Source organism: Primulina tabacum, chromosome 4, assembly GCF_025594145.1.
Source record: "Primulina tabacum isolate GXHZ01 chromosome 4, ASM2559414v2, whole genome shotgun sequence".
NCBI classification, from domain to species: Eukaryota; Viridiplantae; Streptophyta; class Magnoliopsida; order Lamiales; family Gesneriaceae; genus Primulina; species Primulina tabacum.
In genome coordinates, this window is record NC_134553.1 from 42,034,329 (window position 1) to 42,178,507 (window position 144,179).

The window sequence follows — 144,179 nt, forward strand, 5'->3', positions numbered from 1 at the left end:
GTATGACCCAAATAAGATATTTATCTCACAAAATACGACACATGATATTGTCTCACACAAGTTTTTGTCTTATAATTATTGTGTTTTCTGAAGTTACATTTCGGGTCCTAATTATGTGAATACAGAAGGTATTATTATAAAACTTTTATAGGGTTGGACACGGCTGGACTTAAAATTATTTTTTATTCAATATGTGTTCCATAGGATCTGCCGATTTTTAGATTGCATTGAATAGTTGGATTTGAAGTTAAGCATTTGAAATTTAAATCTATAATTATGAAAATATTGGTTTGTTTTTGTAAATAATTATTTGGATTATAGTAGATTTCATATTCATTTCAATATGAAATAATTCTTTCAAGTACTTTTTTTAAATTCGAATCTTTCAATCCCGACCTCATCATCTCCACTCCGTAGGAGCTACGAGATCATCCCAAGGGGGCCTTCGGCATCCAAGGGTCACAGACCGACCATAGAACTCTATTCAATAAGTTGACGTATTAGCTATCTGTCCGTTCTTGTCAATAGACAGACATATTTATGCTCTTGCTAGACTTGATCATCTCATAGTTCTTTATGTTAGAGTAGATGCCCTGTAAATCAACTGTTGGCAAAGAATTTTATTGACTCGGTTGTAATAAAAAATCTTTATGTTAATATAATTCATTATTTCATGGTTTGTTATTTCTTTATCTGTATACAAATGTGAACAACATAGATAAAACCTTGATTATACTTTAATACAAATGAATCGTAATTCGATGTTGAAACTCATTTGTAAACACTGTATGATCTAAATTTGTTTCTAGTCGATCCAGCCACCTAAAACATGGATAAAGGTCGCTTGACCTTGAGACTAGCATCTATGATGTTGTGTACCTTGGTCAGGGCATAGAGATATCCAAACATGCAGATGGGTAGTCATATGATGATTATACCGAACAACCCTCCCTCGGACTTTCCAAGTGGTTATCATTCATCAAGAGGATAAGTTTGTGGTTATGATTGTACACCATTAGTCCTTACGACCCGGGACAACACTGAGGCTCTATATGCTAGGGCTGTGCTTTGACTCGTTTACCGGCTCCATGAGAGTCATCAGGTGGTGAGATTGGGTACAGTTGCGACACATATAGGAGCCAGTGCATTGTAGTCGGGGATTTACCGCTCACCTACGGGTGTGGATATTCTATGTGATCTGATGAAATAATAGTGCGTGGAATCTCTTGCTAGAGTATGAGATGTACATTAGAGAAGGAGTTCTCCAATGGTACATGCGATGCCACTATTTATATGTATCATATAGTCATAGAATTAATATGCAACCATCGATGAACCAATGGTTGCAGATTCGATCGGGATATATGAGATGAAGGGACCGTATTGTACGCTGATCATAATCGACTGGTTCTTGCAGGCACTATCAGTGATATCTAGGGAATCATGGGGCGATGCTACTAGACGCTCTTACCATGGTTCGATGTGTTTAATCAGAAATATGATTTCTGATATTCTCATGATCAACTGTTGATACATAGAATGAGGCAAATAAGGGTAAGCCCGAATAAAAGATTATATCTTGAATCAACAGGAGTTGAATTTATGATAACACAAGGAGTTGAATTTATGTCACACAAGCACTGAATCGTTTGTTCTCGTTGAGAGAATAAATTCAAGAAGCTTAATTTATATTATGATATAGTAAATTCAAGGAGTTGAATTTATGATAATTTGAAATTTTAATTTATTACACTCAAAAAATTGAGTTTATTAAATATTAAATTTTTGGAGGTGATAAATTCAAGGAGTTGAATTTATAATTCAAATATTGAATTTATAATGGATTTAATTTATTAAACTCAAAAATTGAGTTTATATTAAATTAAATTAAATATAGTGGGAAGTGTGTTTAATGGACTTGTAGGAGTACAAGTCCAACATATTAAATAATTAAGTTCTTAATGGACTTTTATTAATTAATTAAACTAGTTGGACTAGCTCAATTAATTAATCAAGCTCATTGAAGTTAATTATGTGTATTAGGTCATGACTTAATTATAAAAGGTAGTAATCAAGCCATAACCCTAGCCTCCAACACCTTGAGATTTTCGAAATCCCCTCTCCCAAAGGCTCTCAATTCCGACCACTTTCTTTTGAAAAAAAAGATTAAGCCGTCTCTCAAGCTTTGATCTCAAACGTAAAATATCTTCTAATTTTTCTAGTGCAAATTAGAAAATGAACAAATATTCTAGTCGTAGACCTGATTCGAAAAATAAAGAAATGAGTTCTTGAAGAAAGTTCGTAGGGAATTCATCAAGAGCTATATCCGGTCGGTTTTCCACTTCATAAAAAAAATAGGTAGATTTGTTTCAATTATTAACACGAACCATATCCTACAATCCAATTTGCAAAAAATACACACTGATTTTTCAAAAAAAACATAGTAAAAACTGTCAAAACATGCTCTTACAGATTCTTTATTATTTATAAGGGACAGATAACATAAATGAACTCAGAAATTGTCTCACAATTAAAAACCAAACACGAACATTTGTTGCAGATTTCTTTACTTTCACTCAGACTCTACCCAGACAAATACATAGTTAAGATGTACAATGCAGCAATGAAAACATTAATTATTTTTAAATATTATGATTTTTAAAATTTATTAATTAAGTTTTTTCTGATAAAAAAATATTTTTAATTAAGTTTTATAATTAGTTTCTATATTTTAAAAAAAAATTTGAATGGATATTAAAATCAATATTATTTTTATTAAAAAAATTATAATTGGTTTCAATTTTTTATTTTTTTTATTTTAATGGTTTGATTCATATAATTTAAAATAAATTTGACCATAAATAAAAATATTATATTGATTTAAGATAAATAGATGAGTCAATATGTTAGAAATACTTAAATAATTTATAGATAATGTTAAAGTAGGAGAGTAAAGATAATTTTAAAATATATTATGTGATGTTATTAGATAAGAATTTAATTTGTTACTAAATCTGTGAGATTTATATATTTGTACATCCTTGCAACTTATTATAAACACGCAATCTGAAAATGAGTTAGAACACTAATTTTATAATTATCACTAGTGCTTTTTCGCGTGTTTATAGAAACTTATTTAAAAATATCCAACTCCTCTTTCAAATTTCTTTTTATTACCTCTCCCCTCAAAACTTAGTTTTGACTACCCTAATTTTTGAAAATACCAATAATACCATTTTCCTCTAATTATGGTACGTGACATTGTTATACCTACGAGCCTGTTCTTGAAAGCATATAGCCTCAAGACATACAACTACGTATGGTTTTCAGCCTCTATACCATTATCAAATGATCGATTTTTTATATATATATAAAAGACTCATCATGCTTTCGTATGATAAATTGAACAGTTTATCTTTTTGACCAGAATGTCACCAGGTTACTAAATTATCTAAATATGGTATTTTTTGTTATTTTTAAATTAATGATTTTTATATATTTTCTTCGTTATGGTTAACTAAAAATATAAATAGAGATAATATAAATATATATTTACTAAAATAAGTTTTTAGAGTATGTCTCTTGTGATACAGTTTCACGAATTTTTATATGTGAGACGGGTCAACCCTACCGATATTCAGAATAAAAAATAATACTTTTAGCATAAAAAATAATATTTTTTCATGGATGACCTAAATAAGAAATCTGTCTCACAAAATACGATCCGTGAGATCATGTCACATGAATTTTTACCAGAATTTTTATTAACATATAAACAGAATGGCGTAAAAGTCGGGAAATATTTAGGGGACCAGCTCTCACTTTCTGCCACTAATCCGTTGACCTCTGTTGTACAAACCACTGTCCTTTTGTTTTTTTTGCTGATAAGCATTATCTTTTGTAAGAATGATCCTTGGATTTTTCTTTGTCGGGGTAATAATTTTTTTAAAAAGAAAAAATAAAATACACATATTTTGACAGTAGTTTTAAGTTTAACCGATGAGTATTTAGAAAATAAAATGATCAATAATTATAAACAATATTAGATCTTTTGTGAGACGGTCTCACGAATCTTTATCTGTGAGACGGGTCAACCCTACCGATATTTATAATAAAAAGTAATATTTTTTTATGAATGACCTAAATAAGATATATGTCTCACAAAATACGACCCGTGAGACTGTCTCACACAAATTATTGCATTATAAAAAATTATAAATAAAAAAAATCACCAGCAAAAGTTTTAAATTATAATTTCAGTTCAAAGTCGTTTTTATAAAAATATAGAAAATATTATGGGAAAAGAAAGTGAGAGCCCAAATTTTTTCTGGTGTCCAAAAAAATCAAAGTGTAGTGTGCTGGAGTTGAGCATGTACGCAACTCTCTTGCCACAGTTTATGTTAAGAAGCCGGGACATAATTTGTAGTCGGATGCAACATTAATTGCAAGTTTCTAGCAATTGATAAGGCCGTGTCCAAGGGTCGATGCAGTCGCGCGATGAAGCACATACTTCATTTTTTTTATGGAATTTCTCGCCTTCCAAAGGAATACATCACTGTGGTTCTCTCATTCCGCGATCTTCTTAAGAGCTTGATAAACAGCAGTTTGGAGGACCTCGTACTCGGATGTTGAAGGCGTGTCTTGCGCGTTGAAGTGTCTACCTTTATTTTTTAATTTTAAAAAATATTTAAGGTTGATCCACTGACTGATTAATTTTATTGTTATAAAAAAAATTAAAAAGAGGAAGGACTGGACTGATTTGATCAAACTGCAGAATAATTAAATGAAAGTTATCAACATTAACATCACCACTGTGCCCGACTTCGTATCACTCTTAAACATGCCCTAAGAACATTTAAGCTAAACAAGTAAGTTATAATAAAATGTAGTGGAGGGAAAATAAATCAGAAAGAGCCATATCATATATATATTCTCCAATATCATTATCCAAGTCTCATTCTCCTTCTGCTGCTTCCCTATCTGAAAATTTCAATCAATAGATACATTATATCGAAAGCATGATGTACATGTATTTGCATCTCTACACGTTCTTGTATAAGTTATATCAGGGGCGGATCCATTAAAGGGCTATACTGGGCTATAGTCCAGCCCACTTTGTTTTTTATTACTTAAGTTAAAATTTTATCCCACCCACCAATGTCCATTCCAGTCCAGCTCAGCCCAACCCATTTACATGCAGATCCAACTGTAAGAAAGTGTGTTGTAGACTCGGCCGCTCGAATAAAAACAAAACCGTTCTCCAAAACTGGAATCAAACCATTTTTTCAATTTTTTTGATATTTTCCAATATCATGGCCTACCAAGTGCCAACTGTGTTTCGTTTTTCTTTTTGGGTTGACATTTGCGAGGAACAATAGGATACTCGAACCCATCCGGTACTTATTTAAAAATTGCATGATGTGAAAGACAATTTTTAAATATGTATGATGAATTTTCAAGTTTTAAATACTCAGTATCATGAATTTTCGTTTTTATTTTTCTTTTTGCCGATTATTTGACACTCTATATTGAACGAGATTTAGCTAAACATATTGATGTAAATTCTATTATTGATGATTTTAAGAATATCGTAGAGCACAATTTCGTTGAACGATATAATGTGATTTTTTTTAATAATATATAACTTATCATATTGAGTTCAATCCCCCCCAACTCTTATTTCTGGATCCGTCCCTGAGTTATATAATACTTGGTATTCGTTGTTTGTCTAGGTATATATATAACGTTAGCATAAGTATCAAAGCGAGTCAACTTGTGGCTTGACCTTTAATGATTTTTATGTCAAAACACTCTTTATTTTAATAATAATTTATTGTTTTATCCAATTATGACATTTACTTTAGTTGTATACACATGCAAACTACATAAATAAATTCTTTGAATATACTATAAGTATCATGAGGTCCACAAGTCTAGTGGATTATGAAATTTATTAAAAAGTATATTGTATATTATAAATATGTTCCTAGTAGATTCAGCATCATAAAACAAGGATAAATTTCGCTCGAGTTTCAGACTAGTATCTATTATGTAAACGTCATATTTCATTGGTAAGGGCATGTGGATATCCATTCATACAGATCTGTGATCATTTGATGAGACATTGAACAACTCTCTCTTGGACTTCCAAGTATTTATCATTTGTCGAGTAGAATAGTCTACGGTTATAGTTTTACAGTATTAGTCAGTTGACCCGAGAAAAAAATGGAGGCTCTGTATACTATCATGTACTTTGATCCTTTTACCGACTCAACTGAGGATCGTCGGGTGACGAAGTTGGGTATAGTTTTGAAATACGCGGGATTCAATGCATTGTAGTCGAGAATTCACCACTCGATTACAGGTGAAGATATCTTATTTGATCTGATGATTTAATAGTGCAAGAATTCTCTGGCCAGAGTAAGACTTGTGCTTTAGAGAAATATATTTTCCTAGTTGCAAATATGATATCACTATTATTGCTCAAAAATACATAAGTGATTATCGAATCCATTTGTAACTTTCAATATACCAATGGTTGAGATTCAATCGAAATATATGAGTTGAAGAGACCGTACTGTACACTAACCATAACTTACTGATTTTTACAGCAGTGATATCTAGAGGGTCATAGAGTGATGCTACTAGACGCTCTTATCTTGATCTGATGGATGCAATCATACTTAAGTTCTAACGTTCTTGATCAAATAGTTGATGAAAAGAATGAGACTTATTGGGATAAGCTCGAATAAGATTGTATGATGGCCATGGAATAAAGTAGTGCATATCCATTGGCTCTTACGAAGCATTTTGATTACATTTCCTAGTACATTCGTTCCAGAATACCACTTGGACATGATATAGTCACAATGAGCAAAATAACATGGGTCAAATATGTCGGCATGAGCATTTATTGCATGTCGAGCGAATTGACTAAATTTGCTGAATTAAAAAACGTGTGGTTGGCTATGCAATGCAGCGGAAAATTTCCAGAGGAGAAAATGCGTTTTTCACACGGACAAGGGCTCTGTAAATAGAGCTTCCCCCTTCATTCTGAAATCATCCCTTCTTCGAGTTTTCTCTTATTCTATAGTATTTGAGTGCTTAGTTCTATAATATTTGTGAGGTGTTTGTTCTCCTGTATTAAGAGAGTGTGTGTTCTATTTGGAAACACAGTGAGTGAGTTGTACACCACAAAATATTATAGTGAAATTCTTTCATCTTGTCCGTGGTTTTTACCATAATAATTTTTAGGGGTTATTCACGTAAATCTCGGTGTCCAGTTTATTCTTTATTTTTGGGTTTGATTATCTCAAATTCCGCACGTGGGACCAACAAGTGGTATCAGAGCTTTGGTTTAAAATTTCTTAAAATTCTGAGTATGCTCTGTGGTTGCAGCCTAAACTGATCTTTCATATGAGAAAAGATTTTTTGAGATTTGTTATTTAAGGCGATATTATTTTGTTTAGTCTACTAAAATTGTTGTAGACATAATGGCGGGAAGGTACGAGATAGCAAAGTTCAATGGAAGCAATTTTATGCTGTGAAAAATAAAGATACAAGCAATTTTAAAAAAGGAGAATTGCTTGGCGGCTATTGGAGATAGACCGGTGGAAATTACGGACGATGGAAAGTGGAATGAGATGAATGACAATGCTGTTGCCAATTTACACTTGGCTATATAAGACGAAGTATTGTCAAGTATCTCTGAGATAAAAATAGCAAAAGTTATCTGGGATACTCTGACAAAGATGTACGAGATCAAGTCGCTACACAACATGATTTTCCTAAAGAGAAGGCTTTATACTCTTCGGATGGCGGAATCCTTATCGATGACCGGCCATATCAACACACTAAATACTCTATTTGCCCAACTCATTTCCATGGAACATAAAATAGGCGAAAATGAACGTGCGGAGCTTCTACTTCAAAGTCTACCAGATTCATATGATCAACTTATCATCAACATAACCAACAATATTCTTATCGGCTTTCTAATATTCGACAATGTCTTAACTGCGGTTCTCGGAAAAGAAAGCCGGCACAAGAACAAGGAAGATAGGTTGGTAACTTATGCTGGCAGAGGCTTTTCCGATGATAAGAGGAAGATTTATGGACCGTAACTCCAGTGGGAGCCAAAGACGAGGTAGATCAAAGTTAAGAAGTAAGAAGAAAAATATTTACTGCTTTAAATAGGGCGGTAAAGGACACTTCAAGAAAGAGTGTACGAATATCGATAAAAGTTCTCAAGGAAATGCGGCCAGTACTTCAGGCAATGGTGAAGTATTATTCAGCGAAGCAATAACAATTGCAGAAGGCAAACAAAATTTTTTTGATACATGGATTATGAATTCAGGAGCGACGTGGCACATGACGTCTTGGAGAGAATGTTTTGATCATTATGAACCAGTCTCAGGAGGATCTGTATTCATGGGAAATGATCATGTCTTAGATATCACTGGGATCGGTACTATCAAAATTAAAATGTTTGATGACACTATTCGCACCATACAGGAAGTACGACATGTGAAAGGACTGACGAAGAATCTTTTGTCTTTGGGGCAATTGGATGACATCGGGTGTAAAACCCGTATCGAGAACGGGATCATGAAAATTGTGAAGGGCGCGCTTGTGGTTATGAAGGCGGAAAAGGTTGCTGCAAATCTGTATGTACTTTTGGGAAAAACACACAAAGAGGCAGAACTAGCTGTTGCATCAATTGGTTCAAGGAAAAGAATTAAAGGTGTTATGGCATAGAAAGCTCGGGCATATGTCAGAACGAGGGTTGAAAATTCTCTCAGAACTGAAGCTGCTGACAGGACTTACACAAGCGTCACTACCCTTTTTTGAGCACTGTGTTACCAGTAAACAACACAGATTAAAGTTTGGCAGTTCTACTGCCAAGAGCAAAAGCATATTGGAGCTGATTCATTCGGATGTTTGGCAAGCACCGGTTGTATCCCTAGGAGGAGCGAAATACTTTTTCTCTTTCATTGATGATTTCTTTAGGAGATGTTGAATGTATCCAATCAAGAAGAAATTAGATGTTTTCCAAGTCTTCAAAGATTTCAAAGCACGGGTTGAACTTGATTCTCAAAAGAAAATCAAGTGTCTGGGGACTGACAATGGAGGAGAATATACAACTGACGCATTTGATGCATTTTGTTAACATGAGGGCATCAAAAGACAATTCACGACGGCTTACACACCTCAACAGAATGGAGTGGCGGAGTGGATGAACATAACCTTGTTGAACAGAACAAGAGCTATGTTGAGACTGCGGGTCTAGACAAGTCATTTTGGGCGGAGACAGTCAAAGCCGCTTGTTATATTATCAATCATTCTCCTTCAGTGGCGATTGATCTGAAGACTCCGATGGAGATGTAGACTGGGAAGCTGACAGATTATTCTCATTTGCATATATTTGGAAATCATGTGTACGTTGTGTACAATGAGCAAAAAAGATCGAAGTTGGATTTGAAATCCAGAAAATGTATCTTCTTTGGTTATGTTGATGGAGTAAAGGGGTTTAGCTTGTGGGATCCTGCTGTTCACAAGCTTGTCATCAGCAGGGATGTTATCTTCGAGGAAAATAAAGTAAAGGGGGACAAAGACACATTGAATTCAGAAACTACTATATTTCAGGTGGAAAATAAGATGGACGAAGGTCAAGTTTCTTGTGAAGAAGTACCAGAGCACGAAAGACAAGAATATGTTGAGTCTGAAATTTCCAATGTGAAGCAGTCAACTCGAGACAGAAGACCACCAGGTTGACTTTCAGATTATGTCACTGAAAGCAATATTGCATATTGTCTATTATTAGAGGATGGTGAGCCATCGAGTTTCCACGAGGCTACTCAAAGCTCAGATGCATCTTTGTGGATGATAGCAATGCAAGAAGAGTTGGAGGCATTAGATAGGAATAAAACTTGGGATCTTGTTACACTACCACGAGGGAGGAAAGCCATTGAAAATAGATGGGTCTATAAGATCAAGCGTGATGGCAATAACCAAGTGGAGCGGTATCGTGCTAGATTGGTGGTAAAAGAGTATGCTCAGAAAGAAGGCATTGACTTCAATGAGATATTTTCTCCTGTAGTTCGGCTTGCAACAGTCAGAGTGGTGCTGGCATTATGTGCGGTGTTTGACCTACATCTAGAACAGCTAGATGTGAAAACGACATTTCTTTATGGAGATCTTGAAGAAGAAATCTATATCCTCCAGCCAGAAGGTTTTGCGGAAAAAGGCAAAGAGAACTTGGTTTGAAGGTTGAACAAATCTATGTACGGTCTCAAACAGGCGCTGAGGTGTTGGTACAAGAGATTTGATTCCTATATCATGAGCCTTGAATACAACAGACTAAGTGCGGACCCTTGTACGTATTTCAAGAGGTCTGGTGATGATTATATCATTTTGTTGTTGTATGTGGACGACATGTTGGTAGAAGGCCCCAACAAAGATCAGGCCCAAGGATTGAAGGCACAGTTGGCTAGGAAAATTTGATATGAAGGACTTGGGACCAGCAAACAAGATTCTAGGGATGCAAGTTCACCGAGACAGAAGTAATAGAAAGATTTGGCTTTCCCAGAAAAATTATTTGAAGAAAATATTGCAACGCTTCAACATGCAAGATAGTAAGCCAATATCGACCCATCTTCCTGTTAACTTCAAGTTATCCTCAGAGATGTATCCTAGCAGTGAAGCAGAGAGGATAGAGATGTCTCGGGTACCATATGCATCAGCAGTGGGAAGTTTGATTTTCGCAATGATATGTACAAGACCGGACATTGCTCAAGCAGTGGGAGCAGTTAGTCGGTATATGGCGAATCCTGGACGAGAGCATTGGAGCACGGTTAAAAGGATCCTTAGATACATTAAGGGTACCTCAAATGCTGCATTATGTTATGGAGGATCAGATTTTACACTCAGGGGCTATGTCGATTCAGATTATGCAGATGATCCTGATAAGAGGAAATCTACTACTGGTTATGTGTTTACACTTGTAGGGAGAGCAGTAAGCTGAGTTTCAAAACTACAAACAATTGTGACGTTATCTACAACAGCGGCAGAATATATGGCAGCTACTCAAGCATGTAAGGAGGCGATATGGATTAAAAGGTTATTGGATGAGATTGGACACAAACAAGATAATGTTCCTTTGTTTTGTGACAATTAGAGTGCCTTGCACATCGCAAGGAATCCAGCCTTTCATTCCATGACTAAACACATTGAAGTCCAATTTCACTTTGTACGAGATGTAGTAGAAGAAGGAAGTGTGGATATGCAGAAGATCCATACAAAAGATAACATAGCTGATTTTCTGCCAGTGAACACTGATAAGTTTGAGTGGTGTAGATCCTCAAGTGGTCTAGCGAAAACGTAAGCAGCGGGGAATGACAAGATTGAAAGGATGTGTGGAGATGTGTTTGATTCTCAATCAAATATCCAAGTGGGAGAAATTTCGGCATGAGAATTTATTGCATGTCGAGCGAATTGACTAAATTTGCTGAATAAAAAAAACGTGCGGTTGGCTATGCAATGCAGCGGAAATTTCCAGAGGAGAAAACGCGTTTTTATACGCGTTTTCACACGGACAAGGGGCTCTATAAATAGAGCTCCCCCTTCATTCTGAAATCAAACATTCTTCAAATTTTCTCTCATTCTATAGCATTTGAGTGCTTAGTTCTATAATATTTGTGAGGTGTTTGTTCTCCTGTATTAAGAGAGAGTGTGTTCTCTTTGAAAATACAGTGAGTGAGTTGTATATTACAAAATATTATAGTGGAGTTCTTTTCATCTTGCCCGTGGTTTTTACCCTAATAATTTTTATGAATTTTTCACGTAAATCTCGGTGTCCAGTTTATTCTTTATTTTCGGGTTTTATTATCTCAAATTCCGCACGTGGGACCAAAAAAATATTTAAATAAATAAATAAATGATATTTTCATGTGTTAAAACACTTAAATACACTTTAGGAGAGTCATTTGTAAAAATAAAAAAAAAAATGACACGTTCTTCCCCCTAATTTCCCCATGATGTATGTATGTGGAAACACACTCTTCCAACATTGTTAAAAAAGGACCGATGGACTATGAAATCGGAAATTTCATTAACATTTATAAGATGTGACAAGAAAATTTTAATTCGAGTTAATGATTAATTAATTAATTAGTAGGTCTATTATGAGACAATTTCAGAGATCTTTATTCGTGAGACATATCAATCATGTTCATATTTAAAATAATAAATAATATTTTTCATGTGTTACTCAAATAGAAAATTTGTTTAATAAAATTGATCAATGATACCGTCTCATAAACATTTTTGTGTTGATTAAATTTGAAGGAGAAAATGAGCTTGCTTTTAGTTTTTGGTGACAACCCTTCCCAACGACCACCTTGAGGCTATGGCACTACAATCATCGTTATCATCATATTGCTACGATTACTATTTCTATTACTAACAATAATATTTTTTTACTATTTCTATTACTACTAATAATAATAAAATCACTGGTAATATATATATTTTTTAAAAAATAAAATCATAAAGTTCATCATTAAGTACTTCCTCTCAATGCTTCTTGAGTTTAAATTATTATTATTATTATTATTATTATTTTGGCATACCAAGCGAGGTAGAGGGTTTTACATTTTACGAAAATCATGTAACTTTGTCTCACTAGTTAATTTTGTGAGACATATCTTTAATCTGACTCAACTCATGATAAATATTATTTTTTATATTAAAAATATCAGTTTATATATTGAGATCAGATCAATCAATCTCGTGGATATAAATATATGAGACCGCCTGACAAAAAACTACTCTTTACGTTTAATCAACACAAAAACTTTGAAAAATAATATTTGAATTTAATTTTGCGATGTTATTTGAATATAAAATTTGTAAACTGATTTGATACGTAAAAAGAGGCTAGCTTGATATTGTAATGATTGACGTAAAAACACGGAGGAAAAAAGAACAATCATGTAATTCCATTGTTTTCAAACGCTTGATTTGACATTTGAAATTTGGAATGATAGTGTTGATACGCCAATTCGTTGTTTTACAAAAATATATAACGATCGATAGCAGTGCAATTCAAATCTTTTAAATCATACATCAGTCTTAATATCTTCATAATTATCCCAACTAATTAAAATTTATACTGAAAGCAAAATAAAAATACACGAACAATTTTAACGTAGTTCATTCCAATATACCTATGTAACACAAGACCCATTCGGATATCAAGTAAATCTACTAAACTTCAAAATTTACACTCATATAATTACTTAATCAAACTATAAGACTATCTTTTTCTAATTACGTCTTTATGATAAACATGTTAAGTAGATTTCACTTAGCGAGCACTCCTCAGACTTTGACTCTGCTTCAATCGAACTTCGTTTCGAAATTTTGGATTAATTTCTTCAGTGAACATCACTTTCTTTTTCCGATAAATGAATCACGAGGTTTTGAATATATGTGTACCAATAGAAATTGAAAATCTCGAAATCATATTGAATATAATAGTACTGACAAAAGCTTGTCTCATAGCATGTTGCGGCATAAAATGGTCAATCTCGTTTTTGCTCCTTAATTTTGCATACAACCAACCTGACAAGTTTTCTCTGTGTAAAAAATATTGTTATTGAGAAATAATTTATTTTCCTTGAGAATGTCTAAATGAATGAAATACATATAAAAAAAATAATCAACAAATCTAATCTGAAAAATTTGACCATAAAATCTCATCGGCCACCCTCAACCACATGTGGCATATTGTTGCGCACATGGCCATTGTAATGCATCCCATAGGCCTACTATTTTTTGGACCCGCAATCACATATTTCACAGTATCCCATATGTAGTACTCACCGTGCTATTCTACTCTTGTCATTGATTTTTTTCGTCTTCTTCAACACTCGAACTCAGTACCTCTAGATTAAATGCATATATAATAAAGTGTGAGTACCAATTCACAATTACATAACTCACAATATCTCATTTGCACTACTCACATTATTATCTCACTTCTAGTAGTGGTTTCTGTCGTCTTCCCAGCACTCGAATCAAGTACTTCCAGGTCAAATACATAGTTTATTGAGTGTAGTACAAATTGATACTGTGAGGATGTGATTGCAAACCCAAAAAATAAATAAGCCTGTAACATTACTGACACGCTCGACGATATTCAAGATGAACTAGAATTCTAATATATAGACAATTTCTGTTAGTTTTGTGGCCCACGTGCCACATTATTGTTAGATATTTAATTAATATTTTAATATCTAATTTATGGTTTAATAAATAATGCTTATTATTTAAATGAATGAAAAAGATATTCTAGGACCTTCTTTTCAACTCACTGGAAGTTGAATTGGTCAAAGTGGTTTTTGCTACTAACACACGTTGATAGAACGTGTCAATTTGTTTTTCCGATTTGCGTGAAACGGTCCTCTCTCTCCCTATAAGAGAGGAGCACATATATCATAGTCTATCACTAAAAAGAGAAAGCTCTGTGACTTGAGAATTGGGAAAGAGAGGGAAATTGTTTCTTCAATTGTGCAGCAGAAGGAATCATGGCAAACAAAGGTTAGTAATTAATAATTTTGTAACTAATGGAATGTGATTATTATGAAGTTCTCAGATCTATATATATGCCAAATTATATGTTTTTGAATTATAACTTGTCATGAATCATGTTAGATTTTACACTGTGGTATCAGAGCATGGTTTAAGAACTTGTGATTTTCCATTCGTTTATATTATAATTCATGAACTCAGAATTCAAATGATATTATATTCCGCTGCAAAGAGAACCATTTTTTGTGTTAATGATTATATATATTTGCTGTCAGTTGTTTATGTTGTCTATATTACTGAAAATATGATGGCAAATCAAGACCTTTTCATGCATATACTTGGACGTTGCTCAAGTTATATAATTTGAATTTATTTCATGTTGGTTTGTTAATCACTAAAGTGATCTTACCATGAGGTTAATAAGTTCTAAATTATATAATCAAACTTTAATTACCTGTAAGTATGTGATGCTTGAAAATAAAACTAGAGTTATGGGTAATTAAAAATTCATAACTACAAGGCATTTACGGATCACCCAAAGGTTGATAATTTGTTCTTATAATTTATGAATATAAAATGTGGTAATTAACATATTATGCTAGATATTTTGTATATCCAAAGATAACAAAATAATTTTCCTTAAATATCTTGATTACCAAATTACAGTAAACTATTAAGCATCATAATGTTTATATATTGTTGTATTGCCCAAAGGTGAACATCAATATAAATTAATATTTATCGATACTGAATCTGTAAATACGTTGTACTCAAAGCATTTAACACATGATCATTATATTATTCTTGCAGTATCTGTTCCTGTTTCACTTCAATCGCATGCTTCATCTATTTCCATGTTTAATGGTCTCAGCTTCTCTGATTGGTGCGAACAAATCCAATTTCACCTTGGTGTTTTGGGTCTTGATTTGTCACTTCAAGTTGAGAAACCTGCTGCTATTACTGATATTAGTAGTGATGATGAAAAGATCATTCTTGAAGCTTGGGAAAGATCAAATAGACTGAGCTTAATGCTTATGCGAATGAGTGTGGCAAACAACATCAAGTCTGCTCTTCCTCATACTGACAGTGCTAAGGAATTTATGAAATTTGTGGGAGAGCGTTCCCAAACTGCTGATAAGTCTCTTGCTGGGACGTTAATGGCTACTTTAACCACTACGAAGTTTGATGGTTCTCGCATCATGCATGAGCATGTTATTGAAATGACGAACCTTGCAGCAAGACTTAAATCCTTGGGAATGAATGTGGATGAGAATTTCCTGGTTCAGTTTATCATAAACTCATTACCATCTGAGTATGGTCCATTCCAAATAAACTATATCACCATGAAAGACAAATGGAATGTGAATGAACTTCACAGTATGCTAGTTCAAGAGGAAACAAGACTTATGAATCAAGGAACTCATTCTATTCATCTCGTAACCAATCAAGGAGCTAGAAAGAAAGCTGGAAAAAATCATGGAAAGGGCAAACAAAGACTACATAAGGTGAATGAGTCATCTGCCCAAATCCAGGAAAAGGAACACAACAATCTTAAGTGTCGCTTTTGTGGAAAACAAGGACACTTTCAGAAAGATTGCCTGAAACGTAAGGCATGGTTCGAAAAGAAAGGTATGTTTCATGCTTTCGTATGTTTTGAATCAAATTTAGTTGAAGTTCCTAATAACACATGGTGGCTTGATTCTGGCTGTACTGCTCATGTTTCAAATTCGATGCAGGGATTCCTTACGACCCGAATCACAAATCCAAATGAAAAGTATGTTTATATGGGAAATCGAGTCAAAGCTCTGGTTGAAGCCATTGGAACTGAAAGGAATTTTATTCCTTGATATATTTTCCTTTTTTATCTTTAATATTTTGTCTTTCTATACATGAGGATAATCTCGAAATTGATGATATGATCTCGTATAAATTCAATATGTGATATAAGACTATATTTGATATGACTCTTAATATCTTTAAGATATGATATCACAATATCTTTAAGATATTATCCTTGTTTTAAAAAGAGTTTGTTTCCGAATGAAATTGGTTTTTCTATGTTAAATAGGACTCAAAGGAGAAGAAACAAAAAGAGGGGGACGATATAGAGCATAAAACTTTCGGAGAGACAGAGATGCATTTGTACGAAGAAAATATTTTCTGATTGAAGCAATCTCACGTCGTTGATAAAGTGTTGCTGTGAAGTGCCGACTACATCTGAAGACAACACCTAATCACTGTTTTGATTAGTGCGCTGATTTTTGAAGACTTTTTCACTTCTCAGTTGATGCATCCCATGTATTTTGGTTATACGGTTTGTTAGAGGTTTATGATGAAATTTGTTACTCGCCTTAATAAGGGAGTTTTTTTATTCTTTCACTAGTATTGGTTTTTGTAAACTTACAAGTTTTTCTAGTGAATTATTTTGCCCTGAGGCACCGCACAAGTATTTTATACTTGTGCATAATTTATCTCTCGTATCTCGTATTATTGTCATTCCAGTTGTGTGTTAATGTGTTAAACTATAATTTTTGCTGCATGTTGTAGTGGGTGTTACAACACCTACGCACAACACCTACATTCTGATACACACAACACTCACCCTCGTCACATTCACCCTGTGGAAACGGAACTTTCAATTGGTATCAGAGCCTCCACTTGACGCTACTAAGTGAGATCCTGTTTTGTTTTGTTTTCCAGGTGGAAAAGGATCATGGAAGCATCAACAAACACTGTTTTTAGACCTCCCGTATTGGATGGATCAAACTATGCATTATGGAAAGTAAAGATGAGGGTTTTTATTAAATCAATTGAAGAAAGAGCTTGGCAGCGTGTACTTGATGGTTGGAGTCCACCAAAGATTGAGGATGCTGATGGAGACACTCGGCTCAAACCTGAAAGTACATGGACAATCGATGAAGTGCAAACGTCAAATTTTAATTCCAAGGCTCTCAATGCTATATTCTCGTATGTTGACACAAGGATGTTTAATTTAATCACCAATTGTGTTTGTGCCAAAGAAGCTTGGGATATACCTCAGAAACATTGTGAAGGATCCGAGAGTGTGCGTAAAACTAGGCTAAGGATGGTGGCATCAAAATTTGAAAGCCTGAGAATGGAGGACAAGGAGTCTATTCTTGAGTATGATAGCCGGTTGAGACAACTTTCTAATGAAGCTCACAGTCTTGGAGATCTCATGTCCAATGAAAGATTGGTGAACAAAGTTTTAAGATCTCTACCTGAGAAATTTAATGTCAAAGTTTGTGCAATTGAAGAATCTAAAGACACTTCAACAATCAACCTGGATGAATTAATGAGTTCCCTCAGAACTTTTGAGATGAATCTTGATTTACAAAAGAAGGATAAAGGGAAGACAATAGCCCTTGAAGTTTCAACTGACTCTTATGATGAAATCCTTCAAATATCTAAAGAAGTGAATGAATCTGATTTAGGTGAAGATTCTATCTCTCTAATTACTAAAAAATTCAGTGATTACTTGAAGAAAATGAGAGAGGAGAAGAAAATTGGACAAAAATCTGTGTTGCCCAATATCACCACTTCTGCAAAAGCTCAAAAGTTTACTCCTATTAAAGGACAATTTCGACCAAAAACTGAATTGCAAATCCAATCAAATGTCAGAAATTTGGACTCAGTACAATGCAGAGAGTGTTCTGGATTTGGACACTATGCCAATGAGTGTGCCAATCGACTTCGGAGAAACAAAGGCATGGCTGTCACTTTGAGTGATGAAGAGTCTGATGATGATCAAGGATCAAATGAATCTGAAAATCACACATCGTTGTCTGCTGTGATCAAGGAGAAGCGTTCAATGCAAATCAATCCTTTGGGTGTTGCCACAGGTGTTGCAATACTTGGTCGCAACATCTCTTCAAATTCAGTGTGTCTTAATTCTACAACCCTTGATGAATCAAGTCAGTCTGAAAACCAAGAAGTAGATGATGATGAAGTCACTCTGGAAAGTGTGCAGACAATGTATGAAGAATTGTATGAAGACTGGATCAAAAGAAATAAAGTGAATGCAATTCTCTCCAAAGAGAACACTGAGCTGAAGTCACAAGTATCACGACTTGAAGTAATCTTAAGTAAGAAAGATCTGGAATTATGCAAAGTCAAGGAAGAGCTTGGAGAAGCAACTCAAATTCTTGCGAAGCTTAATTCAAGTTCATCCAAACTTGATTCACTCTTGATGATTGAAAAGAATGACAAAGCTGGACTTGGTTATACGAATCACCAATTTGAAATAGGAGAGTCTTCCAACACTGAAAGAAAACCAACTGTCTTTGTCAAAGGAAGTGCTGAAATCTCGAATGCTACATACACTGAAAAAGGTGTTTCATCAAAGAGGCAAATAGCTACAAAGAAGTACAAGTCCAGAAAACGCCACTTTATCTGCCATTATTGCTTTAGACCTGGTCATATCAAACCCTACTGTTTTAAACTGAGAGATGACTACAAAAGATGGGAATCTGAACAGGTGTTGCCACAGGTATTGTACAACATCCGGCGTAACACTGCCAATAGGAAACCATCGGTAAAAAGGGTTTGGGTGCCAAAGGCTAATATTCAATGTTCTGTTATTTATACTTCGTTAAAAACTAACATTGCAGGAATATGGTACTTTGACAGTGGCTGTTCACGCCACATGACAGGTTCTAAAGACTATTTGACTGACTATGTTGAACTAAGGAATGGTCATGTGACATATGGTGGAGGTGCTAAAGGAAGAATAGCTGGCAAAGGGACCTTGAATGTTGATGGACTGCCTAGTCTACACAATGTGCTTTATGTCGAAGGACTTAACTCAAACTTAATAAGCATAAGTCAACTTTGTGATTATGGTTTACATGTTAAGTTTGATAAAGACAATTGTGAAGTTTTTGATAATACTGATACATGTATTTTGACAGGTACAAGGTCGGCTGACAATTGTTATCAACTTGGAGAGGACCCTGTGTGCAATCATTCAAAAGTAAGTGAAATAAACTTGTGGCATCAAAAATTGGGTCATGCAAACTTCAAGACATTAAAGAACCTTGGTAAGTACGATGCTGTGAGAGGTATGCCTAATTTATCCTCTGGAATTCCTTATGTTTGTGGTGCATGTCAAAAGAGTAAGCAAACACGTGTTCCCCATCAAGTGTTGCAACACTTTGGAACAACACGGTGTCTTGAATTCTTGCACATGGATCTTATGGGTCCAATGGAAGTGGAAAGCCTTGGAGGTAAGAAGTATTCATGTGTTTGTGTGGATGATTTCTCTCGCTTTACATGGGTAAGTTTTCTTAGAGAAAAATCCGACACATTTGCTGTTTTTAAGAAATTACACGCTAAGATTACTAATCTACATGATTTGAGGGTTGGTAAGATAAGGACCGATCATGGTAAAGAATTTGAAAACTCACACTTTATATCATTCTGTGAAAAGAGAGGGATAACTCATGAATTTTCGGCCCCTAAGACTCCTCAACAAAATGGAATAGCCGAAAAGAAGAATAGGACACTGCAAGAAATGGCTAGGGTCATGTTGAGTTCAAAGAATATTTCAAAACGATTTTGGGCCGAGGCCTTAAACACAGCATGTCATATTTCAAACCGTGTGTACTTAAGGAGTGGTTCTACTATGACATCCTATGAAATCATCATGGGAAAGAGGCCAAACCTGAAGTACTTTCATGTTTTTGGGTGTGTATGTTATGTTTTGAATGACCGAGACCATCTTGCAAAGTTTGACTCTAAAAGTGACAAGTGTTTATTTCTTGGTTATTCATCCAATAGTCGTGCATATCGCGTGTATAATCTCAGAACAAGAACGGCTATGGAATCTATTAACGTTGTTTTTGACGATCTTGCAGATCTAACGGGAAAAACAATCGAGGACGATATTGATGGGCTACTGAACATAAGTGAGACACTGCCTAACACAGATGTTGCACCCGGTGTTGTAACACCTGAGACAACACCTGCACTGGCAGAATCAAATGATGAACCAGGAGAATATACTGAAAATGATGATGTTGTAACCAATGAAGGGATTGATATTCCCAGTAAGATTCAGAAAAATCATCCATCATCTCAGACATTGGAGAAGCATTTGGAGGAATGCAAACTAGAAGAAAGGAGAATGTAGATTATCGGAAAATGATGGGTCTAGTATGCATGACTTCCGTATACTCTCAAGTAAGCCATTCTTGTTTTGTTTCGCTCATTGAACCCAAAAATATAAATGAAGCCTTAAAAGATGAATTTTGGGTTGATGCGATGCATGAGGAACTTGAACAATTTGTTAGGAATGATGTGTGGGATTTGGTTCCCAGACCTGATAATGTGAATGTTATTGGAACCAAATGGATTTTTAAAACAAAACTGATGAATCTGGGATTGTTGTGAGAAATGAAGCTAGGTTAGTTGCTCAAGGGTATACTCAAATTGAAGGAATTGATTTTGATGAGACATTTGCCCCTGTTGCCCGGATTGAGTCAGTCCGACTTTTACTTGCTATCGCTTGTCACATGGACATAAAACTATATCAAATGGATGTGAAAAGTGCCTTTTTTGAACGGCATTTTGAATGAAGAAGCTTATGTAAGCCAACCTAAAGGGTTCGAAGATCCAAACCACCCGAACCATGTCTACAAGTTGAAGAAGGCACTTTATGGACTTAAACAAGCTCCACGAGCATGGTATGGTAGGCTTACTGAATATCTGCTTGACTTAGGCTTCAAACGAGGTGAGGTTGATAAAACCCTTTTTATTCAAAAATCGAAGCATGATATTCTTGTGTGTCAAATTTATGTGGATGACATCATTTTTGGTGCTTCTTCTCAAAAGCATGTTGATGAATTTGTTAAATGCATGTCTACCACATTTGAAATGAGCATGGTAGGAGAATTAAGTTTCTTTCTTGGATTGCAAATTAAACAAATGCATGATGGTATCTTTCTGTGTCAATCCAAGTATGCCAAGAATTTGGTGAAGAAATTTTCTACCGAGAACACTAAACACATGAAAACACCAATGGGGTCGACTGAAAAATTGTCCAAAGACGATGTTGCTGCAGGTGTTGACAACACCCAGTATCCCAGAATCATAGGCAGTCTTCTTTACTTAAGTGCAAGTCGTCCCGACATCATGTTTAGTGTATGTTTGTGCGCCAGGTACCAGGCTGATCCTAAAGTCACTCATTTAAAAGTTGTCAAAAGAATTTTGAGATATATAGCCAGGACAGTTAACTTAGGTTTGTGGTACACCAAAGAAACAAACACAAATCTAGTGGGGTTTAGTGATGCTGACTGGACTGGAAATCTAGATGATAGGAAGAGTACCACTGGAGGATGTTTTTATCTAGGTAACAATTTGGTGTCATGGTATAGTAAAAAGCAAAATTGTGTATCTCTGTCCACTGCTGAATCTGAATATGTTGCAGCCTGTTGTTCACAACTTTTGTGGATGAATCAAATGATTAAAGAATATGGTTTCAACAGTGACACCTTAATTGTATACTGTGACAATTCAAGTGCAATTGATATTTCAAAAAATCCAGTACAACACTCTCGAACGAAACACATAGACATTAGACATCATTTTATTCGAGATTTGGTTGATAAGGGTACAATTCGAATGGAATTTGTTAGAAATGAGAACCAACTGGCTGATATTTTTACAAAACCATTGGATTTTGAGAGATTTTTCAATCTTAGGAAGTCTCTCAGCTTGTGTGCACAATGATCACTCACGGATGTTGTCCTCGGTGTTACAACACCTGTGGACAACTACTCAGCATGCATGTGCATTTTACTTTTAGGATGTTAGACATATTGCATACATCCTAGTTTTGTGTGAAGCCTGTACAAGTGAAGGATACTGAATGGTGTGCTCTCAGTTGTGAATCAAACTTTCTATCAAAATTTTCTAAAGTATGGAGTGTGCTGAATCTAAGTCATTAAGCTGTGAGGATGTTCGTGTACCACATGATCTTGTCCAATGTAGAAAATGACTTAGAAAATTCTTGAGCAATAAGGTGAAAAATAAAAAAAAAATTGTTATTTAGAAGAAAATGGAAAAAGCTACCTAGAGGAGTCCAATGAAGACCGTTCTTCTAGTGTGGGAGCTACCACTTTTAATTCAAAATACAGATGGAAAAAGCTACCTAGAGGAGTCCTATGAAGACCGTTCTTCTAGAGTGGGAGCTACCATATCTGAATTAAAAATGTTCAAGAAAGTTTGAGTCCAACTTGTGAGTGTTGCCAAGAGGTGTTGCCAACACCTAAGTACAGACTGATCACAGTTTGATCACATGCGTGTGCATTTCATTTTTTATCATACTTTAGGCATAAATTTAAGTCATTCATACTGCTGTTATGTGAATTCATCATGACCAGTGGGCTATCAGTTTTTAATTCATGAAATACGAAGAAAACCCTAACCGACTTAATTTTGAAATTTCTTGATTTCTAACTGTTTGTGGGGTTAATTCGATGTGGTGTTTTATCCTGCCTGATTTCTTGAAATAATGATGGCACTGTTTCAGAAAGTTACCGTTGGGTGAGAGTAAAAATTGAGTTGAAAAGGTGCTGAAGTTGCGGCTCAACAGAATGTTACCGTTGGAGAGTTGTGCTTAAATAATTAGGAATGGACGAAGAATAACTTTACTGTTTAGTATTTTCCCTCACATTCTAAAATTTCTCCTGCCCTCACTATTCATTGTTTTTGCTTAAAATATCTCTGTTCTTCGCGATTTTCTGTGTCCTTCGAACCGATCTACTTCTTTTGTTCTTGATTTCGCATATGGCTGGCTTCGATCCTCACGACATTAGGAGTGAAATGGCTGCGAGCATGGGTGAAAAATCACCTGACACAACACCCACAGCCGAAACCAATGTTGAGGGGATGGAAATTGTGGGCGTGTCAGAAGAACCAACTCCGCTGGAAATGATCTCTCCTGGTGAACCTGGGAACGAGATCAATGTCGAGAATCCACCGGACTTTGAAGTCTTGAATAAAGCTTTTCCCACTGCTCCTATGCGCCGAAGGTCAAAGAGACAAGCAGGGTTCGATCCTGACTTTGTTCCAACCAAGAAACCACGGGCATCTACCTCCTCAAATCTTCTGGACCCTGATTTCTCATCTGGGGACGACTCCAATGATGATGATTTTGAGTTGGTGGCTCGCCCCAAACCAACTGTTGCTGCAAAGGAACCTGGTTCTACTTCTGGTATTCAAAAACAAAACCCCATCACAGATACTCAAAATGTTGCAGAAGAAAGAGTTCCTGATGAGCCTTTAGAAGATGAACAATCTCTGGCCGAGTTTCTCGCTCACCTTAAGGAAGAAAAGGCTGCCAAGAAACAAATTTCTAAGGATGATGAACCTGATTCAGAAATGATGAAGGAGTTTGAGCAAAACCGACCTGGAGCTTCTTCCTCTTCATCGTCTGTATCTGACTTTGAATCTAAGGAACAGGGTGATGCTGATTCTGAGGATATTGGCTCTGAAGCTAGTGAGTCTTCTGGTGATGTTGCTGCTACTGCTGCCGATGTTGAGGTGGATGTTGACAACACCGAGCGCCACATTGACTCGGCTGACTATGATTTAAGTAAGTCTTTTTCCCCCAAATTTTATTCTGAGGATGCCTTGGCATTATGGCCGCTGTTTGTTCAGAGAGAGTTGATTGAGGAGAAAAATATTGATGTTAATGCATATGGGAAATACAATTTGATTGAGTTTCTCAAGAACCGAAGGTTGCTATCCACAATCACTACTGTTATGCCCTACTATCGCCGTGTAGTGTTAGAATTCTAATGCAATCTCCTGGGCAGTGTTGGAGATGAGGAATCGGTGAAGTATGGGAGAGTGTTTGTTCGTGATCGTATCTACAAGTTCTCACCTTCTGTGATCAATGCATTCTACAACACTCAGGATATTGAGGAAGTTGAAGAGGATCTGGACATAAATGCTGTAACCTCTGTGCTCACTGGAGGCCTGATCAAAGTATTCTCTGATTATCCCAAGAAGTTGAGTGCTGCTAATCTCACTTTTTTTTTCTCCGTGCTGCACAAGACATCAATCTGGAATTTGACACCGTCAACCAATTCTACTACTGTGACTAGATCTCAGGCCCTGGTGTTGTTTGCTATTGGTACTGAAAGGGCCTTTAACTTTGGAAATCTGGTGTTCAGGACAGCATTGCAATATGCTGAAGGAGACTTCAAGAAAACAAAGCTGCCCTACCCTTCACTGATTTATGGAATCTTGGAATCTCAAGGTTTCATTAAGGATATTGATGAAGATCATTGCCCTGTCAAAGATCCTCTGAAGATTTCTCCTGCTTATTTCAAAGGCAACAGAAAGATCGATCTGCCTTGGCTGCATTCAAATGTTGCTCCGGATGTTGGCAACACTGATGATACAACATCTGAACATGTGCCTGAAACAGCTGAACAGCCACCTACAGATGTTCCTCCTACTGGTTATGTCACACTGTCTATCTCCTACATTCAAGCTCAGATTGCCTATGGTCGACAACAGATTGAAAATGCCAAGAAAACCATTGAACATTATGAAAATCAAGTGGCTGACTATGAGCTTCTGCTGGGTGAAAGTGTCTATTCTGGACAAAAAGGGGGAGTAGATACAGATATAGCTGGAACCAGTGGAGCAAAAATGGCTGATGATGATGGCAGTAATGAAGGATAATGAGATTTTGAGTTTTTTTTTTCTCTCTTGATGGTTTTAGTATTTTAGTTGTCCTTTTATTCTCTCTGATCTTTGTCCCTCCTGATTAATGAACTATTTCGGTGTTATGATCTGAATGTTGCAACATCTAACATACAACACCTGAGTGAACTGTATTTTTCATCAGGGGAAGGCTTAACGGTAGAATTCAGGGGGAGTCAACTAAAGTTGGCTGAGTCACTGATTTGCTAACTCAGGGGGAGCTGAGATGTACAACCATTTTTGGGTTGTTTTGTCCAGAAAGGCAAAAAGGGGGAGATTGAAAGGAATTTTATTCCTTGATATATTTTTCTTTTTTATCTTTAATATTTTGACTTTCTAGACATGAGGATAATCTCGAAATTGATGATATGATCTCGTATAAATTCAATATGTGATATAAGACTATATTTGATATGACTCTTAATATCTTTAAGATATGATATCACAATATCTTTAAGATATTATCCTTGTTTTAAAAAGAGTTTGTTTCCGAATGAAATTGGTTTTTCTATGTTAAATAGGACTCAAAGGAGAAGAAACAAAAAGAGGGGGACGATATAGAGCATAAAACTTTCGGAGAGACAGAGATGCATTTGTACGAAGAAAATATTTTCTGATTGAAGCAATCTCACGTCGTTGATAAAGTGTTGCTGTGAAGTGCCGACTACATCTGAAGACAACACCTAATCACTGTTTTGATTAGTGCGCTGATTTTTGAAGACTTTTTCACTTCTCAGTTGATGCATCCCATGTATTTTGGTTATACGGTTTGTTAGAGGTTTATGATGAAATTTGTTACTCGCCTTAATAAGGGAGTTGTTTTATTCTTTCACTAGTATTGGTTTTTGTAAACTTACAAGTTTTTCTAGTGAATTATTTTGCCCTGAGGCACCGCACAAGTATTTTATACTTGTGCATAATTTATCTCTCATATCTCGTATTATTGTCATTCCAGTTGTGTGTTAATGTGTTAAACTATAATTTTCGCTGCATGTTGTAGTGGGTGTTACAACACCTACGCACAACACCTACATTCTGATACACACAATACTCACCCTCGTCACATTCACCCTGTGGAAACGGAACTTTCAGGAACCTATAGTTTAATTCTAGATACTGGGCATCATTTAGATTTGTTTGAAACTCTTTATGTACCTACTGTTTCTCGCAATTTAGTTTCCTTGTCAAGACTTGATTCTGTTGGTTATTGTTTTAAATTTGGAAATGGATGTTTCAGTTTGTTCAAATAAAATCTTTTCATTGGTTCTGGTATTATCAGTGATGGCTTATATAAATTTAGGCTTGATAATCTCTTTGCTGAGACTCTTTTAACCTTGCATCATAATATTGGAACTAAACGTGGTTTAGTAAATGAAAGGTCTGCTAACTTGTGGCATAAACGTTTGGGGCATATCTCCAAAGAAAGATTAGAGAGATTGATAAAGAATGAAATCCTACCAGATCTGGATTTTACCGATCTTGTCATTTGTGTGGATTGTATTAAAGGAAAACACACAAAGAAAGGAGCCACAAGAAGCACACAACTCCTTGAAATAATACACACCGATATTTGTGGGCCTTTTGATATTTCATCTATAGGAAAGGAAAAATATTTCATCACCTTTATTGACGACTTTTCACGTTATGGTTATGTCTATCTATTACATGAAAAATCTCAGTCAGTAAATGCCTTAGAGGTATTTATAAACGAGGTTGAAAGACAATTAGATAGAAAAGTGAAAATTGTTCGATCTGATAGAGGCGGTGAATATTATGGAAAATATGATGAATCAGGACAATGTCTAGGTCCGTTTGCTAAATTCCTTGAGAAACATGGCATTTGTGCTCAATACACTATGCCAGGTACACCACAACAAAATGGTGTAGCAGAAAGGCGTAATCGTACTTTATTAGAAATGGTCAGGAGTATGATGAGTAAATCATTATTACCCATGTCCTTGTGGATGCATGCATTAAAAACTGCTGCGTATTTATTGAATAGGGTTCCTAGTAAGGCAGTTCCTAAAACTCCTTTTGAGTTATGGACTAGTAGGAAACCTAGTTTAAGGCACTTGCATGTTTGGGGTTGCCCAGCAGAAATAAGAATTTATAACCCACATGAAAAAAAACTGGATGCAAGAACAATCAGTGGTTTTTTCATTGGTTATCCAGAAAAATCGAAAGGATATAAATTTTATTGTCCTAACCATAGTACAAGAATTGTTGAATCTGGAAATGCTAGGTTTATTGAAAATGATGACATTAGTGGGAGTAAAGAGCCACGTAAAGTGGAGATTGAAGAAGTAAGGGTAGATATTCATTTACCTAAGACTTTTTCTCATGTTGTTGTTCCTACAGTTGTTGAACCCGTAAACAACTTGCAAGGACATGTAAATGATCAAACTCCTATAAATGAAATCATTATCAATGAACCTGCCGTGGATGAAACACATGAAATGGCATTAAGAAGGTCTGAAAGACAAAAAAGCCTGCTATTTCTGATGATTATGTGGTTTATCTTCAAGAACATGAATTCGATATAGGAATCGATGATGATCCAATTTCTTTTTCACAAGCCATAAAGGGCACTAATTCTAATAAATGGTTAGATGCCATGAAAGAAGAGTTGGAATCAATGGCTCATAATGAAGTCTGGGATCTTGTTGAATTACCAGAAGATCGTAAGAAAGTCGGATGTAAATGGGTTTTTAAGACCAAATACGACTCTAATGGAAATATTGAAAGATACAAGGCTAGACTTGTAGCCAAAGGATTCACTCAGAAAAGTGGTATTGACTACAAAGAGACATTTTCACCCGTCTCTAAGAAAGATTCTTTTAGAATTATAATGGCTTTGGTGGCTCATTATGACTTAGAGTTTCACCAAATGGATGTGAAAACTGCCTTTTCGAATGGGAATTCGGAGGAAGAAGTTTATATGGATCAACCTGAAGGTTTTTCCATAGATGGAAAGGAACACATGGTGTGTAAACTTAAGAAATCAATCTACGGACTTAAACAAGCTTCTCGCCAATGGTATTTTAATTTTAATGATACCATCACTTCTTTTGGATTCAAGGAAAACACTGTTGATCGGTGTATATATCTGAAAATCAGTGGGAGCAAGTTTATTTTTCTTATTCTGTATGTTGATGATATCTTGCTTGCAACGAATGATCTTGGTTTATTACATGAAACCAAGAAATTTCTCTCTACGAAATTTGAAATGAAAAATATGGGTGAAGCAACCTATGTGACCGGAATTGAAATATTTCGAGATAGATCACAAGAAATGCTAGGTTTGTCTCAAAAAGCATACATTAACAAAGTTCTGGAGAGATTTAAGATGGAAAAATGCTCATCAAGTATAGTTCCAATTCAGAAAGGAGATAAATTTGGTCTTATGCAATGTCCAAAGAATGAATTGGAACGCAAACAAATGAATGACATTCCTTATGCATCCATTGTTGGGAGCTTGATGTATGCACAAACTTGTACGAGGCCAGACATCAGTTTTGTTGTTGGAATGCTTGGTCGTTTCCAGAGTAATCCAGGTTTAGAACACTGGAAAGCAGCAAAGAAAGTATTGAGGTACTTGCAAGGAACAAAAGATCATATGCTTACTTATCGAAGATCCGATCATCTAGAAGTGATTGGATATTCAGATTCAGATTTTGCTGGATGTATTGATACAAGAAATTCTTCATCTGGCTATTTGTTTCTTTTAGCTGGAGGAGAAATCTCATGGAAAAGTGCGAAACAGTCTGTAATTGCAACATCCACTATGGAAGCTGAATTTGTGGCATGTTTTGAAGCCACAATTCAAGGGAATTGGCTGCGAAACTTTATTTCAGGACTTGGAATAGTCGACAGTATTGCCAGGCCGCTGAAAATTTATTGTGATAATTCTGCAGCAGTCTTCTTTTCAAGAAACGACAAGTACTCTAAAGGTGCAAAGCACATGGAATTAAAATATCTTGACGTTAAAGAAGAAGTTCAAAAACAAAAGGTGTCAATTGAGCATATTAGTACAAATCTTATGATTGCGGATCCGTTGACAAAAGGGTTACCTCCCAAGACATTTATTGAACATGTCGAACGAATGAGCATTATAAAAGGATTCTGATGAATTTCATTTATTTGACATCTCAATGTGAGCTCATTAATATATTGTCTTTGATATCAAACAACATTATGTTTGTTATTAGTATGTGTATGAAGTTGACTGATTTAGTCTTAAAAAAGACACTAATGTGGACCGTTGTTAATTTTTTCGTTTATGAGTCATATTAAGTAAACATTAATATTGTGGTACATGGAAGGAACTATGTCGAATTAATGATGTAGAACCGCCATGACTCATATTAATGTTTATTCTATGATGTTACGATGTGACCAATGAATAAATATCTTTATGTTTATGCTCTAAGCATTAAGTTTATTTATTTAAACCATAATAATTAGTTCTACCACATGGGCCAAGAGGGAGAATGTTAGTTTTGTGGCCCACGTGCCACATTATTATTAGATATTTAATTAATATTTTAATATCTAATTTATGGTTTAATAAATAATTCTTATTATTTAAATGAATGAAAAAGATATTCTATGACCTTCTGTTCAACTCACTGAAAGTTGAATTGGTCAAAGTGGTTTTTGCTACTAACACACGTTGATAGAACGTGTCAATTTGTTTTTCCGATTTACGTGAAACGGTCCTCTCTCTCCCTATAAGAGAGGAGCACAGATACCATAGTCTATCACTAAAAAGAGAAAGCTCTGTGACTTGAGAATTAGGAAAGAGAGGGAAATTGTTTCTTCAATTGTGCAGCAGAAGGAATCATGGCAAACAAAAGTTAGTAATTACTAATTTTGTAACTAATGGAATGTGATTATCATGAAGTTCTCAAATCTATATATATGCCAAATTATATGTTTTTGAATTATAATTTGTCATGAATCATGTTAGATTTTACAATTTCATCATATCCAATATAGAAATAATTTTTCCAAATCTCGTGTCATATCTTCCAAAATATAATAAATATTTCCAAAATCACATCTTTCGAAATTTTTCTTCAAATATCTTAACCATATCTTCAATAAATCTCAACAAATTTGAATAAATATTTTGTTCAATTATCTTTATATTTTCAAAAACGCAATCAATATTTTCAATTTTCTTGGCAAAATAATTACAAAATTATACAGATCAATAACATATTCCGACAGATAGGATACAAATAAGGTAAAAACAAAATTTGGTTTTTCACCATATTATATGGAAAAAGGTGAGGAAATTCGATATGTAAAGATACCTAAATTTTATATTCATCATTGTTATGGAAAATAATGTCATTACGTCAAAATTTATAATTCATACTAATAAACAGTATCATATACAATATAAAGACCAAAACTTGTGTGAGAGAGTCTCACGGCTCGTATTTTGTGAGACAGATATCTTATTTGGTTCATCCATGAAAAAGTATTACTTTTTATGCTAAAAATATTACTTTTTATTATAAATATCACTAGGATTACTCGTCTCACAGATAAAGATTCGTGATACCGTCTCAGAGGATATCTACTCCAATATAAATACAGCTCATATCAAGTCCAAATTTATAAATCAAATCAAAATACAAACAATAAGGAACATATCCACCAAATTCCGGGAGAAGATGGACAAGAAATCACGTGCAATTGAGGCCCAAAATTCACACGTGTCTCCCAATAACAAGACATTCTTATCAGCACGTGTGCGTCCAGTCACCCACCCCCACACACACACATATGGAACTACACGAGGGATATTTATTATACCAGTTTCCTTGTCGGGCCTAAAACAAATTCTCGGTTAAGCTGAGAAAACCGGGATTTGACTCGGTAAATTGTTTTATTTTTTATTTTTTTAATAAAAAAAACGGTTTAATCGATTTGATTTTGGTTTTGAATGTAAAAAAATCGAGTAAACTGATATTATATATATAATTTTTATTGGGCTGAATCTTCTACGATTTTTATTTTTTTCGTATTGGGCTTTAAACATATCTCATAAAAAATATTAGATTTTAAACAAAACTTCAATTTTATTATTATTAATTCTAAATCATTATAATTGTTCCACGACTTAATATTTTATTTTAGACAAAAACTTGTGTGAGACGGTCTTACAGATCGTATTTTGTGAGACGGATATCTTATTTGGGTCATCCATGAAAAAATATTACTTTTTATGCTAAGAGTATTACTTTTTATTGTGAATATCATTAGGGTTGACATGTCTCATAGATAAAGATTCGTGAGACCATCTCACAAGAGACCTACTTTTTATTTTATTGAGTGTTGAATTTAATAAAATTATATTAGAAGTTTTGTTTTTTTTTGTTGGTAGAGAGAAAAAAAATCGATTTGTTCTATTTCCATATTTTCGGTTCGATCGATTTGGTTCGGATTGATTACACAACCCGAAACTCCTCATCATACCCACCAAGCCCAAATCAAAGATCAAATATTTTTATATTATATTATATTAAATGACAACGGAATGGCGTTGACATGACTAATCAAAACTTTAATTTATGATATCTAATACTCCATAATTCGTTCGGAAAATCTAGGATAACTATATTTTTTATGCCTGTGTTTTTTTTAAAATATTGTTTAGCCCAAATATTGAAAACCCACCAACTATAAATGCCTGTAGAATATGAGAAGAGCCCAATAGACAAGCCCATGAAGGAATCAGTTGAGGACCACGATGCGAGGAGTTGAGCCACGACCCAACGTGAGTGATCGTGGAATATGGTTGAAACTTCCCTGTGGAGTGTGACAAAAGCAGAAGGAGGAATCAGAAAGTAAGCCCCGACAAAATCAACACAAAAATTTACAGCAAAGCTCTGCAGAATTCTCTCAATTCTATGCATGTTTATTTCAATTTCCAGCAGTCAAGTATTTGAATTTTTTACATATTCCTTCAACTTTCTTGTAAAAACGTTGATCAAGTTCATAACAACATAATTATATTTGATGTTGTTAATGGATCCCTCTTGTCATTTTGTCATATTCCTCATTTTTGTTTGCGTTTTTGAGCCATTTCGAAGGAGTTAGAACTTACGAACGAATCGAGACCTACAACGTTTGGTAAACGAAGTCAGATTATTTCACAAATTTGGCACGAACACGTGCCTGGAACGCCCGCAATTTTCGTGACAAACAAGTTGGCACGCCCGGTGGGACACAATGCCTCCAAAGCGTACTGAGAAGAGTGAAGGAATTCCTCCATCACTGGGGAAAGGTCATCGCTCAAAGAAGAGTTTCAGGAAACTGATGCAGAAGGAAGAACGGTTGAAAGGCTCGTACACCAGTTCGAGGAAGAGACTATGAAGGAAGGAATTTATGTTTCTGGTGGTGATGGGTCTTCGCCGAACTTCATGTTGGCCATGGAGAAAAATATCCGCAGCGATCTCAAGGAAATGACTCAAACTTTCGCTACTGTCATGATGGAATTTGTGGCAGAAATGAAGGAATGGAGAAAGTCTGCAAAAGGTGAAGTGGTTATACCAGAGAGTGATAAACTTCAAGAGAATGACGTCAAGCTGCTGAAAGATCAAGGCCAAGGATCAGGAGTTTCTCAGGCAGGTGAAAGTCGCCGCTTGGGGGAAGCACGAATTCCTGAATCTGCCAGGGAAGGGAGATACACTCCTCCGCACAAAAGGGATGAGGAGTTGGGGTTGAAATTCCAAAACTGCAGCAACAGTAAACAAATGGCTGGTAACGTGTTCTCTGTGACGTCTCCTAACTTACATCCAGGGATGTATGTTGATGGGGGAATGCATGGGTGTTCAGTTCCAGGTTCGTGGAATAACACTCGGGGGGCAAATTATTCCCCGCACCCAATGGGAAAAACTCCAGTCTTGGACTCCGAGACTGTACATGATGTTATTCAAGAGTTGTATGGCCTGGGAGTGAGGCCAATCAACCGACCAGAGTTTCATAAGCCATACCCCGATGTTGTTGATCGTGAAAATCCTTACCCACGAGGATATCACATTCCAGACTTTACTTTGTACTCGGGGGAAGACTCTCAATCTAACGTGGAACATGTGACAAAGTTTACAATACAGTGTGGGGAACTAGCAAATTTGAATAATTTTTCCAACTACAAGTTACATTTGTTTCCCAATTCATTGACTAGTATTGTTTTTACTTGGTATGCCACACTGCCTCGGAAAATGATGTTTGAGGTAAATGAGAACAAGACAGACACACTGCCTCGGAAAATGATGTTTGAGGTAAATGAGAACAAGACAGAAACTTTTCATGGAAAAGGCCGCTGTCACAGTGGAGATGATATGTATTATAGTGGGAGGAATATGAGGTACAGTAGGGGATTTATGGCCAAAAGGCCGGAGAACCAGCACCTCGGAAATGTTCCGTTTCATGGGTCAATGAATGGCGAGGGAAGGAGTGACCGACAGTCATTCCAGAAGTTAATACAGAGGCCACCATCTCTAGACACCAATAATAGATATGAAAGAAAATCTCGTTTTGTTATTCCTCCCAGAGCAATCCCCAATGGTGTATGGAAACGGGTAGAGCATCCAAAGTTCCTAAAACTGCTTTCTCGGACCCAAAAACGACGTTTGTTGAGAGAAAAAGCTGCTAAGCGCAGATCTAAGGTGGAGGAATCACTAAGAGAGAAGAAAAAATTTGGGAGGAAGGCTACTGAAGATAAAGAAGAGGAAGATGATGACTTGTTGACGGAGGAAGACAGTAATGTTGTCAAGAAAGCTACTTTCAGGGTGAGACAGATTCTCATTTCATTTGAATGTGTCACTGGTTCGTTAATGCTGCCAGAGAGGAGTTTAAACGCAAAAGAACATTTGAATCCAATGTATTCACTGAAAATCAGAGTGGTACAGAATCCATTCAAACTGATATTTTGAATGAGAACATCGGTGTTCTTGTCGATGAAGAGAAAAGAGTGTTGATGAAACGACCCACCAACGAAATGACGAAACATATCAAACCACTCTACATTGTAGCACATGTGAATGGAAAGTCGTTGTCTAGAGTGCTGATAGATAATGGGTCTGCTGTTAATATTTTGCCGTACAGAATCCTTCAGAAGTTGGGGAAGAATGTGGAAGACTTGATCTCTACCGAATTCTCTGTGGCAGCTTTTACTGGGGAATCTACATAAACTTTGGGAGTGTTGCTAGAAAATGTTGCTGTGAGGTCTCGATCCTCGCTGTCAGCCTTTTTCGTGGTCAATTCCAGTGCTAACTTCCATGATTTGTTAGGGAGGGATTGGATTCACTCCAATCATCTATGCACCAGTTACTGTTAATGTGGAAAGAGGATGAAGTGGAAGTGATACAGGCTGATTCACAGGCGTATCAATCGAATTCCAATGCCGTGGAAGCTAGATATTATGATGGAGCATTTGGTCCAATCAAATTTTGTAACTACAAGGTGCATGGACAACCAGGAGCAGTGTACATGGATACTCAAAAGGTTAAAGAAATAGTTGAGAAGGTTCTCAAACCTACTGCCATGGTCTCTCCTAGACCTATGGTCCGACCTATTATCGAGGAGGTCGATGACTAAGTTCACTAAAAAAGAGATGGAAGTCGCTGCAACTTCCGAATGGAAAGCCACATTGCAGCAGCTGGTGAATGAAGTACAATCTCAAGAGTTGTGGGATATCGATGGAGCTAAAGTAATATTTGAGGAGGAACGTGGAGGTAGTGAGGAAGAAAAGTTACAAATGGAGGATTTCATCTTAGCTCCGGCTCAGATGAAAGATCGACAGCCGGAGACAGGTGGTTTATAAGAAGTTTATAAGAAGTTTCTGTAAATATGAGAGAAATAGGCTTTTAAGCCATTCTTTGCTGAACTTGTTTGTAAATAATGATGGAGGATTTGTAAATAAACAAAAATACTGGCTCGTGGAGTTCGCTGTAGTTAATTTGGGTAAAGTGCTCGTTGTGTTAGTTGGCCAAATCGGTGACAAAGCGAAGTTCATTTAGTGCATGTTTTGAAACTTCGGTGAACTTTATTCGAAAATGTGGTTTGGCCGTTCATTGGGAATGTGTGTTGATTTGCGTTTGTTTGCGTCGTTATTAAATGTTTATTTTTTAGAAAAATTTTGGCAGAGTTTCCCTTGTAAATGTGATAAGCCAAAAATATAAACACCTGCAAACAAATTCCAAGCAACAGATACCCAAACAATAGTGTATTCTAACGGCAAAGTTGATTTTCTGACCATTCCCCAACATTCACGAAACAGAAAAAGAAACAAGCCAAATCATGGCAGACAAGTGCAACATGTCAAGAAGGTACTACACTATGGTCCAGAAATTTCATAAAAATGCCAAAACATAAACTAGGATCGCCATAAAGATGAGACGGAGTTTTCAAGAGAGATCAAGTTGACGCAACTCTTCCCATTTGGACAGACACTTTGCCCGAGTCTGCTCAGCTGTTTGCAAGGTGTGCTTTCACTGTTGGTAAGCATGCTTTGTTGCACCAAATCATCACCCAAGTGCTGGATATCGGCCTTGAGCTTATCGGAGGAAACTTTCAAGGCTTCATTGTCGTGCAGAAGGGCCATCATGTCGGTTTTATGCTGAGCGAGTTTGGCCTTTAATTTCTTTACCAGCACTTCCTTGGAGTCAAAGTTCGCATTCTTCTATTGGAGAGTTGTTAGGATAACCTTTCTCTCAGAGAGCATACTGTCTAACCTCTCTTTCTGTGCTTTGAAATCTCCCACTTGAATCAACGTCTCCGAACAAATGAGGCTTGAATCCTGAAAAGTTGAAAACATTGAAAGCAGATTATTTAAGATATCATGCCGTGGGTGTTGCAAGGTGTTGCTCATCAAAAACTCATTCAAACATAGGCACAAACACCTTGAGTGCAGCATGAAATGTGGAAAATTCTACTGTGTTTTTGTGATAGAGGATTGGGAAAAATGGTGAAACATACCTATCTTGAGAAGAGGTGGCTTGATGTAAAGAAATTTGATGATGACAATTTTCAGAAACTTGGATGGCATTACAAAGGCGATGTAATCTGTGGTTTCTTCGGGAAGATCGGTGGGTGCTGATGGAGATTTGGGTGAATGGAATGAGGAAAAAAGAGATAAGGAAGGGGTTAGGGAAAGCACACTCGGATCTAACATGTTGGAGGAAGAACATGCATTCTAGCTGTCAATTCTTCTTCAGATCCATAGAACCAATCCTTTCAAAACCATATGACTGTACGCTGAGCTTTGAATAGCTAGAAGACCAAACAAAGTAGTCAAATGGCCCACTGGACCAAATTAGCCAAATAGCCAAAATGGGCCAAATTTGCCATTGGTCCAAATTGGCTAGGGGGCAGTTGTTTAGCCCAAATATTGAAAACCCACCAACTATAAATGCCTGTAGAATATGAGAAGAGCCCAATAGACAAGCCCATGAAGGGATCAGTTGAGGACCACGATGCGAGGAGTTGAGCCACGACCCAACGTGAGTGATCGTGGAATATGGTTGAAACTTCCCTGTGGAGTGTGACAAAAGCAGAAGGAGGAATCAGAAAGTAAGCCCCGACAAAATCAACACAAAAATCTACAGCAAAACTCTGCAGAATTCTCTCAATTCTACGCATGTTTATTTCAATTTCCAGCAGTCAAGTATTTGAATTTTTTACATATTCCTTCAACTTTCTTGTAAAAAACGTTGATCAAGTTTATAGCAACATAATTATATTTGATGTTGTTAATGGATCCATCTTGTCATTTTGTCATATTCCTCATTTTTGTTTGCGTTTTTTAGCCATTTCGAAGGAGTTAGAACTTACGGCCGAATAGAGACCTACAACGTTTGGTAAACGAAGTCAGATTATTTCACAATTTTGGCACGAACACGTGTCTGGCACGCTCGCAATTTTCGAGACAAACAAATTTATATATTTAATAATAATTTATATTATGAATCATGAAATTGGTAAGTTATGTTCATTGAAATTCGAAAAAATAAATAAATATTTTATCTTAAATATGATAAAAATAAATTAATGTTTCCCATGTTTTGTTAATTATTTATCCTTTTCCTTATGGTAGTCTTTTTCGAGGGGAAATGGACGGATGGGGTGCTTGATATGATTGATTAATTCAAGTGCATGAATTCCGACATAAAAATTCAATAATATCTAAGTCATGTCATTCCAAGTTTGACAAAAATGCATTAGCTTTACATCAATATATATATATATATATATATATATATATATATATATACACTATTTGATTTGAAATTTGTTCCCTTTAAATAAATTATGGTTTTAATTTTTAATAATCATTTTCTTGTTAAATACTATATCAATATTTTATTAATTGCGAAATCACTTAGTAACTCAATATTATCATAATATGTATATCTCGATATCGTTAAATTATATATTATTGTATGGTTCGTTTTAAATTTTAAAAAATTTAAATGTAATAATTTTCTAATGAAAACATGATATAGACTTTTGTCGTGTGTGCTTTGTTGTTAGGCAAAAACTTGTGTGAAACGGTCTTACGAGTCATATTTTGTGATACGGATATCTTATTTAGGTCATCTATGAAAAAGTATTATTTTTTATTCTAAGAGTATTACTTTTTATTGTGAATATCGGTAGGGTTGACCCGTCTCATAGATAAAGATTCATGAGACCGTCTCACAAGAGTCATACTCTCGTTGCTAATATATATTATCCATCTATGTCTAATTTCAATCTAATTATTTTCCTAAGAAATTAGTGTTCCATGTATTCACATTCATGCAAAGAATTTGCACTCTATGATATAGAAAATTCTGGCAATTATTTCAATTAGTAAATATTTTATACACTCAAATATAGTAAAATGTTGTCTGACTTGTTTATGTCCATTTAAAATTCTTGATTAGACGCTGATAATAGTGTTGTATGGTAGTTTGCTATAACTATTGGCAAATATTAATTTATCAAGCTGATTAATTCATATTTTATGTGCCACCAAAAGTTGTCTTTCACTGAGATTTGCGATATTGTCTCAAGAAAGTGTGGAGGAACGACAAATAAATATCAATAGTAGGTCTTTTGTGAGACGGTCTTACGAATTTTTATCTGTGAGATGGATCAACCCTACATATTCACAATAAAAGTAATATTCTTAGCATAAAAAATAATATTTTTCATGGATGATCCAAATAAGATATCCGTCTCACAAAATATGACCCGTAAAACTGTCTCACACAAGTTTTTGTCAAATATCAAATAAGAAAATATGAAGACTAGGAGATAAATTTTGATTGAAATTCATATAAAATATTGTTTCTACCGTCCTTTCATATAATAATAATAATAATAATAAGAGAAAAAAGAAACTTAATACACAATTTTATTAAAGAAAACTAGAGTTTAAGTATATCTAATAAATGTATTACTAAATTACTAATGAACCCTTTTTAATATAATCCATAAGATAATCAGCATGTTACTAAATTTCCGAACACATTTACCGCAATGAAACATCTATTTTGCAGTCAATATACGAAGGTACAACGTATATTTCATTGTACTATATCAATATTTCGTTGTTTATATATATGTGTATGCATGTATTTTAAAAATTACCCAAATATTTTTACCCGTAATTGTTGAATTATTCTATGTTACACAACGTATACAATTTTCAGATAGTAATAATCATTGAATCTACACAACTCAACCAGATAAAACCACCCTGTACAAAATATGGAGGAGGGTATTATTCCACGAATAAAGTAGCCTAGTTAAGAAGCAATAAGACAATAGTTAGGACATAAGAAAGCATATCCTTGTATATTTCATAATTTCGAGTCTTGGGCTCCAATTTTCAGGATTTGTCCAAAATTTAAGTACAAGCCTTTAGGAATTTGTGATTAAAAGTGCATAGCGAATGTACGTCCAAATCTTTATTAAGCAACTATCACATATAAGTTATCAATAAACGTATAATTCGCTTGTATGCACAGACAGACCTGGAAACTGGGGGGATCATTTGGAATAGGTCACGAGTGATGTACTAAATGGATAATAATCAAAAACTTAAATATCCAGGCACCAATGGCATGAACAAATTCATATTGGAACTACAAAAATGATACTGGGAGTACAAAATGACATAAAAAAACTCAACACTGTATGCGCGGCGTTAGAAAGTATTCATGTTGATCGTATACCGTATGTTGGAGTTAACGCTCACAGAAATACTGGAGCCATTACAAGAGTTATTGTCGCGAGCATCTTGATCAGAACGTGAATTGATGGACCAGCAGTGTCTTTGAATGGGTCTCCGACGCTGAAAAATGCTGAAACACGATTATCACCTCGTCTTTAATTAACAGGCGTGATGTGATGATTGGTATGAAAAAAACATAGATCAGTACTTGTAGACGTGAGAATATTTGGGGGTTTTTTAAAGTGATTGCCCTTTTACTGAATATTACTGAAATTTGATTCAAAATAGTATAATACAAAAATTTTGCCAGCAATGTAGATAATTGACCAAGTTATTTGAACAGTAAACACTTACGTATCACCGGTAACCGCTGCTTTATGGCAATCACTGCCTTTGCCTCCGAGAGCGCCTGTTTCTATGTATTTCTTTGCATTATCCCAGGCACCACCCGCAGTGTTGAGGAAAAGAGCCATGAGGATACCAGAAACAGTGGCAAACATCAACATGGCTGCCACAACTTTGGCGCCCAACAGAGGCTGACCAGTATAATGTCCCAGCACTCTGAATACCAAACCTGGAAAAACGAGAAGATGCTTTTCATTTAATCATTTTTATGGGTAAAACAGGCAGATCCTACTTAATGACCACAATCACAAGTATCAGAAGGAAGCCCTATTTATAAAGCCAGAAAGGAATGCTGGAAACCAAGAAAAATGAGAATTAACGATTTGCATACAAAGTCATTAATTTACTAGCAAGATCCGTCTCGGGTCTTGTTGGTAATTCAGATATATGAAGCAGACTTAACTAGGCGGAAACTCACTTGAAATATACATGTTCCATAAGATTCTCATCCACATTATACCAGCTAATTTAACAAGAGCTCGTATATTTTGAAAGATTTGCATTCCACATTATGTCAACTGATTTATTGTGAGCGCATAAAATCATCAAAGAAATTAATGTAGGAAGCAGAATCATGTCAATACAATGCTACTCTGGAGACAATTAGGGAACAGTCTTAAATATTGTTAGAGTATATGCCCTACAAGCCAATTGTTGGCTAGGAATTTTATTGACTCAGTTGTAATAAACAATCTTTATTTTAATATAATTCATTATTTCATGGTTTGTTATTTCTTTATCTGTATACCCATCTGAACAACATAGATAAAGACCTTGATTATACTTTAATACAAATGAATCGTAATTCGATGTTGAAACTCTTTTGTAAACACTGTATGATTTAAATTCATTCCTAGTCGATTCAGCCGCCTAAAACATGGATAAAGGTCATTTGAGCTCGAGACTAGCATCTGTGATGTTGTGTACTGCGTTTCTTGGTAGGGCATAGAGATGTCCAAACATGCAGATGGGTAGTCATATGATGATTATATCGAACAACCCTCCCTCGGACTTTCCAAGTGGTTATCATTCATCGAGAGGATAAGTCTGTGGTTATGATTGTACACCATTAGTCCTTATGACCCGGGACAACACTGAGGCTCTATATGCTAGGGCGGCTGTGCTTTGACTCGTTTACCGGCTCCAGGAGAGTCATCAGGTGGCGAGGTTGGGTAGAGTCGCGAGACATATAGGAGCCAGTGCATTGTAGTCGGGGATTCACCGCTAACCTGTGGGTGTCGATATCCTATGTGATCTAATGAAATAATAATGCATGGAATCTCTGGCCAGAGTACGAGATGTACATTGGAGAAGGAGTTCTCCAATAGTACGCGCGATGCCATTATTATAGTTATCACATGGTTGTCGAATTAATATGCAACTCTCGATGAACCAAATGGTTGCAGATTCGATCGGGATATATGAGATGAAGGGACAGTACTGTACGTTAATCATAATCGACTGGTTTTTGCAGGCACTATCAGTGATACCTAGGGGATCATGCGCTCTTACCATGATCCGATGGATGCAATCAGAAATGAGTTCTGACATTCTTGGTCAAGGTGTTGATGAAAAAAATGGGGCTAACTAGGGTAAGCCCGAATAAAGGATTATGTGCTGAATCACAAAGAGTTGTGAACCCACGGCTAGCTGTATCCCTGAACCATTGAGGGTCACACAAGTAATGGATCGTTTGTTCCCGTTGAGAGAATAAATTCAAGATGTTGAATTTACATTATAATATAGTAAATTCAAAGAGTTGAATTTATGATAATTAATTTTTGAGAGAATAAATTCAAGGAGTTGAATTTATAAAATTTGAGAATTTAATTTATTGAACTCAAAAGTTGGGTTTATTAAATATTAAATTTTGGAGGTGATAAAATTCAAGTAGTTGAATTTATAATTTAAATAATAAATTCAAATGTTGAATTTATAATGGATTTAATTTATTAAACTCAAAAGTTGAGTTTATTAAATATTAAATTAAAATTGTTGGGAACTATGTTTAATGGGCTTGTAGGAGTACAAGTCCAACATACTAAATAATTAAAGTTTTAATGGACTTTGATTAAATTAATTAAACTAGTTGGACTAGCCCAATTAATTAAATCAAGCTCATTAATGTTAATTATGTAATTAGGCTATGCCTTAATTATAAATAGTGTATGCAAGTCAGAACCCTAGCCACTATACCATAAGAAAATTTTGAAAATCAGCCTCCATCCACCAAGAAAATTTCGGCCTCCTTGATTTCCTTCAAGGTTGAGCCGCCTCTCGTTTTAGTCTCCAACGTAAAATCTCTTCCAAATTTTCTAGTGCAATTTGGAAGATGAACATACCATCTAGTCGTGGATTTGATAGGAGGATCAAACAAGGACTCCCTTGAAGAAAGTTCGTAGGGATTCATCAAGAGCTAATCCGTTTATACCGGATTAGTTGGAGCCATGTGATCTATTCACCAAAGGTATAACGATTCTAACGCCCTATGAATGTTTATGATAAAATCATATAAGCGCCCAAAGCAAAATATATTTTGATTGTCAAAATTAATAAAAATTTTAAAACTTCCGCTGCGTTTGGGCGTGTAGAAAACCCAGATCCAACAAATATATCATGAAAAATGGAAAATAGTGCAGGTTTTACGTTCTATAGAATGTATTACACTTGAAATCAATTGGCATCAGCTGCAAAATACTAGTCCACTTAAAGGCATCACATTGCTTCTAAACCGCCAAGGTAAACCTCCTGTTGATGCACCATGCAAAATTATGTTGCATTTTCTCAACATTATGGTCGCATTTTATTACTCGTGAAGCATTGGAATTTGGAACAGAGATGTAGAGACAAACCAACAACTACAGGAGATATGATGGCCAAAGCTCCAGGCTTTATCATCTCCCTTAAAGATGCAGCTGCAACGATAGAAACACATCGAACATAATCCGGTTTCTCCTTGTAATCCTGAAAGAGAAATGGTAGATAATTTGTTATTATGACTAAGATGAATCATACGAAACTAAAAGTCCAAAAGAAAGTATGCAGGATACAAACCATGATGCCAGGTCTCTCAATAAACTGTCTTCTTACTTCATTCACAACCTCTTGTGCACTTCGACCAACTGCGGAACAGGCCCAAGCACTAAAGAGAAATATAAGCATAGAGCCCAACAGTCCACCAATAAAAACTTCGGGAATGGCAATGTCAACCTGTAAATGCATTCCAAGAGAAGAAAAGATCTATAACTAAAATGAAAAAATGACCATATGACATAAGAAAATAAATATACAATTCCAGGAAACAGAAGCCACAAAAAATATAAGGCTACAAGTTGCAAGATTGAGAGAAACTACCTGATTAAAGGGTAACTGTGAAAATGCAGATATTTCATCCATATAAGCACTAAACAAAAGAAAAGATGCCAGTGATGCAGATCCAATGGCAAAGCCCTTGGTGGTAGCTTTTGTAGTATTCCCAACCGCATCGAGAACATCAGTAATCTCCCGGACACTTTCAGGCTGTAAGAGTCAAATGTTCCATAAAGTCTCATATAAAGATCACTATCAAAACCATAAAAGTTTCTCACAGAGTATTATCCTCGCCTAATTAAAAGACAAACCCCACATACACAGGTAAACATTACAAGGTATTGCTTTGTACCTGCTGACTCATTTCCACAATCCCTCCAGCATTATCAGCTATCGGACCAAACATATCCATGGTAAGAACATAAGCTGCTGTACTGAGCATTCCCATTGTCGCAACAGCTGTTCCAAATAATCCACCAGTTGGGTTTCCAGATTCGTCAACCAGTCCTGAAGTCTGGCCCAGCCAAAATGCCGAAATAATAGATACGCTTATCACGAGAACAGGAAGAGCTGTTGACTCCAAACCCAAACTAATCCCAGCAATTATATTTGTTCCATGTCCAGTGGAGCTGGAGAGTGCTAAATTGCGTACAGGTTCATGCTTGTAGTCGGTGTAATATTTGGAGATCCATACAAAAACATAAGCCATCATAATCCCAACCAAACCACACAAGGCAAAGTTCAACCAAGCAGAAGGTGCTTGTTCGGTATATAGCATCCAGCGTGTGCACTGCCAATGCATAGCTCCATCACCAGATTGAGCAAGTGAGAGAAGCGCCATGAATGAGAAATACATGCATGCACGCAGACACAAAGGGGAGAAGGAAAGAGAGAGGGAGAGGGAGAGAGAGAAATAAAATCACACATATAGAAGAATCCTAAGAATGATGCTCCGAGAATCTATAAAAAATATTACCAAACCAAAAGTGATAACAGCTAGGATTATTGTCACAGAATATCCTTTCTGAAGAACTGACATCGGATCCTCTATAGTACCAATGACTCCAGAGTCACGTGTATTCCGAATAGAAAAGATTCCCACTGAAGATATCACCAGGTCAAATGAGTGAACAACGAGAGGAAACAAAATGAATCCCGATGGATCTGCATGCAATTGATAACACAGCAGCCACTTAAATTTTGTTTGGCAATGGTAGAACAATTATCATGTAAAATCATCTCTTTATATGTATCCAAACCAGCATTGCATAGTTCTAAAGATAAAAGCAGTTGAAAATACGCCAAAAATGTAACAAAACTAGATTAACAGAAAGAGATCTCCGAACATTAACGAAAACACTAGCAAAACATATGCTTCGATCAAGGGGTGAAAAGCCAGGACCGTGATTTCTTTCAAGAGCAAAAGACTCTGGAGAGAAACAAAGCTACCACTCAGGTAATTCTATAGAAGATGATTCACAATGCAAGAAGAATGCTGCTGTTATATGATCTTAAGACAACTAATAACAGCAGAATCAAGAATGTCCGTCCCTGGTGTATTCACCATGGCAGAGATACCGACCTGGAGAGCCCATAAAAATATTATCTATGAATAGAAGGCAGACTGATCTTATTTGTGACTATGATGCAGGAATATGCCACAATATCAAGCCAAAGGCAACTCAAATTTACCATGGATTGTCATGCTAAATCTCCCTCGAACGTTGCTGATAGAGAACAATTATTGTAGATCACATAACTATCTCCAAGCAGATTACTTCGCAGATAGAAATTTCAAAGTCCCAAATGATGTCAGTGCATCCAAACGGCAGATATCACAAATAGTATCGACAAACTCAATTATAAGCACAGATATATACAAAATGAATCCATGCAATTAATATACAGACGCTAGAAGCAACTTAAGACACTCGCCATTTCATTTCTGCCCAATATTCAAACTTCAACACATTAAACTCAGAAAATGACCGCTTGCCTGGCAATATGTTTCCTAAAAGAATAGGGTTTACAATATTTCCCATCCTCCAGGAAATTATACTTCCTAATACAGTGAACAAAGAATAAAATCCTGTTAACCATATTCAGCTCAAATGTACTAATCAACCCCAAACGCATTTTGGCTCTCTAGTCCTTATTCAGGCTTCTGCCGCTCCTGATTACCAACTACACTGTCTTACCAGCTCTCTATCTTTAGACATCAAAAAAGCAATCAAATAATGCTAGACTGTGTGTTCATGTAACCTACTACCACAAGATAAACCAGATTTAACCACTGAGCCTGAGAATAATGTTAGTAGGAAATTTGGTTTTACATTCACGTTCTGACGTTCAAAATAATTGCGAAGTTGCCTATTCTCATGGATTTAGACTCCTTTTTTAGTATTAAAAGATAACTTTCCCTGAGTTTAAAATGAACCATCGCAGCAGCAGCTATGAGTTACAAAGATATGCTACGAAATATACAAGGCCATACATAATCCATAAATACATATTTCAGAAGGCTGCCAATTATAACCTGAATAGTTAGTAAAAGAAATTGGGGAAGAGGTGCTAGTTGCACACGATACCCAACAAAATTTCATTTTTTCAGGTATGATCTGTATTCAAGTTTAAAATATTTGGTGTATGCAGCTATCTCTCATCTAAACCCTGCAAATGTAGCCCATCGCCCATGAGCACATGCTAAAGAATGTGAAAAGAAAGTAACATTTGCAGGTATGTTAAAAGCCAAGTTCATACCTTCAATTTTACAACGTTGTACCATTGTTCCACCAAGAATCATTGCACTGATTATTTCTGCAGCAATACTCTCAAACAGATCGGCACCACGAGCAGCACAATCACCAACATTGTCTCCAACCTTTAACATACCAAATGATGTGGTCAGTCATAAGAACCGAAGCAATGCTTTCCCAAGCTCTCACTATATAAGATCTAGTACCTCAATCATAGACTTCTAAATATTGTGAAAAAGACGAATCGTGTCTGTAAGTTTGTCAATCTCCTATGTGTATCTTGATTCTTGACTGTTACAACCCAAAATGTAAATAAAAAGTAAACAATCAAATATAGCATGACGAACTTACCAAATCAGCAATTACAGCAGGATTACGAGGGTCATCTTCAGGAATACCCTGCTCCACTTTCCCAACAAGGTCAGCTCCAACATCAGCTGCTTTTGTAAAAATTCCACCACCCAGCTGAGCAAAAAGTGCAACAAATGAAGCTCCAAAACCATATCCGACAAGAAGAAGTGGCACTAGGAAAGGAATGAAAGGTCAGAGCATGGAGAACTTACATCGGTCGCCAAAATAAAATAAAAAAAACAGCATTTCGAAATTGACAAAAATGTCAGAAGATGAGAGAGAGAAACTTACAGTCGGTAAGCTTCATTGCACCAAGCGAGCCCACACCCAACCAAACGTAAAATGTCGAATAAAGTATAGCAATACCAATTACAGCCATACCAACAACCACCAAAGCCGAAAAACCACCAGCACGAACAGCAATCTGCACAAGATTGATGATAACTCATTAAAAAATTTTCTAGTTACAAATGGTGAAATGTAGGTCGACATAAAGAGTAAAAAACCTGCAATGCCTCTCGAGCAGATCGTCTAGCTGCACTTGAAACTCGAACATTCGCACGCACAGAGACCCACATTCCAACATAGCCAGCAATACCAGAACACAGAGCTCCAAGAAGAAAAGACGCAACGGTAACAAATGCAGTTGTTAACCTGAAATCATATTTAATGCATTTCAGGAAGTTCTCTGTCCATGATGTGCTAACTTGCTGTTTGAGGAGAAAAAGAAGGTAAATACCATATAAAAATAGAAATCCAAAATTACCTCCCCAAACCAGAAGATTCTTGTTGAGGAGTGGTACTGCGAAACAGGTATATGCTGAGGATCACTAATCCTAGTAAAATAGCCATCTTAGAGATAGTTCCATATTGTGTCCTAAAAAAACCTTCAGCACCATCACGTATAGCATCTGATATCTGCCAAGAAATCCGAGAAGCTCAGAACACAGAAAAGAGTGATTAAGAATAATAAAAACATGTTTCAGTGTGAAGGAAAAGCAAATTAAAAATGGAAAAGATGGTAAAGGAAAACATTACCTGGACCATCTCAGGAGGCCCCTCATCCTTACTGAGAACCCACTTAGTAAGATATGTTGACAAGACAAAACTGACTATGCAAACTGAAAACACAAATACAATAATCGGGGAGGTACTCGCACCAATATAAAAGATAATTCCAAGTCCCAAGAGCAGAAGCATAAAAAGTACACGAACATTTATTCTCATGAAAATACGAAAGATCTGCAGAAAGCAATAACAAGTAAATATGTTAAAATGAAAACAGAAGGCACAATGTTTGAAGATCGTTAAAGAACAATGGAACAAACAAAGAATAGGAAAACTAAAGCAGCTTTGCATCTTATTTTACTTTGGCCGCACAATGTTTTTCTTATTTGGACAGGCATGCAATTCAAAAACTATCACACGCTACAAAAGTTTACCCCCCAATGATGACTTGCAAACAACCCATTGGATGTTATTGTCAATTATCACTCGAAAGAAATTGAGCTGGGGGACGCATGCAAGGAGACAAGGTGCTACTTTGACAACTCAAGAGGAAATAAATGTCCTTACCAATGGCATGTAAGGTTTGCCTCGCATATTAGGGAATGTCCTTGGCCTGTCTTGATAAGACACCAAGTTCCCACCCTCCACGTCCTCATCCATTGCTACAGCTTGGAAGGAATTCACCCTCCGAGCTACAGGGTAAGGGTTGAACTCGCCACCTTGGGGCAAGTCACCCCCTGAACCTGGTCGCTGTATTTTGAAGTTTGTTACTAGACCAACGGATTTAGTAAACTACGCCGGTATGTGTGAAGAAACAAAGAGATTGTGCTGCTTCTCTTTTATCCCACCAGTTTAGTTGTTAATTTCAATCCTTCAACATGATCAAATTGCCCTGAAAAAAAGAAACAGACGCATATTCATATATGTCAAGCTCAAAAATACTAATTTCGCAATCATGAAACTGAACAATACTCAAACCCACATTCCTTCTGACTAAAGTCACTAAAGTCAGAACAATTATCCTCAAAACTGCATTAATTGTCAGCCTAAAAACTAATTTCCGAATAACATAGCAGGAAGCTAAATCCAAAATTGGAGAGGACACGTAAATCTATAAGACAAAAAAAAAAAAAAAACTGCGGTTAAGAGAATTCAAACATCACCATCAAACAAATAGATTAGGCGCCAATACACTTAAAGATCATCCCTACAAGTGCTCAAAACTCTACAATAACTAATCAAACATGAAAACAATCAGAAAATTACCGACAGGTGATTATCCAGATTGCATAGAGGAACCGAATATGAGCTGAGATTCGCAATTCTGGGAGAACAGTTGACAAATCTACGGCGGAATCTGGTCGCCTATTATGCCGTTGAGTGGTGGTGGTGGTGGTCATGTTCGTGGAAGGTTTTTACCATCTCCGCTCCACTACCACTTGCTAATCTGTAACAATGAGGAACCAGCCAATTGAAAGTTGCCACGTCACAAACGGGTATTATTCAAATTCGGCAACAGTAGCTATCTCTACTCCAAATAGGATTAGATTTAGGAAATGTTTGCTATCATTAAAAAAAATTATTTTTTACTTTAAATTTAAAAAAGTTAATTATGTGTATTTTTCAAATTATGATCATATATTAATTTTTATTTAATTTAATTGAAATCTAAAATCTGATGCGACGTTAATTATGTTTCTATAAAGTGATTTTGGTAACAAATTATTAAAATCAATTATTTATCAAAAACTATATACTTTTGATTTTTCCTCGATTTTTCGTAATCTATAAATCTAATCATATCTTTTAAAAAAAAATTAAGGAGTACAGAAAAGAATGTTTTTATAAAATTTGGTCAATGATTAATGTGGTAGTTGAAAGAAAATCAACACTTAAACAACTATATCAAATTTGAGTTTTCGAATTCTCTATGTACAACAAGAGCCAAAAGTGAATTTTATATTTATATTGACAAAAATTTATGCGAGACGGTCTTACTTGTGAGACGAATCTCTTATTTGGATCATCTATAAAAAAGTATGACTTTTTATGGTAAGAGTATTTTTTTATTGTAAATATCGATAGGATTGACCCGTCTCACATATAATGATTCGTGAGACCGTCTCACAAGAGACCTACTCATTTATATTTTATCTGATTATATAATTTCATATTCTGATAAGTTGATAAAGATTTTTTGATAATTCTAAAAACATCGTCTAACCATCTAATTTCAAATTCAATATTGCTCTTTTCATCGTATCTTCTCTCTTATCATTTCAATTTAGAAATGTGACAATTTTCATTTTAATTTTTTTTAAAAGCCTAATTTTTTCTACATCTTGTAATGAACTACACCATGGTATGTAACATGATGTGTTAATATTTTATTATGTGCATTTGGTACATCAACATCTAGTAGTCATGCCTCTATTATTAAAAAGTTAAATTAATACACCAATTTTTCTATGATGTGGTACTTGTACTCTTGTGAGACTGTCTCACGAATCTTTATCCGTGAGACGGATCAATCTTACCGATATTCACAATAAAAAGTAATATTTTTAGCATAAAAAATAATACTTTTTCATGGATAACACAAATAAGAGATCCGTCTCACAAAATACGACTCGTGAGACCGTCTCACACAAATTTTTGCCATTCACTAAAAGGTCCTCCAAATTCAAAAATTTCTTGGGCTATATTAATATGGCGAGTAGTTCCTGGGGATATCTGAGAGATTAATTTTTGTCAAATTTTATTTTATCTTCAAGTACACTCGAATGTTTTCAAATACACACGAAAAGATAATTTTTTTAAAAAAAATGTTTGATCAAAGTTATTCTTCAAATGTATTTGAATGTTTTCGAATATATATGAAAAAATCATTTTTTTTAAAAAAATGTTTGATCGTAGTTATTTTACTGACTATTAATTTAATATCTATAAAAAAACCATTATATATTGAAAAACAAGACGTGAAACTCTTTATAAATAGGAAAAAAAATTGGATAATTCCAAAAATATCATTTAACCGTCCAACTTCATATTCAGCATTTATCTTTTCCGGGTTTTATTATTTTAAATTTAAATTAAATAAATATATAAATTGTGGTAAATGCAATTTGTCATTTATTAACGTGTATCAATCTAAAAGCGTGATAACAGTTTAAAAACGCATTATGGGATTTACGGACCCAGCCGAAACGTTTTATTCTCCCCGCTTCCCATCGAAGGACCTTCTACATACAACGCTTCCTCCATAGTCTCTGGGCATGATCGTGGTACTGTTCGCTGTATGTTTATGCGTTGTTCACTGGTTTTTTAGCATCACTTTGTACCTAACCCGTGATTTCTTCCGTCCCAACGAATGATTTTATCTTCGATTTCTCGTATTTAGGAAAAAGGGTGTGCTGTATTTGTTTAGCGTGTTGTTCTCATTTTTCGGTTCTTTGTGTTGTTATTCTCGTTAAATGCGTATGTTAACCATTCAAGTTGCTTTATTTTCGTCTTCTCAAACATCACAATAGTGTTTCCAGTTCGATAAAGCTTTCTGGTTTCGATATTCAAGTGACCCTTTTGGATTCTGTTCTTTTTTGTTGATGAAATTCGTGGAGATTATTGAACCATTGTCCATTTATTGTGTTTGGAGAAACCTCTCGAAGATTGTTCCCCAATTTTAATTGCCGGACAGGGTACTGAATATGCGATGGAGCTAATTACAGGTAATCGATTGTTTATCATGCTTGTATTTTGGCTTGTATATAGTATATTAAGTACTTAAATGGACATCTAGCGATATTATTGTTTTCTTTCCCTTAAAGAAAAAGGGGCGTGCCGATTGATGCGAAGTTTTGAATTGCAAAATTCTTCTGAGGAGCAGAATATTGATGGTGGGGACTGTGAAATTAGCCATTTGCCAGATTGCATTCTGCATCGCATTCTGTCATATCTTCCCACCAAAGAGGTTGTGGCAACATCTATTTTGTCTAAAAGATGGAAGCATTTATGGACAGAAATTACTTATTTCGACTTTGATGATTCGGTGCTGTATTGTAGTCAAACAGATTTTCGGCACCCACTTGATGTCACTCGTTTCATGAACTTTGTTGAGAGGGTTCTTCTGGTAAGAGAAAAGTCCGATATGAAAAGATTCCGTCTCTCCTGTCGTGTTTGCTTTAGTGAATCAAGCGTCCATGAATGGGTTTCGGCTGCTCTCAGACACAATGTTCAAGAGCTTGATCTTTGCCTTTTCGTCCAGGAGCCCTTTACGCTTCCCTGGGGTGTTTTTGATCATTCATCCCTTACTTCTGTGAGATTAGAAATGAATTGTACACTTCAACTACCGACTTGTATTTCCTTTCCCTACCTCATAAGGTTACACCTTTGTCTTGTCACATTCCCAAATGATCTCTTGATGCAAAAACTATTCTCTAGTTGTCCTTTTCTAGAAGAGTTGGCTATATTAGATTGTGAATGGATCAATATGAAGTGTATATCGATTGCTATTCCTTCTTTGAAGAGCCTGATACTTGACGATTTGCCATTTTGTTCTGTTGATGATCTTCGTGGTTGTGAGATCAAGATTGATGCTGAAAATCTTGTATTCTTCAAGTACAGTGGTTATTTGTCAAATGAGATTTACATCTATGATCTTTCCTCCTCGGCCCTTGCGTTAATTAACGTCCCCATTTTATGTCAATGGCAGCGGGAAATCACTTCTCGCACATTTAAACTGTTCAGAGGACTGAAAAATGTTAGTAGCTTGAGAATATCCAGTGGCACCCTTGAGGTAATTGATTCTCCGAGAATGATGATTATTTATCACCACTGACAATACTAACTTCACATAATACTGACCACTATGCTATTGCCTGGTGAAGTCTCTGTTTCTTGCAGATGATGTGCTAGATCGTCTACCAATATTTGAAAACTTGACACTTCTGGAGTTGAGGGGAGAATTTGGTGGACATTGTATTGAACTATTGATGGAGTTTCTGTATCACTTTCCTAAGTTACAATCTCTTCACTTCTGTGAGGTAGTTTTTGAGGCCATAATTGTTGAGTGCACAAGGTACTTTTGTCTTACAATTAACTTCTTTCTTTTCTTTCTTTCTTTTTTTTTCCATTTAGGGACTTGGCTGCTGCAAAGATGATTGCAAGATGAAGCTGACACCCAGTCATAGCTTGTCTAATCTCAAGACTGTCAACTACCAGAATTTTTACGGGACTAGTACCGAAATATATTTTGTGAAGTTTTTGCTGAAAAATGCAGTAACAATGATGAAAATGGATGTGGTTTGGTCTAAAAGTTACACCGAGGAACCAAAAGATCAACTGGTGATTGAAAATCAGTTACATGCTCTTCCCAGAGGCTCCAGACACTGTGCACTTGTGTTCACATGAATGTCCATGCTTCCTGTTGGTAGTGTTCTCTAACATGGTTCTTATTCTTACTTGATTAACTGAACTGAATTTGCTTTACCCTCTTTCGAAAGTTTGTGTTTGTGTTTGTTGAATAATTCAAAGATGTCAACTTTTGCCATCTCATATTTGCTGATCTGATTATCTGGATAGGTATAATCTCTAATATGACACTCCCTTGACCCACAAATCCCAATATCCCTACCTCTCTTGAAAGCAAATGAAATATAAGACGCCTATGATATGATATATGCTTGTGACAAAAGAAAAAAATTGGTATTGCTAAAATTGGGTACTTTCTCTACCGAAATAGTGATGTTTTGTCTCATATTTTACTGTGATTTGCTTGTGTAATAAGCTTTCCTTATTGTACCACAAACTTGGGCTGCTTGACATCTAATATCTCGACTTGATTTGGTTTGCATAGGTTGGAATGTCTGAATATGTCATCGATCCAGTTGGCTGCTGTGCTTGGTTTTTCGCTGATTTTGTCAAAAGTGCAGGTATGGATTAGAATCTTGATAAATTATTTGCTGATGCAACTTTTGTTTAACGAACATATCCCCTGGTTGACTACGGTTTTTTGGTGCTTTTGTATTGATGTTCGAGGGAATAGCAAACATTCAATTGTCAGAACATTACATACAGACTACGTACTACACATTGAAAGTGGCTTTTGCTGATATCTTCCTTGTGTTTCTGAAATTGCCTTACTGTATAGTTCATTATATGTACATATATGCTGTTGAATATTGGATTCAAGCTTGATAGACGGGCATTATAGAGAAAAAAAGAAGGGGGTTGTGGCTTATTTCTTGGCTTGCTTGTGAAAATCTTAAATCGTCGTATCTGCATGATGCCTGGTTTTCAGCTTTTTTGCCTAGTAAATTATGATAAAAAAAATAATAACAATAATAAGCAACACTAAAAACCAAGTCTTGAGAGCAGTCACTGATTTATCGATATCCCATCATTCGTTGTTAGTGTTTTCCAATCGGATATTGCTGTTTTCGAGATTTGCACATATTTGGGATGCTTACTCCTTACCAAAAAGATTAAGACAAGACTTGGGCAACTCCAACCCTGCATTATTTTGCCAAAATAACGCTATTTTATTGCAGAGAATTATTCTCCAATGGGGTTAACACTCTTCCTCTGCGCCAAATTTGCGGCTTTTTTATTTTTTTTAAATCATTATAAATAATTGTTAAAAGAATTTTTTTAGATAATAATATTATACAATTGATAAGTAAAATTAAATAGTGTTTTTTTTAAAGGAGAAAAAGACTTGATCATTAGATAAATCCAAAAATATTATATCCATCAGCTAAGATGGGTACAAAACATCAACCTAACACAAAGGTGAAGGGTGGGAAAAGGCAAAATGAGCGAGACTATGCGATACTCGATTCGCACATCTATTAACGTGATTTATACCATTAAATCTACCATAATCAAGAAGATTCAAAATGTTGGAAACTAATATTTCTTGGTGATTTAGACCAACAGTATGCGATGTCACCACCTTAGTAGCAACACTAGAATCTGAAAATAGCCACACATTATGGAAGTCGCATTGCAAAGCTAGCAACATGCCAAAATGGATTGCAAGAAGCTCTGCATCGACCACTGAACCTGAGAAACGATAACAAGATGCTGAGGCTGCGCAAATCATATCAAGGTGATTACGAATAACTGCACCCACTTTACAAATACCAAGATTCTCCTTAAGCCCTGCATCCACATCAAGACGTAAATGTACCATGGGGGGAGGCTCCCATTTTTCATTTGTAACAAGCTTGGTTGTCTCAGAAGAAGCACAATAAGCAAGACGAGCTTTCTGAAATTGTTCAAAGTAAGAGAAGACCCAATTTACCTTAATTTCTTTGTTTGGGATCTGAATATGGTGCTTTACATTGCATATTTTTGTCCATATAGCCCAAGCTATCATGGAAAACTGCTCAAATTCAGCTTTAGAAAAATAATTCATTATGCTCAAGCCACAAAAAATGAATGGCAATAGCTTGCCTTTCTTTAAACAAGGCCAAAAATTGGTAGCTTTCCAAATATCACGAACTTTGGGGCAAAATAGGAGACTATGGCTTGTCATGGTTTCAGATGATCCACAAAAAAAAGCATCCTGATGCATGGATATGTCTCCTGAAAAGGTTCTCTTCAGTAGGTAACAGATCATTGCTCGCATGCCACAGAAATATCCTGACTTTTTGTGAGATATGAATCTTCCATATCATTTTCCACCAACTCTCTAAGAAATAGACAGATTGTGATTCAAGAGGATCAAAGCATCCAGTCTCGAGAAGATACCCAGATTTAACTGAATAATGACCATTTTTGCCCCATTTCCAATATCTAATATCTTCTGAATCAAGATTCTGCAACGGTATTTCCAGAATTCTATCTGCCTCAAATGAAGGAAATATAATGCGTACCTTAATCTCGTTCCATATTCTACCTGGAAAAATTAACTCATGCACCACCAGTGATTCATTTGATCTCCACAAAGATTGCAAATGAAATCAGATACAAAGATAGCAATGCAATGCTAAGGAAAATATATAAAAAGACAAATAAGGTAGATCATCAATAATATCTTAAATTAGATAAAGATCTTCAAAATCACCAAAATATTTCCCAAACGTATCATGTTTGTGTTGTTCATGTCCTTCATTTCTTTTTTCCCAAATTTGTGCTCGTTCATTTTGAACTATTTAATGTATTTTTGGATTGCTAATCGTGTTCAAATTTTACAAAACTTTATTCTCCTTTTGAATGGTTGTTAATGCTATTTGTTGTTGTCGAACTTTATTTTTTTTCCTGATTTTATAATCTTCTTTGCTCATTTTGTAATGTTATCAGTTTCATGTAATAATTTTGTTGAAGTTTAATGGATCCTTTTTGCAATACAATATCACGACTTTCATTGTAAATATTAATTCCAAAACATTGTTCGCTTTTTTTCTGTAATTTGGATTTTTTGTCACCAAGAGGTCGCTGAGATGAAGCGATGCCTGAATTTTCATCATTACTTATAATAATTGAAAATGAAGGTAATCCAAGCGAACCTGATATTGGGGTATTTGGTGTCTGACTATCTCATTGTGACGAGTCCTAACTATCTCATTATAATGAGTCCAAATTTGTGACATGTATTTTAGCTGGTATGCTCAATGGATTAATGTTATTCGAGATTTTTTTTCATAGTAGATCACGTATGATCATATTTGAAGCCTTTACTAAAATCATGATCTTGCACAAGGTATTGCTTCTCGAACTCATTACACAATTGGAGGAAAAAGAATATGTTACAAGATATTACTTGACTGGTAATATTTATCCGAAATGATCAACTATTGTCAAACTATCCACGATTCATACGGTCCAAAAAAAAAAAAAGAAAAATATTTTGCAATGAAACATGAGTCCTGCAGAAAAGACGTGGAGCGTGCATTTAGTGTTCCCCAATCCTGATTTGCAACTGTGGCACTCCAGCACGTGCTTGGAAGAAACAACATTTATATGATATGATGACATCATGAATTATAATGTATAATATGATTATTAAAGATGAAAGTGACATAGTGCACTCATTCAAGATATGAGAGAAGCACCAAATCCGAATATAGAAATGGTTGTCGATGAGTACATTAGATTCCAAGAATTTCTGGCTCGATATAAAAAAATAAAAGAAAAAGATATTCACTATGCACTACGAAATATTTTAATTGACCGTTTATGGGAAATACAGTTCAAATGTTTGAAATCAGTTTCATATTATGTTGTTTAAATAAATTTTATATATTAAAGTAAATTATTTGTATTAAATATTAATCTGTCTTATATATAATTTAATTAATATATAATAGTTAAATAAATAAATTGAAATATCACATTTTTAGCATAAGATTTAATTAATATATAATAATTAAATAAACAAATTTAAATATCACATTTTTTAGCATAAGATTTGAAGTAAATGAATTAAAAAGAGACGTCGTATTTGGTGTAAAAATAACACCATTTTAATGCATAATTTACATCAAAAAAGATTTTTGGATTGCAGATGACCACGTAGCGAAGAACGAAAAATACTAAATTAAAATAGAAAATCTAAATTTTGAGCTTTTTGATAGAAAGTTGAGTAACGGCATTGCCATTCCAACCATTTGTAGCCAGTAAACTGACGTCATGTTTACTTTATTATTCAGCAATATTGATTTTATACTAGTCAAATTGGAAGGAAATCTTTTTAGTTCTGAAATAGGATTTCTGCACAAAGATTGATTGTCTTCTTTAAATGGAAAATATTTTTGCCAACGTGGCAAGATGAAACAAAGTCATTGTTCCTCGTTGGAGAATTTCTCACCCATCTTTTGATGCTTCAACATGATTCCACAAGCAAGAAACCTGCGGAAACTAACAATGCTATTTCACAGACAACAACTCCTAAAGACTCGATGAGAATCCAAACTATCATAATAAGCCTGCAGACTTTTCTTTTAAAAAAAGGCTCCACATGACCGTGATGCATTACATTGTATGGCACATATACTATCAAAATACAGAGGATCAGTCCAGACAACAAAGGGATATTCTCGACGAGATGGAACTCAGCCGATTTCCACAGATTTTTCCAACGAGTCCATGTTCTTCCTTGTCGGAATGAGATGTTTAAATGTCCAAATGCTTATTGACCGTGTGAACATCCTTGTCTCCTCTACCACTGCAGTTGAGGACAACCTTAGTTCCATCAGGAAGTTCTGGGCATAGCTTCTCCAGATAAGCCAGTGCGTGGGATGTCTCCAGGGCAGGTATAATGCCTTCCAGCCTAGCTAGTCTCTTAAAGGCTGCAAATATACGTCGAATAAACCATCGGAAAAAAACAGATGAGAATATCACTTCAGATTTTCTGTATACAGATAAATGATTCATGCATGATAAATATGTCTCGAGTTATTTAAGGTACATTAACTAGTATATGAACCGATAACAAAGCAGAAAATTTGACATTCAGTTAATGGCCTTCATTCTGTCTGCATGAAAGGAGCCTTTGCATTATTAGCATGTGACCAGGAACGGACAACCACCCTCAATACTTCAATATATAGATCAAAATAAAATTCTGCTCTCATTTCTCACCTTGTAAAGCTTCCTCATCAGTGATACTGTAGTACTCTGCCCGTCCAAGATCTTTCAGAAAGCTGTGCTCCGGTCCAACTCCAGGGTAATCCAGACTATAAAAGCCAACAAGAAGTATTTATTAGTTAATGAAAATATGTCATCACTTGAAGAACAAATATGCTATAACACAAATACTTTTACCCAGCACTTATAGAATGTGGCTCAATTATTTGCCCATCATCATCCTGCAACAAGTAGCTCATAGCTCCATGAAGAACTCCAACCTCTCCTTTACTCAGTGTGGCAGCATGCTTACCACTGTCTAAGCCAAAACCTGCTGCCTCCACTCCGATCAATCTCACTTCTTTGTCATCAACAAATTCATGAAAAAGCCCCATAGCATTTGAACCTCCACCAACACAAGCAACAAGCACATCAGGTTTACCACCCCATTTTTCCAATGCCTGTTTCCTTGTTTCTTTGCCAATCACTGCATGAAAATCTCTTACCATCATAGGATACGGATGAGGCCCAGCAACAGATCCGAGTATGTAATGGGTTGATTCCACGTTAGTCACCCAGTCCCTAATAGCTTCAGATGTAGCATCCTTCAGTGTGGCAGTCCCAGAGTGGACAGCTCTAACCTACAAGCCGTATAATTTTGAAACAAAAGGTAGGAATACTGACTAGAAAAGGCCACTGAAGAAACGAAAAGAGACACTAAAAATGCATGAATAAATTGTGCAGTTCCACACAAGAAAATTTAAGAGACGGACTTTTAATGTCTTGTGGCAATTGCAATTAATAGCGGGGCCTTAAACACTTGAGAAAATTTACAAAGTTTAGCATGTTTACTTATGAAATTAATCAAATTGATAAAATTTTGCAGACCCCTTAACAACTTTGAGCAAGGGATCCTAACGAGCATGTGAATTGTGAACAGAGGGCTGACAACTTCATGAAAGATATCAGTTTCAAAAACAACACCAGACATCATAAAAGATATCTCAGTCAGTTACTGCTTCTAGCCAGCATCCTAATGAGCATATGAACAGAGGGCTGACAACTTCAAGCCAGCCCACTGGATTAAATAGTATTTTATTGCGACGGAATATATGCCCATACAACACCAACCATCACAATATAGAAGTTTAAAAGGAATCAAACCATACAAAGCAAATGGTGTGTGCATGTGTTGCTTAAAACAGCTGGAACATTTAAAGAAACTATTACAAAATGCAAGAGTGACATACCTCGGCACCAAGAAGCCGCATTCTAAAGACATTAAGTGATTGTCTCTCCATATCCTGAGCACCCATGTAAACAACACAATGTAGACCAAACCGAGCACAAACAGTAGCTGTAGCAACACCATGCTGACCAGCTCCAGTTTCAGCAATAATTCGCTTCTTACCCAGACGCTTGGCAAGCAAAGCTTGTGCTACCGCATTGTTGATTTTGTGAGCCCCAGTGTGATTAAGGTCTTCCCTTTTAAGGTATATATGAGGCCCCTTTCCATCAGCACGCTTATAGCGCTCTGAAAGCCGCTCTGCAAAGTAAAGTGGGCTTTCTCTTCCAACATAGTCTCTCAAAATCCCATCTAGCTCTTTCTGAAATTGTAAGGAAATCATTATATTCAAATTTTTAAAGCATTGTGTTGTGGGCCAAAAAGAAGAGAGTCGCATAGTGGGTGAAAAGCCCATAATTAAATTTGTTTATTCTAGAAGAAAATAGATGACATGCACACACACGTGAGAAGGGGAGGGGAGAGTATATATGGAAAAGAATATTGGTAGAGGGGAGTTAGTTATATACTTATCTTGAGTGTTACAAGTACTAGCGAGAGTCAGGGTTGTACAGAGACATTTCAGTTTATACTCCATTCCAATATCTTTGTGCATTTCTTATTGTGGTTGCAACACATTGATGTACCCTCCCCACTCACTTAAATATCACTATGAGTTTCCTATGTTACATCCTAATCTAATTTCTCTTGATATCTAAGTAAGATTTATTCTTTAACTCTGGAAGATATGTTACTCTACAGTCATAGCTAGCAAGACTGCAGGAATAATCACGTCAGTTTGGATTTCAATAGAGTCATAGACCCGAAATGCATAAATTATGCATTTCATAAGTAACAAGCAACACTACCCGAATCTAAATTTTTGTTGGCTGCAGAAAGAAAGCGTAGATTAGCCTTCAACCATGCATATAAATCGAAAATACGGGTTCAAAGCAAGAAAAGTAGAAAACTATGCCATCAGGTGGTTGTCCACTTGACCATATAACCTCGCTACATATGTATCTGTTGTCTTTTGACCAACTATCTGTTCTAAAGTCATAAAATTTACACAGTGAAAAAAAAAATTCATCTGCTTCTTAAAATCGCGAGTTCTAAAAACAGTGCCCATCACATAGCACGAGAGAAATTATGGCACCTTCGGTTCTGAACTATGCTAAAAATACCTTTTCATTCACTACCTCAGCTCTATTACCTTTCCAGACCATAAAACAAACAGGTAACAAGAATCTGCCAGTAGATAGAAGTCATATGCTAATTAATTCATCCTCGAAATCACAATGCTTAGTATCACATGATTCTTTGAACAAAATATTCACAATCCCGTTGCTTATCCAATAAAAAAAACGATACGCTCTTTATTCGAAAGGGGAGAAACCAAAACCTGAAACCCGTCATCCGAGGCAAGGGATTTGAAGGCCTCCTCGAGCTCCGTGAGGGCGTGCATTAGAGTCTCCGGAACGTACTTTCCGCCAAATTTCCCGAACCGGCCGAAGGAGTCGGGCCGCTGCAGAGTCTCCGGATCAACGGACGCCGCCATTGTATGTGGTTTCGCGACCACACAAACTATGGAACGGTTACGCGAGTGGCAAGGAGGTGTAATTTTGCTGAATTTGAAGGGTAAAATGGAAGGTGAACGGGAATGAGAGGAGAAGCGAGCTGTCGCAGGGTACGCTGTCGAAGAGGAGGCCATATTTTGGGTCACAGCCGAGGACTTTTCTGATTTTGCTTCTCTTTTTTTTTTTTGGGTGGATCCCACATTAAAAATTTTATGTAAATAAAAATATATTATGTTATTTATAATATTGATTTAATCAGAAATACTAAAATGTTGAAGATCTTATAACTCAAATTTAAAATGATCGTAGGAAAAAAGGTCAAATAATCGAAATAATCTTGAAAAAAGTTCAAAGGAAAAAAATTTTGGGTTTAAAGATATAATTTAGTTTTTAAATTATATTTTTTATTAATCATATTTTGCTAAATATTTGATTAAAGTTTTGTCTTTCTAGATTTTTATAGAAATTGATCTAGATTTGATTTGATATACTTAAAAGTGTTTTTTTTATAAACTTTATATTAACATGATTTGTAAGTATCTAATCAAGGAAATAATTTTAGATAAAACACGTTTACAAATATGAGGACCATACATTATGCATAGGTGTGGAGAGATGGAGAGAAATACTCACAAAGAGAAGATTAAGCAGTAGAGCGCTACACGTTTGAAGATTACTGTTATTTGCAACTGTGTTGTCGTGGTAGTTGGAGACATATGAAGACAACATTTGTGAAAGTGTTGATTGAAGATTTCGTTTTGTTGTTCTAGTTTTCTGTATATAGTTTTTGCATTCTTTGGTCATTTTTTTTTATCGTTTTTAGAATGCAATTTAATTTCTTAAATTTTTATAGAGGATAGTTTTTCATAGAATCATTAGTATTAGTTTTGTAAACTCAATTTGTTTTTTTAGTTATTATTTTGTTATGAGTCATCGCACAAGTATACTTGTGCATATTTATCCCTGAGTTATTTTTATTTAAGTTATTTCTTTGGGTGCTATATTATTTCGATGCATGTTGTCACTAGGTGTTAAGATATCTGGGATAACATTGACATCCAATGCACACAACGTTTTTATCTTTATGTTAAACAAAATTTATTTCAAGTGGTATCATATTCTGGTTATTTTTGTTTAACAAATATAATTCAATCGACGTGTCACTTGCCAATTCTACCTTTCGACCACCTGTCTTGGATGGATCCAACTACAGCCTTTGGAAATTCAAAATAAGGATTTATATCAAATCTCTAGATGAACGAGCATGACAATGAACTGTCAGCTGTTGGACTCAACTCAAAGGAGTTGATGAAGATGGTGACAGTCTGATCAAACCAGAAAGTGACTGGACAGCTGATGAAGTCCAGATTTCTAACTACAATTCAAAGGCACTAAATGTCATCTTTACAGCAGCCGATGTAAATATGTTCAGCCTGATCACCAACTATATTTCAGCTAAGAATTCATGAGAAATCTTTCAAAAATATTGTGAAATATCTGAGAGTGTGAAGAACAAAGTTAAGAATGCTAACATCTAAATTCGAATGTCTGATGATGGAAGAGACTGAAACAATCATTGATTATGATCTTCGCCTCAGAGATATTGCTAATGAAGCATTTAACCTTGGAGATCCAATCTCGAATGAAAGACTGGTTAGAAAAGTACTTAGATCTCTGCCAGAACGATTGAATATCAAGATTTGTGCAATTGATTAAGCAAAAGATACAACTCAAATCGCACTGGAAGACTTGATCAGTTCACTTCGTACTTTTGAGATGAATATAGATTTGCAGAAAAAGTTCAAAGATAAGACAATTGTTTTCCAAGTCTCTAATGGTTTCTAAAACAATCTTCTTCAAATGTAACAAATAGTCAATGAGTCGAATCTCTACGAAAACTATATCTTTTATATCACGAAGAAATTTGGATATTATTTGAAAAAAATAAGAGACAAAAAGAAGACATGAAAACATTCTAAGTTTCTTAGTCTAAATGCTCCTGAAAAAACTCAGAAGTTTCCTACCCAATGACAATTTAGGCAAAGGAACAAAGGTAAGAATCAATTTGATTCTAAAAGGTTTGATTATGTGCAATGTAGAGAGTGCAATGGTTTTGGACATTATGTGAATGACTGTGCAAATAGGCTTCGCAAAAATAAAAGATTGAATGTTTCTTTAAGTACTGAGGAATATGATGAAGATTAAGAAGCTAACCAAGTAGAAAGTCACACTTCCCTAAATGCACTTTTGGAATAAAGACACTGGTTGCAAATCAATCTATTGGGTGTTGCAACACCTGGCCGGAACATCACTCAATAATCAGTATGTCTCAAGGCCACAACTTCTGGAAATTTAAGTGATCATGAAGATTTGGAAGCTGACGATGAAGAAATCACTCTAGAAAGTGTACAAAAGTTATATGAGGAGTTGTATGCTTACTGGATCAAAAGAAACAAGTTGAATACAACTCTCTCAAAAGAGAATACTAAGCTAAAGTTTGTTGTTGCCAAACTCGAAGTGATATTAAGCAAGAAGGATTTGGAATTGTATAAAATCAAGGATGACCTTGAAAAGGCAACTGAGACACTTGCCAAGCTCAACTCTTGTACAACCAAGTTTGATTCCATACTAATTATGGGTAGGGATAGTAAGATTGGTTTAGGTTTCAACAACAGTGTGTTTGAAGTTGAAGAATGATCAAAACCAATTGTATTTGTGAGAGAAAGCAGTAACACATCAAGTACACCTACTGGCACTGCTATGGCCAGAAAACTTCCCACCAAATAAGCAAGTCTCCACTCAGAAGACGAAGCAAAGAAAACTCTACCTCGTTTGTCATTATTTTCTCAAACCTGGTCATATCAAATCGTATTGTTTTAAACTGAGACACAACTACATATAATGGGAAGAAAATCAGATTTTTCTCAAGGTGTTCCACTACACCTACCGCAACACCTCCAACAAACGACTTATGGTGAAGAAAGTTTGGGTACCAAAAATCAAAATTCACTTTCATGTTGTTTATGCATCATTAAAAACTAACATTGCAGGTCACTGATACTTTGATAGTAGAAGCTCATGCCACGTGACAGGTTTAAGAGAACATCTCACGGAATATGTTGAACAAAAGAGTGGCAGAGTGATATATGGAGATGGAGCAAAAAGGATTGTTGGAAAAAGAACACTGAATGTTGAAGGACTTCTCAAGCTTCATAATGTGCTACATGTCGATGGACTAAACTTAAACTTGATAAGTATTAGTCAATTGTGTGATGATGATTTGCATGTTAAGTTTGAAAAAGTTATTGTGAAGTTTTTGATAATGCTAACATGTGTGTTATGACAGGTACAAGATTTGCAGATAATTGTTATCAATTAAGAGAAGAACTTACATGCAAATATGCAAAAGTGAGTGAACTTGATCTTTGGCATCAAAAGTCGAGTCATGAGATATTAAAGAACCTCTGCAAGTATGATGTTGTACAAAGGTATGTTCAATTTATCCTCTGGAGTACCGTATGTTTGTGGAGCCTTTCAAAAAGTTAAGCAAACTCAGGTGTCATACCCTGTATTGCAATATTTCGGGACAACACGTTGTCTTGAGTTATTACATATGGATCTTATGGGTCATACGAAAGTGGAAAGCTATAGAGGTAGAAAGTATTCTTTTGTGTATGTCGATGACTTCTCACTTTTCACATGAATAAGCTTTCTCAAAGAGAAGTCAGATACTTTTGATGCATTTAAAAATCTAGCACAAGGATTACTAACATGCATAACTTGAATGTAGGTATAATCACGACCGACTGTGGTAAGGAATTTGAGAACTCCTTGTTTTCATTTTTATGTGATAAGAAAGGTATTTGACATGAGTTTTCTGCCTCAAAAACTCCACAACATAATGATATAGATGAACACAAGAATATAACATTACAAGAAATGGCTAAGGTGATGTTGAGTTCAAAGAATACCTCAAAGAGTTTTTGGGCTGAGGCTTTAAACACTACATGTCATATTTCAAATTGTGTGTATTTAATAAGTTGTTCTACTATGACATCTTATGAGATAATCACGAGAAATATGCCAAATCTTAAAGACCCTCATGTTTTTGGATGTATATGCTATATTTTGTATGATAGAGATCACCTAACTAAGTTTGACTCAAAGAGTGACAAGTGTTTTTTTCTTGGATATTCTACAATTAGTTGTTCCTATAAAATATTTAATTTAAGAACTAGGACGATTGTAGAATCCATTAATGTATTATTTGATGAATCTACAGATCTCAAAAGAAAAAGAGCTGAGTATGATACAAAAGAGTTTCTGGAAATGTCCATACAACTGGAAATCTCAGTGTTGTGCCTGATATTGTAACACCCAGCACAACATGGACAAAATCCAAGGATGATCAACAAGGTGATGATGATTTAATAATGATGGAAAAGATATACTCAGCAAAATATAGAAGAATCATCCATCATCACATATCATTGGAGATGCACATGGTGATATACAAACTCGAAGGAAAGAAAATGTTGACTATCAAAAAATGATTGTGTTAGTATGCTTGAGTTCCATGTACTACCAGATAAGACATTCTTGTTTTGTGTCACACATTGAACCAAAGAATATTAATGATGCTTTGAAAGATGAATTTTGGATCAATGCAATGCATAATAAGTTTGAACAATTTGCTCGTAATGATGAGTGAAATTTAGTTCCTAGGCTTGATCATGGTAATGTAATTGGAACTAAATGGATTTTCAAAAAAAAAAATGATGAGTGAAATTTAGTTCATAAGCTTGATCATGGTAATGTAATTGGAACTAAATTGATTTTCAAAAAAATAAAGGTTGATGAATTAGGAAATTTTATTAGAAACAAAGCATGGTTGGTTGTTTAAAGGTACATGTAGGTTAAGAAGGTGGATTTTGATGAAACCTTCACTCATGTAGCTTGCATTGAGTATGTCCGACTGTTGCTTGCCATTGCATGTCACTAAGGGATCAAAATTTATCAAATGGATGTGAACAGTGCATTTTTGAATGAAATTTTGAATGAAGAATCTTATGTGAGCCAATATAAAGGATTTGAAGATCATCACCACTTGGACCGTGTTTATAAGCTAAAGAATGCATTATATGAATTGAAAAAGGCTCCACGGGCATGGTATGGTAGGTTGACTGACTATTTGCTTGAGATTGGATTCAAACAAGGTAAAGTAGACAAAACTATGTTTATTCAAAGGTGGAATATTGACATACTCATATGCCAAGTTTATGTGGATGATATAATATTTGGTGCTTCTTCACAAAAGCATGTGGATAATTTTGTTGAATACATGTCTTCACAATTCGAAATGAGCATGGTTATTGAGTTAAATTTTTTCCTTGGACTTCAAATAAATCAAATGCATGATGATATTTTTATGTGTCAAAGCAAATATGCTAAATCTGGTTAAGAAGTTTTCAAATGAAAATGATAAACACGTGAAAACTCTCATTGGCTTGAGTGAAAAATTGTGCAAGGATGATGTTACCAAAGGTGTTGACAACATTCTCTACCACAGCATCATTGGAAGTCTTTTGTATTTGACTGCAATTCATCCCAATATAATTTTTAGTGTATGTTTGTGTGTTAGGTATAACCAAGCAAATCCTAATATCTTGCACTTAAAATCAGTTAAACGTATCCTACGATACATAGCGGAAACCATAGATTTAAGATTGTGGCACACTCAAGAGACCAATATCAACTTAGTGTGATTTTCTGGTGCTGGTTCGACTAAAGATTTAGATGATAGAAAAAGTAATATGGGAGGTTGTTTCTACCTTGGGAATAACTTAGTTTCATGGTATAGTAGCAAGTAAAACTTTGTGTCACTCTCAATTGCTAAATCAAAATATGTGACAGATGAAAGTTGTTGCTCCAAACTTCTATGGATGAATCAAATGGTAGATGACTATGGCCTTAAGAGTGAGACTCTCATTGTTTACTGTGATAATTCAAGTGCAATTGATATCTCAAAAAATTCAGTAAATACTTTCAAACAAAACACATTGACATTAGATATCATTTTATTTGAGATTTAGTGGAGAAAGGTTTGATCCGTATGAAATTTGTTGGGAGTAATAACAAATTGGTAGACATATTAACAAAAATATTAGATTTCGAGAGTTTCTCCAATCATAAGAAGTCTCTCAACATGTGTGAATTCTGATCACTCACGGATGTTGCCTTGGATGTTATAACATATAGGATAACACCTAACATGCATGTGCATTTTTTAGGACATTAGACATTCTAAATTTTCATTCATGTTTTTATATGTGGTGTTCGAACTGTGATGGCTAATTTTTTATGTGCTTTCAGTTTCTTAGTTTTATTACAAGTCACATACTTGACCATGAAATTTTCTCTTATTAAGTCACAAAGTAGTTGAGGGATGCTCATGTACTCTATGATCTTGTCCCATGTGAAAAGTGATTTGAGAAAATTGAGAGAATAAATTAAATAGAGAGGGATTGGGTTCTGTATCAGAAGAAAAAGAATGGAAAAACTAATTAAGTGAGTTCAATGAAGATTATGCTTTTAGAACTGGAAGTATTGTCAGAGAATGTTGGTAACATCAGTGAAAACACCTCATTTGTGAACGCATCATGCACACCTTTTCATGTTTCTATTATGTTCCTTTATGTTTTTAGGTATAATTAGCTCATGCATATATATATGTTTGTGAATAATTTTTTGCTCGGAAATTTATAAGTTTTCAACGAAGAACATAAGGTAAAAAACGCTATTTGCTACAAATCAAATATTTATTATTTCTTATGCTTTAGTGGTGTTAAGCCGGCATGTAGTTTAAATCTGGAAATTATTTTTGATATAAATTGTGCCGGATTATTTCCTAAATTGTGCCGTTTATTTTCCTAAATATTCAAAATTTTGCATGTCATCCCATTTTTACCTTTGGTAACTTCTGCCCGATCTATTAAGATTTGAAGGGTTGTTATTAATTTTGATTTTGTTACCATTGAGTAAATTGTGATTATCTCTTTGTCTATCAATTCTCACTATTTCATATTTCACTCACACAATTCTTTGAATTTCTAACTCGAATTACATCATCTATTCTCTCACCTAAATTTTTTTGCGATTTTCGTAACTGTCTCTAAATTCGCTAATGGCAGGGCAATGTTTTGATCCTCTTGATATCCGAAGTGAGATGTGTCACAAGGAGAATGTTATCCCTGTTGAGACAACACCCACAGAAGAGATTAACGTTTCGGCACTAGATATTGTTCATGTTGAGGAAGTATTTGTTCCTCTTGAAACGATTGCTCCAGAAGAACAAGGAAATGAAATTGAAGTGGATAATCCTCCCGATTATTCTGTGTTGCGCAAGGTGTTCCTTACACCACCTCGTGTTTGATGTTCCAAATGACAAGATGGATACAATCCTGACTTCCCACCATCTAAAATATTCTTTTACACGAGTGAATCATCTGTCGAACCTTCCCTTGTCGACACAGACTTCACCTCTGGAGATGATTCGAAAGATGAGGATTAAGAGCTTGTGGCTCATGCCAAGACCACATCTGTGGATAATTGCAGTTCATCTACTGGAGATGAAACAATTCCCTCATATACTACCCCTCAGTTTGTTTATGAGGAACCAACCTTTTTTATGATGATATGGTCCCTCTTGCTCAATATTTGGTGAATTTAAAGAAGGACAAGGACTATGGCCCTATGGTTACTGCTGATGAGTCTGATGATGAACCTGATGTTAAGATGGAGCAAGAGTTTGCTGATAACAAGCCTGATTCCTCTGACAGTTTATATTCTTCCTTTGCTGAAGAAGAATTTGAAGGTACTGGGGATGTTGATATTTGAAGTGAAGATGTTGAGCTAGATGCTGAGGACACTCCGGACGACACATAATTTAAAATTTGTTATTTGGACAAGGCATTCAGTACAAAGTCCTATACCGAAAAGGCTCTTGCACAGTGGTCAGTATATAAAAATAGTGAGTTTATTGAGGAAAAGAATGTGGACATTGATGTCTTTCTAAGACACAATTTGGTGGCATTTCTCAAACTTCGAGGGATATTTTCTACTGTGTCTATGGTGCTCCATAATGTCAAAATTCAGTTGTTGAGTTTTATACCAACCTCTCACCTGGATTAGATGATAAGAGTTCCGAAAAGTTTGGAAGGGTGTTAGTTCAGAACAAAGTGTACAATTTTAATCATGCAGTAATCAACACCTTCTTCAATGCTCCTTCTAATGTAGATGATGGACTTCAACCAGATATTCACGAGGTTACATCGGTGTTGACAAGAGGTTTGATCATGTAGTTTCCAAGGCATGCAGTTTGCCTTTCTGCAGCAAAATTAACTTCTTTTTATTTTGTGCTTCACGAGGTTGCTATACGCAATTGGACTCCATCCAATTCCAAAATGGTGACAAAACCACAGGCCCTGAATTTATTTTCATTGGAACTCTTACTCTCAATTTTGGAAAATTGGTTTTTAAGACAGTGCCACAGTTTGCTGGAGGAGGATTTAAAGCATCCGAACTCCCATTCCCTTCAATGATTATGGAATTCTTGAATCTCAAGGATTCATCATAAACATTGATGAGCAGTTGTCAGATTTCAGTGAGCTGTTAAAGATTGTCCCTGCTCTGCTTAAGAGAAACAGGAAGATAGACCTACATTGGTCTGAGTTCAATTATGTGCATGATGTTTTCAACATGACCCAAGCTTCTCACAACACTGCCTCCTCCACTGATTATGTCATTATCTCTACAACCGACATCCAGGCTCAGCTTGATCATGATCTGGCCAAAATCACTCGAACAAAGACTGATCCGGTTTACTATGAAAATCTTGCTGCTGATTATAGACGGATGCTGGAACTGGCTGTCCATTATGGACAAAAAAGGGAAGAAGATCAAGATGTTGGTGCACAAACTGATGAAGCTATACCGTCGGGAACAAAAGATAGTGGTGAAGAAGAAGAATCTACAGAAGCTGATGAAACCAAAAATGTTCAGTGATTTGATTTTATGTGTTCTAAAGTTTGCTTAGTATTTTTACGAATTTGATGTTCTAGGTCTTAAATAGTTGTTATTAATACTAAGCTCTCATCATATAAATTGATAAATGTTTATTCTCTGTGTTTACAAAACTGCAAACAACACCCAAGCTAATATAATTATATCGATATTGATATGGATAATCGAAACTGTTATGTTTATTGTTTAACTATGAATATGTGTTGAATAATTGTCCGGGTTCATATTGTAGGTTTCAAAGGAAAACTCTAGATTGAATAATGATAAAACTAGCCCAGATCTATTCAATCTGCTGTGTAGATTTTGTGGAGGGATAGACATTGTCGTGGTTATATTATTTGAGTATTAGTTGAAATAAGCGACTTTTGTGAAGTAAAACACATATTGTTCATTTTGTGTCGTAATAACTGTTATGACAAGGTTCAATCAGCTTCACCTCATCATTTTGTTTTGAGAGATTTTCTGTTATTGGTGGTGCACAAATATTCACTGATTGGTGATTTATTCCTAGGGAGAGGAATGTGACGTTCTCGGGAAAGAACATTCTGTGATATTAAAGCGAGTTCAAGCAAAGCGGAATAAAAGACGAATGATATTTGCTAAGTGAAGTTTGCTGAAAATGTTCATCACATAGGCGTCATAAAAAATAGAGTTTTTTTATTTGTCTATGTCCTCGTGTGATTGTAACATTATTTAAATTGCAGTGGATTCACTTGATATCTGAGCATAGCCTTGTAGACATAGATCCATCGATCGAACTATGTTAAAATCATGGTTTCTTTGTGTTCTTTATTTTGTTATTCATGTGTGTAATAAAAAATGATAAAGAACAAGCCATTAATACTACAAGATAACACAGTTTTCAATTGGTATCAAAGCATATTCATTATTTATTACAGTGTGATCCTTGTTGTGTTTGTTTGGTTTTGTACGAATGGATTTTGTGAGATGATCTATTTCCAGACCACCACTATTGGATGGTGAAAACTACTCCTATTGGAGATGCAAGCATGAGGGCGTTCATAAAGTTCATTGATGAAAAGGCTTGGAAATCAATTTTGACAGTATGAGAGCACCCAACGAAGACAGATCATTAAAAAAAGTTTCAAACCTGAAGTAACTTGGAATGCTAATGATGATCAATTGGCTTACAACAATTTGAAAGCCTTGAATGCAATTTTCAATGCCGTTAATTGTAACCATTTTGTACTGATATCCACTTGTGAATCTGTAAATGATGCATGAAGAATCCTTGTAACTGCACATGACGATACGACTCATGTAAAAGTTTCGAAGCTTCAAATTCTTGCTTCTAGATTTGAAGAGTTAAGGATGAATTAAGATAAAATAATATCAAGTCGTGTAACATAGCAAATGAGGCGTTTTCTCTAGGAAAATATACTCTGATTCAAAGCTTGTTAGAAAAACTTTGAGATCTTTTGCTAAAATACTCGACATAAAAATGGCGGCAATTCAAGAGACAAAGGTTGTTGGCTCCATGAAACTTGATAAATTGATGAGGTATCTTCAAACATTTGAGATGACATTCAAGCACAAGGAAAAATACATGGGAATTGCTTTACAAGCAGCTGAGGGAATTGATGTATCTGACAGTGAGGATGAACTGACTGAATTAGTGTCACGTCTCACCAAAAATTTGATTGAAATTTTGTTTAAGTGGAAAATGGAGGGTAAGTATTTAAATTTTAAAAAATCTAATAAATCTTCAAATTTTGATAATTTCAGGAAAAGCAAAACTGTTACGAATAAATTTAAAGGAATGGATAGAAGAAAGAAAATTCAATGTAATGAATGTGATAGGTTTGGCCTTGTTCAAGTTGAATGTGCCAACACACTCAAAAGAAATAAACAAGCCTTGACTACGACATGGAGTGACATGGAATCTGAAAGAAGTCATGAGGAGAACGAGGATCATGTTGGCAATCATATTGCTTCGAATGTCTATACAAATATGTCTGGGAAGAAATTGATGGAAGACTTCTGCCCTAAACCTGTCATACAAGATGTTGCAACAAACAGTGTGTTGGAACATTTCATGTTCGCAATCTTGATTTTGATGTTAACAAAACTTGTTATTTTGTTTTTAATGAATTTACCTAAGTGTGCAGAAGATGTAACTGATCAAGATTCGAACTGATCAGTTAACGAGCCAAAACTGAAGCTACCGAGACTCAAACTAAAAGTGTCAACTGATCGCCCAAACTGAACTAGTTCAACTGATTGTCCAGCTGATAAGCAATTTGGCAGAAGAACTTCAGAAGCCCTAGCTGATGAACATCTCAACTAATGAAGAGCACAGCTGACCAGTTCAACTGAAGCAACGAAATCAGTTCAGCTGACGAGCCAACTGAATTCTCCGAATCAGTTCAAGATCAATTCAATTGACCAGTTCAGAACATCAGTTAGGAGCCGATCAGTTTGTAGAACACGACAAGCTTATCTAAGTGGAATCCAGCTGTGCACAACAGTATAAAAGCAATTGTACAATCAAAGTACAATAGTGAACATTGCAGCAAAGCTTAAAGCCAAGAATTAATTCAAACTGCAACGAACATATTTCATAAGTCTTGGTGTACGGTCTCATTGCCTGTATAAATACAAGATCAATACCATCAACAAACAAGTGTGTGAAGATCAGAAAAGAAGAGAAAAATAGGGCATCCCAACTACTTAGTCTAGAAGCAAAATTCTCAGTGTATGAGAACACTTTCGTGTTGTATTTATAGATCAATTCCCACACACTCACACACCATCACTCATGTGGGGACTCGAACCTAATTCATCTTCTTAATTATTATTAAGAATCAATATAACAATTAAGAAATGTGGGACATAAATTTTTTTTCTTAAAATGCAAATGCGGAAACGTAATATAAACACTCTGATATACATGTCAATATAAAAGTACAAGTCTTGTACAACATTATTTATCTCACACTCAAGTTCAGTTACTACATCAAGTACTGAAAATCAATCTACTCTAAGTCCGGATCTCCATGCTAATCGTAATCTCTCATCCTCTTCCTGATCCTGATCCTGCCCCACCTGTTGTCATGCACACATACAAACAAGACAACAGCCGGATAACTTCCGGTGAGAAATACAATCCCAGTATAAACAAAGTAAACATGCAGTCATATAAAAACATATATATAAAAGCATGAAACACATAACAATAGCATGTATCAAATCTGAAAGACATGTATCGATATAAAACTGTAAATCAACTCTAGACTCGTCATCTCAGACTCGACTCATCTCTAATCTAGGGATCCCGATCTGAATAAGAACGCAACGTTCTCCCATCTAATTTACCCCAGATAGATACTGGTACGTTCTTAGTCCCAGACTTTGGCTGTCTATATCGAAGATCTGCAATAAGAGTCGGACTTCTCCTCAGTATATCGATATATATCCAAAAGTCCAGTGACTTGGCGGTTCTGCCATGGCGATTCTGCCATAGACTAGGCGGATCTGCCCAACTCTAACTCATGATTTGCTATAGATCAATAGACTAAGCATAACAATATCAAGAATTGCAAATATCAATGCAATAATCATTCAGTATGTGATTTTGGGAAACTCCAGTTAATCTAACTCGAGTTGTGCAATCCCGAATCAACATTGATTTATACCTTTCTTTCAGTCGATCTAACTTTGTCGAAGTCTCGGATTCAATGTCTGTCAATACTCAATCTGGCAATGAAAATATCGAGGATATCGTATCAATATACAACTCAGATCAATACTAGATATAATCAGAACTGAATCAAATTCTGTTTCAACAGTATAACTGTATAATCTCAATATACCCAGCAATACAATTCAACAGACATCAATTACCACAACTCATAATCGATACAATACAAATCTGATATCAATCTCAATCAATTCAACTCTGAAAATCATAACAATTTCATACAGAATCTGTTCTTCATTCCGGTTTCGATTATACAATTGTCTAACATATCAGAACCATCATATATGAATCATATCTAATTCCTCCAACATCATATTTTCAAAACATAACAAAACGTAATAAAACTTACGTCCAGTTGGAGCTTTCGTCGATAGAAACTCAGTACTGAAGTCGGATTGAATTTCTGACGGACGGATCGTTCTCAAATCACAATTCTACAAGATAAAAGACGTAAGGATTTTTAAGGTGACTTCTCGGTTTCCTTCCTTGCTTCTTATCATGAATTCTGAAGGAAGAAATATATATATATATGTCAAGTTGTATGTCTTTGAAACGTGTCTCATTTTTCTTGAATTCCAGTTGGCGCTCGGGCGGTTGCAAGTTACCGCTCGGGCGCGGCATGTTCTGTCCTATCCCTTGACTTGTTATGCACTTGGCGCTCGGGCCGTCAAAAACTACCGCTCGGGCGCCAGACTCTCTGTCCAAAACATGTTCCTATTGAACATTGGCGCTCGGGCGGTCAAAAACTACCGCTCGGGCGCCAATAGTTCTGCCCCAAAAATTGTGTCATTCATATGCTTGGCCAATCTGGTCTCGGAATGATCCGTCTATAATCATATCAGTTCAAAATCGATAATCTCAGATTAATAGAATGCCAATCTCGGGCATTACAACTCACACGTACAGAGAATTGAGCATACTGATAAGTTGAGTGAGTATTTCACAAAGACGTTAAACTTGTGTATGTAGTCTTTGACACATAGACGTTAAACAAGTGTTGGCTGGAAGGTGTTGCCTTCAGTTAGGCAGTAATGTAAGTCCTAAGCTGAGTGGGTTTGTAAAAGGCATTGTATAAATCAAAGACTTCTATTGGAACATAACTGAGGTGGTAGAAGGGGTGACGTAGGAGGAAGAGGTGACGTAGGAGCAATTGAAATCTCTGAACATCCATAAACATATCTTGTGTAAATAAATGTTTAACTATTGTTTTCAAACTGATTTGATCAGTTCAAGCTGTTATCAATTCAATTCTCACCATAAATGAACTGATATATGCAAGAAATGATCTTCCTTATATCAGTTAATCAGTTTACACAAATTAAAACTTTAAACTGATTAGCTTTCTTAACGAAGGATTATTTCGAGTATTTTCCGCTTGGTTTAAAACCAAACTCGATCTAATTCATCGGTGTTTACATTTTTAGAACACGAGCTATTGCAGCTCATTGAGAATATTGTGTTTGAATCACCCTCGCAGGTGCCTAAAACCGATCCATCACAGTGGAACAACATTGAGACAGTACTTCGAGACTGAAAGTGACTCGGAAGATGGTAAAGATAGTGAGAAAGATTTAGAGGAAGGTGAAGTCTTTGAAGCTTATTCACATGTATATGATGTGGAAGCTAGTTAGTTAAAAGAACTCTGAAATAGAGAAAAAAAAGTGATGGCTCTTGAAAAGGAGAAAGAATAATTGAAAAAACTTGCACATGAGCATGTATTGGTTGTTGCAAGAAGTGAAAATAAATTGAATGACACTCTAAATGACTCATTAACTTGCAATCATGAATTAAGTTTTTTAATATGGGAACCAATAATCTTGATCATATTTTATCTTTGCAAAGAGACAACAATGATCGAACTGGAACACGATCTAAGGAAATGCGTGAATTTCAAGAACAATGTTCATAAGAGAAAGATGAATGGAAAATTCCAGACTGAAAGACGTACAATGTTCATTAAATAAAGAAAGATCAGCCTCAAAGACGTGTAGGTAAGTTCACTAAATTTGTTCTGATTTGCCATTATTGTGAACCTATATAAGACCTAAATGTTTTGAGTATTTAAGAGATTTGAAAAAGAAAAGGATTATGTGTTTCATACAAAAAATATCAAGATCTACGCCTCCAGATATTGAATTGAGTCAAAATGGTAGCAAAAAAGTTAGGGTTATAAAAGTTGGTATAAATCATTTTGTGGCTTACTCGTCTTCGAAAGAATGTTTGGATTCAAATTTATTGACAAAAACATTGTTCTAAGATATGTTGCAACAGAAAGAAAAATTGTTGACATTTGCACTGAAGACACTAGATTCTGTGAGATTTGAGATACTTACAAAAATATGGTTATATGTGCCATGTAAATTATTTTCTTGAGGTACATTTTTGAATATTTGAGCCTAGAAGTTTAGAAAATTGAATTTTTGAATTGATTTGAGCTAGGTTGTGAGGTGAATACATTTTGAGACATTTTTTTGTTCTTGTAATTAATTGATCAAAGAAACTTTCTAGTGACTCAAGATCTATTCTTGGCTATTATAAAAAAATAAAGGAAAAATGATAAGGAAGATGAAATGGAGAAAATGAGGAAAATGGTGAAAAAAAGCTATCTAAAAAATCCAATAGAAGGTTTTCTTAGAATGTGATTTAAGTCATGGAGCCTCTTGATTTGTCTCAAGTATGAACAACTCATGTCTAATATTATTGATATCTAAATATTTTAATGAATATAAATTTGTGGGTTTGAGTATAAGAAATATTTCTGAACTCTTAAAAACTCTTGTTGAGCACGTATACTTGAGATTTTTTGAGTTTTTCATTGATACTGAATGTTGTTTCTGTAAGAAAAACGTGACACATATTAAAAGAAGTAGCGTGTATAAATTGATATTGGCGACGGCCAAGAAAATTTAGATGCGTACACGATTCTCTTTTTGAATCTCGGCTCCCGATACACTCATCGATGGTATGAGAAACGCCTATAAATAGAGCGATTGAGGTCCCTAAGCATACACACCTCATAAGTAAATATACACCATCTATCGAGATGGTGGAGTGCTTAGAAGGCTTCAACCGAAAAAAAATCAGAGAAACTTACAAATTTTCAATGACCGGAGGTAATTCTCGATCTGCTTCCGCATATTATTTTTCATGTTCATGTATACGTAAAAACATGATTTTGAGAAAAATTTCTAACATTTGGTATCAGAGCCGTGATACATTTGCCTTGAAATTTTGTTTTCGTTTTCTGAAAATATGATATCGTAAAAAATTTACTTCTGAAGGTTTTTGCATAAAAACCTTGAATTTGAGGACGAACATAATAATATTAAGAGATTTACCTGAAAGAATTTCGGAGAATTCTCGTATGAAAAGTTTCTAAAAATTCTGTAATGAACTTCTCGGTCGCATGCGTGAAGAAGATGAAATAATGCATTCTATAATAATTCATTCTGAAAAGGCATGTGCAACGCCATTTGATATAAAGAATTATGGCCCATGCATGTTAAAGAATTGTATAAAAAAAATGTCGGTAATGATTTTTTTTAAAAAAAAATTAGTAAATAAATATGGGGCCCACATATTTTGATTGCCATCAATTCTCATTAAAATATATTTATTTATTTTATTATTTTTAATAATAATAATAATAAATAATTAATTAATGTGTAATTAAGTTATATGTGTAATTCAGTATACATATAGCATTAGGTTAAATAATTTGTACACATTAAAATAATTCCAAATATCGACGTAATTTCTAATACATGTTTAGAAATTAATTTTGCATGTTAGATATAATGTCAAATATTATGGATAAGTGTTTGATATGTACATGCAAATTTAATATTATGTTTGTATTTATTCTTGAAATTTAAAATGCAAATAATATTGAAAAATAATTGGTACATCAATATTCACATTATGTTCATATTAAATTATATTAAGTAGTTTATAATTTGAAATGAACATATTAAGTAAAGATGTGAATATAAAATTATAAAATACAATATTTCATATATTCACAAATGAACAAATAATCGTCACTTTATCACTACTCTGATAAAAGAAAAAAACTGATGAGGAGCCCACATTTTCATATAAATGTGATCCTCACTCTATCACTACTCTGATTGAAGAGAAAAACTGATGGGGAACGTATTTGTTCATATTAAGTAAAAATGTGAATATAAAGTTATTTAAAGAAAAATTTTGTCTTATAAAGATTCACATAAATGTGAATAATTAAAGTAAATATAATTATAAGGTGACATGAGAAAACATGATCTGAGGGAGTTCTTCATAGATCGGTTTAAACTGTCCTTGACTAGCCACTGGTCTCCCTGAGGAATGTTGCTCTGACTAGGAGTTAGGTATTTAAAGGGCCTTAGCACTGCCTATCTTTCCTGGGAGCACTCTTGAAAAATGTTGATTATGTTACTAAATAATTATTATATAAAGTATTAAAGTAAAGCCAAAGTTTTGTCCGGTGAACCGTATAATTTTAAATAATTGAGGAATAGCCACAACATCCTTAATTATGAAAATTTTTGCATTAAGTGGATTTGGATCACATAATGGACATCAATTGTAATTAATTATATAAACATAATAAATTTTACCTCACAAGGATTTTTATTATATTTATATAACTAATTAGGTTAAAATATCAAATTATATTTTTCTTAATTTACCCTCAGGGGTTAAGGACAAATACATTTTTGATAGTTTTATCATAAAGTTACAGAAAAATCTTATTGAATTAAAATTTTAGCCCACATGCAAATTTTATGTCACTAGATTTTAAAAAAAAAACATGAATTACATTAGTAAAACATGATATTGTCTCAAAATTTTTAAGCATATGATATTTTGTGCAGTTATGCAACCTGCGAGTTTTTCTGATATGAAATGTGACATTCCCGAACTGAAGGGTGATAATTATAAAATATGGAAAGAAAGAATTTTTCTTCAATTAGAGTGGATGGATATTGATTATGCTATAAGGAAAGACGAACCATATGCTATTACTGAAAACAGCATTCCGGATGATGTTGATATTTATGAAAAATGGGATCGATCTAATCGACTCTGCGTAATGTTCATAAAGACAAAAATCTCTGCTGGTATGCGTGGTTCTGTCGACCAGCATAATAATGTCAAAGAACTACTTAAGGCTATTGATTAACAGTTTCAGTCTTCAGATAAGGCACTTGCCAGTACCCTAATTATGGAATTCTCTTCATTAAGGCTTACCAGTGTGAGAGGTGTGCGAGAGCACATAATGAAAATACGGGATATAGCGGCTCGGCTAAAGACACTTGAAGTGGAAATGTCTGAAACTTTTCTTGTGCACTACATTTTATGCACTCTTCCACAACAATATGGACCCTTCAAAATTTCTTACAACACACATAAGGATAAATGGTCAATCAATGAATTAATGACCATGTGTGTTCAAGAGGAAGGAAGGTTGTTGATGGAAACAAGTGATAATATTTTTATGACTACACAAGGAAAGTATAAGAAGTAAGCCAAAGTCAAGGGAAAAAGGCAAAGGAATAATTCCACCTCAACCTGACATTAAGAAAGAATCCAAGTGTTTCTTCTGTAAAAAGACGGGACACATGAAGAAGGATTGCAATAAATTTTAAGACTGACTTGAAAAGAAAGGTATTCCTACTTCATTTTTCGGTTATGAATCTAATATGGTTAATATGATTATAACACATGGTGGATTGATTCTAGTTCTACAATCCATGTTACAAATACCTTGCAGGGTATGCAAAACTTAAGGAAGCCAATAGAAAATGAACGGAGCATCTATTCAGGAAACAAGATGTCTTCGCATGTGGAGGCTATTGGGACTTGCTGCCTAGTGTTGAATAGTGGTTATATTTTAAAATTAGAAAAGACATTTTATGTTCCTAGTTTTTCTAGGAATTTAATTTCAGTTTCAAAACTTGTACCCCTTGGTTATTCATTTCAGTTTTGGATAAATCAATAAATTTGTTTTATAAATCAAATCTTATTGGAAATGGTACAATGTTTTTGATGGTCTTTTCTCTATTTCTTTACAAAATAATAACACCACTATGCATGTTCAAGGATGTATTAAAAGATGTGTTATAAATGAAGATTCCTCTATATTGTGGCACAGGAGATTGGGACATATCTCCATAGAGAGGATTAAAAGATTAGTGAATGATGGAGTACTTAGTATTTTAGATTTTACTGATTTTGAGACTTGTGTGGATTGCATTAAGGGAAAGCAGACCAATAAGTCTAAAAAAGGTGCCAAGAGCAGTACAGAAATATTAGAAATCATACATTCCGATATTTGTTGTCCAGATATGGACATGAAAAGTCCGAAATACTTCATATCTTTCATTGATGATTACTCACGATACATGTATATCTATATGCTTCATAATAAAAACGAAGCACTTGAAGCCTTTAAGGTTTTTAAGGCTGAAGTGGAGAAGCAATGCGCAAAACATATTAAGATTGTGAGAACAGATAGAGGTGGAGAATATTACGGTAGATACACTGAAAATGGACAGGCACCTGGTCCGTTTGCGAAGTTTCTCCAGGAACATGGGATTGTTGCCCAATATACTATGCCTGGTTCTCCGGACCAAAATGGTGTAGTTGAGAGGAGAAATCGAACATTATCGGATATGGTGAGAAGCATGTTTAGTAGCTCTAAACTTCTTAAATCCTTGTGGACTGAAGCTCTTAAGACAGCTGTGTATATATTAAACCGAGTTCCAACTAAGGCTGTCCCAAAGACGCCATTTGAGTTATTTAAAGGTTGGAAACCGAGTTTGCAACATATACGTGTTTGGGGTTATCCTTCTGAAATAAGAGTTTACAACCCACATGAAAAAAAACTGGACCCAAGAACTATAAGTGGATATTTCATTGGGTATGCCGAAAAATCCAAAGGGTACAGATTCTATTGTCCATCTCACAACACTAGAATTGTGGAATCAAGAAATGCAAAATTTCTTGAAAATGACTTGATTAGTGGGAGTGATCATAACATAATTTTTGAGAAAGATCACATTAATTCACAACCCTTTTATTCAAATGATAGATTGGTCGTTATTCACACCCCTCAAGACCAAATGGGTGTTAGGCAACCGATTACTGAAGTTCCACAAATCGCTGATGAAAATCCAGTAGATCAAGTTGTTAATGAAGAACAACAAGAAATTGTTGATCAACCAAACAACCTAAGGAGATCTACTAGAATAGGAAGATTAGCTATATCTAGTGATTATGTTGTGTATTTACAAGAATCGGACTTTAACATTGGAGCCGAAAATGATCCTGAAACGTTTTCACAAGCTATGAGTTGTAATGAGTCAAAACTATGGTTTAATGCTATGAAAGAAGAGATGAATTCTATGACAGTTAATGGAGTCTGGGATCTTGTTCAGTTGCCTGATGGTGTAAAAGCCATTGGATGTAAATGGGTCTTCAAAACAAAGAAAGACTCATTAGGCAACATTGAAAGGTATAAAGCAAGACTCGTTGCTAAAAGATTCACTCAGCAGGAAGGAATCGGTTATAAGGAGACTTTTTCTCCTGTATCTAAGAAAGATTCTCTCCGTATCATTCTAGCATTAGTTGCACATTTTGACTTAGATTTGCAACAAATGGATGTGAAAACAGCTTTTCTCAATGGAGAACTAGAGGAAGAGATTTTTCTCTAGTAATGGTGAGCAATTGGTTTGTAAGCTTAAGAAATCTATGTATGGATTGAAACAAGCTTTCCGTCAATGATATTTAAAATTTCATGATGTTATCTTTTCATTTGGATTCTTTGAGAACCCCATGGATCAATGTATATACCAGAAGGTCCGTGGGAGCAAGATTTGTTTCTTTATTCTATATGTGGATGATACATTACTTGCAACCAATGATAAGGGTTTGTTATATGAGGTGAAACAATTTCTCTCTAAAAACTTTGATATGAAGGATATGGGCGATGCATCTTATGTCATTGGCATTAAGATACATAGAGACAGAATTCGAGGTATTATAGGTCTATCTCAAGAAACCTATATAAACAAAGTTTTAGAGAGATATCGGATGAAAGATTGTTCACCAAGTATAGCTCCCGTTGTGAAAGGCGATAAATTCAATTTGAGCCAATGCCCAAAGAATGATCTAGAGCGGGAACAAATGAAAAATATTCCTTATGCTTCTGCTGTCGGAAGCTTGATGTATGCTCAGGTTTGCACTAGACCTGACATTGCATTTGTTGTTGGGATGTTGGGAAGATATCAGAGCAAAGAAAGTAATGAGGTACCTTCAAGGGACCAAAGATTATATGCTTATGTTCAGACGAACTGAGAATTTGGAAGTAATTGGCTACTCTGATTCAGACTACACTGGCTGCATTGACTCAAGAAAATCCACTTCAGGATATATTTTCATGCTAGCTGGTGGAGCTGTATCTTGGAGAAATGCAAAGCAGACATTGACTGCTACTTCCACTATGGAAGCTGAGTTTGTATCTTGTTTTGAGGCAACCTCACATGGTGTATGGTTGAAGAGTTTCATTTCAGGGCTTAGAATTATGGATTCTATATCTAGGCCATTAAGAATATATTGTGACAATTCAGCTGCTGTTTTTATGGCTAAAAATAACAAAAGTGGTAGTCGAAGCAAGCACATCGACATTAAGTATTTAGCCATACGAGAACGTGTTAAAGATAAGAAGTTACTTATCAAGCACATTAGCACTGAATTGATGATTGCGGATCCTTTGACTAAGGGCATGCCACCATTGAAATTTAAGGATCATACAGAAAGAATGGGACTTGGTTCCTTTATGTAATTTTGTTGTAACAAATTTAATGAAACTATTATGTGATATTTTCTCATATTTGTTGTGTACACATTCATTGATTTGAGAAATATCAATAAAGTTAGGACCTCGAATAAACATTGGGTTTATTCATTAAGTTATACAGATTTGAGAGACATAATGCATTGTAATAAATGGAAGATAATATTCGTTTTAAGATGACTTATCGCCATGATTCATATATTTTGTCTTCTCCTATGATAAATGAGATATATGTGTCAAGTGGGAGAATGTAAGAAAAATGTGACACATATTAAAAGAAATAGCGTGTACAAATTGATATTGACGACTGCCAAGAAAATTTAGATGCGTACACGATTCTCCTTCTGAATCTCGGGTCCCGATACACTCATCGATGGTATGAGAAACGCCTATAAATAGAGCGATTGAGGTCCCTAAGCATACACACGTCATAAGTAAATATACACCATCTATCGAGATGGTGGAGTGCTTAGAAGGCTTCAACTGAAAGAAAATCAGAGAAACTTACAAATTTTCAATGGCCGGAGGTAATTCTCGATCCGCTTCCGCATATTATTTTTCATGTTCATGTATAAGTAAAAACATGAATTTGAGAAAAATCTCTAACAGTTTCTTGTGATTTTGTCATCTAATGAGCTTGATGTTGACTTATAAAATGAACTAATTTGTTGTTGTATCTAATTTTGATACTAGTTTTGATATGCATGATAAACTTGTTTTTAAAAATAAGGGTATTGTCCAGCTACTGTTGACACTAAGATTCACATTTCTAAATGTTTATCGTATGCTTTAACTTGATCTTTGCTAATGAAATTCTTTTGAACAGTTTCTTGAGAAAACAATGAATATACAAGAAAAGATTTCAGAGTGGTGGTTAACATACTAATGTTGCTACTGTTTGATGTCTATTCCTTTGTTTGTTTCGACACAGAAGAGGACTAAATGTTTTGTTTGCATGGTTGTGTTCAAAACAAGTCAAAGGAGGAGACTTTTTAGTTGTGTTTTTTGGTATTGGCTTGTTTTGATCTTCTTGGATTGTTGATAGACTGATCAGGAGATATTGTTGTGGATTTTTATTTGATATTATCTTTTGAACAGTGATAGGAGCAGTTGGTTTGTCTTTATCTTTTGGAAAGTAATGATATATGATTGAAATATATCATTCAGATTATATCGATATTGATAAGGCTTATCAAAACTCTTATGCTTAATTATTGACAATGGATATGTGCTGAATAATTGTTGAGGTTCATAATTCAAGTTTTAAAGGAAAACTCTAGATTGGATAATGATAAAACTAGCCAAGATCTATTCAATATGCTATGGAGATTTCGTGGAGGGATAGACATTGTGATTACTATGTTATTTTGAGAGAGTATCAATAGTCGTGATAGACTTTTATTTGAAAAAAAACGCATTTTGTTCTTTTTTTCCGCAATAACTGTTACGACAAGGTTCAATCAGCTTCACCTTATCATTCAGTTTTGAGAGCTTTTCTATTTCTGGTGTTGCACAAACATTTACTGATCGGTGATTCATTCCTCGGGAGGGAAATGTGACGTTTTTGGGAGATAGCATTCCTTGGTATTGATGTGAGTTCGAGTGAAGCTGGGTGCTCGTCAAGTGTAGTATGCTGAAAGTTTTCATCATAGAGACATCATAAAAAGATTTTTTAATTTGTGTGATTGTAACATTATTTAAATTTTAGTGGATTCACTTGATAGCTGGACGTGATCCAGTAGATGTAGATCTATCGACCAAATTACATAAAAATCATGGTGTCTTTGTATTTTTATTTTATTATTCATGCACATAATAAACAACGATAAATAACAAACCACTAATATTGCAAGATTGCAATTTCAAAATAAATAAATTGAAGTTCATATTTGTAGATAACATAGTTTATTAATTTTTTTATAAGTCTATTTACATAGTTTTTCTGTGGTTTTGGAACCTAACAAAGAAGTGGGAAGAGTAATGAAGGCAATATATTATTCGATGTAATTACTTCACAGGAAAAATTGTTAAATTAGTTATGTAAGTTGTTATATTTTCTATTTATGTGTAGGGACGTAGCCAGAATTTCAAATTATGGGGGGCTAGAAAATAAAAAAAATTATTCTAGAAATCAATACAACATTTTCCATATGACATAAAGATTTAAGTGCAATCCACGATTTTCACAATATAATCATCAAATCTGGATAAATATTTTCCAAAAGTTCAAACATTAATCATATGAAAGAGTATGCATAATTAAAAAAAAAAACTTAAGCGAAAGAGGGTAACTTAAATAAACACTACTTTAGTCACAACCTTCGATTTTTCAAAAGATCAAATCTATCAATTATGTAATGTATATCAATGTCATGAGCAATCTCTCTCTCAATATAAAAAACCATTGCATTGTTTAAATATTCTTGCTCTATTTTGTTGCGAAGTGGTGTCTTAAGAAGTTTCATCCCTGAAAATGCCCGCTCAGTTGTAGCAGTGAAAACTGAAATAGTCAAGACCAAACGAATCAGTCTATCAATAATGAAATAAATCCTCGACTTCTTTGTTTAAACTAGTAGTCGGCATAAATTAGGAAGAGAATCAACATCTTTAAAACTCGGATCCTCAAATACTTCAAGCTTGTAATGATCCAATTGAGTCTTCAAATGTTTTATGTCATCTTTGGAAAAATCATTGGGATAAAATTTATCAATCAAAGAATAAATAGCACTTTCAGATAATGATTTGAAGCCATCACTGGGATTCAAGGCTTCACAGAGAGTGAGAAGCTCTATTGAGATGGGAATTTCAATTTCCAGGCGCTCATGAAGCTGTGAGAGATGAGATTTTTTTCTATCGTTTTTGTACTTGCTCTTTTTTTTTCTTATCATTTTATTTTTGTAATGGATGAGCTTAAGAAAATAATTGGACTACACCATGTCAATATAAAAAAAATTGATCTTTGTTGAGCTTGAGCTCTGCCAGCCAGCCCATACTATGGCTACGCCTCTGTTTATGTGCTCTTAACTAGCTAAAGTTGGTCTTAATCTTGTAACTTTGTTTTTTACTGATTTTTTATCATATTTTGTTGGAACGATAATGTGATGTTGGAAAATACCGACGTGTATGATACCACGTCAGTACTCCGGTGAAATAATGGCATAAATCGATAAAAAGTAAAATTACATTATTAAAACTCAAATTTGACAAGGTTAAAGGACTAAAACAAAAAACATAACTACTTACAAAGCTAAAATAACTATTTTCCTTCACATCCTCTACTACCTTCTACAGGAAATATTATTATTACTACAAAGAATATCACTAGTTTTCAACATGACGGAAGTATTTATTAAATGTCGCATAGAAACAATGCATCACAATTCTTGTCTAGGCATGATTAATTATGTTTGGTGACATCGAATGCATTCAATCAAAACTGGAAAAGTTGAATCAAGCATATATACTAGTTAATCTTTTACATATGCACTGGTAAAGAAATTATGGGGTTCCCTCCTAAATCATGAATCTCTTATGATCTTATCTTGTTCCAACAGGGTAATGTATTTTGAAAAACAAATTTTTGGTGATTCAAGATTTATTGGCAGGTTGCAAGCAGCACCACATGCTATTTTTGGAAAAAAGAAAAACATGGACAGAATCGAATTTATTTCGTAAAATATGCATGTTGTCTTTCCCAAGGAAAGAGAAGACAAAAGGGCGAGGAATTCTTCTTCTTAGTTTCTTGAGAGACCAGAGAAGCACTGGTTTTTCAAGACTAAGAAGATATCCATTTCCTTACAGTTCGCTCAAGATTCTGATATTATAATTTTATGTACATTTTATGATTGGAAAATTAAGAAATATTTGGACCTTTTCAGTGGATCGGTGCCCAAGTAATGGTTGATTTGAAACACAAAAGGGAATTGAAGAAATCAGAAAAATGAAGAGTTGTTTCTCGTGTTGCTTGTCGGGAGAGAAGAGCCAGAAAAGATCTTTGAAGAAGAGCATTCAAGAATTCAAGAAGACGAATTCTGTGGCCTCCTTTGCAAATATATCATTTAAATCTGGTGATTTCATCGTATTTTAATCATTTTTTTTATGCAACAAATATAATTCATTCTTTCAATTATTCTTTACATTCTACGTTTTTCCCAGGTTAATTAGAAAACATCCTCATTTGATTGATGTTTGTTACCGCCACATTTAACAATTTGTAATTATTATAAGACTGATTCAACAGCATGCAGAATTGTACGACTTATTTATTTATTTTTTTTTTTGGGATCTTGATCGAGTTCGTGACTCCAATTGTATATATCTACGTTGTATATGGTGCAACTTTAACCATGAGAATTTCCGTGCGTGATTTTAATGCAAATAATGTACAGATGCCAGCAGGAGAAGATATATAGCAGAAGAAATAGAAAAGCTTGGGAAGGGAAATATATCTGCTGAAATTTTCACATTTCACGACCTTTCTGTTGCTACTCAGAACTTCAATCTTGAAACTTTGTTAGGCGAAGGCGGTTTCGGAAGGGTGTACAAAGGCCGGATCGAAAGCAAGAACATGGTGATCCCGTGACCCTTGTCGTTGTATGTCATCTATAGTTTATATATATGCTGAATCGAGTCCTATAGTTTCGACGTTTTCTTTGTTTCAGGATGTTGCAGTGAAGCAACTCGATAGAAACGGCTTCCAGGGGAACAGAGAATTTCTTGTGGAGGTTTTGATACTGAGCCTTCTTCACCATCCCAATCTTGTGAATTTAGTCGGATATTGCGCTGATGGCAAGCAGAGAATCTTAGTTTACGAGTACATGCACAATGGTTCCTTGGAAGACCACCTCCTAAGTAAGTATGTTCTTTAGAAAATGCAACAAAGTTGTTAGTTCTATCATTACATTTTCAGTCTCCCTATCTCTGTAGATTTCAATTGATGTCTGGTTTTGTATAGACGTAAGTCCGGAGAAAGAGCCACTTGATTGGCATACCAGAATGAAAATTGCCGAAGGGGCAGCACGAGGGCTTGAATATTTGCATGAAACAGCAAATCCTCCTGTGATCTATCGAGATTTTAAGGCGTCGAACATACTTTTAGACGAAAACTTTAACCCAAAACTGTCGGATTTCGGCCTAGCAAAGTTAGGCCCTATTGGTGGAGACACCCATGTTTCCACCAGGGTGATGGGAACCTACGGGTATTGTGCACCCGAGTACGCCTCCACCGGCCAGTTGACAACGAAGTCCGACGTTTACAGCTTTGGTGTCGTGTTTTTGGAAATAATCACAGGCAGGAGAGTCATCGACACTTCCAAACCAAGCGAAGAGCAGAATCTAATAACTTGGGTACGCTTGTTTTGCACGATGGATTAAATTTCATGTTACAATGCTCATCTCAAGAGACATTTCTTGAAAATCTGCAGGCACAGCCATTGTTTAAAGACAAGAAAAAGTTCCATTTAATGGCAGATCCATTGCTGGAAGGGAACTACCCGGAAAAGGCCCTATATCAAGCTCTTGCTATAGCTGCAATGTGTCTCCAAGAAGAAGCCTCCATTCGACCTTTGATCAGCGACGTCGTCACGGCACTAGAATATCTGTCTGGAGGCAAAAGCCCGGGTGAGGCCGGTGAAGATGAAGAACAAGAAGAAGATGATGGTGGCCAAACATGATAATCGAACGTGTGACTTCAACTATGAACCGATTGTAAGAACCTATAGGTTCCTAGTTTGTCAATAAATTATAATTTGTGGTAGATACAATTCAAATATTTAAACTGTATACAACCCTGGGAATTAGGTTTCAGTCATTCTTCCATTCTGCCAATAGAGACGCTTATTATTAGCAAACAAATATTACTAATATTTTATTATTTAATTAAATTAGTCGCATAAAATTCAATATGCATTGTAACTAATACAATATTATGAAACAGCAATAAATACAAAGACAAACAGATCACAGATCATTGTTGATATAACCCTCTGATTACACAAAACCTCAACAAAAACACCCCATCTGATTGCATGCAAATCACTACTTGAAATAAAGCTCAACGAGCTTCTTTAGAGTATCAAAAACGCTAGTGAACGGGTTGAACTCGACAGCGGCTTTGAGTTTAAGATCAGGAAATTGGTTGTTCAGAGCTTGTTGCATCCCAGACATAGACATCATAGCTGCAAGCTGACTATTTGACATCACCTCACAATCTTGTGGAGTATCTTTGATACTGCTAGAGTCGTAGGCAAAAGTTTCTAAGACAGACTTGTACTTCTCTATGAACTCTGGTCCGGGGTTGGGTTTTCTTGAGTATATCTGTTTGAAAATTGAGAAGGGCCAACCAATAAAATCCTTTGATAAAACTCCCAAGAAACTTAACAAATATTAGAAAACTTATTAAGTTTCATAATCTTCACAAGTCTACATCTCAATTAAACTCTACATACAACTGAAGTTTCAATGGTTAACAAATCACTAAAAGCCACATGTAATAACTTTACGCCAAGTTACTGATCTCAGTCTGCTATTTGTATAACTCTACAGTTTGATGTCCAGACTGTCTTAAATATCAATTTCTATGTCACACCATCTCAAACCTTTCATTACCATCTTTCAATATTTGATTAACCTTTGCATAACCGATCTGCAAACTTGTTCGAAATATGTTGTATTTTGTAAACCTGAACTCACCTCACATAGCATAGTATATTGCTCATCAATTTCATAAACATTTTTGTTAACATAAAACTCATACTGCAAACATTATTCAATTTTGATTGTCACCATATTTAACTTCATATTTTCTTTCTTTTATAATCTTTTATAATTCGCATCTAATGTTGAAATTTCTCCCATTCAAACTCTTGAACTCCATCTAAAACATGCTAAACTTGTGGCACATAAAATATATCTTAGCTCAACTTAGAGTTCTGATAGCCTCCTCTTGTCTTATCAATGAAGATTGGGAGAGACCGACACAAATAAGAACGATTAATTAGAGTAAATCATAATAATTGTCAATCCAGTGTGCTCCATCGAGATCCATGACAAAAGCCAAGTACCAAAAGAAAGATGAGCACCAGAATTCTCTCAAGTGTGCTTCGTAAAGATCCATTAGACGCTCTAAACAAACTTGTAAACTTTAAGAAACAGAGCAACTATGGGTATACCTGTATAAAACTCTTGTCCTTTGCTCCAGAAACCAGGGCATAATTATCATAATCAGTTGCAATAACATCATAAGGTTCCTTGGGGATAAACGGTAATGTGGGAAACCGAAGGTAACACTTTTGCTTAATCATCTCTCGCTTTTCTAGGTCCGTTTCATTTTTCTCCTTATCATCTTCAGAAAGGCATTGGACCCTTCCCCTTATCCCTGTAATGTAACCGTTAGGCCCCCCATGAACACAGAAGGTATCAACCTGGATAGCTGGTATATTCACATCAAAAGTGTACACACCCTGCAATTACATATTATGGAAGAATGTCATATAGGACAACATTTAGACTCAAAAGGCAAAAATCCCACAATGCAAAAACTGCATAAAGGATTTGGTATTTGTCTCCCAAATTACGAAAATACGGTACCGATGGAATTTTAGAAAAATCATGATGAAAAAATGCATTCTAAATCCGAAATAATTGGAGCATATGAAAATGTCAAAGACTCGACTAGCTGACTATCAGCAACACAGTTTGTTTATTTATCTATTAAAAATAATTAATAAAACTTAAATTATTCATTTCAATAACTGAGATACTTTTTTAAAAAAAAAAAAAAAAAAACTTTTTTTGGTTCACCTGAGTGCAGTGGCAATCTTCTTGACCCTGCCCCGCAAATCCACGTTTAAGTGAAGCTACTTCAAACCATCGTCCAGCGTACCTGTTTGGGTCAAAGTTCTTAGCTGACATGCCTCTCATCATCAGCAGCATTCCAGTTCCCTCATCATTCCCTTTCTCTAAAGGAAGAGTCAGCTTATTTTCTTCAGCACTTGCAAGCTGGCATATACCGTTACGAGAAACATCTGTTGCAATAGCCTGCTCAGCATATATAAAAGAAACAAATTCAGACACATAAGTTTCAAATGGATAAAAGACATACCAATGTGTTTTACAACATGAATCTAAAAGCTTATTTTATAAATGCCGTCATTATACAACACAAAGCACCAACCGGAGTTGTCTGAGATAGGACAATTATCGATGCTGCAAGACTGGATAGCACTTGTTTCACCTCAAACTTGATTGAGTGCTTAAAACAACAGTCAGGTATCTCTTTGCCTGGCAGTCCTCTGAAAAAGAAGAGCACACATTAAGTCTCATGGAAGCCACGGCATTTTCCTCGTAAAAGGGTAGTCAAAAACAAAAGGTGTCAGCATTTATGACGTAAAGGGTCCTTAGCTTGTGAAATGGAAACGAAATCACCTCTAGTTTTTTAGTCGCCTATGAATGCAGGCTCAAATTTAGCCAAACCAAGTTGCTTCATCTCTCTTACTGCTGAGTTTCCCCACTTCAGATTTACCAGCAAGAAATATACAATGGACCATTAATCTAATTGCCTTTCAATGAAATTCTTTGGAAGCCTATTACTTAGGAAAGTGATCTTCCCCAATACAGTGGGGATACAATTGAAATTCAAGTTTCACTGGAACAACAATATTAACCTTGGCTTCAGAATTCAAGAAACCACTATCAATCTAAAAATAGCAATAAATTCAAGAATGTGTCAGTCCAACAGCAGATTCTTAAATAAAACAATTTTACAGGATTTTCCGGAAATAAAGTGTAAAATTTACCAGACCACAAAATACCCAATAGATCTCATCAGAATTCAAGCATTTGGTTACATGTTGGGGAACAAGATGAACTGAGAATGGCACCTGGACGTAGGAGGATAATGGGCTTGAAGCATCACCGGCCGTGATCGAGTAGCCAGTAGATTACTACATTGATACCCCATTTTTTTATGATTTCTTTATCAGATATGCTGTTGATTTTTAAGGCCTTCAATACCAAGAAAAGAAATGGGATTTTCTCGGTTATATATATATATATATATAATATATAATATATATACATATCTTTTGTCAAATACATGGGAAGGGCGGCCAAGCAGAAATGAAGTCTTGTAAGTTAATAGTTTTGATTTTTAATCCTATACTTATTAATTTTTGTCTTCGTATGACTAATTTAAAATTTTTTTGTTTTGAATTTTTTTTCTGAAGCCACCAAATCTATTAAATCCTACTTATTTGACTTTGATATTTTTCTACAATATTCATATAAAGAGAATAAAATAAATATTATACACATTAAATTTTATCTAAGTAAATAAAGAGAAACTATCAACTTTTTCCTCCCATTTTGAAATATTAGATGTCATTTTCTAATATTAGATGTCATTTTCCTTTAGTTCTCCGCTTTGTTTTTGTTTATATTTATTTTATTGTATATATAATATAGGTTTATTATCGCTACACCTACCTAGAATAACATTAATTTTAAATAAACAATATTCGATGTGTTAGTGGCTTTTGGCAAAAAAAAAAAAAGACTTAAACAAAATAAAAATTCAAGTTATTCAATAAAAATCAAACATGACAAATTACAGGAATAAAATCAAAAATATGATAACTGACATAACTAAAATTACAATCATAAATAACGCAGATTATTATTTTTTAAAAATCTTTAGAATTTTTAAAAAATGTTTTACTTAAAGAATATGCTTTTAGTTAAAATATTAAATTATTTAATTAATAGAAATACAAATTTCAATAGTTAAATTCATTAACTATGAAAATAATATATGATATATTAATAAATATGTAATTTCGTAATTGATTAATTAAAATATTAGTTTCAAAAAAAAATATTTGTTTTAAAATTTTCATTTTAGAGTGGATTAAGTTTAAAATTGGTGTGTTATTGGGTTTTATGTTTGGTGCCAAAGTCACGCAATTCTATGCAAAATGTGCACTAAAAAAAACCTTTTGAATTAGAGATGAGCTGATATTAAGGTTTAATAAGCCATTGGAGCAAGTGGTCTGTGGCCCAACATTGGAAATTCAAGATTAGCTTATGAAGTAAGTGTGTGAATTGGTTTCCATTCCATTCTCGCAAGGAATTAAACCTTCCCAACATAACAACATGCTATACTCATTTACAAGCAATTCCAGCATGTAAAAATCCCACCATTGCTACATTAAATTGCGGAAAATAGTCAAATTTGTCGTCTAAGTTTACCTATTTTTGGTTTTGTATCTTTTAAATAGTCGAAGTCGAGTTTTTTCATTATGATATCTAATTTAGCAAACCTCGTTGCTCTCATTTCGAGTCAAGAGATAGGTAAATAGACACATCTCATTGCACTGATCGGGGCGTTCGTAGTGATTGAGGGGGTCGAAGACCAAGAAGTGTGTCATTTAAACCAAGTATTCTTCTTACGGCTAGATCTAAAATCCTGGCCCCTGCGGAAATGAAAAATAATTTCACGCTCTTTCCGTCGAAAAGGGAAGATTAGTGAAATCTGTATATTGATCAAATAATTATGTTTTTAATATTCTATTCATTGTCCCGGGATACATTTTCGTTCTTGTATCATGTCTTGCTGTATTATATATTCTTCAGCTTTGTTGTTTCGTAGTGTCATTGAATTACTTAACATGATTCATGATTATTACAAGTTATGATTTTATATAAAATAAATTTCACAATATTACAATGGTATGGGATATTGTCGATACTGATCATAATAATTAGAGTAGGTCGGTCTCACGGATCTGTATCCGTGAAACGAGTCGATCCAATCTATATCTAATATGAAAGGTAATATTTTGACATTAACGTTATATTTTTCATGAGTTCGATCGGATCAGATATTTGTCGTCCTAAATTGATCGGTGAAATGATATCAGAATTTTTATCTAATAATTAATGACATGACATATCTATAATCTATGAAACGTGGATCCTTATACGAGTTTAATTTAATTAATTGTCTACTTGACAATATTCTTATTGTCATTATCCTATCATATGTTAGATATAATGCTATTTTTCACCACTAATTTGAAATTTAAAATTAAAGTACCCATCTTAATATATATGAAATATTGTATGGCTGTACAAATTATTTTTAAGTAATTATGCATAGGATTAAATAAATCCACAACTTGGATTCATTTATTTATTCGATTAATGATAGATTTTGATAATGAAGAACGAATCTACTTGATGTTTAAACAGCTAGGGTTTTGGGAATCAAAGCACGTTGTTTCTCTGGCTTAATTATCATTAGCACGTTACAAACTAGGATTAATTGTACTTTTTTCCATTTTTTATTGAAAAGTTATCATATACATATACATATATATATATATATACATATATATATATATATATGTATATATATATGATTGTTTATTAAAGAAGAAAGAGAATTTTTTTAAAGACAAAAACTCGTGTGAAACGGTCTTACGGGTCATATTTTGTGAGACGGATCTCTTATTTGAGTCATCCATGAAAAATATTACTTTTTATGCTAAGAGTATTACCTTTTATTATGAATATTGGTAGAGTTGACTCGTCTCACAGATAAAGATTTGTGAGACCATCTCACAAGAGACCTACTCTTTTTTTTAATATAGATTTTGGTCTGATTAGTAATTAACATATACGATAATTTAATTTAACTTCTACAAATAATAAAATATACATAATTAATTACCCTAAATATTCAAGGACTACTATAATGTTCCCTAATAGTTCTCCAAATATTTTATATTTAAACATATATTAAATTTTTACTATTAAAATCCTGAGAGGAATAATATTTGGATCCTGCTAAAAATTTAAATTTTTCCATCATAATTTCAATATTGATTTTTAAAAATAGTTTTCTATTCATATATTTCTTCTAAATTGGCATCCCATGATCGATATCACAAAAACTCTTGTCAAACAATTTCATGAGTCAATTTTGTGAGATCGATCTTCTATTTAGGTCATTCGTGAAAAATTATTAATTTTATGCCAATAATATTACATTTTATTATAAATATGGGCATGGTTGACTCGTCTCACGAGAGACCGTCTCACGAGAGACCGTCTCACAAGAGACATACTCGATATCAATATAAAATTAAAATATTTTTCTTCTATATTTTTTAAAAACATTATTAATTATAAAAAATTATAATTTTCACATTATACCAAATTTAATCAATAATATCATATCTTATTCATCAAGTAAACGAGCTCTAAATGTATTACCATCGTAGACTAATTGGGACGAATGTAACAGAACAAGGTCTCGACCCAACACGATCTTAGGCCAATCTGAAGCTGAAATATTACGTCATTCGCGGCGTCATTCATATTCATATAAAATATATGGGCCCACAAACATCTAGAAATATTACGTCATCGATTACGTCATAATTCAGGATAACCACGTGTATCACTCTCATATGAAGTAGTGTACATGTATTCGAAATACTTAATAGAGGAGTGGTTTATTTTAATGGATTGTGTAATATTGGTGACTTTATATTTTTGCAAGATATTCTTATATGTGTAAATCGAAGGTAGAATAATATGTTTGAAATTAAATAAGGTATACAAAAATTAAACGGTTTCAGTTTTATGGAACATAAAAATAAATTTATTTAAGATGGCTTTTAACTTGTGATATTTGCTCTAAGATCATGTTACAAAATTTCCCCAAAAATTATGTTACGATCGATTAATATAGATGGTGCGTTTAGAGAGAGTTGAATAAATAATTCGGTTTTTGAAATTTTTTCGGATATGAATCAGTTCTTTAAGGAACTGATTTTGAGATCTTGTGTGTCAATATCGTTTGGTTAACTAATAGTAGAATTGCGAAAACAAACTGAATGATAGATTGAATATTTTGACTAAGATATCGTGATAGTAGAATGAATAAAACTGATGGACAAAAAGAGTTTTATGGATGTTTAGATACTTCAATTGTTCATACGTCACCCCTTCTATCTCAAGGATATGAATTTACTTAAAGAATTTGATTGATTACAAAGAATTGTAATAACCCACTTCAGTTGGACTTATACAGTGTTAAACTGAAACTCTTAGTTTTCTTCTTATCACTTATCAATTGTTTAACTAAATAGCACTAATGAGTGGCCTGAATGGTGCCAATAAATCAATGAGGTAAGAGCTAAATTTTGCGATTTGTAAACTGAATAAACTCGAAAGTGAATCATAACTGAATGATTTGTTCTTGATGTAGTTGTTTTATGGATTGTTTGTTAACCTCTTTCTTCAACTAAATTCATCAGCTATTTATAGTCTTTGATTCCAACGGTCACATTGAATACATTAAATGATTAGTATATGTTGAATAGTCTTTTAGTCCATGAATATGACTTTTTTTTTACAGAGGTGCAATGTATCAGACTGTTCTGCTTTTGTACGCACTGTCAGTTTGTCTGCTGAGATTCAAAATACAACTGATGACGTGGCTAACTGATAAGGTGTCAAACTTGTCGACTGATCAGTTTAGTTGGACTGCATCAGTTCTAGCTGATGTCATTTCAGTTTGAACGTTCTAGTTCAGTTTTCGGTTAAGCTTTATCAGTTCTGTGAATCACTTATTTAGTTCCTTTGATTTGGTATCAGTTCGTCAATCTTCAATTAATCAGTTTAAGACTATAAATCCTTTGAGAACTTTAGTTGTTTTACTTCAGTTCTACTAATTCCATTAATTTTGCTGAGTCTCCTTCAATTCAGTTACGCTTTACTAGATTGGTTATCGGTTCAGCTTAGGTCTCCTGATCGGTTACTGGCCAGTTTGTCAAACTCTTAAACCAATAAATCCCAGCAAGTAGTTTCATATTAATTGATCTATTTGAATTAAATATTAATATCTTATAATTTAGTCTGCAATATAAATGAATGAATAATGCTAAATGTACAGCAAATATATCGTACAACAATATTTACAACAATTATATCGATAAATTTGGCTATTACCTCAAGAGACTTCGAATTGAATTTATTATGAAATTTTGATAATGGAATTTTTGTATTGAATTTTATGCGAATTATTGTATAAATTTAGTTGTACATGTAACATTACTCATAAATATGCTAGTTATTAAAATTTTAACTTGTAATCATTCTTTTCTCAGGTGTGTTTGGATAAATTTATTCTAATATAATTATATGGTTTGTCAACTTTTAAATCCGTCATAATAATTTAAAAATTGTCAAAATATCCAAACGAACATTCAAATCTTTCGATCCAAACACGCCTAGATTTAATTAATTTTTGAATATTTTGTTTGAAAGAATTAGTGAAATGTTCATAGGTGAAGAAAGTGTATATATAATAAGAAAAAATAAAATAGAATTTGGTGTAGATAACTTGAATTTTCTATGCATGGAAGATGTTTGAATATGTGTGTGGCATAGCATATAATATTTTGAATACACGGGACGACGCGTTGGCCGTGGATGTATGCCTATCTAGTCGTGGCCAGGTATCTTAGATTTTCTCGGCGCTATAAATATTGGTTTCAAATTATATATTTATAACATATTATTTACACTAGTAATGGTTAGGTATGCGCATTGCATGTTTAAAAAAATTAAATAATTAATCATTGAAAATATTTTGTTCACCAATTAAGGATCCAAACGTTGTTTTCTCAACTAAACAATTTTTGTATATGAGTTAAGATATACATGAAATAATGTATAAATTAATTACAAATAATAGTTGTTTTTGTAACAGTAAGGTCGATACGGTCTGTATCTAGAGTGAAAAATATATTTTTGTCATAAAAAATAATATTTTTTCATGGATAATATCAGGTAAGAGATTCGTTTCACAAAATGACTAATAAGAGTTTATCAACTTAGTGTTAAAAACTTAGTATTTGTAAATAATTATCTTATTATAACAGTCGAGAAATGGCCTTAGGAAGGAGGCTTCAAGGCTTGAAAATTTTACCTCAGTCGATACACAACAAGGTTATTATGTTAAATCTACAAAATTTTCACTCTTAACAATATGTAAAAACTCATGGAGAACTAACTCAGGCAAAGGTTAACCACTGGCTAAGACATTCAAGAAAAAGTTTTTATCCGGATTTCACTTTTGTCACTTCTTGAAAAATTTTAGAACAATATGTTACTACATTAGAATGAGTTTTTCGATTTTTATTTAGATGGATGAATTTGAAATTTTAATAATAAATCTATAGCTTTATCTGAGTAAATCCAAATGTTGTTGGGTAATAACAAGTATTATGTCCTCGTAGTTTTTATTTTTTTATTATGATGATGAATCTGTGATCGAACAAACTATACTGTGTAAATTTTGTGCAACATGCTTGCTCCATAAAATATTAATATGGGGAATGGAAGTATCAAACACATGATTTTATTATTAGAACTTTATGTTTTTCTATATAATTTATATAAATTTTAAAATTTTAAAGTAAATCAAATTCAAACATAATAACTGTGATTACCAAATAAATGAAAGGAAAATTGTGGACTAACTCTCCCTAAAAATATATATTTAAAAGATGACCATTTATATCGAAAGAAGGTTTTACAAATTGAAGGATCGGTTTTGACATCTTTGAAGCTTTTAAACACAATATTCTTCATAAGCTGCAATATCTTGTGATCTAAGAATAAATACACTAATGAATTAAATTGAGTTTGGTTTTCAAACCAAGCGAAAGATACTCAAAATAATCATTCGTTAAAAAAGTTTGAAGGACCGTGTGCTGGGCACCTTGAGGTGCTTCAAACACAATATTCTCGAAGAACTGTAATAGCTTGTGTTCTAAGAATGTATACACCGATTAATTAAATCGAGTTTGGTTACAAACCAAGCGGAAAACACTTGAAGTAATCCTTCGTTAAGAAACATTGATATATTTTATATCTTGTGTAACTGAATGACATATATCAGTTCAGTTATGGTGAAAACTGAACTGACGGATACTCTAACTGAATAACTGAAATAAGGAGGATCAGTTCAGTTATGGGAAGAACTGAACTGATCATATCAGTTTTAAAACAATATGTAAAAAATTAGGGACACAATACATGTTTATGGATGTCCAGAGACTTTAACTGCTCATACGTCACCCCTTCTACCACCTCGAGTAGGATCCACTAGAAGAATTTGATTCATACAACTCTTTGTACAAACCCACTCCAGATGCGAAGCACCCAACTAGAACTATTAGCATTCGAGATTGTAAGCAGCACTTTACAATCTGCATAATTTTTAACGTCTTTATGCCAAGACTACAAAAACATTTTTTACGTATGTGTGTGAAACTCAGTTAAACAATAAGCTCAACTTTATGTATATGTGAGTGATTGTGTGTGAATGTGTGAGAACATATCTAATGAATACAACACGAAAGTGTTCTCACACAACTGGGCTAACTGCTTCTAGTAATCTGATATGTAATGAGTGTGCCCTTAGTTTTCTTCACACACTGATATTTAGTTGTAATTCTGATGTTCTGCATGTCTTTAATGACCTTTGATCTCGTCTTTAATGACCTTTGATTCAGACAACTCTTCTGGAAGCTTTTCTCTTTTCAGCTTTGTTGCAACGTCCAATATTGTACCTTCATCTGTGAGGTAGCTCGTAGCTTATACATTAAATATCTGCGTGTAGCTGGATTCCATTAAATAGCCTTGAACAGATCAGTTACAACTGATGCTCTGATTTCACTGTATTAGTTCTTTTGTTCAGCTGGGTTCTTCATCAGTTGAGCTCTTTATCAGCTGGTCGGACTTTGAAGGTTTACTGTTGAACCACCTATCAGCTGGACAATCAGTTGAACTGTTCTTAGATATATCAGTTGGACTGGTTCAATTCTGGCAATCAGTTTGCACCTTCAGTTGGCGTCTCGACAGCTTTAGTTATGGCTCGGGAACTGATCAGTTTGGGTCCTGATCAGTTTCAGCTTTCTGTGCACTAGATACATTTTTTAGAAACAAAATAACAAGTTTTGTTAACATCAAAATCAAGATTGTGAACATTAAATGTTCCAACATAATTTTTTTTTAAAAATAGTATTCAAAGGTTAGATTCCAAACCATCAGACATAGGTAATTCATAAAGCATGATCGAACATTGGGTCGTCGCTCTCCATCATAGAGCCGACGATGACAATAGATTCCTTTCGATTAAAAATCTGATTTTTCATTGTTCCTAGCCATATATATTGTATAGCTAAACTTGATACCATCATCAACTCATTTACAATTTTGAATCGAATGAAGTTAGCATCGAATGGTATCAGCATTCAGCATCATGTGCTTTTACCACTTAGTTACACTGCGGTCCATTCCATTCCATTCCTTGTAAAAAAGAGTGAAGCATAAATATTAGCTCACATTTTCCACAGAAATTGGAGTACAACATTGGCGCCTCTTTTTTATGTTTTTGTTATGAAAAAGTAAAAATTTATGGTAAAAAGTAAAAATCTCAAACTCTCAAAATTATCAAACTACACAATTTATAATATTTTTCTCTCAACTCAATTGTCTCAAATCTTTACAAATGGAGACCTATTTATAGGATTTCTTTGCAAAACAATCCAAAAACAATTTCATCATTACATACATCATCACACACTAATTTTCAATATTCAACACCTAATTTTACCTAATTTTCAACATTCAACATTATAATTTTCAACACAAATTTTTTTCACATTTTCAACACTCCCTCTTGTGATGATGATCATAATACAATGATTGTCTTCATTACGTGTTTTTATACTGCCTCGTTAAAAACCTTACTAGGAAAAACCCATTGGGATAAAAAACAATAGTAAGGGAAAAAGAGTGCAGTCACGTAAACTCCCCCTCATGTTGACATGAACAATTCTTCACAAATTTAGTAGATTGCGCATCCCAATATTATATATGTGCTTTCTGAATATTGTCGTAGGAAGTGCCTTTGTGAAGAGATCTAATGAGTTTTTGCTTAATTGAATGTGACGAACATCAATATATTTATTATTCTCAAGCTCCTTGGTGAATGCGAAGAACTTAGGAGGAATATGTTTAGTTCTGTCGCTTTTTATGTATCCTTCTTTCATTTGAGCAACACATGCAGCATTATCTTCATATAATATCACAAGCTTCTCGTCGAATGATAATCCGCATGAGATTTGAATATGTTGGGTCATTGATTTTAACCACACACATTCACGGACTTGCTTCATGTAGTGCAATAATCTCGGCATGATTTGATGAAGTTGTTAGAGCGTTTGTTTCTATGAACGCCAAGAAATTGCAGTGTCTCCACGAGTAAATACATATCCAGTTTGGGAACGTGCCTTGTGTGGATCAGATAAGTATCCAACATCGGCATAACCAATTATACTTGGATTAGCATCTTTTGAATATAAAAGTCCCACGTCTGTTGTTCCTCGTAGATAACGGAATATATGTTTAATTCCGTTCCAGTGTCTCTTTGTTGGATATGTGCTAAATCTTGCCAATAAATTTACGGCAAAAGATATATCAGGCCTTGTACAATTTGTAAGATACACAAGGGCACCGATAGCACTTAGATATGACACTTCTGGACCAAGAATATCTTCATTATCTTCACGTGGACGGAATGGATTCTTTTCTATGTTTAATGATCTAACAACCATTGGAGTACTTAAAGGATTTGATTTATCCATGTTCAAACGTTTAAAGATCTTTTCTGTATAATTTGTCTGGTGAACAAATATTCCACATTCTTTTTGTTCAATTTGTAAACCCAGACAATATTTTGTTTTTCCAAGATCCTTCATTTCAAATTCTTCCTTCAAGTATGACAAAACTTCTTGAATTTCCTTATTTGTTCCAATAATGTTTAAATCATCAACATATATAACAATAATTACGCATCCGGATGTTGTTTTCTTAATGAAAACACAAGGGCATATTGAATTATTTACATATCTCTTTTTCATCAAGTGATCACTTAGTCGATTATACCACATTTGGTCGGATTGCTTTAACCCATATAATGATCTTTATAATTTCACAGAATAACATTCTCTGGGTTTTGAACTTTGTGCTTCAGGCATCTTAAATCCTTCAGGGATTTTCATATATATATTACTATCAAGTGATCCATATAAGTAAGCTGTAACAACATCCATAAGACGCATTTTCTAAATTTTCAGATACTGCCAAGCTAATCAAATACCGAAACGTAATTGCATTCATCACGGGAGAATACATTTCTTCATAATCAATTCCAGGCCTTTGAGAAAAACCTTGTGCTACAAGTCGAGCTTTATATCTTACTATTTCATTTTTCTCATTTCACTTTCGAATAAAAACTCATTTGTATCCAATAGGTTTTACACCTTCAGGTGTAAGGACTATAGGTCCAAAAACATTATGTTTTTTAGCGAATCTAATTCAACCTGGATGGCATCTTTCCATTTTATCCAATCCTGCCGATTTTTACATTCACCAAAAGATTTTGGTTCATGATCTTCATTATCATTTATGATGTCGATTGCCACATTATAAGAAAATATATCATCAATTTCTTCTATATCTTTCCGGTTCCATATTTTTCCAGTATTAATATAATTGATAGAGATTTCACTATTCTCGTCAGTTTGTGGTTCTGACAGAACATTTTCATCATTATGTGTTTTTTCAGGAACATCATTCTCTATTTTGTGATCATCATGTGTTTCTTCAAGAACATCATTATTTATTTTGTGATTATCGTGTTTCTCTATGAATTTTCTTTTTCGAGGATTTTTATCCTTGAAATCGACAGGCCTTCCATGCTTCAGGCGTTTAATGAAATCATGAGTATCTTCAATTTGTTTCTTCGGAATTTTAATTCGAGCAGGGGCATTTGCAGCATGTATATATGATTTAGTTACCCCTTTTGTGTCTGCAAATGCATCTGGTATTTGATTTGTTATTCTTTGCAAGTGCACAATTTGCTGTACATCTTTTTCACATTGTTTTGTTCTTGGATCCAGATGTAACAATGATGATACATACCATGTAATTTCTTTTTCGGTATGTTTCTGTTCTCCCCCTAATATTGGGAAGATTTTCTCATTAAAATGACAATCAGCAAAACGTGCTGTGAACACGTCGTCTGTCTGAGGTTCAAGATATCGAATGATTGATGGACTATCATAACCGATATAAATTCCAATCTTTCTTTGAGATCCAATTTTCTTTCGTTGCGGTGGTGTAATAGGCACATACACCATACATCCAAAAATTCTCAGATGAGAAATGTCTGGTTCTTTACCAAATGCAAGCTGCAATGGGGAGTATTTATGATATGCACTTGGTCTAATGCAAATTAATGCAGCAGCATGTAAAATTACATGTCCCCATATAGAAATAGGGAGCTTTGTTTTCATAATCATTGGTCTAGCAATCATTTGCAGACTTTTAATCAATGATTCAACCAATCCATTCTGTGTATGTACATGAGCAACATGATGCTCAACAATGATTCCCATAAACATATAATAATCATTAAAAGTCTGGGAAGTAAATTCACCAGCGTTATCAAGTCTAATTTTCTTGATTGTATAATCGAAAATTGATTCCTCAATTTTATTATTTGAGCAAGTAATCTTGCAAATGCAACATTTCGAGTTGACAATAAACATACATGTGACCATCTGCTGGAGGCATCAATCAATACCATAAATTATGTAAATGGTCCAAAAATATCACTCTGAATATGTTTAAGAAACATTGGTGATTCAGTTTGGATTTTGGCTGGTGATGGTCTTATAATAAGTTTTCCAAGAGAACATGTTTTACATTGAAACTTATTATTCTGAAAGATCTTCTGGTATTTCAATGGATGACCATGTGTATTTTCTATAATTCTTCGCATCATTGTTGAACCAGGATGTCCTAATCGATCATGCCAATTGGTTAATATTGAAGAATTATCAACTACCTTGTTTGATTCAATGGGACTTATATGTGTATAATGCAATCCAGTAGGGAGCATTGGTAGTTTTTCAATCACATATTTCTTTCCTGATTTATATGTGGTAAGACACATATATTTCTCATTCCCTTCATTCATTGTTTGAGTATCACACCCATGGGAATATATATAATTAAAACTCAACAAATTTCTTTTCGATTGTGGTGAATACAAAGCATCATTGATCAAAAATTTTGTCCATTAGGTAAAAAAAATTGTGCTTTACCGCATCCTTTAATCAAGTCTATAGGACCTGATATTGTATTCATCATTGTTTTTGTTGGTTTTAGTTCCAAGAAATATCTTTTATCTCGAAGAATAGTGTGCGTTGTACCATTATCAGGTATGCAAATTTCCACGGGATTAGTTCCTTGTTTAGCTTTGTTCATGGCATTTTCCATATTTGAACTTCAAAAATATGCAATGAAAAAAAAATTACTGACAATACATATGTAAATATAACACATATCATAATTGTACAATAAAACACTATCATATGAATACATGAAAAAAAATTATTATACATTTATATTCCACCAATATATTGTTCATTTTCAGAGAAATCATTGAGAAAATCTGCAGCATCAATATTTTTCATTTCTATCCCACCAACATATTGATCATTTTCAGAGAAATCATTCATAAAATCAGCAGCATCAAAATGAGTTGAATCATTCGAACGGTCACTGCGTTCAGTGAAGTTGGTCTCTTTTTCCTTTCCCCTTTATCGATTATTTATAGAGCTTGCAAAGGTGCTCGGGGGCTCGACAAAAACGAGACCAATGTCCTGGAGTGCCGCATCTGAAACAAGAGCTCTCAAATCTTTTTTAGTGATTTTCATTAACACTCATGTTCTCATGATGCCTTTTTAGTGGGTGGTTCGTGACGTCCTTTTGAGAGGAGTTATAAAAATAACTATCTCGATTGTTTTCAAAATTACGACCTCGACCACGATTACGGCCAATTCCACGTCCACGACCACGACCTCGACCTCGTCCTCGACCAAAACCTTGTCTTTGAATTTGATTTTGGTTTCCAGGTTTAAATTCATTTTTACTTACAGCATTTACTTCAGGAAATGCTGTTGATCCAGTGGGTTGGGACTGATGATTTCTCATTAGCAGCTCGTTGTTCTTTTTCGCCACAAGAAGACAGGCGATGAGTTCAGAATATCTCGCAAATCCACGCATTCTATATTGTTGCTGTAGAGTTATATTTGATGCATGAAATGTGAAAATATTTTTTCAAACATTTCCGACTCTGTAACCTCATGTCCACAAAATTTTAGCTGCGAGATTATTCGATACATCGCTGAATTGTAATCACTTACTTTTTTAAAATCTTGGAATCTTAACATATTCCATTCATCACGGGTGGTCGAAAGTATAACTTCCCTTATATGTTCAAAATTTTTTTTTAATCCTTTTCACAGAGTCATGAGATCTTTTTCGATGAGATATTCACATTTTAAACCTTCATCAAGATGTCAACGCAAAAATATTATAGCTTTTACTTTTTCTCGTGATGAAGATATACCATTTTTTTTAATGGTCTCGCTTAGACCCAATGACTCAAGATGCATTTCTACATCAAGGGTCCATGACATATAATTTTTTCCCGTAATATCAAGAGCAATGAATTCGAGCTTTGCCAAGTTTGTCATGGTGGTACTAAAAAAATTTACGATGCATTTTATTAGTTAATGAATATTGCAATACAAAGTAATGGATAAACAACAAGTACAAGCATTCGTAAAAATAAAGAAAACACACGAGGATGATATTCTCCAATAAATACAAGACTCGTGAGTATGATAACCAAAATAATTAAAAATATCTTTGAGAAAGCCATCTTCTTTTTTCTTCGAAAAATTTGATGAAGAATAATTTTTAGAGAAGAAGTGAAAGTTGGAGTGATTGAATGTGTTTGTGAGATCATATTTATAGGGCAAAACCTAGCCGTTTTGTTACCGTTTATGACCGTTGGTGTACAAAAAAATAAATGTATGCATTTGTATAATTTTATGGTAATAATATGATGTATATAATATTAGTCATGTTTAAATAATTATGTATATCATATCATATTATTATAATGTGGTGTCACAAGTTATTTTGTTTAAAAATCTTATAGGCTTTTATACTTGTCGTATCCCTTACCGAGAGTGTGGGATGTCGTCTTAACATCCTCCCAGGATTTAAAACAAGTTTTTGAAAAATTTATTTTTATTATTTCTGAATAACATTATATTATATATTAAATAGATACACAATAAATAAATAAACAGTAAAATAAATATTATTACTTTTGTTACCTTTTTCTTCTGCTTTGGAGCTTGGAAAAATATGGAGGACTTTTAGAGCTTCGTGCTGATAACGTGTTATGAAAAAGTAAACATTTATGGTGAAAAGTAAAAATCTCAAACTCTCAAAATTATCAAACTACACACTTTATAATATTTTTCTCTCAACTCAATTGTCTCAAATCTTTACAAATGGAGACCTATTTATAGGATTTCTTTGGAAAACAATCCAAAAACAATTTCATCATTACATACATCATCACACACTAATTTTCAATATTAAACACATAATTTTACCTAATTTTCAACACAAATTTTTTTCACATTTTCAACGGTTTTGAATTTATTGTTATTGTCTTCTTTTTTATTCATTAACTTTTGCAGTTGAAATCAATGCTTTTCCAAGTTTTAATAAAAAAAAAAAGTGCTTCACAACACCTTTTTCCTGGACAAAAGCTTTGTGCGGCCAACCAAGATTTTGGACCCGCAATAAACACACATTTATACACACTTATATATTGAATGTGATGAATCATATTATGAAGACGTCACTTATATATTAAATGTGACGAATCATATTATGAAGACGTCTGCTCTAAAATTCAATAAACAGTCAATTTTTTGATATATATAAATTATTATTTTTAAAAATTTGAAATTGCCCCGAAACAAATATAATTATTTTTATTAACTAAGGATAATATGGTACTTAGACTTTTATGCAACATTAATTGACCAAAAAGGCTGTCTAAGGGCATTCACATCCATACTAATTAATGTATATTATTAACTTTCCATCTCTTCAAGAAGTGTGAGGTCCACGAGCCACATAATCATTATATTAACATTTTCTCATTATTAATACACACTCACATTCATTTAATATCAACTTTCATTATTTATGGGTCTCACTATCCATTTATTTTTCTTTTTTTATTTTATATTAATTAAATATCTTTCTAATTTTGTTTAAAAATATACAACAAATATTATTGAAAATAAATAGTATTATTATTTTATAAATAACTTAATTTCAATATTGATTAAAATATTATTAAAAAATAAAAAAAGCTGTTGGACTCTTTGCTATCATTCTCAAAATTATAATTATAATTATTTAAAATTACATAATATTATTGATTATAATTAATTAATGTTTAATAGTTTTATTGATTATACTACGAGTTTTATTTATTTAATATTAAAAAAATATTACAAATATTTTTTTTGGAAGAATTTATTTTTCAGAACAAAACAAAAAGAATATATATATATATAGCTCTAAGCACCCTTAACTTTAATGTAATACCAGTGTCTTTGTGTACGTGTGTAATTTTTTTTTTTTTTTTTTGAAATTTTATTAGGAGTTTAATCAATTTTTTCATAATTATGAAATTTAACCCGGGGTCTTATTGCAATTTTGGTAATTAGACTTTCATGCAACATTAATAATATTATTTTTATTTTTATTCCGACTAAAACAACCGACAATTTTATCAATAAGTACACATACACTGAGCATCCTAGGAGATATAACAATGACGAAGTTTTTTTGATTTACTTTGCACGATATTCTTACTGTAAACATCACACTTGTTTCGGTTACTGTTTCATCTTTACTAGGGATATAAATGAACCAAAAAATAAACAAACCAAGTTCAAGCTCTACAATATTCGGCTCGTTAGCTCGTGAACATGTTCGTCAGTAAATTCATAAGTAATATCTTAGATGAAAAATAATAATTTTGATATTAAATTTATTGATTTAATACATTAATTATGAAGTATATAGAAAAATCTATTAAATTTATTTATTATAATAAATTGACAAATTTTAATAAGAATATTATATTTTTTTCTAAAGGTATAATTTATCTTTTAATGAATTTAATGAATATTTAAATATACAATTCATATTTATTGAGCTCGTTTAGGTTCGATAAAAGCTTGAATAAGCTCGTGAGCCATGAATATATTTGTTAAATAAAGCTCGAGCTCGGCTCGATTATAAACAAGCCAAGCTCAAACATTCACGAGTTCGGCTCGGCTCGGCTCGACTCGGCTCGGCTCGACTCGATTACATCCCTAATCTTTACGATTTCGTCTCTATGCTACTGTTATTAGCATTCGTTTCTATATTGATCTCTGTGCCATTGTTATTAGCATTTGTTTCTAACAATATATTACAAAACAATTTTTCTTACTAGCCTACGAAACTTCTCCCCTATGCTACGAAATACTCTTCTTTCAATTTCCCCGATTTAAGACAGGCTCGTGTCCCCCTTTGTACGTACAAACAATAATGTCTAGGGTTCATTATTGTGTAATTACCTTTTGGTCCCCATCACTCTACCTCCATATCCTAGTTAGTTGGTTCCCTGTCAAGTCCATAAATCGGAGCCCTTTCAATGAATGCAATTGCAATAAAGTCAACTTCTCGAAAGTTGACAATTTAATGCAATTTATTATTGGTTTTAATATCATTGAAATTTTTCATACCTTTCCATGATTGTTTTTTAGTACTGTCGTTGTAAAAAATTAGGTATTTAGAGAGGTATTAAGTATTATTCAATCGATATGTATAATAAGTTATTATGAGTAGATATACGTTTAATCGATTTCAAAATTTACGGGAATTTTACCATTTCGATCATTTAATTTTTGAATTAAAAATAAGTAAAATTATGTTGTTCGATATTTCTTAGAACACAAAAAACTCAAGATTTATTTTCAGATTCAAGACTGGTTTTGGATAAAAGACATTAATTTGAAAACTTCATGTTAAATGTGGGCACTTTTAGTTTTTGTATAGTTGGCATTTTTAATTATTATCAATAGCAAAAAGTTCTATAACCCAAATAAGAGATTCATATCACAAAATACGACTCATGATCGGCTCTCATAAGTTTTGGCTAATTAATTTTAATATATTTGCAAACTTTTTTGTCTGATTCAACATTTGGGCTCCAAAAAGTTTACCACATGCAGACAATCTAACCTATAGATATGTAATAATTGAAGTTATAGCAGACACTCTTGTCCAGAGAAACAACACAATTTCACTAACTTTATTGGAATACTAATTTTAGGCACTTTGTAAACTTCCTACAGCGGTATGAATCAGTTGGTCAAACTCTACCAATGCACAGCTACGGGGCTAATTGTGCCTCTTTCACAAAAGATTAATGCTATATGTACAGTCGAATTTGTACAACAATTCTTACAACACAAAAAATTCAATAAAAAAATTTTATTTATCAACATCTCATGATAAATTCAACTCAAAATCTCATGATATAATAACAAAATCTCACGATTTAATTGTTGTAAATATCGTTGTACGATATTTTGGCTGTAATTTTAATGTTATTCTTCACAAAATAATCACACGTAAAATTACTAGCATTTGAGATTTGTGTTTTTCAAAAAACAGGCGTAAAATCTCTTTCTCCGAGAGAAATTATGGGCGAGTTTTTGTGACATAAGGATAAATTGTATTTGATTTTTTTTTAAAAAAATTAAGACATATAAGCCTATTAATATTTTTTTAGTAGATTTTATGTCTTTAGTTTGTTCACAAAAGGGTTGGTGCGATTAATCCCAATGTCGGATAAAAAATCGTTTTCATGGAGTATTTGCAACCTGCAAGGAAAAAAAAGAAGTGATTTTTCACCTTTTTTAATTTAAAATCATAAAAACGTTAACAGATAATGAATAAGAACATACTAAATAACGTTTACGATTCAAGTTTTTTTTTTAATGAATAATAAAAATTATAATTTAAATATTTAAGTAACTATGTGACTTAGAGGACTTAATTGATGTATAATTAAATATAATAATTAAGGGTAAGAAAAGATAATATGAGGTTCAATATACATTAGTCAAATTCAGAGGGACCAATATCCAACTAATAGTTAAAAAAATTAAGTGAACATTGATTGGGATTGAAATGACCAAAACAAAGTAAACTGCAATACTTTCACAATATAGTAGGATCAAAGAAATGTTAGTGTTTGTTGATATCCTAGGAAGAGCTTAGGTTATTTTAAGATTCCGATAGGAGGATAGACCAGACCGATAAGAGAATTCGATGTAAGAACCAACCCAAGAACAAAGATTACTCTTTCATAGACCATTCCTGAGTTTGCAACAACCAGGGAAGCTTACCACAAATAAGCTTGAGCTCTCGACTTAGCCCGAAATCTCAATTTAGACTAAGCATTATAATAAATGGGGACCATGTTTGTCTCCTCACATCGAGATCACCGCCCAAGCACTTCAGAACATCGTCAATCTTGGACCCACGGGTATGGAGGACCACACTCAGAAATCATGGGTTCATTCAGCGCGCATAGAGATGATTTGACAAGAATGAGAGCAATATGGGTTGTTAGTAGTGATAGTCTCAGGATGGCAGAGCATGGGCGTTACTTGATCATGAGGAATAGCCGGCACAGAAAACAAGGTAATAATTACATTTCCCCTATAAATGCTCAAGTTTACTTGATCATAAAAATGATAATTCAAACTTTTTCATGAGCACTCGATATATACTCTCTATATTGAGCTTTCCTTTGCGTAAACACTTGATTGACTTGAGTGTCGGAGAGGAATGGCCACACCGAAAAACTTTCTTGCTCTCCAATAACGCTCTTCATTTTTAAAGTGTGCAAATCATTCAGCCCCGGTACCAGTTGCCCGGCCTCCAGCATTATCGAGAAGAAACATCTACTCGGCTCGAGTAAATCTTCCACCCAGCTCGCCCGATTTACTCGACAATCATCATTGACACCGTCTGTAGGAAATCGGATCCATACATATATATGGTTTTCACTCGAAAATACGTTCGAATGGATCATTCCAGAAGGGCGACCACGGACTCAGAGGCCCCCAAGGAAATCCACCCTCCCAAAAAACTCTCGCAATCGATCCGGAGCAGCTGACCCAGTGGATAGCAGTATCTGTCCAAAAAAGAAAATACAGAGAATTTACCTCCCAGCAGTAGCCACATACCCCGAGAAAGAGGTTATGAGGATGAATCTCATCCTCGGGGAGAGACGAAAAAAGAAGAAAGCTCCCAAAAATGTTCCAAAGCCCTTACCATGGCCGAGGAGCTGAAAAATCAAGGAAGAAAGTGAAGAAATTGGAAGGACAAACCGGAACTTCCCGAGTTCTTCGAGTCCCGCTGAAAGGGTGTTCTTTCTCCGCCCAAATAATAAATGACCCCCCGCCTGACCATTACAAATCAACCAAGATCAGAGAGTATGATGAGAACACTGATCACGGGGAGCATTTGGCCCAGTTCGAGAACATGACCATGCTACATTGCTACGAGGATAAGATCAAGTGTAAATATTTCTTGACAACGTTGGTAGACTCGGCCCATGGTTTGACAAGCTCGAGCCCTAGAGTATCCATTCTTTTGATGATTTCAATAGCATTTTCTTGCATCACTTCAATAGTAGAAAACGATACAAGAAGACTGATTTTAGCTTGTTTGAAGTAAAACAGAGTGGGAATGAGTCACCGCAAGCATACATCCACAAGTTCAATAAAGCAGCCGTACCAGGCTGTGCTCCAGAAACCGAGACTACAACTTTCACCCAGGGACTTTGGGAAAGTGATTTCTTCCGGTCATTGGTGAAGAAGTTACCCCTGAATTTTGAAGATATGTCATTTTGAGCAGAAAAAATATATCAACATACAGGAAACCCATAGACAAAAGAGAGAAGGGAGACCTACCAGGAAGGACAAAGGACCAGACACAAAAGGAAAACCCTCTCGGGCGGTTTTATCAGTACACGCCCTTGAAGGTTCCGAAAGATCGGGCATTGCATATCTGTGACGAGGAAAAGGTTGTCCTATAGCCCTCACGGTCCTGCCAAGGACTCGCAGGCAACTTTAATATTTTGCATGTACCACAAGGAGTGCTATCGTGATACTAATGAATGTAAGCGGTTGAATAAGATTCATTCCTGAGCATCTTGTCGAGATCGGTCCATCAATAGAGAAAGCTCGGGGATTCCCATGGGTGCCCAGGAGCCAATGATCCATACCCCTGCCAACGCCCTAGAATTCCAGGTCCAGACTAGGAGGGCGGGATAGACCTTCCCCATCCGATAGAACCCTAGTGGAGAAAGGTCGGGGAAAGTGCCACACCTTACGGCTAATCAAGATGATTTCTGGAGGAACCATAGATGGTGATTCTAACCAAGCTCAGAGGGCGTGGAGCTGACGAGAAAGTATGGGAATGGAGAACAAAAGCCAGAGAGATAGACCAGTGGTCAGTTTTGGTCCCCAAGATTTGCAAGACATCAACTTACCCCACAATGATGACTTGGTCACACTGTGTACCCAAAATGAGAAATCACGCTTCCCTTGACAGTCGAGAATGGGGATCTAAGGAAGTCAATCATGACCACATTCAATTTGTTCAGTACACCTTCCGTATATAATATCATCTTGGGGAAGCCGACCATGAATGCACTCGTGGCCATCACCTCAACTTATTATCAAAAGATCAAGTTCTCTATTGGAAATAGAAGGAGATCAGCCATTCTCCTGGAAGTTTATCCTGAAATGGTCCGGGTGGAGAAGAAGAGAGAAAGGAGAGAGGGAAACGATATAAAATTGGGTAAATAAAAGGTGCATTTGTCTGGGGAGGTGCAGACAGTGGTGGAGGGGGAGCAGGAAGAAGTGGATTTGGTTCCCGGTTACGCCGGGAAAACTACCAAGGTCGCTCGGGATCTTGAACCTTCTACACTGACCAAGTTGTTGGCTTGTTTACAAAGCAATGCTGACATCTTTTCTTGGTCCATTTCAGAGCTAGTCAGGATTCGGGTCCATGTTGCTGAGCATAAATTAAACATTCTCCCGGGTTCCTGACCTATGAGACATAAGAAATGACATTTGGGCTCGAGAAAGACAAGGTAACAGTTGATCAGGTATAAGAATTGCTTAAAGCCAGGCACATTCTAGAAGTTCAGTTCCCTACCTTACTTTCAAACGTAGTCACGATTCAGAAAACCACCAGTAAGCGGAGAATGCGCGTGGAATTCAGGGATTTGAATAAAGTCTGTCCTAAAAGATTGCTACCATTTACTGAGATCGATCAATTGGTAGACTCCACCACAGGATATGAGTTGTTTTGTTTCATGGGTTCTCATCAAGGATACCACCAACTTCTTTTGGACCACGATCAAGACAAAGCCAGCTTTATCACCTCAAGCGGTACATTATGTTTTACAGTTATGCCGTTTGGATTGAATAATGCGGAAGCCACTTATCAACTGTTTGATGGACATGATAATTGAGAAGCGATACAAGAGGAATATAAAGGTATATGTGGATGATACTCTTGTCAAGTTCAGGGAAGAATCTGTTTCATTCCCAATCTCGAGGAAACTTTTGCAATTCTTAGAGGATATGAGGTATATTAAATCCAGTCGAGTGTACTTTGAGGTTCAAGAGTGGCCAATTTCTCGGGTTCATGGTGACTAAGAGGGGAATTGAGGAAGACCCATAAAAATTAAAGCTATCATGTAAATGACTTCCCCTAAATCTATTAAAGAAGTACAGAAGCTCGTGGGAAAGATCGATGGTCTGTTCCGATTCATCTCTATGTTGGCACATCGTAGTTATCATCTCTTTCTAGTGTTGAGAAAATCCCAGAAATTTGGATGAGATGATAAGTCTGAACAAGCCTTCCAGGATCTGAAATGTCATCTAGCCATGCTACCCATCTTAGTAAAGCTCGAGCCAGGAGAGAAGTTGTGAGTTTATCTGTCTGCCAACAAGCGTGCTGTAAGCTCGATCCTTATATAGGAAGAAGAATCCGATCAAAAACCTATCTACTATTGATAAGGATCGTTTTTTCATATTTTGTTATGTTATTTTTAATCCATTGTTGTATAATTTTCAGGGTATCAAGTCTGAATTTTTATTTATTTTAGTAATAATTTATGCATATTGTTTTCCCTTCACGTATCTTGGTTGATTTGTAGGTGGACTTGATAAAAAAGAAGGGAATTATTGGCAAAAGTACGAGCAGAGCATGCTAGGGCGGGTGTTTTTACTCGCCCCAGCTTGCAAGAGAGAAAACATGCTAGTTCTGCGAGGAGCTCGCACTAGGGCGAGTGTTTTCGGCCGCCTCGATGCATCCGACTAAAAACGAAATATCAATTGTTCTCGTTAGGGCAGGAGTTTTTGCCCGCCCAACGCGACACAATATTGAAACATTTGCGTGGACGATTTATTTCCTTCTGTGGTGGCATTTTGAACGAAACTAAATGATAGCAGCCCTAATACATGAAAGGGATATTTTTTAGATAGGGTAGAACAAAAGAAGGAGCCGAAAGCAAGGAGAAGAAGGAGATCAAAAGAACTCAACCAAAGAATAAGAACTTAATAATAGTTTTTCGCTTTTTTATTTTCTTTAGTTGGGATTAAGGGGATCCCTTCCCCAAACATTTATGTAGTGAATTTTTTTGAAGATTGAATTTGGTTTAAGTATACTTGATTATTTTATTGATTTTTCTTGCAACTTTGGAGTATGATCAACTTCGAAAAGATTTTATGTGTTACAATTGAAATTGATGGGAGATTTTATAACGTGATATGATAACAAAATTCATGGATATACAACTTGCATATATATATATATGAGGTTGGCTACATGTTGATAGTCATAGTCCAATATGTCGAAAGTTATATGATTCTACAGTTCGTTAATGCGTTGCAATGGTTAAATAACACAAAGACACTTGGTTTATACATTTTGTTAATTAGATTAATATGGCTCGATATAATATATTGATAGACTAGAGAATTCCGTCAAAAGCATGATTTAATAATTGAAATTTATTAAAAAAGATTCTGGGGTAAGTGAACTAAGATTCTAACAATTGTTTGTTTATTAATTTGATTTATATTATTTATATCGTTTGTTAAATTATTTTAATTGATCTTCAATTTTATTTATTAATTAACTCAATTCTCGTTTTAGTTAACTAAAGAATTGTATTTAAGTTAAATTTGTTTAATCAATATCTGTGGTGACGATACTCGTACTTTCGTACACTATATTATAATTTGACTCGTGTACTTGTGATTCATTCGAGCATAAGTTTTTATTTTTATAGGAGATTTACTGTGCAAGAAATTTCGATCAATTTTTTTATTGGGGATTTATTGTGCAAAAAAAGTTCGATCAACTATGTCAGTCTTGCTCTTAGAGGACCTGGATTGAGGTATACTGAGCTCGAAAAGGCAGCCCTGGCCTTGGTAATCGCAACAAGAAAGTTAATATCATACTTTTTGTTTCATCTTATTATCGTCCTCGCCAACAGTCCACTAGGAAGGATCGTGATGAACCAGGATATCTCGAGGAGATTGGTAAAGTGAAAGATAGAGCTCGGGGAGTATGGCATTGAATAATGACCAAGGACTGTTGTTGGAACATTTCATGTTCGCAATCTTGATTTTGATGTTAACAAAACTTGTTATTTTGTTTTTAATGATTTACCTTAGTGCGCAGTAAGCTGGAACTGATCAGGCTTCGAACTGATCAGTTATTGAGCCAAAAACTGAAGCTATCGAGACGCAAACTGAAAACACCAACTGATCGACCAAAATGAATCAATTCAACTGATATATCAAAGAACAATTCAACTGATTGTCCAGCTGATAGGTGGTTCAGCAGTAGAACTTCAGAAGCCCGGCCAGCTGATGAAGTGCTCAACCGATGAAGAGCCCAGCTGACCAGTTCAACTGAAAGAGTGAAATCAGTTCAATTGACGAGTCAACTGATTTCACCAGCCCGACTGAAGATCAGTTCAGAAGACCAGTTAGGAGCATTAGTTATGAATCAATCAGTTGCATATCAAGACAATCTCATCTAAATGGACTCCAGCTACGCACAATGGTACAAAAGCATCTGTACTATCAATAGTACAATAATGGACGTTGGAGCAAAGCTTAAAGACAAAATGTTCTAGCATAGATTTTGGAAGTCGAGGAACACTTCGTCGTGCTATCAAGCTTAATTTAGAAGCACAATTCACTCAGTGTGTGAGAACACTTTCTGATAGTGTTCATTGTTCAGTTCACACACACACACACTACACCACCCCAAATACAGTCTTGCACAAAGACATTAAATTTGTGTATGTAGTCTTTGACACACAGACGTTAAAAAAATGTTGGAGGTGATGCCTTCAGTCTAGACTAGGAGTTCAGTTAGGCAGTGGGTAAGTCCTAAGCTGGGTAGGTTATTACACTTGTTGTAATTAATCAAAGTCTTCTAGTGTATTCTACTCGAGGAGGTAGAAGGAATGACGTAAGAGCAGTTGAAGTTTCCGAATATTCATAAACATATCTTGTGTTATTTAATTGTTTAACTACTGTTTTCAAACCGATTTGATCAGCTAGAGCATCCGCCAGTTCAGTTTTCACCATAACTGAATTGATATATGTCACAAATGATTCCCGATCTTTTCAGTTATCCTTTTACACATGATATAAAATATATCAGTATTTTTTAACGAATGATTACTTCGAGTGTTCTCCGCTTGGTTTATAACCAAACTCGATTTAATTCATCGGTGTATATATTCTTAGAATACAAGATATTGCAGCTCATTGATTTACTGTGTTCAAGAGGTGCCCAGCACACGGTCCTTCAACTGCCATCAAGGCATATGCCTTGCAAGATCTCTTGACTGAGATGACTCAACTCGGACGGGAAGAAGTATGAAGGATTTTTTGGATGGTGCCGCTAGTAAGGAGGGAGCGGTGCGAGATTTGTTCTATTTTTTCCAAGTGGGGAGAAGATTAAAGTTGCTGTAAGATTGAATCTACAAGCTTCAAATAATGAAGTTGAGTACAAATCTGTTCTAGCCAATATGAAAGCAAGAAGGAGCTATTCAAATCATCTCGGATTCGCAGTTGGTTGCTTAGCAGATGAAGAGATCTTATGAAGTCATAGAAAAAAGAGTAATGAAGTAAATGAGGACTATTCAGGAATTGTAAGAGAAATTTACGTATCGAAGTGTTGAACATATTCCAAAAGAAGAGAATACAGAGGTCGATACCCTAGTTAAAATGACATCCTCTTTAACCGGGATAGATTAGGGGCATATTATTCATCAAACCGGGCTCATCTCTGAAGTAAAGACTGCTTTGGTGATCCTCAGGACGACGAGTGGATAACACCCATACTCGAGTATGTCCTAACTGTTAAATTGCCCGAGGACCCATGCCAAGCGCAAAAGGTCAAAAGACAACTCTTCGTTTTGTAGTATTCAATGGAGTGTTATATCGACGATCATCGCCCAATTCTCAAGTACTTGGCAGGGGAAGAAGTCAAGTATGTACTTAGAGAGATTCATGAATGGTGTTGTATGGATCATATCGGAGCTGTAGCGCTAACTCAAAAAGCATTTCTAGCCAGATTTTGGTGGCCCATTATGAACTCGGATGCTATCCAAGTGGTCCGATCTTATGAAAGATTCCAATGGCATGACAATTTTTGTCATAGCTCGATCTCAGTCATGAAACCTGTTCGATCGTCTTGTCTTTTTTATTAGTGGGGTCTAGATATTGTAGGACCCTTTACGATAGCATGTGCATAAAAGAAGTTAATGCTGGTCGCAGTGAATTTTTTCTCCAAGTAGGTGGATGTTGAGCCCTTCGCTAGAATCACATAGGAATAAGTGTTGAAATTTTTGTGAAAAAACATAATGTGCCATTTTGGACTACAGAGAAAGTTGATATCTGAAAATGACCGTCAATTTCAGGGACGAAGATTAACATCCTGGTGTGAAGAAATAAAAATCGCACAATCTTTCACTTCGATAGACTACCCATAAGCTAATGTGAAGACCAAGGTCACCAACCGCACCATTGTCCAAGCCTTAAGAGCCACACCTCAAGGAATTGGAAGAGACTAGGTAGAATAAGTGCCAGGTGTTTTATGGGCTTATTGAACTACTCTTCGTACTTCTATTGGTGAAACGACTTTCAGTTTGGTTTATGGTTTTGAGGCTGTGCTACCTGCCCAGATAGGGAAAACTTCAGCTCGGATCGAAGCCTACTCGGAAAGAAATGCTGTAGCTCGGGCTCAAGAGTTAGAACTTGTGGAAGAAAAAAGAGAGGGCTGCCATTCAGATGAAGGCCTATCGAAGTCGGATCATGAGAGCTAACAACAAGCGGGTTCGACCCTGGGATTTTCAGTTTGGTGATCTTGTTCTGAAAAAAGCTAATCCAGCCAGAGATGTTGGTAAATTAACAGCCTTGTGGGAAGGACTTGACAAAGTCATTCGAAAAATCAGTTCATGAGCATTGTATTTAGAGGACAACCAGAGCCGATTTCTCAAAAGACCCTGAAATGCTTTTGATTTAAAGAAGTATGTTTTGATCACTTAATTATCAAATAAATTTCATTTTCTTCCTCTCAATATGTGTGAAATCTAATTTAAGCCCGAGTGATTCGAGGCTTCGACACCTCATCTTATTTAAGCTTGGGAGATATGAGGCCTCGAAACCTTGTTTTATATAGGCCAGAGAGGCCTGAGTCACCGACTTCTTAACAAAGACTGTGAGATACGAGTCCCGACAAATCTTATCTTATATAAGCCTGAGAGATAAGAGGCCCCAACAATGCATCTTATTTAAGACTGAAAGAATTGAGGCCCCATCATTTTATTATAGGCCCATGATGTATGAGGCCCCGAATTCCTATCAAAGCCCAAGAGATACGAGGCCCCGACACCTTATCGTATCAAGTTTCAGGAGATAGGAGGCCCCTGCATCTTATCGTATGCAAAAATGGGATTTCAAGGTCCCAACACTTTACTCTTATACAACCACTTTACTCGTATACAACCAAGTGTTAGTGGGCTAAACCTGCCTAAGTTATCTTCGAACACTTAGAAAGTTTTCACAAATTTTAAAAAGATGTCTGAGTTATGTAATCTCTTCTTTGAGAAATCTCGGTTACTTTCATCACTTAGAATTTTTTGGGAAGGTGCTTATTTTAGTTCAATAAACTTATATATTATAAAGAGCAGAGGAAACTGGGAAAAATTTGGGGAAACAATTTTATTTACACATCAGGAAAGTACAAAACAAGACTTGGAGGTCAAAAAATATATCAAATTTTGTAAGTCTATTCTTCATTGCTCTGGCCCTCGGTACTCACAACATCGGTATCCTGCCTTCATGGCCCTTCATCATCATTCGGAAGAGATTCGATGACTTGGTAAAAGTCTGGAAATCCCTCACTATCCGTCAAAATAAGACCAGACTCTTCAAACGGTTCATTGCATTTGTCAAAGCCAGTATGGAAGAAGGAGTAAGCCTTATCTTCAACTGCCATCGTGAACTCTTTGAGCATGAGTAAGGAAGCCTGTCATGCCTCCTGGATTGCAGACGAGCCTCCAGGGCAACTGTCGCTTTGTCAACCTAAGATTTTGAATTATCTGATTCCTCGATCACCGTTCGGGTCCTTGCTTTAGAAGCTTCCAGCTCAAACTTTATAATATATGTCCTGGTACAAGAAGCCCTAGCCTCCACTTGGGCCTTCTTCAGAATCGTTAGGGCCTCCTCCAATGTTGATAAGCTGCCTCCGAGGTCGTCCTTAGCCCTGTCGAGATCTCTTCGTGCAAAATTCGGGCCTGTTCTAGCTCATCCTCATAGGCATCTATCAACATCCGAAGTCCCAGTATGAACAAAAGATAATTTAAGAGAAATAACTACTCGAGGCAAAAGAAAACCTCAGAAAAACAAACTTACCGAGAAAGCTCGAGTAGTGCCCTCGAACAACTTGTGATTAGGCACAAGGCCCAGGAGATGAGCCTCTTCATTGAGAGAGGTCAAACTCTTCACAAGCCACACCCCGCCGAGGAGATCCCATCTAGAAAAAGGTTACCCCGAGCTCTTGGGAGGCTGGGTTGATGCTGCTCCATGGTAACCCAGGTGGAAGACGAGAACTCTCGGATGGGGTCTTGAGCCCCGTCGTCGGTATCACTAAGGAAGACTGTCTCGTGATCGTCGATAGCCACCTCTTCCAGCGGATCAGGAGGGTTGTGTCCTTGGTCAGGGGGATTGACCCTTGATATCAGGTGTAACAGAGTTTCCATGTACACTGTTTCACAATTTTCTAATTCATCAAGATTCACAAACATCTTCTTATAAGAGCAAATGTGGTGAGTGACATCAGTATCAATCTACCACTCCCGTGGGTTTGAACACACTAAGTTTACTTCACAAATAATATCACATAGATTTATATTAGAAACCTTTTGACACATGGCCTGGATTGTATTTATCTCTCTATTTTATTTTATTTCTTGCATTTATAATTCTTTACCCGAACTACCCTAATTGAAGCATTTCCCAAGAAAATTTTGCTTGAATGCATTTTTCTTGGGTCCCGACTTGGCACTGATGCCACTTGGCCTAGTAAATTTCTTGACTTTCAAGCTACGTCCATGCTCGACAATGTTGGCTTTAGCCAAAGAAAGATTGAAAAAATTTCTCTCGAATACCTTGTTGTTTTCTTCAATATGAAGCTTAACAATCAGTTCTTTCTCATTCATTTTCTTTAGTTTATGTTTCAGATAATTTTTGAAATCCTTCCAAGCCGGATGCAAGTTTTCAATAATGGCTATCACTTGAAAAGTTTCATTCAACATCATGCTCTAAACATAATATCATGGAAGATCACTTGAAGTCCTTAAACCTGACTGATCACTCATTTATAGTCCATATTTTGTAGTCCAAGAATCGGCCAACGATAAATTTATTGGCCCCGGTATCTTTGGTTTTTTATTTCCGATCGAGAGATTTTCACAAATCTCAAGCTGTTTTCTTTTCGCTAAACACATTATATAATGTATCAGCAAGGCCATTCGTTGCATAATTTCTACACAGAAAATCTGAATGGTGCCAAGCATCAGCAACAATAATATTCTGCATATCTCTCTCACCCTCAGTAGGGTTGGGAGCATCCTCAGTCATAAACATTGTTAGATTCAAGGTAGTGAGACCACTAGCCATATCTGAAACACAAATCACATAACAAATATTTCAAAAACAAAATATGTTTTAAGATTGTTGGGGGAAATTGGGATTTTAATCGAAACATTGATGATACATGAACTTGTATAACAATTGAAAAATTACAATACAATTAATAATAAAATAAATTATACTTCATATAATATTTGAACTAATGGATACCGATCCTACAGAAATAAAGTTAAATGAAAACGAAATCAAACCGAGACTCGTAATATGTTAAAATTTCCTTAAAACATATTCATCTCCTCCTACGGTGCTCCGAGGTTCACTGTGGATACAACAGTGATATCTACTACAACTTAGCACAAAGTCTGATACAGACAAACTAAACAATACCTAAACTTTATCACGATTTAGAAAAAATAACAGTTACAAAAGTCGAGAGAAGAAGAAAGTTCAGAGAGAGTTCTTTCAAGTTTCATTTTTTTCAATAAAGAAGAAGGTGAATATGTATATATAGGAAAAATGTTGACCATTCAGAATGTTAAATGTCAATGTATATATATATATATATATATATATATATCAATTAATTTAAAATGATATGGTTTAAAGCTCACTATAGGAGCTATTTAATTTTTCATTCATTGTTAAAAAGTTAACACTAATCTCCATAAAACATTGAGAAACAAGACTTCATGTTTAGTTGTGGATCTGACTAATTTATTATTTTAACTTAATACTATATTTTTTGATAAATTATGATAATTATATTTGCTAATCACGATGACACTTATTTTTTTATATCGTGACAAATAGTATTACACTGTATATTCAATTATGTTAATAAGGTACACGATATAAAAATCACAAAAAATCTAGTGAAACCGTCTTATGAGTCAATTTCGGAAGACGAATCTTATGCCCGACTTAACTCATAAAAAATTATCATTTTTTATGTTATAAATATTAATTTTCATGATAATTATGAATCATGTCAATCTTTATATAGATAAAAATATGTGGAACTATCTCATAAGAAACATATTATTTAAAAATTATAACAATGTCGAAATATATGATATAATTATTGACAATGTCAAATTATATGATATAATTAGAGAAAATTGGCTTTAAATCCCCAAACCCAAACTTAAGTTTATCATAACTTCTTACACCTCAAAAACTTTATCCAAACTCCCTAAAAATAAAAAAAAAAAGCGACAAAAACACCTTATATTCAAGTGATTGATTTTCTGAGCCTAAAATGGTATTAGAGGCAAGGTAAAATTATTCCTAACATACGAATTTATTATTATGAAGTAATTAAATGTTTGAGGAGGAGAATTTTCTCAAATAACATGAATCCGAACTTAGGTTCGAGATTATTTATTTACATGATTTATTCCAGAACTTTGGAATATTTGAAACAGGAAGATCTAACCAAGGTTAGAATCAAGAAGGAACATATCAGAATCCTTAGGTAAACTTATGATTCAATTATGTACCGCAAAATGTGGAGAAAATTCTTGAAAACCAAGAAGAAATTCTTGGAATATTAAAGGATATTCGAACAAGAATTCAAATTCTAGAACAACAACCAAGTTCTAGTAAGAGAAATTCAGAAGGAAGGTTACCATCATCCTGTGGTACTGAACCCTTGTTACATCAACAAGGGAATGCCAAAGTAGTGTCAAAACATTTGACTGAAGAAGAAAAAATGATCAATCTAATTAATTTGTCTCAGAAAAGAAATTAATCTGATGACAACTTTAGAAAAGATTGGTCTCGAGGATCTACAAGACCTTGCAGAATCATTTGCAAATCTCAAGGTCGTAGATCTAAAAATGAACACAACGGGAGGTGAACAACCTTCTATAACCTGGTCATCTTCTCAAGAACCACAAAGGGAAAGTGTGGGATCTCGGAATATAAATATGAGAGAATCTCAACCCAATTTTTATACTGGTGGAGAATCACACCCAGCGGGAACAGAGACAAGGAGAAATCAAATTCCCTTGCACCAAACACCCTACGGGAAAACTGCTTTAGAACCTATACATCCTTATGGGGTTATGTTTAACCTTGATGTACTAGATTTCAAAAACAGAGAAGATCTCATAGATGAATGGACATCTGCTATGAGAATTGTTGCAGGAACACTTGATCTCAACATGGAAGGATTCATTAAACATTTAGAAATGAGTCTTATGGGATCAGTTAAAATTGCTTGGGACATGACTTCATTAAAAACTAAAGAGTCAGTCCTAGCCTGGAGAATCTCCTAGTGAGATAGCTGAAAAAATGGCTACCCTATTTAAAGCACTGTTTATAGGGTAGACTATTTTAACAGTCAAGATACAGAGAAGAAGAAGAAATATACTCAAACTCTGTATAGCTTTGAATTACATGACATATATTTAGTGGATGAATATATTATGTTATTCACTAAATATAGATGGAATTCAGGGGTCGAAGAAAATATAGCTATGCAGCTTTTCTTCGCCAAAATCCCGAGTCCCTGGAGAGAAATGCTAATAAGGCAATATGTATCTGTCAATCCAGATACGTTGACATGAAGAGCCTCTTTTCTCAAAGGAAAATTGGCAGAATTGTGTCATATGACAACATTACAAAAGAATTACAAACGATTAAGAGGTATCAATAATAAAACTCATCTTCGTTGTAAAGAAAATGATCTTCCAACCATTATTGAAAGTAAACCACAAAGGCAGAAAAGGAAGAATTTTTTATCTCATCCTTACGCCAAAAGTGGAAGAAGTTCTTGGAAACCAAGAATAATATGGTCTAGACAGAAAGCTAGATCTTACAAATCTAGACAAAGAAGTGGACCATCAAGAAGTAGGATATCATCTCGAGCATCAAGTACATCTCGAAGCACATGAAGAACACCTACAAAGAAAACTTTCAGAAGAGCTCACACTCGAGCTAATGAAATTTTTAAATATTGTAATTGCTGGACATGTGGAGCAAGATGTCATATTTCGACCAACTATCCAGAAAATGAAAAAAGAAGAATAAAATGCTTCGATCCAACCCTTGATATTGAAGAAGCAGTTTATTACAAGGATCTTATTCAAGTATAACAGTTTGAGGATATCGCCTCAGACCAAAGTATATATGAAGAAGAAGAAGTTTTAAGTCAGGAAGAATCTGATGGAACTGAATCGGAATCTGACTGAAGATGAGGTGTTTCGACACGAGACACATGAAGATTTGTCTGATTTCTTTAGCCAGACAACAATATCTTATAACATGGTTCAAAGAATCATGAGAGAAAATCTTAGTGTACAGAGATATAAATGATTCTCTGCTGGACATGTAGAAAAGTTATTAGGAATTCTTAGCCTAAGAAACAAAAAGCATCATCTAATCTATAAAGTTTCTAGAAGGGAAATGACAATTCCTATGGAACTTACATGAAATAGAATGGAGATGCAGCTAATTCCTTCTGAAAAAATTAAGGAGGAATTACAAAAACTCAAGATAGAAATACCACAGACCATGTCCTTAATTCATGTAGAAGCAAACCAAATTATGATAAAAGCTACTTTCAAAGAATGAATAGATTCAACCATTGATATTGCTATATGCGATAAAGTAATGGGGAACCTTCAAGATTCAGTACTGGGAACTATCTCAGGAAATCTCTGCGCAGGAAAAATTGTAGGAGTAATTTTAGCAGATCGAGATTTCAGTCGAGCCTTGACATTACATCAGAATTTCAAGGAAAACAGACTGATGAAAGAATGTAATAGGCCATATTATATTACCTATCAAATTTCATATGCTCTATCTAATACTCATCATTCAGAATTGTTTATTAGAAATGAGTTTATTGAAATACCTGAGATATTTGAGAAATTGGCTCAGGCAATCTATATAGAAAGAGTTGAATTTCCTTTAATACAGGAGACAAATATCCAAATACAAGACAAATCGATTCTACAAAAGAATCAAAGTCTTAGATTGGAATCAAGAAGACTATCTTTTCAAGGGGATAGAATTACAAGTTACAGGTGGAGAAAAGCATATGTTCAAGAAACCCAACAGGAGCCAAAAAGCTTTTCTACAATAGGAAAGCTTAGATACCCAGAAGGGTGGAAGGAAGTAGAAATAGTATTTGATATTACAAAACAAAGGAATCAATTTTCTTGTAATACCATATACTATTTAGAACCACCTATGATAGGAACTTACCAAGTAATGATTAATATTGGAGAATTGAAAGTTCATATCAAAGGAATTTCAGGGAAAGAACCAGATCGATTGGTTCTTGGACTAGAGTTTATCGAGGAACATAAACCTTGGAAACGTCTAGAATATAGAATGAAGTTTATGGCCGAAGATAGGATGTGGAAAATCCAATGACCACAAGCCCATTCTCGATATACAATTCCAGTCGGGATGTTATACGAACAATATAAAGCAGAATACTTTGCTGCTTATATTGATTCATGTGTTGGAATCTGTACAGAAAAACGATGAGTTTTTCAAAATAATTTGGAAGAAGAATTACCAAAGATTGCTGGAAGAGATTTTTCCAGAAGGATCTTAATCTTATGTAAAGGGATTAAGATGACTGAAATTGTAATTGACAGTGCTGACAAACACCTTGGTATAAGGTGAAAACACCACCGATTTATTTTCATGATACATGAGCTGATATTTTGTTATGAAATAATTTCCTACAAATGTTTAAGTCCTATAATCAAGAAAATGAGACTAGAAGATTAGTTTTTACAACACCTTGTAATCCATACTCCAACTAAGAGCAGATAAAGAGCTCCAACCCGAAGAAATAGAATGCCTCAAGATAGCTCTACATCAGAATGAAGTAGTTTTTGAATCAAAAGTATCATTAGAGGATGTCAAGAAAATGATCAAAGAAAATTATAATGAAGATCCCTTGACATGGTGGGATAAAATCATCTCAAAACTTGTCTTAAAATTAAGGAATGACAATAGTATGAATTTGTCCGTTTGCAAACCTATCCCAATGAACATAGTGGATCAAAGGGATACGTAGATTATAATCAAGGAACATTTGAACCTTTGTTTAATCAAAGCAGGAATTCCACCATATAGTAGCCCAGGATTTCTAATAAGAAATCATGGTGAAATAAAAAGGACCAAACCCATATTAGTTATTAATTATCAAAAAATTAATAAGATTCTGGAGTTTGATGGATATTTTATACCTAGCAGAGAACATCTAATTAGTTACATACGCAATGCAAAGATATTCTCTAAATTCGATTGTAAGTGTGGGTTTTACCATATTCATATGCAGGAAGAAAGCAAGAAATTCATGGCTTTCTCCACACCACAAGGTCATTATATCTGGGAAGTATTACCAATGGGATTGGTTAATTCACCTCAAATATTTCAAAGGAAAATAGATAATCTATTTAAAGATAATTTTAAATTTATGTTTGTCTATATTGATAATGTTTTAATCGGATCTAAAAATATGGAAGAACATATTAAGCATCTAGAGATTTTCTATGATGTTTTTAAAAAGGAAGGACTGGTTCTATCAGAAAAGAAAACAGTCATTGTCACAAGAAAGATTGAATTCCTCAGAATAGAAATCAATGAGTCTGGAATAATTTTGCAAGATCATATAGTAGAAAAAATACAAAATTTTCCAAATGAGCTAAAAAAAACAACTTCAAAGTTTTTTATGGGTTGTTAATTTTGTTGGGATGTTTATCAAAAACCTAGCAAAACACAGGAAAGTGTTCAGTCCATCACTGAAAAAAGATGCGAAATTTGTATGGACAAAAGAACCCACACATGGACTTAGTCAACTAAAGCAGATATATAAAAAGCTTCCGAAAATGGCTATTCCACAGGATGAAGATGATATGATATTGTATACAGATGCCAATGATCATTGGTGGACGGCAGCATTAACCAAGCTCACACCAGAAGGAGAGCAGCCATGCAGATATTGCAGTGGACTTTTCTCGGGTGCAGAAGCCATAAGATAACATATCAACGAAAAAAATTTATGCAGTAAAAATGGGTTTTGAAAAATGGCCATTATTTTTACTTGCAAATAAATTTTACTTTAAAGGTTAATAACAAACATGTAAAAGCTTTCTTAAGGAATATAATAATATCTAAACATGAGAAGACAAGATTATTAAGATGGCAAGCTCTATGTCAAAATTATATTTTTGATATTGTGATTATAAAATCTCATGAAAATATTCTTGCAGATTTTTTAACAAGAGATGGACACCGGTGATATCAATGCCATCATGAAAATGCAGAGGCATTTGAGAGAACACTTTGAAATGCTTCAAACCGAGTTCAACAAGATGTCCTTAAACGCAGAAGTTGCGGAAAAGCTACAACAAGCCGATAAGAGAGTTGTCTCTGATCGAATTACATGATGCTTACAGGCTTATACTCAGTTATGGTCTGTAATACAAAGGCTTATCCTCCAAGGTATTGAGAAGCCACTGGTTTCTCAAATGGAGAGTTTTCGAGTACATCACTCTATACCTGGAGCAGGGGATTCAAATACCCCTAGCACAAGTGTTAAGTCGGGATCATCCCAAGATGAGTCGGCTGAAACAAAAACTGAGACTCCAAATCCTTATCTCGAGTCCTCAAGTCAACCCTTCACCTCGGGGATTGAAGAAGGAAAGATCAACCTTAGACCCAATACTGACAAGGGTAAATCTAAGGTTGGTACTAATGAAGTTACAATTTCTCCATTTCAGGTATATCAACAAAACTGAGAGAAATTAAAAACAAAAGTAGGCATTAACCCCGCCACTATCAGGGTTGATGTTTCTGGAACCAGGATATGGATGAAACCAAATTCATATCCAAAGGAGGTCAAAACATGGTATGAATTCGGGGCTCTTGCCTCAGTTTATACCACATCACCCAGCTTCCCAGAAATTTCACGTATACCAAAAAGGATCCAGGAAGCTGTACATGAAACTTCGACAAATAATGACTATTTGTCTAGAGGAGACATCCTGGAGCTATATTTTTTCAGTATAGCCCCAGAACTAGCAGGGAAAGGCTCACACGAAGCTTTTCATTTTATCAAGTTAAGGAGGCCAGATTCAAATATCCAGAAATTTATCAAGGATCCTCTGTCAGAAGAAACACCCCTTGTTGCTTCAATAACTGAAGACGATATTTCGATCGAAAAAGCATGGGGTTTGTGGGTCTGTCTTACTGAGATGGACAAAGTCAAGTTTTCGTTTAAATTTTATCATAATTCGGAAAACGGATCCTTCCTGTTAAATACTATGACAGGAAAAATCACAAGTTTTGCAGAAGATCTATTTGAAAAGAAAAGAAATTTTCTGTGGAATAGCAAGCTGCCGGGGATTAAAAAAACTCGTCAGAAATTCTGCAACATGGCTCATGTGGGAAGATGATCAGAACAAATCTGCCTAGAATGCCCAAATCAAAAAGAGCCAGAATTTGGCAAGGACTTCAAACCTAGAGCAGACAGGAAGGATATTGCAGAGACATGACAAGGTGGTGAAGGACCACAACCACGTTTTCCTCGGGGACATCAAAAGTGTAAGGTTCCTCGACAAAAATAAGTGGACATGTGACTCTAATCACTTTTCTTGGGGATAACAAAAGTTAAAGATTCCCCGAAAAAATATAGTGATCATGTTACTAACCCACTAAATGAACAAGAGAACTTATACCCAATTACACCTATAAATAAAGAGTAAATGAGAACTAGTAAAATACACAAGATCAAAGTCGAAACCTGAAGAAGATGTATTATACATATTTGAAGGTTTTTAAAAGACGCATCAAGAAAATAAGAAAACAGCTGAAGAATTTCAAAGCCTACCACAAAAGGCTAAAAGAAGTAGGAAATGAGATGTCAGCTGATATAATTCAGACACATATCAACTGGTTATGCTAGGAGATAAGATCAGAAGAACAAGCTGTTTCTAGATTAACAATCTAGGAAGAAGACAACTCAAGTGGAGGGACCACTCAATCACTCACTCGACCCCCTCAAGAGATAATGCCAACCACAACTGGAAGGCATTAAAGAAAAGTTATGCCAAGAATTGAAGTCTGGGATTCAAATCCGCAAATGGCTTCTATAAATAAGAAGGCAGAAGGAAGACTAAGGCATCCCTCAACCTCTTCGTTTTTCTTCAAAACAATTTGTAATATTCTCTTTTAAGTTTATGTGTGTTGTAAGTTCAGCTACTAAACAAGTTTCTTCTCCTCTACAGGAGATTAATATGTAATAATATTTTGTATATTTGAATAAAAGAACCAATGCTTTTGCCCTTCTCATGAATTATTTTCAAATTGAGCTTTTACTCTGCACCCTGAGGTAGGAAACGAAACAAGGTTGTGCTAAGTGCTGTTGAAGGAAATCTGCGTCAGAAACCATCGGTTGCGATTGTGTGGTTAGACTGTGAGGAGCAGTCTGTAAAATTCGGTAGATATAACCCGGCGGCATGGTCAAAAAGGTAAAATGTTCAATTTATTATACGGAAGCATGATGAGCCTTTTATAAAAAAAAAAATCGATCACTCGAGCATGATATATAGGCTGGAAACCTTGCGTAGCTGTATGTCTTGGGGCTATATATGCTTTTAAAAACAGACTCGATTTGTATAACAATGCCACGTACCAAAATCATAGAATTAAGGATGTTTTTGAAAATTTTAGAAAAATGGGGAGTTTAAACAAATAAATAAGAGAATATAGAGTGAGTAGAAAGTTGAGAATGAGAAATGAGAGTTATTGCAAGTTTGCCCATATAATATATAATATAATAATAAAATGAGCTTTATTCTCAAAGATGGATTTTTTATTTTATTTATTCCTCACCCTTGAATTTGCCAAAGCCAGGGAAATTCCCCCCGATCTTCTTTCCCTCCCACACGCACAAAAACCAGCACCGCCACTACACGACACCATCTGCTTCCCTCACTCTCTCTCCTCTTTACAGTTCTTCTGTTTCTCTCTCCAACCCATCATCGGATCTGCATTTTCTTCCACAGCTCTGCAAACACGCACTCGCCGAACCCCATTTGCACTCAACCTCACGCTTTTTTCGTACGGGAGTGGGGGGGTGGGGTGTGGAACAGGTGGCGGGCCGGATCCGTTAGGGAATGTGATTCGGGCTGTCGCTTTTCAATGGGAGAAGGTAAACCATGAGCAAATCTTGGGAAGAAGGAGATGATGACGAGTGCTTCCACGACTCATTCGATCGCCTCGTTTCTTCCTCCAACACTTCCTGTTCCTGCTCGCCTTACTCTTCCGAGCCCGAGGAAGAGTATGATCATTACCCTGATTACAGCTCAGAAGATCACAATGCCGTTCAATCCGGCCCCGTTCCAAGATTCCCTGTGGGCGTGTGCGAAAACTATGACCTTTGGACCTCCCAACCCTTGTCGGTGGAGGAGCGCCGGTTACACCTCCTCCGCCAGATGGGTCTCAGTCGGAACTCCTCTCTCCTGCGCCACCGCCCCTCACAAACTGTCTTACTTTCACCCGATCACTTGAACCCTGGGGACAAATCTCCGAGTTTTAGTGGTGATATTTCCAATACCCTTGATTCTTCTCGGAATTACGTTATTAGCGGTGATCTTAGTAGTAGAGTATCTGTTACTGGAATTGTGCGATCGAAGTCAGATGCAAACTGCGATTCAGGTCAAAATTTGGAAGCTCGGTGCAATAATTCCGTTGGCAATGACTCTGCTGGTGGGATTGATGCTACTGTAAATAATGGTAATCAGAGTAGTGGCTGTGAGTCAACGGTGAACATTTCCAGTTCTCCAGGTAAACTGCCGAAAAAGATTGACGTGGATGGGACACGATACGGGAGTTTGAATAGTCCAATGCCTGCTTCTAAGAACGAGTTGTATGAGAATTTGGAGTGTGATGACGAAAGTGGAGTCTGTATGATAAAGAACCTGGATAATGGGAAGGAGTTTGTGGTGAATGAGTTGAGGGAGGATGGGATGTGGGAAAAAATCGAGGAAGTAGGAACTGGGAGGCAATTCACCATGGAGGAGTTCTCCTCTGAGATGTCGGTTGGGACTTCACCCATTGTCCAGGAGTTGATGAGGAGGCAGAATGTCGAGGAGAGGAACAAGGAAGGTTTGGATTCTAAGACTGATGGTAGCTGTGGAAGTGGATCTAAGATGAAGAGAAGAGGAAGTTGGTTGAGGAATATCAAGAATATGGCTAGTTCTGTTGCAGGGATTAAGGATAGGCGGAGCAGTGATGAGAGGGAGACTTCTTCTGAGAAGGGTGGAAGAAGATCAAGCTCCGCCACTGATGATAGCCAAGATGTCTCCTTTCGTGGGCCGGAAAGAGTTCGTGTCAGGCAGTATGGTAAGACAGTTAAAGAGCTTACGGCAATGTATAAGAGCCAGGAGATACAGGCGCACAATGGATCAATTTGGACAATTAAGTTTAGTTTGGATGGTTGGTATTTGGCTAGTGCTGGTGAGGACCGTGTGGTTCATGTGTGGCAGGTCGTGGAAACGGAGAAGAAGGGAGATTGCATGTTTGATAAATTTGAAGATGGGAATTTCAATCTACTGTTTCTAGCTAATGGTTCTCCAGACCCCTCTTCAGTGTCACCAATTATAGATAGTCACTCGGAGAAGAAAAGAGGGAGGTCATCTGTAAGTAGAAAATCATTGAGTGTTGAGCAAGTGTTGGTACCAGAGACCCTTTTCTCTCTTTCAGATAAGCCCATCTGTACGTTTCAAGGACATTCAGATGATGTTCTTGATCTCTCATGGTCCAAATCTCATGTAAGACAATTCTTCCTTCTGTGACTGATGAATTCTACGATTATAATTCTCTGACACCAAATGTGCAGTGTACATCTTTTACTATTACTCTTGATTGCTGCCTTTAGCGGAAGAGAGTAGTTTCATATGTTTCCTTTTCAATTCCTTTTGTGGTTGGGATACCCTCTGAGATAGTGATCCCTAGATTTTATCTTAGTCACATATGTGACGCAGCAAGTCAGAGAGCAGCATATATCTGAACAGTTCTCCATATAAGTGACAAGCTAATAAAATTCATGTTATTTGATAAATTCTTCGAGTTATAAATAAAAAGGATGCATGTTGGTCATTTTTTTACTTCTATTCACTGTCAGGGCTACTTCTCTCGATGGTTCAATGCGACTCGAGAGTCAAATTGTTAACCCTGTAAAAATCTAATGACCCAATCTGTGTTTTCCAGTGAAATGTTGGAACGTGCAAGGTCTTTTGTTCTACATATTTAATGACTTGGAAATTTTACGCAGGTTACTTTACTGCAGTTCTAACCTATATTGTTGTAAATATTTTTAAGAAGTATTTCGGTCACAATCTCGAATTTTTCTTTCTTGTAATCTTTTACCAATCTATATTGCCATGTACAGATTATCATTTGCATTTGATTTTTTTTAGCAATTAAGACATTAAATTAACACATGTCAAACCATCCTCTCTTGTCTCAGCAAATACTATCATCTTCAATGGACAAAACAGTGCGGCTATGGGATTTGTCAACCAAGCGTTGCTTAAAGATCTTTTCACACAGTGACTATGGTAATTTTTTATATTCATGTTACCATCTTGCTCAAACTTCTTTATCCACTTTGGAGACGGGACTGCCTTTAGAGTTCCTTTTTGGTTGTGATTGTGAGACTTCTTCAATCAATATAAATGAATTTACTGCATAAGCTCCTAAATATGGAACCACCAATTCTCCATGTTATGCTGCATTTGATAACTGACTAGCTGCATTAGGCTGGAATCTTTATGGAGCAAAGATGATAGTTTGGTTGAATTTGGTGGGATAACACTAATCAATGCTTGGGCCAATAAAGGATGGAACACAAGGACTTTAGGGAAGGCGAAGGACAAAGGCAGAAATAGGCAAACTGAGAGGACTGTCAAAATTGGACTTGGTGTTAATTGATTCCCTTAAAAGATGTTACGGTAGTCTTCGTAAGCATACAAAGGGATCTCATGGCCTTGTGTGATTTTAGTCTACCCTCTACATGGAATTTTTGTTGAACCATTGAGTAAAACCTGTTAGAAACAAGCCTTGCTGTCATAATCTGATACATGGTTGTACTAGACTGGGTAATGGAAAGGATGCACATGAGAAAGTATAGCAATTTTTGTATAATTAACAATAAAGATATGTTCAAGTGGTTGATTGTATATGATGAGATTAAAATTAAATCAGTAAGAGAGCGTGGATATGGCTAACAATGTGGATAAGGGAAGGAAACTGCTCTTGGGTGCTTGAGAGTCTAGTTGCTTGACTATTGATTTAGTGTAATCGACCAGTTTGTTCATGGGTTGTTTGGTCAATGCATATGAAAGTTGTCTGTTCTCTCGTATTAGTTTTCGATATCTGAGTTCAAGCACTTTCCTTTAATTAAAAGAGTTAAAATATTGTTAATCTGCTGACAAATCTTCTGGATTTAAAAGTAACCTGCATCCAGTTCAATCCCGTCGATGATAGATATTTCATCAGTGGATCCCTGGATGCTAAGGTGCGCATATGGAGCATCCCTGATCGCCAAGTTATTGATTGGAGTGATTTGCATGAAATGGTTACTGCAGCTTGCTACACACCAGATGGACAGGTCTTGCATATATTATATTTATTACTGTATTTTTAATTGTTTCATTTTTTTAGTGCATAATATGGAGAAATTCATATGATTTCCCACACACTCAATTTGTTTCTATAAAATAAATTTATAAATTATTGTAGGGGGCTCTAGTTGGCTCATACAAGGGTAGCTGCCACATATACAACACATCTGGTATGATACAGTAAATTAGTTGCATAAGAGCTGAGACAAACTTCTCTTGATTAGGTTTTTATGCACTTTACATTCTGTGTCCAGAAAATAAATTACAACCAAAAAACCAGATAAACTTGCAGAATAAGAAGAAGAAATCCCATCAGAAGAAAATAACCGGTTTCCAGGTAAACTTTGCCATTAGTAACTGCAGAAATACACACACTCAACTATGTATCCACTGTCCACTTATTCAGGGAAATGAGAGAGGGGAGTGCCGGTTGCTCTTCTATTTTTTTTTTCAAATTGTTGAAGCATCTCTGCCTTGGAAAGCTTTTGGTTTTTTTAAAAATTATTTTGAGAAACTTGATTCTGATTTCATATATTTTGAAGTTTGCACCTGGAAGTACATCTGAAGTGCTTGTCACATCTGCCGATTCAAGAATTCGAGTCGTAGATGGTGTTGATCTTGTTCACAAGTTCAAAGGTACGATGGTGTCTTAGCAATCCTTCAAGTTCATGAAGACTGTGATTTTGATCTATTAAATTCTTGATGGTATTGCTTTAAAGTACTTGCCAAAGTTTTACTTCTTTCTTATTTCCCAGTGTCTGCCAGTGTACTTTTTCGACTGGTAAATTTCATAATCATCCCTCACTTCTCCTCCAATCCTCAAATTCTTCCTACATTTATATTTCTTCAATTTAATCCTTCTATTAAATTTATGTGGTGTTTAAAATGAAACAATATAACTCAACTCAGTTGAGAGGAAACAATATAAAACTGGAATATTATTAATGTTGAATGGATTAATGTTTACGAGCGAATGCAACTAAATATAGAAATCCTTATATAAAAAATAAAATAATCTTAAAATAGAAAATAAATCATGTGAAAAATTTTATACTTGTGCTGCATCAAGCTCTTCCTCCTCTAGAAAAAAAACTTGTCCTTGAGTTTTAATTATTGGAAGAAAACTACTAGTCCGGTTAAAAGTAGTCAAAGATATCAAAGATGTTCAAAATATTGGAGATATTCATGTAATTTGGAAGACCAATCTTCATGAGAACTCTAAGACTGACCGATTTTCTTGTGCTTGAGCTTGTTATAAATGCCAACTGGAAATATGTCTTACACAAATGCATGTCATTATGATATGACGTGCGATTTTTTAAATTAATTTACTAAAATACCCCTCAATCAATTGTTTTATCATCTATATATGAAATACATCAATTGTCTAATTATGGGAACACATGTAATTTAGTCTCTCAAATTCAAGTTTTGACTTGCTATTTTGATTTATATGAATTTAAAGAATATCCGAAAATGTGTATTTCCTTCTCAAATTTAAGAAAAATTATAGTGACATGGATGGATTTGAATTTTGATGGTTGAAAGAAAATACAGGGATGAATATGAATTTTAACCCTTTTAACCAAATGCTTATTTTGCAATTTTTGTGAAAAGTAGTAATTTAATATAATTAACTTGTATAAGGCGGCATTTGGTGTGATTGATAGAAAGGATTGATACAAATAACCTTCATCTAATGTTTGGTTTTAGGCCCGAATTTAATATCTCAGGCCTCAGCCCTGTGCAATTTATTGTATCTCTGCATCACACTCGTATCTTCAAGTGGTGATAATTTATCATAACCTTGATAAGAATCATAAATTCCCCATTACACACTCAAATACTCAAATAAAGATAATAATAATACAGATTTTGACATTATTAAATTGCGGTAGTCGGCTATGGAAGCGAACCACTTCTATCGGATGGAGAGATTCAAATGTTTTAAAACCTTGTAATGATGGTGATGCATCAACTCGGTGGAGCTTGAGTTGAAGGTTTGGAGGATGAAGTTGTAGATGACCGGAAAAGTTGTGCGATGAAAATTGGTTGAGAAGATTCACTTGTTACTGTTATTACGCGGGTTGGAGGAGTCATTGAGTCCCTAAGTGACGTGCAACTTGTAGAAGATCAACCCAGTCAAATCGTATCCTAATGTTAAATTATCAGAAAAATTAATATGGAATGCATGACACCTATTTGGAATTTGTTAAATCAGAACATTTGATCATTATTCTGTTAGTACTACATATATTGTTAGATCTTTTTTGTGGGATACAAATTTTTATTTTTGCTTTATCGATATTTTTGTATCGGGTTATTGATTTTTTGTTCTGCGTGTCTTTGCACACCAAACATTTTTAGTATTTTTTTAATATTACTGATTCATTTACTAGTTAGTATGCATTGATTAATACTTGAAAGTTGAAATGATTACTTCAATTAGATGATGCATGTGCTTTTAAATGTGTATGCTACTTAATACAATGGTATTTTATCAATTCATCATGATAAATAAACCATTGCAAAAGTTATTAGAAGGATCACGTTGAGAAGTCCACAAATAAATGGATGACGTTAAAACTTGTATCCATTTTTCTTTGTTTCGCCCCTCTGACGAGGGTTAGCATTTGCCTTATCGTTTGATCTTCAACATCGTAGACCTAATCGAAACATTTGCTTTGGTTTAAATTGCATAATTTTTTTATTGCCTAGAAATTAATACTCTCTGACAGGTTTCCGCAACACACACAGTCAAATCTCAGCCTCCCTTGCGTCTAATGGGAAATATGTCATCTCAGCGAGTGAAGATTCCTTTGTTTATGTTTGGAGGCATGAAGTTGAATCACAACCAAACAGAAGTAAAGGTGTTTCCGTTACCCAATCTTGTGAGCTTTTCCATTGTCTAGATGTATCTGTGGCAATCCCTTGGCCTAGCATGTTGGATCAATCTGAGGTTCAACATAGTTGTTCTGGGGGGCAAAATGGTATGGTTGATCGATTTGAGGAAGAAGTAACAGCCTATCATCATAGTACACCTGTTGAAGAAGCTAATGGTAGTGAGAGCTCGCCATTAACATCTGATCGAAGTAGTAGCCCATTTAATGGAACTCCATCTTGTGCTACAAATAATCACCTCTTTGATAGAATCTCAAGAACATGGTCCGAGGAGAAACTTTTCACAGCTACTAAGTACCATAGTCCTCGTGTTAGTGTTGACTACTCCAATGGGTTTTGCCAAAACAGGTCAGCCGTGGGTATGGTGATAGTAACTGCAGGTCTTAGAGGAGAGATCAGGATTTTTCAGAATTTCGGGTTGCCAGTTCGAATATAGGGTTATTTTCTCTGCTGCACCATGTGATGTATCTTGATGTGTTTATTGATCAGTGTCGGATTTCATAGGTTCTACGTAAATTCCGAATGGTTTATCAATTGTCAAACAAATGCTTCAACAATATCAAATACCCGTGGTGTATACCACCTGGTGTAGCTTAGAACTATGCCAAAATTAGGCAGCAATGGATTCAAAAGGCAGTGATCCAGTGAAGTGCCTAATGGATTCATCATGGCAACATTTCCTAAACTGTACAGATTCTGTGAGAAGGTAATGTTAGAGCATCTTGTTGGCGGCGAGGAGCAAAGAAGATGTTGAAAGATTTAGAAACTTTTTTGTTTCTGTTATCGGGGCAAGTGTAGAGTGAAGAATGTCGTGATATATACAAAATTCGTTAAAGTTCATTCAATTTTATACTGGTAATTTGTATACATATTGCTGGAGGTAAGGCTGAAAGAAAGTGGAATATCTGCTATTAAAGATATGGGCAGTTTCATCGCCTATTTATACGTGTATCCGTGATTTGAAATTTTCGGAAGTAAAAAGAAGTATATTATTTATGGTTTGTGACATCTCTTAAATTTTCTTTCCCATGACATGGTCGTTTCTATATTTTGCAATATCTAGTCTTATATCTTCTGCATCATTAACCAGACTTGGTTTGCTCTCCGAGGAAACTATGGTTAATGTACCGCTGACCGCTTGGCTATGGTAAAAAGGCAAAGGTTTCTTTAGATTTTGCAAGTATCTTGACTTAATTTTGATTCTGGAAAAGAGTGATTATGATTTATGCTCTTCTACAAAGCGCTGTTTTTATGGCCAGTCTCTTTGTTGTTATTTTATTTTGTTTTACGTTTTGATTAGTTCGAAGTTATATATGATTGGTTGTTCTGAAGTTCTGAGATGTGAAAAAATTTGTTGCTATAGGCCATGGAAACTATACTGGATCGTGTCCATATTGTTGGAAAAATAACATTTGAAAATAGGGATTTTGAGTTGTGCTTCCATAGATGGAAAAAATATTCTTGACTTTAAAAGAACTGTAAACAGTTTCTGTGCGTCCCAGAATGAAGCCATAATCCTTAACAAAACATCATCCCGTTATCTACATTTCCATATCCCAGCCCAAAACGACACGTTGGGGAATGTACCCATAACCCCCACACCAGCTCTTTCTTGGCTGTATAAGAAAAAGGTAATAAAAATACCACGAGGGAAATCTCAACCACATAATCTGATTGGTTTTCACAGTCCACTTGGCATATACATCCACAAAATATTATCTTATCCTTTTCCAGTACAACAGTAAATCTTTGTCAAAAATCTTCCAATATCCTCACTATATATACTGCTATCAGTTGCATTACACAGGAAAGTATCAACTGTTTCTTGGAATTTCAGCAACCAAAAAAGTAAATCCGCAGCCGTCACTCGCTTGATGCTCAATGGCTCTACATGCAGCTGCTTTTGTTCCCTCTGCATTCACCATTCATAAGGAGGTATGTGGATAAATTAACATAATTTTCTGGATTCAGTTGCCTTTGTTCTTGGCTAAGCTTTAATGCTTCCACTGCAGGGAAAAATCAGTACAAGTTTGAAGGAATCTAGCCTTTTTGGAGTCTCACTCGCAGAACATGTCAAAGCTGATTATAGCTGTTCCGCCAAGGTAACCACTAACCGTCATTTAATGACTCATTCTTCAACAACTGTTCATTGATTCTGACAGTTGGATTTATTAATGCAGAGAGAATATGGGTCAAGAAAGCTATCCGCATTGGGAGTTGAGGCAGTTGCCACAACCACCCCAACTGTCACCCCCTCCACACCCCAAGGGAAGAAAACTTTAAGAAAGGGCACCGTGGTGATCACTGGAGCCTCCTCCGGTTTAGGCCTTGCCACGGCTAAATGTTTGGCCGAGAGTGGGAAATGGGACGTTGTTATGGCTTGCAGGGACTTCCTCAAGGCCGAGAAAGCAGCTAAATCCGTTGGAATGGCAAAGGAAAACTACACCATCATGCATTTGGACCTCTCATCCCTCGAGAGTGTGAGGCAATTTGTTGAGAACTTCAAGCGTTCCGGCCGACCCCTGGATGTCCTCGTTTGCAATGCTGCTGTCTATCAACCAACAGCCAGTGAGTCATCATTCACGGCCGAGGGATTCGAGCTCAGTGTCGGCACTAATCATCTTGGTCACTTTCTTCTTTCAAGATTGCTTCTTGATGAGATGAAGAAATCCGACTACCCTTCGAAGAGACTCATAATTGTTGGTTCCATCACAGGTACAGTATTTACAGAACCACCCCTTGTCATTTTCATCTAATCAATATAGTAAACTTAAATTCAAAATTATATATGTTCAGGTAACACAAACACGTTGGCTGGAAATGTGCCTCCAAAGGCCAATCTTGGGGACCTGAGGGGCCTGCAGGGTGGTTTGACTGGCCTCAACACCTCTGCCATGATAGACGGAGGGCGCTTCGACGGTGCTAAAGCATACAAGGACAGCAAGGTCTGCAACATGCTCACAATGCAAGAATTTCACCGCCGTTACCACGAGGAAACCGGCATCGTATTCGCTTCCCTATACCCCGGATGCATAGCCACCACAGGGCTATTCAGAGAGCACATTCCTTTGTTCAGACTCCTTTTCCCTCCATTCCAGAAGTACATCACCAAGGGATTCGTCTCAGAGGAGGAATCTGGCAAGAGGCTTGCACAGGTACTAAAACAAAACAATTCTTGTGTATATATAACATGTGCAACCTTATGCAAATTGTTTCTGAATTATGTATGTATACTACAGGTTGTGAGTGATCCTAGCTTGACAAAGTCTGGTGTGTACTGGAGCTGGAACAAGGACTCGGCATCCTTCGAGAACCAGTTGTCTCAAGAAGCCAGTGACGGCGACAAAGCCCGAAAAGTGTGGGAGGTCAGCGAGAAACTTGTTGGTTTGGCTTAGGAAAGAGTACTCTTTGATTGTAATCTTTTCCTCATGCCTGGGTTTTGGATTGAGGAACTTGGAGTTGTTCAAACCCGAAAAAATGTAGAATTCATGTTAGAATCAATAAAATTACTTCATCTTTTCTTTTTGTTTTTTTAATTCGAAGACAAATTGAAATAATACAATGACGAAGAATGTATAAACAACAAATATGAATAACATGATTTATTACTTCTCTTCTCTGTAGAACTTGATTCAAATAACCAAACGGTGATAAATAGGTGCTGGAAACACCGCATAACCAATAGGCAATACCCAACAAAATGATTATATCTTATATGGAATGGATGTAAACCAAGTGAGTTTTCATCTTTATTTATGTTAGTTCCCGTGATGATGAAGTGAAGTGTTTGATGACCAATGATGTTGAACTGGAATCTACTAGTGAGTAGGTATGTGATTTTAGCTTAACTGATTTTTCACAAGAGAATCTTGTCAATGCACTTTAAGACATGGTTAATGAGTACCAAAGACTTTATCTGTCGGAACATTTAATGTTCGAAATCTTGAATTTGATGTTAACAAAAATTGTTATTATATTTCTAACATATTTACTCATGTGAAATTGCAAACACAAGAAGCAAACTGAAACTGAATTTAGGGCGAGCTTCGGTATTTTGATGACATCTCTCAATTGGATGATTCAAATGACAATCCGCCAATTTGGCTTATCAGAAAATTCAATTTGGTACAAGTCGTATTTCACGTCAGTGGGGCAAAATCGGATGTTATTTAGGTCAAACTGATCGCTAAATGATCGAACTGATTGTACGAAAACATCAATCAGTTGGGTATGAGCAGTTGCCGTATTTTGGTCATATCTCTCAGCTTGGTTATTGGAATGAAGTGATTCAGTATGCGTTGGAAAGAGAAGACGATGCAAATCATCTTCAGAAGTCAAAGTTTGAAGCAAAATTTAAGATGCTGATAAATAACGATGAAGCTATTGGTTCTGCATAAAGTGAAATCAGCCGACTGATTTCAGCAAACCAGCTGAAACTGAACTGAACCAACAGCTGATCAACTGAAATTGAATTGAACCAGCTGCTGACTAACCGAACTGAATGACCAGCTGAATTGACCAGAGTTGACCAGTTTAAGCTCATGAAAAATTCCAGCAAGACGAATTTGACCATTGCAATTTCAGAAATAGTACATAAACTTTCCAAACGGTCATATATATATAACGTATATATCATTGTTTTTTTTATCGTATATATCATTGTTGAAGTCTATAAATACAATATCTTGAAGATCAAACAAGAGCTTTTGAAGGGGATTCAAAGCATGAGATGTTAGCATGAAGAAATCAGCTAGTTGAGAGTACAAGTCCTTGTGTGAGGATACATTTGAGATGTATACTGTAAATGATAAATTCCTCATACACAATCACTTACATATATACAAGACAGTTGAATTTCAAAGATTAGTTGAGTGAGTCTTTACACAAAGACGTAAAACAATGTGTTTGTAGTCTTTGCATATGAGACATTAAACAATATACTGATTGTGATGTGCTGCCTACAATCTTGAGTGCTAGGAGTTCAGTTAGGCAGTAGTGTGCACAATCTTGAGTGCTAGGAGTTCAGTTAGGCAGTAGTGTAAGTCCTGAGCTGAGTGGGTTTGTACAAAGAGTTGTATAAATCAAAGTCTTCTAGTGAATCCTTCCGAAGGTGGAAGAAAGGGTGACGTAAGAGCATTTTGAAGTGTCCGAACATCCATAAACAAATTCGTGTTTATTTATTTATTGCATTTACTTATCATTTTTGTGGGACCCTTAGCTCCTAATCGTTATTACAATGCACTTTGATTAGGGTTAACTAATTACAGCGGAAAACGAGTTTAAAATTTCTTTACAATGAGCCCGAAAATATCTCTTTTATAATTTGAATACTGAAAATAGTATTTAATCTCAAATCATAAAACACGCCCACACGTAATCAAAGCCAATCACATACAAACAACTCATATCCTCGGGACATGCCCCGGTATATAGATACATATGCATATATACTGGGAACAAGATATAAACATAAACCTCAGCCCAAGCTGTGGCTCCCTCCAGCAGTACCCTCTCCGGTCTCCTGATATCCTGGAGTACCTGCCATTGTCCACACACAAAGACAACAACAGCCCCCCTTGGGGGTGAGCAAAGCTCCGTATGGAACAACCAATCATATATACCACAGATATCTAAACAATGATATATGGTATGCAATGCATGTATGTCGTCGAGGTATCAGGTAATATGCCCATCCACTGAGCACATGTCAGAACCAATCGAATCGCTATCAAATCAATGCTCGAGCTGGCACACCGGCCAATATGGGATACTCGTATGATAGCGTCGGCAAAGCGCCATCAAATCCCAAATCTCATATTTAATCATATGGGGCCACAATTGTCTATGCTTTACGGGTCATATAATACCGGCATAGCGATTGTGTTCACAAACCCCGGAATCCAATCCAATCATATCAAGGTATCCAAGGATCATAGCTCAACGTGCATGTCATGTATCGATGCATGCATAAAATGATGTGTGTTAACAAAACGTTTATTTTATACATCGATATCTCAATCTCAATGTCATGTATGCCACATCAATCAACAAATAAGGCATATAGACACATAATCTCATTCCAATCAATCAAATCAATCCGACATATATATCATATAATACAGATACCTGTCGTATGTTACCCGGTCGCAACATACCTCAATTCTTCGTTTCCAGTTGATGTAGCCTGAAGATATTGATATTACACTTTATCTACACAATAACATACTCATTCAAATCAATAACATACTCCAAAATCATTAATATGAGTTTCAAATATCATTTGAAACTTCAAAAATTCATATCAAATCAAATTCATATCATAATTCAATTCCGACTTCGAATATAAGTTTCTTGTCGGTTATTCTATCACATATCATAAATTCAACTTCAAATACATGCTATCCCAGCACTTTGATATTTAGAGCTGCTGGAACTAGAAGAAAATTACCTCAGTCAGAAGCCCTCGACGCGAAGATCACAAATATATAATTTGTTTCGCGTTTAGACAGTGTTTCGAAGTCGATTTGGACGGAAGAAAATCGAGTTTCTTTTCTCTTTCTCGAAACCTCTGAATTGCAAATGAAGAAAGAAAGAGAAGAAAAGTTACTCTTATCCTCATCTCTCTCGCGCTCGGGCGGTAGAATTCTCGCGTCCCGAGCGCGAGATATTCTGCCCCCGGCTAACAAGTGCACCGCGCTCGGGCGGTCACAAATTACCGCTCGGGCGCGGCATGTTCTGCCCAAACATAAATGTCACATACCCTGGCGCTTGGGCGCCACACGTTCTGTACAAATATTTGATTTTCGTACTTATTGGCGTCCGGCCCTCCCCTCGAGCTCTTACAATGTCAATTCATATTCAATATTCATTTTCTCAATTTCCTTGTCACGATATACATCAAATGTATAATCACATATCAAATTCCTGAATTATCATCATATGTATAATCACATATCAAATTCCTGAATTATCGATTATCATATAAGATTTACGATAATACGATACACGGTCCTTACATTTCTCCCTCTCTTAAAAGATTTTGTCCTCGAAATCTCAAACATCTCTATATACATAATATTGGCAAACATACATATGTCACCAGTTATAGTACATATCAAAACTAAAATCAGAAAAAGGATCAGAATACATCGAATAAAATGGAACAGATGTCGTAGAATCAAACAAATGCGGATACGAATCTCGCATCTTGCTCTCCAATTCCCACATTGATTCTTCAACACCATGTCGTGTCCATGGCACTCGTACTAAAGGAATCGATTTATTTCGCAATATCTTTTCCTTTCGATCCATAATGCGAACAGGTTGTTCAACATAGGAAAGAGAAGGATCAAGTTCAACCTCATCAGGTGCAAGCACATGTGATGGATCCGATTCATATTTCCTCAGCATAGAAACATGAAACACATCGTGAATAGCAGATAGAGCTGGTGGCAATGCCAATCGATACGCAAAATCACCAACTCGATCCAGAATCTCGTATGGACCAACATAACGAGGAGATAATTTTCCTCGCATGCCAAATCGAACAGTGCCTCTAAAGGGAGATATTTTCAGAAACACTCTGTCACCTTTCTGGAATTCCAAGGGTCGCCTTCGTCTGTTCGCATAACTCGTTTGACGATCCTGAGCAGCTTTCATCCGCTGCCGAATCAACTGAACCTTATCGTTCATTTCCTGTATCATTTCAGGTCCAGTCAATTGTCTCTCACCAATCTCATCCCAGAATAACGGTGATCTACATCGTCTCCCATATAGAGCTT

The 144,179-nt window shown here is 35.1% G+C and overlaps 9 protein-coding genes across 24 annotated transcripts; 6 read left to right on the forward strand and 3 right to left on the reverse strand.

Annotated features, from left to right (window-relative positions):
* The first annotated feature begins 14,243 nt into the window (after positions 1 to 14,243).
* On the forward strand, positions 14,244 to 16,417 carry LOC142541648 (uncharacterized). The gene is made up of 2 exons (XM_075648132.1): positions 14,244 to 16,221; positions 16,329 to 16,417. The coding sequence occupies exons 1-2, from the start codon at positions 15,447 to 15,449 to the stop codon at positions 16,361 to 16,363; spliced, it is 810 nt and encodes a 269-aa protein (XP_075504247.1). The 5' UTR covers positions 14,244 to 15,446; the 3' UTR covers positions 16,364 to 16,417.
* Positions 16,418 to 17,305: 888 nt separating this feature from the next.
* Positions 17,306 to 20,740, forward strand: LOC142542003 (uncharacterized). Its single transcript, XM_075648451.1, has 2 exons — positions 17,306 to 19,670; positions 20,466 to 20,740. The coding sequence occupies exons 1-2, from the start codon at positions 17,306 to 17,308 to the stop codon at positions 20,738 to 20,740; spliced, it is 2,640 nt and encodes an 879-aa protein (XP_075504566.1).
* Positions 20,741 to 39,392: 18,652 nt separating this feature from the next.
* On the reverse strand, positions 39,393 to 48,867 carry LOC142543286 (pyrophosphate-energized membrane proton pump 2). 9 transcript variants are annotated; one of them, XM_075650458.1, is made up of 16 exons: positions 48,661 to 48,867; positions 47,962 to 48,286; positions 47,425 to 47,455; positions 47,153 to 47,304; positions 46,893 to 47,040; positions 46,678 to 46,810; positions 46,387 to 46,559; positions 46,242 to 46,256; positions 46,040 to 46,160; positions 44,256 to 44,443; positions 43,632 to 44,069; positions 43,325 to 43,489; positions 43,025 to 43,180; positions 42,823 to 42,934; positions 39,920 to 40,139; positions 39,395 to 39,685 (listed from the first exon to the last, which is right to left on the reverse strand). In XM_075650458.1, the coding sequence occupies exons 2-16, from the start codon at positions 48,048 to 48,050 to the stop codon at positions 39,586 to 39,588; spliced, it is 2,241 nt and encodes a 746-aa protein (XP_075506573.1). In that variant the 5' UTR covers positions 48,051 to 48,286; positions 48,661 to 48,867; the 3' UTR covers positions 39,395 to 39,585. The 9 variants fall into 9 exon arrangements, with proteins under 9 accessions (XP_075506572.1, XP_075506573.1, XP_075506570.1 ...); XM_075650455.1 differs by having other exon boundaries at positions 47,425 to 47,628; XM_075650460.1 differs by having other exon boundaries at positions 39,398 to 39,685; positions 47,425 to 47,507; positions 48,661 to 48,865.
* A 1,723-nt stretch (positions 48,868 to 50,590) lies between these two features.
* LOC142543287 (F-box/LRR-repeat protein At3g58900-like) lies at positions 50,591 to 53,629 on the forward strand. Of its 6 annotated transcripts, none has more exons than XR_012819718.1 (7): positions 50,607 to 50,690; positions 51,047 to 51,119; positions 51,219 to 52,186; positions 52,278 to 52,433; positions 52,528 to 52,819; positions 53,246 to 53,321; positions 53,435 to 53,629. XR_012819718.1 is itself a non-coding variant. In XM_075650465.1 (6 exons), the coding sequence occupies exons 1-5, from the start codon at positions 50,670 to 50,672 to the stop codon at positions 52,798 to 52,800; spliced, it is 1,479 nt and encodes a 492-aa protein (XP_075506580.1). In that variant the 5' UTR covers positions 50,591 to 50,669; the 3' UTR covers positions 52,801 to 52,819; positions 53,246 to 53,629. The 6 variants fall into 6 exon arrangements, 4 of the variants coding, with proteins under 4 accessions (XP_075506580.1, XP_075506578.1, XP_075506579.1 ...); XR_012819717.1 differs by having other exon boundaries at positions 53,438 to 53,629; XM_075650465.1 differs by having other exon boundaries at positions 50,591 to 50,678; positions 53,246 to 53,629.
* A 3,664-nt stretch (positions 53,630 to 57,293) lies between these two features.
* Positions 57,294 to 60,982, reverse strand: LOC142543289 (tryptophan synthase beta chain 1-like). The gene is made up of 5 exons (XM_075650466.1): positions 60,645 to 60,982; positions 59,211 to 59,567; positions 58,159 to 58,601; positions 57,976 to 58,070; positions 57,294 to 57,683 (listed from the first exon to the last, which is right to left on the reverse strand). Exons 1-5 carry the CDS (start codon positions 60,951 to 60,953, stop codon positions 57,508 to 57,510), a joined length of 1,380 nt encoding a protein of 459 aa, XP_075506581.1. The 5' UTR covers positions 60,954 to 60,982; the 3' UTR covers positions 57,294 to 57,507.
* A 25,176-nt stretch (positions 60,983 to 86,158) lies between these two features.
* Positions 86,159 to 88,435, forward strand: LOC142543290 (putative serine/threonine-protein kinase PBL23). 2 transcript variants are annotated; one of them, XM_075650468.1, is made up of 6 exons: positions 86,159 to 86,281; positions 86,360 to 86,548; positions 86,870 to 87,051; positions 87,143 to 87,332; positions 87,436 to 87,827; positions 87,905 to 88,435. In XM_075650468.1, the coding sequence occupies exons 2-6, from the start codon at positions 86,422 to 86,424 to the stop codon at positions 88,151 to 88,153; spliced, it is 1,140 nt and encodes a 379-aa protein (XP_075506583.1). In that variant the 5' UTR covers positions 86,159 to 86,281; positions 86,360 to 86,421; the 3' UTR covers positions 88,154 to 88,435. The 2 variants fall into 2 exon arrangements, with proteins under 2 accessions (XP_075506583.1, XP_075506582.1); XM_075650467.1 differs by having other exon boundaries at positions 86,170 to 86,548.
* LOC142543291 (chloroplastic lipocalin) lies at positions 88,385 to 91,533 on the reverse strand. Of its 2 annotated transcripts, none has more exons than XM_075650469.1 (5): positions 91,361 to 91,533; positions 90,655 to 90,772; positions 90,282 to 90,518; positions 89,651 to 89,941; positions 88,385 to 88,796 (listed from the first exon to the last, which is right to left on the reverse strand). In XM_075650469.1, the coding sequence occupies exons 1-5, from the start codon at positions 91,438 to 91,440 to the stop codon at positions 88,518 to 88,520; spliced, it is 1,005 nt and encodes a 334-aa protein (XP_075506584.1). In that variant the 5' UTR covers positions 91,441 to 91,533; the 3' UTR covers positions 88,385 to 88,517. The 2 variants fall into 2 exon arrangements, with proteins under 2 accessions (XP_075506584.1, XP_075506585.1); XM_075650470.1 differs by having other exon boundaries at positions 91,367 to 91,514.
* Positions 91,534 to 129,716: 38,183 nt separating this feature from the next.
* On the forward strand, positions 129,717 to 137,068 carry LOC142543293 (2-deoxy-glucose resistant protein 2-like). Its single transcript, XM_075650471.1, has 7 exons — positions 129,717 to 131,643; positions 132,342 to 132,432; positions 133,327 to 133,484; positions 133,616 to 133,667; positions 133,752 to 133,834; positions 134,040 to 134,133; positions 136,236 to 137,068. The coding sequence occupies exons 1-7, from the start codon at positions 130,030 to 130,032 to the stop codon at positions 136,832 to 136,834; spliced, it is 2,691 nt and encodes an 896-aa protein (XP_075506586.1). The 5' UTR covers positions 129,717 to 130,029; the 3' UTR covers positions 136,835 to 137,068.
* Positions 137,069 to 138,178: 1,110 nt separating this feature from the next.
* Positions 138,179 to 139,924, forward strand: LOC142543294 (protochlorophyllide reductase-like). Its single transcript, XM_075650472.1, has 5 exons — positions 138,179 to 138,333; positions 138,411 to 138,500; positions 138,579 to 139,113; positions 139,195 to 139,553; positions 139,638 to 139,924. Exons 1-5 carry the CDS (start codon positions 138,280 to 138,282, stop codon positions 139,791 to 139,793), a joined length of 1,194 nt encoding a protein of 397 aa, XP_075506587.1. The 5' UTR covers positions 138,179 to 138,279; the 3' UTR covers positions 139,794 to 139,924.
* The last annotated feature ends 4,255 nt before the right edge of the window (positions 139,925 to 144,179 follow it).

Excerpts from the sequence above, each read along its gene's own strand:
- LOC142543294 (XM_075650472.1), top strand. The coding sequence starts at position 138,280 with ATGGCTCTACATGCAGCTGCTTTTGTTCCCTCTGCATTCACCATTCAT. Across the intron at positions 139,114-139,194 it reads AATTGTTGGTTCCATCACAG|GTAACACAAACACGTTGGCT; the intron begins GTACAGTATTTA and ends ATATATGTTCAG. Across the intron at positions 139,554-139,637 it reads CTGGCAAGAGGCTTGCACAG|GTTGTGAGTGATCCTAGCTT; the intron begins GTACTAAAACAA and ends TGTATACTACAG.
- LOC142541648 (XM_075648132.1), top strand. The coding sequence starts at position 15,447 with ATGTTTAATGGTCTCAGCTTCTCTGATTGGTGCGAACAAATCCAATTT. Across the intron at positions 16,222-16,328 it reads GGCATGGTTCGAAAAGAAAG|GGATTCCTTACGACCCGAAT; the intron begins GTATGTTTCATG and ends AATTCGATGCAG.
- LOC142542003 (XM_075648451.1), top strand. The coding sequence starts at position 17,306 with ATGGAAGCATCAACAAACACTGTTTTTAGACCTCCCGTATTGGATGGA. Across the intron at positions 19,671-20,465 it reads TAAGTACGATGCTGTGAGAG|ATCTAACGGGAAAAACAATC; the intron begins GTATGCCTAATT and ends ACGATCTTGCAG.
- LOC142543289 (XM_075650466.1), bottom strand. The coding sequence starts at position 60,953 with ATGGCCTCCTCTTCGACAGCGTACCCTGCGACAGCTCGCTTCTCCTCT. Across the intron at positions 58,602-59,210 it reads TGCGGCTTCTTGGTGCCGAG|GTTAGAGCTGTCCACTCTGG; the intron begins GTATGTCACTCT and ends TACGGCTTGTAG. Across the intron at positions 57,684-57,975 it reads TGATGAGGAAGCTTTACAAG|CCTTTAAGAGACTAGCTAGG; the intron begins GTGAGAAATGAG and ends GTATATTTGCAG.
- LOC142543286 (XM_075650453.1), bottom strand. The coding sequence starts at position 47,745 with ATGCAAAGCTGCTTTAGTTTTCCTATTCTTTGTTTGTTCCATTGTTCT. Across the intron at positions 46,560-46,677 it reads TGCAATGAAGCTTACCGACT|TGCCACTTCTTCTTGTCGGA; the intron begins GTAAGTTTCTCT and ends TTCCTTTCCTAG. Across the intron at positions 39,686-39,919 it reads GCAGCGGTTACCGGTGATAC|CGTCGGAGACCCATTCAAAG; the intron begins GTAAGTGTTTAC and ends AGCATTTTTCAG.
- LOC142543290 (XM_075650468.1), top strand. The coding sequence starts at position 86,422 with ATGAAGAGTTGTTTCTCGTGTTGCTTGTCGGGAGAGAAGAGCCAGAAA. Across the intron at positions 86,549-86,869 it reads AAATATATCATTTAAATCTG|ATGCCAGCAGGAGAAGATAT; the intron begins GTGATTTCATCG and ends AATAATGTACAG. Across the intron at positions 87,052-87,142 it reads GGATCGAAAGCAAGAACATG|GATGTTGCAGTGAAGCAACT; the intron begins GTGATCCCGTGA and ends TCTTTGTTTCAG.
- LOC142543291 (XM_075650469.1), bottom strand. The coding sequence starts at position 91,440 with ATGGGGTATCAATGTAGTAATCTACTGGCTACTCGATCACGGCCGGTG. Across the intron at positions 89,942-90,281 it reads AAGATTGCCACTGCACTCAG|GGTGTGTACACTTTTGATGT; the intron begins GTGAACCAAAAA and ends ATGTAATTGCAG. Across the intron at positions 88,797-89,650 it reads AGGACAAGAGTTTTATACAG|ATATACTCAAGAAAACCCAA; the intron begins GTATACCCATAG and ends ATTTTCAAACAG.
- LOC142543293 (XM_075650471.1), top strand. The coding sequence starts at position 130,030 with ATGAGCAAATCTTGGGAAGAAGGAGATGATGACGAGTGCTTCCACGAC. Across the intron at positions 133,668-133,751 it reads CCACATATACAACACATCTG|AAAATAAATTACAACCAAAA; the intron begins GTATGATACAGT and ends TTCTGTGTCCAG. Across the intron at positions 134,134-136,235 it reads TCTTGTTCACAAGTTCAAAG|GTTTCCGCAACACACACAGT; the intron begins GTACGATGGTGT and ends ACTCTCTGACAG.
- LOC142543287 (XM_075650463.1), top strand. The coding sequence starts at position 50,670 with ATGATCGTGGTACTGTTCGCT. Across the intron at positions 52,187-52,277 it reads TATCCAGTGGCACCCTTGAG|TCTCTGTTTCTTGCAGATGA; the intron begins GTAATTGATTCT and ends TGCCTGGTGAAG. Across the intron at positions 52,434-52,527 it reads AATCTCTTCACTTCTGTGAG|GGACTTGGCTGCTGCAAAGA; the intron begins GTAGTTTTTGAG and ends TTTTCCATTTAG.